We start from the raw sequence: 144,179 nt of genomic DNA on the forward strand, positions 1-144,179 counted from the left end.
GCACTCGGGTGACATTCCTGCAGCCTGACGTGCCCTGAGATTGGTCTGGTAAAACAACTTTTTGTGATTAAACCTTTAATGAAGCACAGTCGGGTTTGTTGTTGTACCAAGACTTCTGCTTGTTTGGTTCCCTCCAAGGTTAAGCTGAAACTATTAACACATCTGACTAAACATACTGGACTGAACACATCTTTTAACTGAGTAGAGATTGCTCCATGTGTCATTTGTTTTTCCAGGAATGGACCACCTCCTTTTCTCTCATGTATTAAGTCATTCAGAAATATCGAAAAAGGACAGTGGGACTGACTGAGGAATAACAATAATAATAATGATGATGATCATTTGGATTACCAAACATTTCTTTGCCAGTGACAACAAAAACTAGAGTAATAATTACCAAAACACCATAATGGCAGTTGTCACGATGGCGGTTGATGCCCCCAGAAGGCTGAAGAGGAGATTGGTGGCAGATGGCTTTAAACACACAGAAAGCTCTCGTAGTGTAGTGCCGCTCCGCTGAGCAGGATTCACAAAGGTAGAGCGGGATTGGCTGGGGAGTTGCAGGAAAAGCAGGTTTTTGCTTTGTTTTTGAGTTGAATTCCCTGGACTGTCTCCTCGCTGCCAATAGCGCTGGCAGCCTGAGCAATTAGTGTAAACTCACATTGTGGGAGTGGGTGTGTCTGTTGTGAGGGGCTGTTTGTTTCCTAACTACACACCTATGTGAATTCTAAATAATCTACTTTCCTGTTTTTTTCCATACCTTTCATCCACAGTTTGTTTGAAGGCAAAAAGAAGAGGAATATTTTCAACCGAAACAGTGGGCTTGATGATTTTTGGCAGTGATGGTCCATTTCAGGCCCAAGGACACATTAACACCGAGGCTTCAGCTCTGCATGCAGGGAAAGAGTTATGAGAGGAGATATTTTCCCGTTGAATAAACATTCATTTGAACACAGTGACTTTGTAGATTGAGACACTAACCATCTGCACTGGGACCTTTTATCCTTGAAGTTACTATCAATGAAAGGCCACAGCACTACATGGACGGTTGTTGAATTTAACACAAAATATTTGTTTAAAAAATAAAAAAAAGTTATAATTAAAAATGAAGTGGCTGTCCCCAAGACTTTTCATCCAGTCAGGAAATACAACAAAAGAGCAGCTGATGAAGCAAACTCACATTGTTTTAATAAAGTCGTTTATTAGCCATTTGCCATCATGCCACGAGTCCTATAATCCAGTGTCATGCAGTTTAACTGGTTGCCTCTTCCTGCTGCGTGGGTCTGTCTTCATGCAATATTTACATCCGATCTGATTTCAGATATAATAAAAATGTCTCTTTTTGCCTCTCATTTTTGGTTGATCATCATTGTAACTGACAAATACATGCTGGCTTGTGGCTGCTTCACATCGAAAGCAGCAGGAGAGATTTACAAAGTTGTGTTTGAGTAGTTTGGTGCGTGCGTGGTTTCATTACAAAAACAACCAACAGTGCCAACTAGTGGCCTGGTATGCCAACTACATCATTTTTAGCAGTGCTGCAGTTTCTGTGCAAATGGACATCATTTTCAAAATGTTGCAACATAAACGTGAAACTTTTCTGAAAGAAAAACACAAAAACAATCGTCACCATCGTCATGTACGAGGCCTAAATTCAACACACGCACACGCACACACACATGCACACACTCACATACTCAGGAAAAACATGCAAACTCCGTGAGATAACAATAGATGTTCTCAGTGAGGCGAGACTGCGAAACACTACGCCACCATGCAGCCTCAGAGAGTGCCTTAGATGTCTGTCTATATTAAACCTACTGTATTATTTCATTTGTCCTGCAACAATATATTTAAAATTGCGTCAGGGTTTATTAAACTGACTTGAAAAATAGCCATACTGCAGGACCTTCACATGTGTATCCTTCATCGTCACGTGCATTTTGTCACCTGTCAAATGCTTGCTGTGATGAAAAAAAAAAAAAAAAAAAAGATCCTAATTTAGCAACTTGAATTTGACAGCAATTGTAAAAACAGATTGGGATTTTTGTTTGGATTTGACATCTAGGAGACATTTTCATGTCAAAGCACGAAGCAGCCGATGTGTGAACGCCATTGCAACTCTTGCTGTGCAGCTATATATAAATGTGCTTCCAAAGTTAGTTTGACTGCGTCCTAACAGCATCTATTTAACATCAAATGTTTGCAGAGAAGCACAGAGCCAAGGGAAACAGAGGAGGAAGGTGGGAGGGGAGGAATAAAGAGAAAAGGGAGGGGTATGAAAGAGCTGGAGAGGAGTACTGTATCCTTTCCTGAGCACAAAAGAGTGGAAGACAAAAGAGAAAAGCAAGACAGACCAAAGAAAGGCAATGAGAGCAGAGCTTTTACAGAAGTCATCTTTTATTGCCACGTAAGAAAGTTGTATATAGAACAATGGTGATATACTGTCAGATGGCAAATCAACAACAAAAAAAAAAGAACAAAATTAACCCTATCAACCTTCCCCGAAATAAAGGACAGTCATAGCAACACTATGGTAATATATTTCTCGGACAAAACGTCTGCTATATTTCTTTTTTTCTTTTTCTTTTTTTAAACAACATTTGAAGAGTACCAAAATACAGCTTTGTCATAACTTAATTTCACAAATCATAATGTCAGTAAACGGTTAAAGGACGATGGGGCATCACTGTGCATATTATAAGCTACTGTGCAAACAATAGTGGGAGATGTCTACCATAGAAAATATGCTTTACTAGTCACGCATAAATGCAGTGTCGGGGCCAAAATGTATCCATATACAGATATGCATAAATACCACAAACTGGTCTGGACATCAAAAATAGAAAATTGGATTTCATGTAACTTTGTATGTAATGCATGATTAACACCAAAAATGAGTTAATCAATGAGTTAGTCTATAAAAGGATATGCTTGCTAATGGACGGTATTTATATCTCAAATAGCTTATTGATTCTTCAAAAGTAATGGAAAATCCCTTGGCTCTGGACCTTAGGAGAGGTCAGCAACCAGAGTAATGTTCACATCCACTGTGACTGAAATGCTTCCGTTAATAATAACAGCAAGTATATTTAATATGGGCGTCTGATTAATAAAAGAAAACTAAAAGCAAAACAAAAACAAAGTACAACATATAAAGTACAAGGGAGGAGTATACCCTATTAAAACAGATGTTGAGCTTTACCGGATGACAAACACTGCATCTCCTTCGCTTCGGTGTGCATAAGTGGACAGTTTCAGAGTGGTGGAAAACATTGCGCGTAAAGATCGATGCTATACAAAGTCGTAAACATAGGTAATGAGATACCCTTTGATAATCTAGCGATGCGTGTTGTTTCACTGGCTCGTATAGGTGCTGCTCGTCATCGGCTGCGTTGTTGTACAACGCTGCCGAGTTCAGCAAACAGTAAATAACAGAAAAGTAATGAGTGGAGGCAAATCTGCTAGAAATAAGTAAGTTGTGTTTGAGCCCTTTAGTGTCTTTCCGGTGAACTGTACACGTCCCGCTTTCTGATCAAGACAACGCTGCTCTGTCTTTTCGTCAATGAAAAGCGCGTACCAGTATCTCATCCGTGCTGATTAAAGGAAAAAAAGAAAAAGACTCTCTTGACTGCTTCTCCACCAAGAAATGAATATTTACAGACAACTGCGTTTTCCTGATGCAGACCGACATCAAGAACTACCCATTGCTTCACACGTTCACCTCGTACCGGAGGCAGTCTAAAGAAGATTCTCAACCCAACAGGAGTTGAGAGAATGTTTCATCCGTTCTATCAGGAGAAATCAGTGATTGATTGGAGGATCGGTTGAGCTGCGTGTTTTAATAACGATATTTCCTCCCATGAATCCCCAGGCCGCGGAGCTTCTGTGTGTGTGTGAGCCAACAGTCGTCTCTGATTGGCTGCGTCCCTCACGGAGCTAATAAGTGCTCACGTAATGTCCACTGCCAACTTTTTGCCATATGGATGATTTAAAACTTCCTCCTCATCAAGTGTTGACATTAACTTCCAGTTTTTTTTCTCTCTCTCTGTGTGCCTCTGTGGACCATGGAGTCCCTGTTGTAGCACTAAAGCTCTTTGTCATGTTTCTCTGGGTTTTGGTGATTAAAGACCACAGTGAGAACTCGTAATGCCCCCCGGCCACTGGCCCCATTACAGCTCCTGCTCTGTCTCCTATTGATTATTCCTTGTAGATACTCCACAGCGCTGTTCACTCCCAAAGACTCGCTGCTCTTCTGAACAAGAGTGTTTGATTCCAGGCCAACTTGTCTTTTTTTTATAAATTTTTTTTGCTGTAAAAGGCTGCTGCCAAAGCCAAACCAAGAGCAGTTCAGATACAATCCTGATGTTTGTATTCAATTTACATCTTCTTCAGCTAATGTCTAATGTTATCAACTCAAGTAAAAGGCCACTGTCAGTTTTTTAGAGTAACAATCGTTGGTTGAATTGTTGACACTCACGCTTTTTTCATTGAAAGATTTATGTTAATGACAACCATTGGAATGATAAGCAATACATAGCAAAAACCTTGAAAGTTTAAGTCTTCATATAAAGGTTATTTTGTAGATGTCATTTATTTTTGGTATGGCTACTTCAGATGGAGCGGAAATGGGACTTGTGGATTGTGCTAAAGATATGGAGGGCTAAAAAGCACAGCTGATTGTTTTACTGGTGTTGCATTAGCAACAGTTGCTGGTCGGCGAAGTAAACCCATGCAAAGCTCAAGCTGGCAAGGGTGTGCAACCAATCTGGCTGATGTGTGATGTTTTGTTGGGAAGTAAACCAAAGAGACAAAACATGAAAAAGCTGTGAATCGTCGGAGAGCTCACTGCCATCTCTTCTCTGATTTGCTGTTTACTTTGGACTGCAGTCAGCAGACGTGAGCAGAGGGATAAGGATTTGTTTCAATTGTGGCCTCACTTAGTCATTCACTCATAAATATTGCTGTCGTAAACAATGAAACATAATACCAGCTAATAACTGCAGGTCAAAAGTCAAAAGCATAATCATGCGTCCTGCCTCTGTTGGCGATCAATGAGCCGGTGGACCGCTGCAGCCTCTAACTTGGGTCTGATTACTATAATTAGGTCAATTGCACCTCCACTCTTCATTTGACTTCCATTCTACCAGAAAGAAGAGCAAAGAAAGATAACAAAGAAACCCTTTGAGCAGTGCCAGCAGAAACATACCCCTACAGGGCAATCAGGGCTGAGCTGGTTTGGAGGAAAGAGATTGGTGGAGGCTTCACTTTGCAGTATGGCAGCAAGAGGTGAAGCCCATTATTGTCATTATAATCAATGCTAGTTTTGATTGATCATAGTTTGATTCACTCAAAGACTGCGGTACAGCAAAAAGAGGCAATTTTCCAGATAATGTGGATATCATTCATCTTGATTCGGACCATTTTTGGCAGGGTTCCTATTCCTATACAGGCAATTTTAATCTATTTTGCTGTTTTCCATTAGAAATTCTCAGATTTCTTTCATAGCATGTTATCATTTGAGCACATGTGGTCTTGTTGAAAGCGTGTCCAATCATGTGCTCGATGTGTTAAATTTACTGGGAGGCTGTTAAGAGTTAGTAAATATAATTAGTAAATGTGATCAATTGCCTAAAACTGATTTAAATTTCATTGTTTAATGATGGTGTTTTATTCAGCCCTGAGCTTTTGTGTAGCGACACAGATGGAGCACTAAAAAAACCTTTATGTGATGTTTGGGACGATCCTGATTTTATCTACATCTGACAAACTTTTGCTTTTTGACTGTGTTCTGCCTATGTTCTCTGTGTTCTAGGACTCCTAAATGTTGAAAAACATGCTGAAAATATACACTCAGAATGTCTCTCTAAGCTTCATAGGGCTGTTTTCTCACTTTTGCCGTTTTAATTTGGTGATAGTACGCAGATGCTGCAGAGGTTTATTGAAGCTGCTCATTTCTAAACTTGCTATAGGGATGAAACCCTGTTTTATGAAGAGCTACAGATCCTTCTCTCTTTTTTTTTTTGAAGCAGTTAATCCTCTCGCATATGAAGTTCAAAGAAAGTAAATAGCTTATTGTATTTAGCTTTGAGGGCTTGCAGTGCAAATCCACTCGTCCATCAAAACCAGAAACAACGTGAAAAACCTGTAACCAGTGTTTGAAGGTTATTGAAAATGAATATTTCATCACATGATGAAGAGCTGCAACAAAACAATTCACAAACCTGCAGAAAGAAGTCTATGGCGGAGCTAACGTTTTCCTTATCATTGAGTTCTTATTGACAGTGCTGTGGAGTCTCTTAACAGGAGTTTATTGAAGTAGTAACTATTTAGAGCTTTGCTAATTCCATGTGGCGGATAGAGAAACACCGCAGCGCTGCAGCTATTGAAATGTCCGACACAAATCAGGAGACATGAGCTCTCATAACCTGTAATTGTGTTATTTTATCATAGCAGTTATTAGCACATTACTGCCAAAATAAGTAGCGTTCCAATAACTATTATTGATTCCAGGTTCTGGAACTGAACTGGCTCCTCTCCGCCTGCCCTGCCCTTTGTGTCTGCCGTGGCGTTGTCCCTTTCCTCGTGTGACTGAGTCGTCTGATGGAAAATTGTCAGACACGACTGCCTCCTGAACCCAGTCATGTGCGGTCCTGACCCTGTCAGGCGTGACCCAGTAAGCGCAACCAATTCTCCCGCTTTCCATCGGGTTTATTTTGGCTGCTACGGTGAGGGATGAGGACGTTTCCCTCTCTCTTATGCTTTGCCAACTGTTTCCACTGTCCTGCATGTTTACCAATTGTTCCAGTGGTTGCTCTTTTTTTTCTTTTTTTCTTTTTTTTGCAGAGCTGAATAGGCTTGAAGAATGGGGCAGCAGGGGAGGGTTCATATTTCCACATTTCCCGCTTTGCTGGATTAAGTCAATTGGGTCTGATAATGCACATCCTGCAAACATTGACCTGCTTCTCAACTCTGTCACAAACAAAAAAAAAACCTCCATCTGTCTGCGAGAGGAGAAAATAAATACAAGGAGGGAGGGAGGAAGAGGAGAGACACAATCTGCGGAGGATTCTCGTCGGACGCAAATAGGTTTATGGGATTGAGAATCCCATTTATATATGATTGACTTTGTTTGTTGGAGTTTTGAGTGTTTCCGAGACGATCATCATATGCCAAAAGTTGGATTCACACACACACAAACACGCAGGGGCATATATGCAAAGTTAGGAATGTATTCACGAGGAAACGGAGTGGAAAGAATTTCCAAACTGAATTACATTTTTGGGCTCACAGAATCAATCACTTATATTTTCTGCTAGAACAATGCACGCAGGGAAAACAATCATGTCTTTCGAGGTGGAGGTGAATCATTATTACTCACTGTCTCATCATGACTGTACTCCACAATCACAGAAAAGATTAATCACAGCTTTTTTTTTTTTTTTGTGGTTTTGTTTGTTTCGCACATATTTCTGCTCTGAAGGTCTTTCATTCAAGACATGGAGGGAACAATGGAGGAGAAAAAAGGTTGAAAAGAGGTGTAGAAGAAGCAAAAGAAATAGATTAAGAGAGAAAGGCTATGTATATCTATATATATATATAAAAAGCATAATATCGGTAATCGCTACAAAGGGCCAAGGTCTGGAGTTTCACAGTCTTTCATGTACAACAGGCGCAGTAACAGTACCGACTCGTTTGTCTCTCTGCTGTGATGACACCTGCCGCTCGGCACTGTGGGAGCCCGCGAAAAAAAGCAAAGTCCACCCTGTAATATATTCTGTGCATTTGAGTTTCATGCATGTGTGTGTGTGTGTGTGTGTGTGTGTGCGCGCGAGAGTGTGAATGTGCCAAAGTGTGGGTGTATAGGTGACACATTTTAATGCTCTGTTGACTTCTTAAATCCTGTTCCATGCCTTCAATCTGGTCTCAAGTTTTCCAGTCACGTGCAGACCCCCCGCCTCTCCTCTTGGCGGCGGGGGGGCTCCACAGTGTGAGGCAACCACCAATCCCCTTATAGACCCACTTGTCTCACGCTCAGCTGGCTTAGTTGTCTCATCTGCCTTTTGATTTAGGAGCTGTAGCATCAGGCGTCCACGTTGCGCCTCCAATTTACATTCAGTTCGGGATCTAATCGAATTGTGTAGCTAAAATAGTCTTTCTGGATAACTGAGCTGTATACCGTGACTTTTTTTTCTATCTCTCTTTCTCACCAGATTGTCATGTGCACCTCTTCCTCATATATTCTCGCACTTTAAAATGGACAATTGGCACATTTTCTTGGTTGTTCTCTGTCCACAAATGTCTTCGCAATCTGTCTGTGCGAGCATGTTTCCGTCTGAGCCGCTCATCAGCTGTTCGTGCCTCATCTGCGTCTTAAAAGTCTCCCTAATCTGATCTCTTAAAGTACACAGCTAAATTAACCAAGGTGAAGCAGCACTTTTCAAGACAAGGTCAGGATGATCTGCAGCTGCTAAAATCCAAAAGATATAAAAGTACAGAGCAGACATGCTCGAGAAAACCTCAGAAGATTTGGCCTATTTGTCAAACATGAGAATTTATTTTTATTTTTGAGCTGTGTAACCTGGATAGTTTCTTCCAGCTGGTTTGAATATTTTTCAGCTTGAGCTTGAGTGAGAGATCTAATCAAGCTCAGTGTCTGATGGCAGTGTCTTAACCAGCCTTTTTATTTTAAACTCATGTTACACCCACGTATCACAGCAATGCCTTTTTTTTTTTTCCTTTCTTTCTTTTTTAATACAACGCCCCAAAACTATAACATGCATCGCAAAACCTGAGCAGACACTGCATGTGGAGAGAAGTCGATGCTTAAATTTGGTCCCTTTAATAAACTGCCGAAGGCATCCAGTCACACATATTTTCTGTGTGCTGTCTGTGTTACACACTTTTAATTAAGTCGTTATGTCTACTTTCAGTATGATCAAGGCTCTTCTAACCAAAGCAACGAAGCGTTTTTTTTTTTTTGTTTTTTTTGTGGCACAATTCATTATTCTTTCAGAGGAATCGTTCAACAGTTTGTTGCCTGGCAACCTAGTGTGAAGTTACTTCACAGTTAGTCTGGCACATAACCCCCCTTAAAACCACAGGATGTCCTTTTCACACTTAGTATTTTTCTTTTCTTTCTTTTTGTTCAGATCAAACAAACTAGATGTAACATATTAATTAGTGATGTTGAGAGGTACTCATAGGCAGATTGCCGTACTTTAGCGTTTACTGCACAAACCCATTGCAAACTCTTTTCTCTGCAGCCACTTGTTGCCTGGTTTATTGTGTCCAACATACAAGTAAGAAGAAATATCTTTTAAAATTTTCAGTTGTTGCTTCAATTTCTTTTTTATAAATAGCTTTCAAATTCAAAAGTAGTTTCTACCTAAAACTTTAGGTGAATGCATTTGGTCCGTTCATTTAATACAGCTGCCATTTCTAAAAAAAAATAAATAAATAAATTTACATGAATTGAAATAATTATTTCACTCTGTAAAGTTTTAACTTTGGGAAAGTGCTGAATAAAGAACGACAACGTAGCAGATCCTAAAAATGTGTTTACTGGTGGCGAGTTGCAGTATGGTCATTAACCCTGCTCTCTTCCATGTCAACACATGAGAACTGGGTTGACCGAAAGTCCTCCGTCTGCCGTGAATAAACTGATTCTGCAACTTTCTTTCATTCAAAACTTTGTTTCTGTCCATATGCCTCTTCAAACTTTAATAAACATTAAATATTAATACATTTTTGCTTGTGAAGTCATGCAAATATGTTACAAGAAAAAGTTAAAATTGGCTTAATTTTTTTGAGATGCTTTTGATGGACACTTAGAAATATATAATACAACTCACCTGTTGTAGATATAGTGCAAAAATATTTTTCAGTTTTAACACTTGGCACTATTGTTTGTTTCAGTTTTAGTTTTCTTATTAGTTTTGCTTTACTGAAGTGTTTGATTCCACTTGAACTGAGGTTAAAGCAGGCGTCTATGGCCTTCTAGCTTTCACTGCTTTAGCTGTAAACTAAGAATACTTTGAATATTGCACATTGTACATTTTAAGTTGATGTTTGCGTTTGATTGACCTTGATACTGCAACTCCACCAGCCAGGTCACTACTGCACAGACCCTGTTTCCAATTGATCCAGTGATGTGAATACCAGCAGTCATATCCCATGTGATTTACACATCTCTTTATATACAGTCTATCCTTCTTTAGGAATCCTTAACAATTAGAAACTTGGTGTATGGTATCCCTACGGTTTATAGGTGTACATAAAAATGTGCCTCTGTGTGTACATGTTTGTATATGTGCATTTGTGTGTATTAGCGTGATGCTCCTGCGGCTCCAGGTGAGCCACCACTCGCTGCAGCCTCTCTGCCTTCTTCTCCCTCCTCTGGGCCAGCTGTCACCACACAGACGAGATCAGAACAGAACAATGCCGGTGCGTCAGCCTCCATTCTCTGTGCTGGAGCCTTGTGGAAAAGGGCGACCTTCAGCAGCAGAGCTTATGAAGGCGCTTCTGAATAGCCACGGTACAAAACCCTGTGTGTTTGCAGTCCAAAGCACTGTGGCTTCTCATGTGTGTCTGCTTCAAAGCCCTCATGAGATTTGGATGTGAATCAGGAGCAAAAACAGTTTTTTTCAAACTATTCCATGCGTTCTTTTGGGCAGATGAGCACACCTCTTGTTAAGAGGAAGATGGGTAAACTTGCTCTACTTCTCTTTTCCCACGGTGCTTCGACGCTTTAAGTGATCCCTTATATTGCTTCTCGGGTTGGTTTGCAAAGCCAATTCTTCCTATATCCGGCAGTATCCCACTTCAACATCGGTGTGTTGTTGCACTGTAATACTCAGATATTGTCATTCCAGAGTTGATATTAACTGTGAGACAACACCAACATAAGCACAGGTGTCCAGACATCCCTGTTCTATGGGCTCTAAATACGATTACAGGTTCCATCCACCCAGCCACCATCCTCTTGACAACAAAGGTCTGTTGAGTGATTTGATTGGTGAACTCTGCGAAAACGAGGACCACTCAGACACAGTTTACCAATGCGCCTCAGATGCCTCACATAAACACACATGTAAATATGCAGCTTTGAACACCCCAGGAGTTGGCATATCCACATGTGCCACCACTCCCTATGCATCCTTTCCCCTCTTTTTTGTCTCCCATTCTTCCTCTCACACAGTCACCTCTGTCTTGCTGTTGGTCACAAAGTAGGGCTGTGTGGGGAGGAAGTGTTGGCTGTGGCTGTGTCCTCTGGAGCCATGGAGCTGATTGGGCTCCAGTATGGTACACTGGGGCCTCTTGTGCCCGTAAGTCTTCCTCCTTCCCACCGTCTCAGTCCCATCCCAGCTCTTCAGACCAAGCCCCATTCCATGGCTGGCCGCAATTGTGTTGGAACTGTATGCCAATGGGCGGCCCATTGTAGCCGAGTTTGGGCCAAAAGCCGTCCCAGTGGCCCTCGAAATGCCCAGGGATGTGCCACCTGGCATGGTCCCTGCCATGTGTGCCAGGGAGGTACCCCCAAGTCCTGGCGGCTTGCTACTGTGGCTGTGAATGTGACTGTATGAGCTGTGAGAGCTGTAGGCAGCATGACCATGGCCGCCTTTGGGTTTCTGGCCATTTGGCTTGAGTCCCCCTCCTCCCCCACCGCTTAGGTGGCGTTCTGTTGGGAGGGTCGACACTGAGGAGATGGTGGGCATCTCAGTGATGTAAGTGGCCACCGGCTCTGGAGTCAGTGGACCCAAGGAGGTCATAGGAGTCATGGAAGTCATCGGGGTATGCGAGGTCATCGGGGTATGCGAGGTCATCAGGGTATGCGAGGTCATCGGGGTATGCGAGGTCATCGGGGTATGCGAGGTCATCGGGGTGTGCGAGGTCATGGCCGTCAGAGAGGTCATGGGCGTCAAAGAGGTCATGGGTGTCATGGATGTCATTGGGGTCATTGAAGTCATCTGGGAATGGTTCATTGAATTGGAGGTCCGAGGGTTTGTATTCATCGGGTTGGTGGTCATTGGAGGGGTCATGGATGACATGTTCCCCATGGAGGGTCTGGAGTTGCCCATGGGCTGGAGAGGAAGGCCACCTTTTGTTGGCAGCTCCACCATCAGTCGATGCTTGTTGTAGAGTTCACCATTGTACTTGGCAGCTGACAGAAGGAAAAAGACAGAAAAAAAAGAAACGTAAATGATTGTAAGAAGCACTATTAACATTTTCAGTTGAATGTTTAAATCTGTATTTGCTTTCTCCACTTTGGCTGCAAAATAGAGAGAAAAGCTGTTACAGAGTGTGATTCAAAATAAGACGTTCAGCAGTTTGCAGATCAGCTGCAAACCGAGACATGCACATGGGAGTGAGCACACGCAGCCAGAATTTTGGATTGAGCGTATACAACATCCCGTCCCTTTTCACTCCCACAATCTGAAAAGGTCGTATAAGAAATTCCTCATATTTTCACTTTGTTAGTCAGCCTCCTAACTGACCAAGCAAGGTCTCAGGGCTGCTGTTCACGCCTGCATGTGGAGGCCTGGGCTGCCACCGGGGGAGTGAAATCAAAAGTAAAACAAAAAATGTCTCCTCTATCTCCCTGAAAAAGCCAGGAAAACATTTCACTTCTGTGTGGGGGGTGAGAGGGGTGTTCGGAATAAAATATAAAAGATGAATATCAGGGAAAAAAGTGACAAGTTGGTGGTCATTTTCCAACAAGGGGCTTCTTTTTCTACATAATGAAGAGAATATTTTCTGGAGACCTCTATGATTTGGTCTAGAGACTAATTGAAGACAATTAGCAATTCCCTACATTTATAACAATGTGTTTTTTAAAGCTTGTTTCCTTATAAAGGTTCCTGGCTCATACACACTGTTGTTTTTTTGTTTTTTTTCTGCCTGATTTTCTTGAGCTACTCTGGCTTCTTCTCAAAATCCCAAAATATATTGACAGTGTGTGATTGGATTGTGGTTTGGTGTTGAACGTGACGGACTGATGACCTGTTCATGCCCTGCCCTTTAACCACTGTCAGCTGGGTTAGGCTCAAGCGTACGCTTCTCAAACTTTAGCAAGATGAGTGTTGAAGACAGATGAAAGTATGTCACATTGTGAAGATACAGAGAATTGGTGTACGTTTAAAAAAAACTAAACAAAAAAAAGCTCTAAAGATATGGACCCAGTTTCCGTTTTGTGCAACAATGTTCAACTTGCGCATGATACCATGAGCTGCTATTTGCTCAGGACATTCCTCTTTTAGTTGATAAATGCTCCAAGTCGTCCTGCAGTTGTGCTGGCTCTTGAGAGATGAGCTCAAGATAAGTGCCAAAGCTTTGTGCTGTGCACAAATGGATTGAATTCTTATCAGAACATATTATGTTACCTTCACAATGTAAGTACAACAAGTGGTCATAATGCATTTGTGTTGCATTGATCCCACATAATGAGGTAATGTACTCAGTTATACCCTCGGTTGTGACAAATGGCAAGTAGAGTATGAAGGGTACAAATGAATATATACACGTATAAAGGAAGCTTGCCCAACAGACACCAATGTAAATCTTTTTTCAAGCATCTTTTTTTATCTCTGCTTCCCCGTGTGTGTATGTGTGTCTCTTCAGCCTCGAGCATTCAACTCTAATGCCCCACATATATTTCTCCCTCTGTCAGTCAGTGTCACAGGGCTACAGCCTCCCTTATCACCACAAAATGTGGCCCTTTTTTCCCCCCGCTGGATTGGCATTCGCAGCCGATTCATTACTCTTTAGCCTCTTGTTGCCTCCACGTCCTTGAAGATAAAGTTAACACTCTGCGAGTTTGCTTTGCCACTGTAACTATAAATCTCGTTTATCGCTCCACAGATGGAGGAGAGAAATGAGCCAGCGGACCCGTGAAAGGATAGCAGCAAGAAGGCGAGGGAGGAGGGGTGTTTGTGTGTGAGGATGAGTGTGGGGTTGGGGTGGAAGGGGGCTGCTTCTCTCCCGCCGAGCTGCCGCTAGACCGCCCCTGGGGATCAAACTTGCTCAGGCGACAGGTGAATCAATCTGGGGGTAGTCAGCTCGACGGTGCGCACATCCAGCAGGGTACGTGAGTGGAAAAGGAAAACACTGCTGTACATGCGGTGTGGGCTCGGCATGCCTCTGCCTGAGAAATCCAGCATCCCGCTGAGACTAACACATTATGCATAAGCAAAAAAAATAAAAACCTGAGCGTTGCTTCTTAAAAGTCTCTCAGTACCAATAACACGAAACCTTTAATAGCGTGACACCTGAATATCACTCAGCTTTGTTTTCTGGATTACTTTTTCTGAACTTTGCTAGACAGTGACAGCAGAGGTGGACAAACGTTACCACTAAAGAGTGGAGGCAAACAATATGAAGCAAAGGTCTAATCATGTTGAGATTGAATGGTGGTCTCAGCTGCAGAGGGCAATTTCTCCACTTCACTTAGGAGCCTCCTCAATCTCCCTTTTACTCAGATGGGTAATCTGCTGTCAAGGCAGTAAAGGGCTTTATACTCATTAGTCTTTCAAGCATTTTACTTTTAACAAGATTTTTTTTCCCCAAATTCAAAAACCTAATGCATTGCTAAGTTTTTTTTTGTTGTATTTATGAACCAAAATATCCATTAGTCTTCATCTCATGTGGAAGGCTTTATGTAGTGAATGTTGTGTGGAAGATGTTTTCCCTCTCCGGTTTTCTCTCTCTTTTAGGCAAAAACTATTCAAAGACGGTCTCAGACGAAGATAATCAATGTTGGTGCTGCGTGTGAGCTCTCAGTTGCAGGTCAGCTAAGTTTCCACTGGTGATTGTAGCACTAAAACAAGGCCACTGGAGACACACAGACAAACTCCATGGGCTTTTTATGTCTTCTAACAGCTCATACTTATAGCCACGGTTATTGGGAATCAATTTTCCACTTTGGTTTTAATTGAAATATTTCAGCCACTGATGAGTGAAGTCTCATTCAATTTCATATTGTCAGGCACAGTATCCCAAAAAGGCCTCATATACAGCATATCATGAGAAGATGCATATTTTACTGTCAGTATAGAATTGGACTTTTTTCTTTATTTTAGTAAAATCTTGACAAACCTGGTAATCCTCTCACAAGCTAAACATTTTCTTCCTAAAATCCATCTAACATCCAACTTCTACACTGGCTTTATTCGAACAAGGATTACAGGGACACTGAACTGCATCCCTCCTGCATAGGGCACAAGGCAGCCAGTCCATCGACAGTTCAAGGACAGGACAATTTACAGCCATCAATTAACCAAATGTAAGTGTCTTTGGATTGTGGGTGGAAGCTGAAGTGCCTGTAGAAAACCCACGTTATTTCTTTTTCGGTTTTCATCGGCCCCATCCTCACAACAAATCAGTGTACCAGTCACCTAGCAACCAGTTTTATAACATAGAGAAGGACTGAAAACTGAGAAAACGCTTTTTTAAGGCTGATTCTTCACTTAACATTTCCAATATAATGAATATTTGGGTTTATTTCTTATTTATTTTGTTTGTAATTTGTCCATAACTGCAAGTTTTGGGATATGAGACCATGAGGGAGCCTGTTGAAGCCTTCAGTGTTGTGGAAATTGATGCTGAATGTGAAGGAAATTTCAACTCTGTCACGGACAACTGATATCACTGGTAATAAAGTGTTCCCTTCATCGGTTTTAGTTATCTTACACTACATCAATAACCAAAGAGCTTCACTGTCTTTGACCTACTGCATGATGAAGACTCTAAAAAGTTACAATTCATTTACAATTGACCAATTCATTAAAATATCTTTACTTCACGTTAAACAATAACTGACTGTCAGTGGCTCTTTGAGTTTTGCAGCAACGATAGGTTAATTTAATTGGTTGTAATCTACAACATTGAGAGGGGATCAAACCTAACTCCACAGTTTGTGCGTTCCAACTCTGTAAAGTCATTTATTTTTATGCATATTAATCGTTTATGTTATGGAAATTCGGCACAAATAAAATTTGTTTCAACAAACGAAGAACAATTAGGACTCAAAATATAACTCAGACACTAGTTATGTAAATTAACTTTGAATAGGAAAAGAAAAAATGTAGAGATACAGTGGTACTTTTTAAAGGATGAGTAAATGTATAAGTGCTAACCTTTAGCTATTTGCCCATACCGAGTACTGATACGAGTACTTATCAAATGCCATTGAGTCTAATTAATCCTACACACGCAAATGATATGCTCGCTGGGTTGTCTCGGAGATCTTTTACAAGTACGAGTACCCCGAGCAATATTGGACCTGATACTCAAAACTGGTATCGGTATCTGTACATCCCTAAAAAACATTGTTTATGCTATTTACTTTGTTCTTATATACAGGTGTATACAGTGTACCAGTGATGTAGAGGAATAAAAGACCAGAGTTATTGAAACTTAAACTATTTGAATAAATGAAACTGAGCAAGTCAAATCACTAAGGTTTTACTTTGACGGTCATTTGTTGTAAGTGAAACTACTCACAGCCATAGTAAGACGGGACCTTCTCCTTGGGGTTTATGGCAGTTGTCGGACTGAGCAGAGCATTTGTGGATGAGACGTCGACCGTAATTGGTCATTTGTACTTGCAGAAGACGGCGTCCTGCTCTGAGCTGAGTTACGGGCCTCTATCCAGGGACCGTTATTAGCTGGCTTTTGCCTGGGTTGTTGTTAGAATTCGATTGTGACCTTATACCCATACACCAAGGGACCAGAGGAGATGGGTATTGATTGACAGAAATGTGGCTCATCAGCTGGATGGTAGACCATTGGGCAAGTGGCCGAGGCAATTAAAGAAATGGGGAAGTTTGGGGTTTGTCAAGGAAACTGCCATCGTTCTGTTGCTTAAGTTCACCTTCTGATGTGGTCAACATTGAGCAAGAACATCTACTGTCATCTGTTGTCTTTTTTTCTCTGTCCATTTTCTCTGTCTTAACTTCTATCGACGTGTTTCTCCACACATACATTTTCAACAGTTCACATGTGACATTTTTATAGTTTGGCTTGGTAATCTGCTGTTTGCCTCCTGGAATCCCCGACTGCTCTGTCCTGTATCTCTGGACAGCTTTCCAATCATTTTCATAGGTTCCTCTTTGAATACCACTTGTGGAATGGAACTCCGTCAATCAAGCGGAAGCCCAAGGGGGGAGACCTCCCTTCAATTACAGAAATGGAATCAGATGTGAGCCTCTATAAGGGGGGAATGAGATTAGCAGCTCAATGATTCTTTAAGGAGCGATATGAAGCGTGATGGATTGTGGTGAGAGGAGAGGGAGTTTGGGACGGAGGAGAAAGGAAGAGGTAAAGGAAGGAAAATCCAGGGAGAGACAGCAGAAGGCGGTTGATAAAGGTGGCAGTTTTGAAGGAGGGAGAAAGAGAAAATGGGAAATGGGAAGAGGTGGGAGGGAAAAGGTGAGAGGAAATGAAGGGGATAAGGGAGAGAAGCTGAGAGGGAGGAACCAGCATGGACAGTTAAGGTTAGGAAAGCAAACGGGAGGTCGGGCTCCAGAGAGAGGTGAAAGTAAGACTAGTCACATTTGAGATTCAAGAAAAAAGCAGAGATGAAGAGACGGAAGGGATGAAGAGTGGCATACAGCCACATTCAGTTCTTATACTGCTGCCTGGTTCATTTTCATCCGTGAAAAAATAGTTCTAACCTGATTGTACACATTTTCTTCATCATGAATGACATTGACATTTCGACATTTTATCCCATTAACTTGAAATCAGGAACGTTTACTTCGGCTTAAGAACGAAGCACAGCCAGACGTCTACGGCCACAGGCAATCACTGCCTTCAGACTGTGTCAGTACTATAAAAAAAAAAAAAAACAGCTGAAGGAAACCTAATTCTGCCTTGGAAAAATAATATATTGCAGTAAACGTTCAGTCTAATACATTTTATAGTTGCGTAGGTAATTCTGTTCAAAATCCTTGACTTTGGAACATTTTTGAGGAGAGTATTTAGAATATATTTGCGTATCATCGCAAATAAATAAATCAATGCTGTTTAGTCAGAATCAGAATGAAATGTCCAAGGTTGCCAGAAAATACAGTTTTGTTTACTTGAATTAAAAAAAAATGTAATTAACATTTGTTAATCAGCATTAACTAATGCTTTGTTGCAAACCTTGTGGCAGCAATGACAGCATCTTGATGTGTTTAATATCCAGTCAGAAGCCTCTGGTCCCTGTGTGTTGCTTCCAAAAGTATTCAACCTTAGAAGGGTTCAGCCGATGATCGATGGATTTAATGCAGCTGAGTCTGATTTAGTTATGTTTGTTGGAGAAACGAATTTGATCTTCATCAGATTGCTAATTAATGACAAGGGGCCAGTTTGGTTTCCTTATACTCGTGTTGCCGTCAAGACAAGATTGTGTACCTGTCATAAAAAAATAAATACTCTTAATACTTTTAAGAAAATTAAAAGACAATGTCAAAAAGTAGAGACACTTAGTGCCCATATATGGGGCATTTTGTATTTTAAAGCATGAGTCTCTGAGTTTTATTGAAGAACCAAAAAATATAAAAAATTGAAATTATCTTTGAAAAGTAGGCAGAAGCACTCCAATTCCTGCACTTTTCTTTTTCACGAGAGGGTGAAATATCTTAGATCACCAGACAAGAGAGACAAGAGAGTACATTTGTTGGTGCTTTCGGTTGCTTCATGTATTGTGTTTATATGACGTTGTTTCATTGGAGTGATGTAATGATTATAAGGTATGTGAGAAATGCTGGGGTAATTCTGTGAGGCAGAGTCGACTACGATTGTGAGTGAAAGAAACACATCTCAGTCGTCACCCCTCTCCTAAAACCGTTTCAGGGATTGATCTGTTGGGACTGAATTCGATTAAGATTCTCACTGTCTTGCTTCAATTCAGAATTGGTTCACAATTCAACACGACTCCAGCTAAGAGATACAACAAATTATTTTAAGGCTTTATCAGCTAAATTAGCAGTTAGGCGCATGCAGCTCTTTTTTATTTGAAAAGCAAATTACATACGGGCAGAAATGTAATAAAGTCAAATTTACTGACCTACATCATTGTCTAATTTTCTACAGTAAAACAATTTATGTGTTTTCTTCGTCCGAACACACTCCGAACGCAGAGTGCTGCACTGTGTGTTGGTGGTCTTGTCTGTTAAAGCAGCAGCGCTGTGCTTCTCCAACGTCGGTCTCTGGGTGATAACATTTCATCTTCCAAAGTTCTGCCTTTATTAAATTATTCAGTTGTTAAATCTAAAATGCTCCCAAATGCTTCATTTCACTCGGAGGCAAACTCCCAGACAACCCAAATACATTCAGCATTTTTTTATTTTTTTTTTGTTCTACGATGTTATTTTCACGAGCACATTGAAAAAGTTGAGGAATTTGTGAATCCTGCTTAGAAGCCTCACCAGAAAATAAATGTTCAATTTGGTGTTTGAGTGAATTTATGCAACCTCTCATTGAAAAGTTAATCCTTTGCAGACACAATGTGGAGATGTGCATCCAAATATTGACTTTTCTTCAAAACATGGCCCTTCGGGTTGCAAGCAGATCATCGCAGCTCATATTTGAATTGATTTTGATATAATGCTGCAGGAGCAAGAGGGAGAAACCCCATGTGATAAAAAGGTCTATACCAGGAGTGTCAAACATAAGGCCCGTGGGCTAAAACCGGCCCACAAGAGGCTCCAATCCAGCCCGTAAAACCACCAGCGCTATTTTACCGGTCTGGCCCACTCAAGATGACATTGATTGGTTTGTATGTAGCCTCTGAATCTACAATGTGTTTGACACCCCTGATATATACCCAGCCTGTGACATCTCTGTTATGCTGAAAGAGAAGGAGCAGATGTACCCAAGAGTTACATCTATCTACCCAAGTTCTTGTTTTTAACTTGAAAATGTACTTTGCTTAGAGGATTTCTGTATATCTAAAGCACTACTTATCCTATACAGTTCATTAATACTTCCATTTTTGAATTATTGTGGGAAAGTTTGGGGCAACACCTACAAATGATCACTCCTACCGTTGTGCACACTCTAGTAAAGACCTAGCATACTGATTGATAAGGCTTCCAGGACCACACTGACGCCTTATTTATTAATTCCGGTCAACTAAAACTCCCAGATCTGGTAGAAGTCGAAACTGCCAAATTAATGCACAAAGCTAGAAACAAGCAGCTACCACACAACATACGGAACCTTTTTACTGATAGAGAGGAGGGTTTTGATTACAGGGGGAATCTGGACTTCAGAACCAAGAGAGGAAGGGGTCCTCATTCACTGTCTGAATGTATGTGTATGAATGCAAAACATATTTATTTTTTAGATATGTTTGTGTATGTGTTTCTATATGTAGGTGCGTGTATATTGTGTGGTGAATATATATATATATATATATATGGATATTGGTTTAAGTATGTGATTGTAGACAAGTGAAGCGCCATATGCCTGAAATAAGTTGAGTTTGTTCTGATAGATAACTTGTGTATTGTTTCATATTTTACATAAGGGTTTATAATGTATTCATATTATTTTTCAACTAATTCAAATATCTGTGCAGTGCGCCATCTGCTTCTGCTTCTCCAACATCTATTTGTGTGTGTGCGTGTGGGTATTGTTTTTCCAATCATATGTCACAAATCTGAACATTGTATTATTGTTTAGCCCCAGCAGGAAATAAAACCAGGTGAAAATCAGTTCAGTATTCAGCGAGTTATGATTGATTATAAAGCGATGACACGTCATTGCTCCTGCCAAACCGATTAGGCTGAGCTGAGCGGGCGATCGGTCCAAGAAGGCGACGCCACCTTGCCAAAGCAAACATTGTAGTGACCGACCACACGAACAACAAAACCGCGTTAATCGGTCCATATGATGTCCACAAAACGGGACAAGTCGGATTTATCCGCTCCGGTTATCACTTCTGGGTCATCTCCGAACTTGTGCCCCTCCTTTCCGGCAGCTTGTAAAAAGTGTTTTGCGTTTTGTTCATTTGTTTTCTGAAATGTAAATGTGTTTCGGGACCTCTTAAGGTGTTATGGTACTGTAATTTTGTTTTATGACATGAAAAAATGTTTTCCAAAACGTAAATTCGTCTCACAATTTCTAAAAGTGTTTCACATGTTGTAATGCGGTTTTGCACCTCTCAGCCACCGTAGTTTACCGATTCCGGTAACTTTGCTGGAATATCCTTGTACCTATTATCCCTCAACCTGCCTCGTCTGTTTTCCCCTCGGATACAGATTTCATTCATTTCCCAAAATGCCAACCCTCAATCCTCAGAGCATGTGTTGCCTCCATCTGTTGTGTTTACGTGCGGTGAGATGAAAAGGAGCAGTATAGCCTGACATCAGAGAATAAGGTTCTCCAGTTGCGAAGCAGTGGGGTTGCACCCTCCTCCTCAAATTGCGGCACATCTCGTGGCTTCGCTGCACTCTGATCTATTGAAGCTGCTGTCAGCGGAGGAATTGGCATGTCTGCTTCTCCTATGATGGATTTCTTTTCTCCTCGCTGAATATTGGTGCGAACGGTTGAGTTGTGAAAGAATCTCTTTGTTCTTCGATCCGCAGGGACTGACACCAAGATGTCTTGTGTTGGTACTCTGGAAAACTGAGCAATTTTCTGCAATCAAACAGAGCTACAGCTGCACTGGAACTATGTAGACATTGTCTGATGTCTAAATTTGGCCCTTTTTCTGTGAATTATAAAAATACACCATCAAACAGTTGTCAGGTTCCAGGACTCGGGATGACAGTGTTAATCATTGCTGTATTTACTGATGCTCTTTCTCAAAACTCAAACTAAAATGATCTTGTCCACTCTTACTTATTCAACCGTTTCTCTGATTTCACTTTTACAGGCAGTTATATAAACGGCGACTGTAATTACACAACTTCTCCTTGCTTCAGGGGCACAGAACAGTGCTCAGAATAAACAACCATGATCATCTATAACTGTAACATGTCACGAATGAGTCAAGGCTCTCGAACAGCACCGTGGTGTGGGAATCATAAAACACTGAAATGCAGGAAGTCTATGACTGTTTGTTATCAGAAAAAAAAAAAAAATTCCCTCACATTTCCACTCGCAACGGGCAGAAAAAAGGTTTTCGAGGACAAGGTCTACAGAATCGTTTTTCTAATGAAGGACAGAAGTGCAGACAAATGGCATCTTGTAACTGTTTATTCAGATATCTAAATGTATTTGTAGATGATATCTGGAGCGAGTGGGTTGAATTCTGATTCAAGTCGGAACAGAGTACCTGTCTGGCATTAATAAGCTGACGAACACAGGCTGAAAAATGGATGTGTCACTTTAAATTCGGGTTTGGGTTATGAAATAGTGGCGCCACTGACAAATAACATATGGGTAAAAAAAAAAAGTGAGGCAAATTCAAATCAGCTACACCTGCAAAGTGACTCTGAGGTCAGTGAGATGGATTAAGCAGTCAAAAAGCTTGATTAGTTGTTTGTGTCTAACAAAACATCCATTTTTGTAGTGCCACCAGTTTTAGCTGCCACATCTAAATGCCAGATTGCTGGAATTTATGCTTGCTTTCCATTGTATTTGTGTCTCTGTGAAGTATGAAGGCATCCACTTACATTTTTCTTTTTTCCTTTTCATTGTCTTGAATGTGTTTTGTAAAGTTGCTGTGATACATTAGCCGACCTGTCAGTATTGTTTGTGTTTATCTAACGACCGAGTCAGTCTGGAATTCCAGCTTGAATCATCAATTGGAGGACGATACTCTATAATCTGGATGTTAGCAGCCACAAAACATGTGCGATAAATGACCAACATGGAGAGAGCAGCAGATAGGGTTTAAAATGGGAAGATCAGTTTTATTTGAGGCTGTTAATGTTGGAGACAGGCTAATATTAAGGTTGCTTACAGTCGGATATCTTTCCTTTTGCCATTAGGACAATGGCGTGAGGCCAGGACTGACGAGATGCTCCCATTTTAAAAAGGGGTTGGGTCAAATAGTAACTATTAGCAATGCTGTAAAGAGAGCCCAGCAGCTCAACAACTCTCACAGAAACTTCAGGTGTTGTTATTGTGTCACTGATTTCAAAGTAGTCATAGCATGTTACTACCAAAAATAGTAATGTGTTACTTATATGTCCTTTCTCCAGACCTTTGAGAAAATAACTTCAGTGTCTTTGTATAACGTTTCAACAGGTTATAGGATGTACATTATCTGCAAACATTGAAAATAATAAAGTTTGCTATACACGGTGGTTTTGCATCCTGCAGCGGAGATGTGGAAAGACGTAATGATTAGAAAGTAATAAAAAAATATATATATATTTATAGGGAAGTTACTGAGGGTTCACTCAGTGCTGGAGAGTTACTTTGAGGCTGTCATGCATAGAAACCATGAGCAACACTCACCTACAGCCTTCAGGGAGGCGTACTTGTTGAGATCCTTGTTTTGGAGCTGCTGCTGTTGCTGCTGCTGTTGCTGTTGCTGTTGGTGGTGCTGCTGTTGCTGCTGTTCGTAGACGTGAGCCAGCTGGCTGAGGGCAGGGTAAGGGTGCTGCTGAACCATGTTTGAGCCCGGTCCCACATTGTTGTTAATCTGACCACCCTCTGTGGACAAAGAGACACAACCAGGACAAGGTTACACAGTCACATTCAAAGTACCTGACAGCTCACTCCCATTTTTTTTTTTTTTTAGAGCTTTAATACTGCTGCTTTAGTCAATGTTCCACATGCTTCGCAGTTCTCAGGACTCCTGAGCATCAGCTGACAGACTTATGCCATCCTCTCCAGCTGCTGCCCATTGTATGACTAAACTGCCTGTTACACATTTGGACAGCGTCCAGCATGTACATGCACAGTATGAAAGCTGCACCTGGCGTCTATTACACGAGACTTTATGAGTAATTTCATCACATGTGCTACTATATTTTTGTCGGTACTCAAGCTGGAGTACACTGTGAATATACAATTTTACTGAATTACTGAGCTGTCGTTTTGATGCACATTTGACTCGAGTACCTCGTCCTCCTCATCTGGAGGACACCGTGCATCAATCCTAAATCCAGGTTTCAGCTGCTGTGTGTGGGGAAATGTGAGAGTCCCCAGTGAGAGCTGGCCATCACTACTGTTGAAAATGTCTGCAATGAGGTAACAATGAGAAGGATATTACACTGTTTTCCAATGAAAAGGGACATTTTAACAGTTGTTCAGCAACTGAAAATGAACTGTACTTTGTGTAGGTGAGCATGATTTCTGTCACCCAGCAGTAATATCTCCAGTTTTATCCTGAGCTTTGGGGCATTTCGGTGTGGACATTAGGGGTGGGTACTTTTATAGGTACCGACCAAATTCCGCTGGTACTCTCGAGTACCGATTCCCGCAAAATGAAACGGTACCTAAACGCATCCTTGTGACAGTGAGGGAGTGGAAGAGGAGGGGATTTTCCCAGCCGGACTTGAACAGAGCATTGTGCACAGAGTGGATGATGTCAGTAGCTGCAGCAGTCAACGGAGCAAGCATGGCTGATAGTAGAAGAAAAGTAGTGAAAAGTACGGCTCCACCTTTCAAAATGCGATGCAGATAACGCTCGCTGCAATATTTGTAACATGAAGTGCAAGGCCAACGACATGAAATACTTCTAATCTGAGGTTAGGCACAATCTTTTTTTTTCAAGTCTGAAGAGTGCACAATTTGAAGTAGCTGGGCTTTAATTTGTGCATTAAGACAAAAACAATGCCCACCCTACCCCACCTCAGCCCCCCCGACGGAACCACGCCCTTGGAAGACATTTTCAAAAAGGTCCAAGCACCGTTGTTGTGTAAATGGACCCCTATGCTTCAGATTTTCAAAACCTGTAAAGCACCTTTTCTTCAATTATCATATACTGCTCAGTCACAGGATGTACTACAGCTCTTTTCCACCTGGTTCAAGAAGCGCTATACATGCTATATTAATTACAGTATCATGGTTGCAAAACTGGCAAAGTGTAACATCTTCCTCTAATTAAAAAAGTGACAATTCCATTTCAAAAGCTGTGCAGAGGGCCGAGCAATGGGGAACTGCTGTAGCCGGGCTGCACAGTCTGGCTTTCAAGCGCAGCCGAATGTTAAACTATAACGTGGGAATTGTTCTCTCGCTGCGCTGAGCCCGACAGATAATTGCAAATTCCTGTTACTGAAGGCAAAGGTATCCCTGCTAAGTGAATACATTCTGCTAAAAGCCTCGCTACTGCCACTTGGTAATTCAAAAAAGATGAAAAAAGTTTCAAAAACGGAGGGCGAAACTAAAGGGGAAAAAAAAACGGGGAATTAGTGGAACTTGGAGAGTGACGAGGATTTACACAGATAGTAGAGGGAGAGAGAGAGAAAAGGTTTAAATGCGGTTGGCTGAAGCATAAATGGCAGAAATCATGAGGTGGAAAATACAAGATGGTAAGACAGATAAGAAGATGGGCAGTCTCAGAGAGTCCCAAGGTGTTCCTTCATTCCCATCCCGCTTTTTCTTAAAGCTGCCATTCAGATGACCTTTTGTTGCTCCACCACAAACAGAAATGGGGAAGTTGGGCGGCAACAAGCCGACGATATCGATTACCTCCACCTTTTTCTCCCTGTTTCATCTCAGCCAGACGCGTATTGTTGGGCTCCGATGTGCACACAAAGGCCTTAAACCTGCAGCGCTCCGACGTCAAGCCGGAGCAAGTTGCTTTGTTACTAATCAAACACTTAGCTCTGGCTCCGACTCGGACCAGAAACACACAGCGTCTGACTGACAAGGTGGAGAAAGAGTGGAGGCAATCCAAAAGAACATGGGAGAAAGAGAGAGAGGGAGACGTGGAAATGAAGACTCCCTGATGTGACGAAATGTCCTGTGGTGTTTGGAAGAAAGAAAAAAAAACACCCTGATGAAGAAGGGGTTCAAACAGGAAAGTGGAGCAGAAACTAGGAGGAAGTATCTCCACGATGCATAAAATGGTTAATGTCAATGTGTTTGACTGAGTTGGTTTGGTAACACTGGCTCGCTGAGGGCTTCATGAATGCTGGTGAGCAGAAAGACAGTATGTGAGAGGGCCGGGCATCGCAGAGAGACAGAGAGGAAGAGGAGTGTCATGGGTGGAATGGATGAGGAAGAAAAAGAGCTGAAGGCTTTGAGTTATCAGGATGTCGAAGCAATTTCTCCCTCATGAATTTGAAAGAATTTGTGAAAAATAAGAATAAAAACTGCGTTCACTCCAGTCACGATAAAAGCTGTTCCGCGGCTTTATTTTTTTCATAGCAGGCCAAAGTAGCTGGCATGAGGTCACCTATCTTCTCATTTCGTAATGGCTTTGGTCTGGTTGAGGAGCACATTTGTGAAATTCAATATCCTATCAAAGCTCAGGTGTGCCTCCTTTCCAAAGCACTCTGCCATGACCTGCTTCACAGTGAATCCATAAGCAGTCATGAATACGGCGGCGTAGAAATGCAGAATACATTGTTACATAAAGAAAATGATATCTGTGAAAGAGAAAATTGTCTTACATCCAGGCAACAAGTGCTTTACGTTGGTAATAGACAACAACCTGCTGGAGAGCCTGATAAGATGAAAAGTGAAATTATACCCACACGTACAGTCAATATAAAGCAGGATAGTCATTGCAATTTTAAAAGTATTTATTTGAGTTAAGTAGATCTATAGATACTTGTGTAAAACATATTGATTCCCTTTTTTTTTTTAAGTGAAATGCATCTCTAAATGTTGACAAAAGTATAACATAGAATTTTTATATTAAATGTCTTGATAAACAATGCTTTTATAAGGATGTCCTGTGCACACACACATCAGAACTCATTATTGCTTTGTCAGCATGAATATACCAGCTTAATCTGAAGCACTGACACAGATCTTAAATCAACTAGTGTGATTGTTGTGAGTCAGACACTAAATCATTCCATAATAAAAAGAACATAGTCCTCACCAGGCTGGCCTACATATATAGAAAAAAACTGAGTTCCAATTAAAACTAAGACTTTTCTTTTGGAAAGACTTTTTATTCGTAAAACAGAAACAGGACTTCTTGTTATTTGATTTTTCTTTGATTCAGTCCACCGAGTCTGTCTCCCATCGTATTTGATTAACTATGTCAATCCAGCCTTCAATCAAGATGCTTTACCTTCTCACTGGTTATATCTACCATGTTTACATGCAGGATATTCTTGAGTGTCTTGTCTTCGGGAGGAAATCGCAAAGGTACGGGATGTTGAAGCTAAAGGAGACAATCAAAGTTAAGTTTGTATAAGGATTTACACGGCCTAAGTAAATGTTTGACAAGTCTTCAATCCAAAAGAACTGTTTGCAGGGATTCTTTGTTGAATTTGCTTCTCGTTTCAGGAAGTGGAGATATTCATGCACCCTCAGACAGAAGAAAAAAAAGACAGAGGATGAATCTTGTTCCATAATGAGTTCTAGACAGTGGTGCGCATGCTTAGTAGCGGCGTTATCAAAAAGTCTTGTTTCCCCCCCGTTTCCATAGAGACAGAGTCAAATTATCGTCGAAAAGTTCCACCTTGGGAGCCATTTTCAACAAGTTGTGTTTTCAGTGGCTCCGAGCTCATTTGTTGTGTAAACAAGCCCCCAAAGCACAACAAAAGTTTTCCGTTGTCACTTGACAACGTGCCTAAGTTACAACTCAGTCATGTGTTGTGCTGTTTGTTACTCTTCTATATAGGCATCCTCTATTTCTGCCATTATCTTGACAAACGTGTGTACTTCTCTAGTTGTCGCAGTCTTAAAACCATTCACTTTAGAGGTATGCTGATGCAACTAAGCAATGAATATGAATGAGCCTCATCTTGTTTTTGTGACTTGTAGGGTTTCACATTAATTTCTAAAACTCCAAATGCACCTGTAAATGAATTCAATGTTTGAAACAACCAGATTCAAGATATATTTCTGAAGTGCTTGAGTATATAGTCATGAAAGAAGGTCCAAGAGAGGTGATGAACAGATATTACTGGACACATTTTGTAGGATAGGAGTCATCTTTGGGATATACATAGATTCTGCACTGTTTGCTTACAAAAGCAATTGTCATTCAAGTGTCTCACAAATATATCAAAAGACTCTCATTACATCTCAGTATGGATACAAGAGTGGTAATGGTAATAGAAATTTGAGCCCCCATGCCGACTCAGATCAAATTATTCACATCGTCAGCTTTACTGTGATCGAAGCTCCACCTCAGGAGATCCATCTTAATCTGCTACATCATGAGCTCAGTCAAGAAGAGTGAAAACAAACAAGGCGACTGTGAGACATCATCCCACCTCAAACCCGTTCGACAGGATGACTGGCAGCTGTCACCAGGGCGTCCAGCACCGTGATGAAGGCCCAGCGGTGTGGTCACTGCCTGAACCATAACAAACTGATTCTCTGAGGTCACTGCAGCCCTCTGCCTCGGGCTACGGCTGACCTTTCTTCCTGCGGCTGAAACATTTCCTCACGATGGGAACAAGCAGCAAAACACAGAATTGAAAATGAGGAGAAACACAGTGTATAAATTTAGGTTCCGGGTCAAACAAAGAGCCTAAATCCTTCAAAAAACTATATTCTTGACCGGATCTTTGAACAAGCGTTTACTCACAGAATGAAATCGGGTTGTGGCTTATAAACAAACTCTTGCAGAGAGAAATGTAATTCTCACGAGGCAAAATATTCATTTGTGCTAAAAAAACAAGTTTGATTCTCTCAGTAATTTGAGACGTTCACAGCTGATGTACTATATAGACAACATGGAATAAAGTCTGCACAGTAATCAAAGTGGGAGCATATACAGTACAGAAGGTAAACAGAAGTTTATCAAATTCATTCAGTTACACTGAAAAATACGATACTGTATGGTCAAGTTTCATCTCATCTGCTTATTGATCACAGCTTTAAATAATGTGTCTGACAGGTAATAAGGACTTTTGCAGCTGTAACTTAAAAGAAATGTGTGTGTAGCAATTACCAATGCCAATATCGGGTACCAGGTCTGATACTGCATGGACCTGTACTCATGAAAGATCCCTGATGGTGAATATTTTGTCAGCAGTAGGTAGACAATAGAGGACGAGCGATGTCAGTGGTTTGGAGATTCTTCAATATTAATGAGAATAAGAAATGTAAGGCAGAGTGTAAATTATGTTCTACCAAAATATCAAGAGTTTGTACAACACCAACAACGTAATCTCCAGAGACACTCGGACCAGCAGAGTCAGCCTTTTTATTGCACCATTTACTGCACAAAACCCAATCAAATAATTTCTGGTGATACTATAAATTAACACAAGACATTATACAGTGTTCATATCGATGCCGCTTTGCTCTGCAGTGTGTTTAATTGTTATAGTTTGGCTATAACTGTACAAAGATTACTATTTAATCAGTTGTCTTTGTTAACCATTTAACCCTGGAACCTGTCACATCTTGACATCAGCTGAGGAGAATGCCCCACAGCTGACCACAGCTGTTGTAAACGTACAATCCAGTCCAATCCTCTGTTAGAAGAAAGACTTTTCACTCTGAATAAACTCATTCTCCCTGAATTTAACATCAGGCTTAGTTTTATAGAACCCTTTTTTTTTTTTTTTTTTTGCACATTTCTATATATATGTTAATATAAATGAAGCCCCTGGTTAGATATTAGTTCTACGTTGCTCATTTGTGTGTTAAAAGTAAGGAAGCACGGCCAGAACCACGGTGTGAGTTAAGGTAAGTGACCTACCGTGTGATGCCTGCATGTTCTTCCTGCCTGCATGAGGGTTTTTTTTGTTTTGTTTTTCCAAGGTAATACTACAGCTTCCTTCCACAATCATTAAACTTGCTTTTGGCGGCAATTATCATCACAATTAATATGATGCCAGTCAGCTCATGTCAGCTCAAATTCTTTGCAGGTACACGACCCAAATTTGATTAAAGAGCGATTAATGCATGGTGGTCGCTGATGAAGTATTATACACTTTGACTGTATAAACATTATGCAACAGAGCTTTCATAACTTCCGCAGGAGTGCTTTGTGCACACAGTAGGCTTATTGTGTCATTTTTAGCCTTCTGAGAGCGCAGCGAGAGCTCCAGAAGCCAAATGCTTCCATTGCTTACACCAATGCTGATCTCCATTTGGAAATCTTTAGTTTGAGCAGCTCAGAAGTCTTTGATTTGTGCTGTGCTCCTGCCAACACTCTGCGAAGCAGTCAGAGCCCCTCCTAAAGGGGTCTACGCTGTGCTAGACCTAAAATAAGGTGCTCTAACAAAGCAATCGTATTTTGATGATTATATATTATTTCATACTCGATGTAACAAACGGAACAGGCTGTATGGTGAAATTGCTGCTATGCAAATGAATTTAAACGTGAACAAGTTTGGTCTGACTGAAGAAATGACCTATTATTTAATCTAATATATTATTATCCTTCCAGTCCAATAATACTACAATACAGTTCTTCCAGTCAGTACTGCTGACCTCATCAAGCCCTGCCAGGTACGTTGTTTATAACGCTGTAACGGATCTCACAGACAGTTGTTCAAAAGGTCAGCTGTCAGTATTTTCCTCTGACGCTTGTGAGTTTGACAACAGGACTGCCTGGCTGTGCTCATTACTGGCTGATGTGATTATTCATTTCCTTCCTTTGTCTCACAAAAATGACTTTTTTTAAAACGGACAAAAAACAAGTCTATTTTTTTCTGAAGAGATCGCCATGGTCTGCTGATGGAATTAGAGGAAGCAGTGGTTGCGTTAAAAGGCATGCCACCGTTCAAGTCCTAATTTCAGCATTAAAGATGAAAAAGACATTTACATGAGTTTAAACTGCAGGGCAAAGGCGCGGGGATGTCAGGATTACAGTAAGTGTGACTGCGCTGATGAGACAGCATGTGGATGATGAGCTTATGACCGCTAGGTAACAGACAGTGCAGTCAGCGATGAGCAGCGTGAGCGTGCACGGCATAGAGCTGCAGAGACGCACAGGACCAAAAACGCAGGGTGATTTCAAAGCCTCTCTCTCTCTCTCTCTCTCACTCTCTCTCGGGAAGTAGCGAGACATCCAGCATGGAGCCGTGAGGCAATCCTCCAGGGGCAGAGGTGGTATCTGTGCTTTTCTCATGTCCCAGACAAAAATATATTCTGTTCCGCTGCACACAGAAGCGGTTGGAAATAGAGTAGACAATGCTTTCATCCGAGGCCCCTTGATGTGTGCTGTATAGACGCGTGTGTGTATGTGTGTGCAAAGGGAATATGCAGAGGATGAAAACATAAAGACAGACGGAGATTTCACAAGCAGAGCCAGAGCACATGTATGTAGGAGTGCCTCATGCTTGGCCTGGCTCCATTGCTACTGGCTGTACAGTGTAATTTCACCGCGTGTTTGATTCGGCGCTGAAAATTGTAAGCAGCTGACTCATCTATTATTCCCTCTTTCTCCTCACTCTGCAAGTGGATAAACCCTCTTCTTTTCTTCGGCTGCAGCACCGCTTTCTCTGTCATTACTCATCTCTCTCTTCCTCTCTCTCTCTTGTCATGGCAACAGTATTCTCTCGTGTAGTATTTGCTCTGCAGCACACGGCGAGTTCGCATTGTCCCGCAGTCACCCGCGCCCACATATCAACAGGCAGGCCTGCTGTACTGTACTGAAAAAGTCATTGTTATGCAACCCTATGTTATGCTGCCTGCTGCTCCGTCGGTCTGTCTGTTTCCATGCTTGCAGCTGATGGTTCAGGTTTCGGCTTTTGCCTTGTCTCAGCTCGTTCTAGGTCACATTTTAGCAGCTTTGTCTTGTCATAAAAAAAATTAATAAATAAATTTTAAAAAAAGCATGCATGTTTTATTGAAAGACTTGCTCCAGTTTGGTTAAAAAGACAATTTTATGAGTCACTGCAGGGTAAAGCACTTTGACGCTGAATAAATGTTGTCACAAAAGTCTGCACCAACAACAGGAACCGGTGTAAACAGAGGCTCACGATGAAAGCTGAGACGTGTGCAGTTGTCCAAAGGCTGCTTGCCTGTATTATTTTGTGAAATCGGGGCCGATGCTAAACATCTCTCTGATATTAGCTCAGGGGAGTCACAGGGAAATAAAGTGACACACTTCCTAACAATGGAAACATTTCTGACAAGTTAGTTTATCACTTGTGAGAAATCAGTTTCTCGTTTGATGGCACACACACACACACGCACGCACGCACGCACGCACGCACGCACGCACACACACACACACACGCTCCTTCTCGAGTGGAAGTGTGTGGGGTCCACTATGTCTCTCAGCATATCCATATTTTGTCACACTGAGACGATAAGCAGGTTATGTGTGAGGTTGTAGTTGAGAGCTCCTTCTTTATTTGCCCCCCCCCCCCCCCCCCCCCCCCCCCCCCCCCCCCCCCACACACACACACACACACACACACACTTCCCACTCGGTCTGTTTACAGCAGATGAGAAGCTGCATCTGTTTCGACCTCATCCCTCCGGCCTGTATCTCTGCCTTGCAGCGTGGAGTACAGCGAGGATCACAGACTGAGTAGGGGGCCTTGTGATAGGCCCGCTGAGCTCGGGGGGAATTTTGCCCACAGCCGAAGCTGTGAAATCCCCTTTGTGTAGCGGGCCAAAAAGGTGAACGAGCACAAGTGAGTGACGTCTTTGGTGACCTGTTGGGAGAGGTTCATTCCTGTGTGATTGTGAGAAAGCTCATCAGCTGTTTGTGATCCACAAAGAGGAACGATTGTTGGAGTGGAAGCAGTACGGACTGTGCAGGACGAGCAGATGTCCGAGGCTTCGTGGGTCTTGCTGCCTGCTGGCACTGTTAGCAGTGGGAGACAGGTCAGGAGCGCGAGGGCAAAAGACCTCACGGAGAGAAACCATTTGACAGCAACGTTCAGACTTTGAAAGACTTCCAGCTTTATGGGAGTCAAACAAACAGTGTACAGCTTTAGAGGTGCTTCAGAAGTCACAGAGTGGCCTCAATGAAAAAAGTCGCAACTTGTACTGTGGGGTGAATCGTTGGACTAAAGATCAAACTAGGGAATGAAAATCCCTATTTCAGTTAAAACTAACGTTAGCTTGAACCTGTTGAAAATGTGTGACCAGCCATCGGAAAACTTAGCCAAGAGTAATAATAATTTTTAAAAATTAATCTGTTGGATAAAAAGTAAAGAATTTCTTATAGAGGTAATAGAGTATTTAGTATTCAACTAGAAGAAATTCACAAGCGATTGAAATGTGGACATTTCTATTCAAGATTTATATCTACCAATCACCTCAGCATTCTGTTAATAAGTTACTGTACCTTGAATGGGTTAACAAGTTGAGGACACTCATTTGCATTCATGAGGTTCCACACAAAAATGTATTTTTGCTATGGTAACTCACCTGAACTGAGTACACATAAATCTGTGGAACAATTTAAGTCTTGACATTGTGATTGTAGTGAGTTTTTTCAACTTATTTACTTATTTCAAATTTCAAATTTCTTTATTTTATATACGATTATATTCTACATTTAAAATTGTTATTGGTTTAAGGGATCGTTTGGTTTGATTTGCATGTTTTACAAAGATGGCTGCATATATTGGAGAGTGGATGAGTTAAAAGTACAGTTTAAATAGTTGCAATGCCAACGAGAAGTACTGTTGAAACAGCCTTAAAGTTAAGCACATTAATACTGACTGTAACCAGAACCCCTTAATGCACTGTCGTACTGAATATTGTCATGTTGAAATGTGGACCTTTTAAACATGCATGGTTGCATAAATGAAATGTTACTTTAGCAGTCCTAGATTCATATCGTTAAGCGACCCAGTGGGATTAAGTGCTGGAAAATTAGCATAAACACATCCCATTGTTACTGATGGTACCAAACGATAAAAGGATACTATCATATCGTAGTCATGTCACTGGCACCATCAGTCATTTATTTGCCCACAAAACGCAGCCTGGAGGACTTGGGCGTGAATAACATATCTCATGTAGCGTAGCCTTAAGCCTCCAGCATGGATTTAAATGCACAACACTGTCTGTCTGCTCCAAAGCAATGTGTCACATGCTCAGCCTTATATATGGCCCTGTTTTCCAAACATTGTTCATCTCATTATCATCACCATATGCTTCGAGCTTTGTCTTCACTCATTAACGCATCAGCACTCACCCATTTAGAAAGCGATAGAGGAGTGGAGCTACGGGAGTCAGTGTTGTGAAAAGCTCAGGAGATGTGCACAAATGTGCCACTGAGTAATGTGTAGAGTCATCTTTGTGCCAAACCTGATCACATGTCTCAGAATTCCCCGCAAGGCCTGACCATTAAACAGATAGGAGTGTGATGTAGAGACACAGTATTATTGAAAAGTCTGTCCTGGGAAATGGCGGGGGGGAGATGATAGCAGAGAGAATGGCTTATCTATGCTTAATTGTTCCTCCCTGAGCCTTTTGAAAGCACAATGACTTTCGCTGTACCTTTTTATGATTAGAGCTTTCTGTCATACCTTCCTCATTCTGAAGTGCTATCGATTTCTATTGTTCTTTTCTTGTTGCTTGTGGAACATTTGCAGCAGAAATCAACAGCTGTCTCCCTCTGGCATTGTTTTGTCATAAGACAATGTATTGACTAATGTCCCACAGGACATTGTTAAAGGTAGTCACTGAATCCATAGTGAGATATCAATTTGATAGCCACAATAGCAATATCTCAGTCCACGGGAGCTGTGTTATAAAGGTTATCTGCTCTGCAAGGGGGCTTATCCAACACTGAGTCCAAAGGAAAAACCTAAAAGAAAAGAAATACCTGCTGTTAATGACCATCTGCGTCCCATGAGTTGATTCTTTTTTTTTTTTTTATATTCTACTTCAGAAATGGTCTACCAATCATTCACAACATTAAAAGCACCAGCATGTATAAAGAATAACCTTAATTAAATTCTATTAAGCAGAGTCATATTTCTATTAGAAGGTCAGTACTTCAAGTTGATACATTGGATGCAACGGTCAATTTATCTCAAAGTCATTGTGATAGTGTCTCCAAGGTGGCAGTTCTTGTTCGGGCATCAGAGCAGAGGAATGTCGTGATTACATGACAACAAGTTACAAGTGAAAAAACACTGTTTTTTCTGTAATGGAAAAAGAATAAAAAAGATCGATTCAAAGACATTTGCATTTAACTTATCTATTTCTTTCTTCTTTGTGGTTCTATTGTTGTGGTTAACTGCGGCATACAGGTATGACTTCATCAGAGTTTTATCTCCATCCAACTTTTAAGCCATAAAGCAGATGGAGGTAGTCATTTGTAACAGCATTATAATGTGTCATTGCAACTGACTTCACACTCTACTAAAACAGGTAAATGAATCTACCCTGTGGCATCTGCATTGCACGAGTGGATGGAAACAACTCAAACGTGAAAGGGCACTGGAGCAAACTAAATTCAAAATAACACCTCCACATACGTATAAAGACCTGTTTATCAGATCCTTAAAACCACAAAGTCCTGTGCGCCGCTGAGTGCTGACAGATGTGTGGGAGAACCTCTGGTGGAAAGCAAAATGTGTTAAGAAGTTGTTTTGAAAGGAAAGCAGAAGAATGCCATTTATTAAGTGCATTTTCATATCAACAATGATCAAACACATTAGTCCTACGCCGAGAGCAACCATCTTATGAGTGTTAATTAATACATTAGCAGCGTCATAGGCCACAGCTTGTGAAGGGGCACAAAGAGGGCCATCGGATCTATTACAGAATCTTCCATCAACATTAAGTGAAGTTTTATTTTATTCATTTATAGGCTCCAATTATGTGGCCATACTGGCGTGAAGCTTACGAGAAAAGGTAGTGTGATGCATCTCTGAACTCAGGCCCCGTTTACACGACAACGTTTCAAGTGGAAACGCACTGTTGTTGCATTTTTGGCTGGAAAAAAAAAAGATTTGTGTTTACACGTAAACTGCAGAAACACTGAAAACAATGCATTGTTCATGTTGAGCCACAAGTGAATGCTGTAGTTTGTTTTGTAATGAAACAACAGGCCCAGAGAACAAAACTCTAGAGACTTTAACAATGGTGAGAACACGGACCGTCGTATGGACAGATGACAATGCTGGATTGCTTATAACATTTTCAAAAAAGTTGCTTGTTTAGTGGCTCCGAGTACCAATGTCGTGTAAACGGACCCCCAAAATGTAACGAAGGTTTTACGATTTCACTTGAAAACGTTGTCGTGTAAAAATGGCCAAAGTCCATTAGTAACCGGACTCACTTAGATGGAAAAGTACAATGAAATTAAAACCGTCTGAATTATTTTTATTTGATACAATTCTTTTTTGTGAAGAAAAGTCCATCCGATAAGAGCCTTGGGGCGGCCATTTCTAGTGGCTACTGACTGGGTGTTCCTTCCTGTGACAGTGCTGATCAGTCACTGTGCCTCAGAGAAAGAAAGAGAGAGAGAGACAAGCTTGCTCTAAAAACAGAGAAATAAATACCTGCTCCACTACAGCACATGATTGACACAGAGAAAGCCTTATTCATCATGATGATGGAGCACCATTCAAGGAAACGGAGCATCCACAATCACATCTGGGCAACTTGTTTTTATCAACGCTCTTATGTTTCTCTTACGGAAAAAATGCATCGAAACAAAAAATGTCATGACCTGATTTTAGGGTTTACATGTTCAAAGTTCATTTCAGTCTTTGTGAACTTCTGATTAGCTGCCAACGCAGTGGCACCGCGACTTACTGGGCCCAACTATTTCCCCTCCATCATCCAGTGTTATGAGTCAGCAGTTTGACTGCCGCTCTATCAACTGAGGGCAACATGCTGTTAGAGACAAAGCCAGACAGACAGAGTAAGACAGATTGGGAGGGAGGCAATGGAAGATGGTGATGATAATGATGTGTGTCACCGTGGGGGGGCTGACACCTCTGACAACATGTCAGCAGTGTCGACCCAGATACCACCAGTGACAGACAGACAGACAGGACGCTGCTGAACTTGCCTTGCGAGAACCTGTCAGGTATTTGTAGTTCTTATTATAACTAGAGTAGACCCACACACGTGCATACATTTAAGGAATGTAATTACAAACTAAATGTATTTTTGTGATAATATCAGGAGTCTGCATTAGTATTGTATTGCCTATGCTTCAGCTTGAGCTGAAAGTCTGCTGTGCAGGTTTTACAGAGCTCAATTAGCATTTTATTAGTGTTTTGGTGTATAAAGCTATGAACATTGCATCATGCACCTTGAAATTGTGAGACAAATCAGCGTGACCAAAACAGCAAATAGCTGAGTGAAAGGCGTTTGCTTTTGCTTATGAAAGTTTCAAGGCCACCTTAGGCACCATTTACACATCAACATTTCAAGTGAAGATGCATAGTTTTTTGTTTGAGAAAGGTTTCGCGTTTATACGGCAACAGTTTTGAAACGATGTCCGTTTACAGGAAATACTGAAAATGATGTAATTTTCACTTTGGGCCACGAGTGAATGCTGTTGATTTGTGCTGGGAGACGAAGTCCGAACATTTTCAAAAAGTTCCATCTTTGGAGCCTTTTCAGTGGCTCCGACCGGCATTGTCAGAAAAGTTTTGCATTTTTAATTAAAAACATTGTGTGTATACAAATTACAAAACAGGGAGTGCAAGGCAAATGCTGGTTATTCTTTCACATTGTACTATTTAAAGGGTCTTGATTTGAGGTCCGGTTTGGGGACCGTGTGCCAGTTGCATGTTGTCCTTGTGCACGCGTGAGTTATCTATACATACTTTGCCAGTTTTCCTTCCACAGTCTAGAAAAAATTGTGGTGAAGGCGACTCTAACTGGCCTGTAGGTATGATTGTGAGTGTGTGTGAGAGAGTCCCTGCCTCACTCAGTTTGCAATGGACTAGAAACGTGTCCAGGACGTTACCTGCCTTCATTGTTAGTGAGGATCGGCTCCAGCCCAAAGTGATCCTTAATTGGATAAAGCAGCATAGAAGATGAATGGATTGATAGTTAAAAAGGTAACTGATCTTGGTGTTCTGGTGCTCTGGACAGTTTGACTTCTTCCTTGTGTGTATCACCATCTGAAGATGACCCTCTCTGCATTTTGAAAACACGTATTCGTCCTACTGCAGGTTTAATAGCCACCATGGGTTCCCCTGCAAATACATAATTAAGGATACTATCTAGATGCCCGTTAAAAGGGCATTTCAAAGATTTTCTGGAGTTTAGTTTCCTCTATAAAAGGTGTGAGGATTTGCTTGGGGCATGCCAGTGTTTGAAAAGATTAACCCTTTTAATACCACCAAGGTAATCTTGTTTGCTTTGTGAGAACGGCCTGAACAGCTCAACCTTTTCTCTGAGAAGATGGCTGGGTTTGTTTGTTTTTTTTTTCAACACACTCATTTACAAAATTACCAACTTTGGGTGGGGCCAACCTGAGACAATCATCACCTCGATTTTTAATCGTTTGGAATAACTGAAGGCACGATTCTGATAGCCGATAGCATTTAATTAAACTCTTTGAATTTATTCCCCTTGATGTCTCTGACCTACAGTCTGCTCGGCTGACTTTGTTGAAGAGAGGCTTTATATTTAAAAGCTTTAGTCTGCTGCACCTGGCCCTCGGGCTGAATCCCTGGCAGGTTTAAGCGTTGGAGCACAGCTGTGAGGGGCTTTTCTTGGCCTGCGAAGACAAGGCAGGTCAGTAGGAAGCTTTCTTCTCATTCATCCCTGCACAGACAGTCAGCCAGCCAACCAGTCTGCAGCAGCAGGATGAGAAATGCCTGGCAATAAGTGCTGAACGCAGGCGAAAAGCAGCTCCAAATGCGAGCGATAGCGACTTAAGCTGGGTGCAGTTTACGCGACATCAGAACAATCTAATCAATCCCAGGCTGCAATTAACAGGCTTTTTTTGTTTGGTGAACAAAGGAAGGGTTTCGAGGTGTATGTCTAGGGAGGTTCAGAACAAATAACCCCTTGTTACACGCTTCCCAGAATTGCCTGAAAGCACAGCAGCTCGATATCTACAGTTGTAATTTATTTTGCTGGTAGGACTCATGAGTTTATGACATTTAGCAGTTTCCCAACAGCAACAGCCAAACCGTAATCCTTTCCCCCCTTATTATTATTTCTTTGGTGTAGTATTGTCAACCTCCCCCAAATAAGCCCAAAGGCATCAATGATGAAGGGAGTCGAGGCGAGGCATGCGATCGCCTCGTATCCTGCTTGTTGCTCCATCTGTGAGGGACATAATCTGTCTCATGCTCCTTCTCATGCTCCTTCTCCTTCATTCTCCTTCTTCCTTCAGATAAAACACTAGCATTGCCGTCTGTTGGCTGGCTGGGAGTCCTGCTACAGGAGGTTTTAACTTCACCAAAACTGCAATATGTTTCGGACCATGCGTTTGCTGGCATGCAGGAAAGGGCTGTTGGACCCGTATTTGCATAATTGTAGACATTGCACAATTTTTTGTGAGAGGAGGGAGGCTACAGCAGAGGCAGATTGAGAGGCTTGGTATTTAGAGGGATGTGTCCTCTCCCTCTCTCTTTGCTTCAGCGTCGCTGCCATATGCCTGTCTGATATCAGCACATGGTAGGCAACACACGCTCATCCATGTCCCTGTTTATTTGTGTACCTGTTTATCTTCTTTCTCTTTTCATTGCTTGTTTTTCCCCCTCAATCCCCTTTCTCCCGTAGTCAATCTGTTGTCAAAAGCTTCCAGAGTATTTATCTGCCTGTAATATTGTTTTTGCTCACACCGAGAGAGAGAACAGGTCAGCACACTCTCACTGCATCATTAAATGCTCCAAATGCACATATCCGAAGGGCTATCTGATACCTCTCTCTTGCTTTCCTCCAGCCAGTGAAAGATTTGGTAGAAATGAAATATTATTTCAGGAACCTCGAAGTGCTCCCGAGGGATCCTAATGCTAAGAGGGACAGATTATCCTGCAAGTGAGTCCCACACTCCACCTCAGGACCTGTCTATTCATCCACAAAAGATGCTTAGGTGACAATCTATTATTAGCAATATAAACTAAGCACAGCGCATATTGATGGCCCACTGCGCTGCAGGGATCGACTTGAGCAAGACATCCGATACTCCCCGAGAGAGTTAGGGATGCAAGTGAAAAAGGAGAGGGGAAAGAAAAAGTAGGTTACAGAAGAAAGACCGGCAGCCTCACTCCATTCGTAAGCAAAAGCACACAAGCACTGGCATGGTGCAAAGTGTACAGTGTGTGTCTCATTGTATTTTCTATGAATGTGACTCTGTTTCTTTGCAAGAAGGAGGGCTGCAAGAGTTGCAGCATCGCTGCAAGAAGCGAACAACACAAATGTCAATATATTGCAATGCAACCATTGTAGTAGTGCACATGTTATTGCATGTCTGCTCTCACAAACCGGCGCACGTTTTCACATCGGTATTTGCACTTGCAGGGTTTCATTTCCGCAACAGTTAGAAGGTGATTTTTCTTCCATGTGGATACCTTTTGTGCCTCTCATGTGCCTCTGTTTCATGCATGAATCTCTAATATAACTGAATGTTATATGATAGTATTTAGGCGGCTCGAGAGAAAGAGAGAGGCGACGGCCTTGCAGAGCAGCAGTGTTGCTGTCGGCTCTTCTGCACCAGTCTGTGTCTTGGCAACACAGTACAGTAAGAAAACCAGTGCAAGCAGGCAAAGGCACCTCCATCTGCCTGGTGAGTAGTGCAGAGCAGGAAAAAACAGAACAGACGAAACCGTCCCTGTCTTCTGTGCAACAGTGTGAGGGTTAGAAGTGGGTCATAAGGAAATCCCCATATGGGCCACCCTCCCCCATTACCCTCCTTACCCACTCTCCTGGGCCCTTATGCCAGCAGCCCTTATGAAACTAGCCCAGAGCCCTGAGCAAGAAACACTGAGAGGATAAACACGCTGCATATGCAGTGAGCTCTCAATACTGGGATAGGTTGCACATCTCAACAAGTTACGGAAGATCTGGATTTTTCAATGTAAGTGAATCATTCAACATGTTAGAAAGTGCAAGATGCAGTCAGTCTACCATCGCTCTCGTCCGACCTTTAGGATGCCACATTTGTCATTTGTTTTCCGACCTGATGAGTTCGCCCAGGGTGGAAAACCAACCAGGTCCGCCACTGCCTCCTCCTCATTGTGGTTACCAGCCTGCTCACGCATGTCCGTGGGATGGCATCCTTTGCTTCAACCAGCATTAGTCACAAGCTAGCCAACGTGGTCGTGTTGTTCACTCTGGCACAAACATCACGCCCAAGCTGATCCCACAACTGATCAATTTGGTTGAGGATGAGACTGCTGGCAGGCCGTTTATGCAAGAGCAAAGCTCGACAGAATACATTGTTTGTCAAGTGGGAGAGAATAGTTGGCAATTTCTTTTAAGGGCACCACAGTCACACTTAGATCTGTTGCTCATCCCACAAATGCATGTTCCTTACCGATTTTAAACTATTCAAAAGAAAAAGAAACAGGCGAGCAAGACAACCTGGTGGGTATTACATTACATCATCTGTCAGCAAGGTCAGGAGCAGGTAGACCAGAGAGGACAAGCCATGTCAGCGGTATGGAGCTTCTTCACTATTAATAAGAATGACAAACATAAAGCAGACAGTAAATGATGTTCTGCCAAATTATCAAAAAGAGGGAAAGGTAGTTCTTACAAAAAAATGATATCGGTGCATCCCTAAAAGTCTAAGATTTTAACAAATCCTGCAAAGCAACAGACTTCCACAAGCTCCAGCAGTACTTGCAACAAGCACACGCATCCCCACCCAATGCTTCATACTCATGTCTTCCCAAATGAACTAAATCTAAACTGGTTAATTATGAGATTCATCGCTGTTAGCACCTGTTAGGTAATTAATGCCAATCACTGCCTTCTGGGGAGGAAAAATTATCCTTTATGAAAACATGGTTTAGCGAGCATCAGTCTGTCTCTCCCCGCCTTCTCTCGTGCTTCCTCCTTCCGTTCTCTCTCCCCTACTCATTACCTTCACCAACCTGGGTGCCCCGTGCCTGCTGTTAGCAAATCAGCCCAGGAAAAATAAATAAGCACTGTGATAAAAACAAAGGTTGCAGCGATGGCGATGCTTCTACATGGAGCAGTGAAGGAATTCCGTGGAGTGCAGATGGGCAGATGATATCAGGGTCAGGAAACCTGATACATCAGCTGGCAATCAGTAGCTAATAAATTGTTTATGCTATTGCTGCATCAGTAAGATAGTTTTGATCATGGTGTTGTACAAGCTGTGTACATTGATATTCAAACCAACGGTGTTTAATGAAATTTTAAAAACATATTGCAAGTTTAATCAAAGTCAAAGACTTGGTATGGAAACCTTCACACCAGGGCTGCTGCGTCTGTTAGGTTATTGGGTTTCTTCATATCGATGCAAATCGTGCAAGTTACAGATGTGCAATGAAGATGATGATGATGATGATGACCTTCTCACTGTACAAGAGCTGCAAACTGCACTACTGCTGGCAATGATGCCATTAAAGGTATTGCCTTATACCAAGTAATGCACACAAGACATAAACACAGATTATCACTTGCCAGCTTTGCTGAGCTCACTGCTACAGTGTATTTTGACAATCGAAGAGCTTCTGGGGTTTTATTGTACCATCTTTATCTCTTTCTTTTCACCCTTTTCACAATAACTACTGAATTAGATGTAATGAGTCCTTGTGAATAGCTGTTGTTTTAGTAATTGTATTAGGTCCAATTGAACCTACCAGAGTCCAAATGTACTATTGATGGTGACTGCCGAAGGCTGTAAGAATTACGTTGTAGACATTTTAGAGAGGCGAGAAACTCGTTACCGATGCAGTGTAAAAGGCACGTATGTAACATAAGAGACAGTGTCTTAAGTGTAATTAACAGTCATTAGAAACACATTAATAGTTTCCAACGAAACAGTGATTAGACCTAAACCTAGCTTCTGGCAACTGTTTTTTTCTAACATGATAATGGAAGTGAAGTGGACTCACTACAATGTCCGATTTTGTTTAAAATAACCTACATAGCCAAGTAAGAGGTTTGCCTTATCGCTCCATATGTCCTTGGTAACAAGAGCCAATCAAGTTGTTCAATTATCCCAGGGGTGTCAAACATAAGGCCTGTGGGCCGAAAGTGGCCTGCAAGAGGCTCCAGTCCGGCCGCCAAACCGCCAAGCAAATTTTAGAAATTCCAAAGAAAACAAACAAAAAAAAGAAAAAAAAAAAGATTTCTTAAAAGGAGCAGACACAACACAACACTGAGCTTTCTACCTTGTTGGAAGGAAACTAGCGTCAAAGCCATGCTGTCCGGGAGTTTGCAAAAACATGCATTATGCAACAGTTATAGGAGGGTTTTCTGAATATTTCACTGTAATTTGCACCACAAGGTTTCAATAAAATTTACTTTCTGTTGAGAATGCAGTCCTTTTTGGTAGAAATTGTTTGGTTTAGTGAAAACAGACATTTTCATTACATATGATATTATTCAAAATTGGTGACAAACAAAAATTTCTGTATTGTTGTTTTTCTTTAAATTATTATTATTTTTGGGTCATTTCAGGTTTTTACTTTGGTTCATGGAATTCAGGTGAATGTATCTTCATACGTTGAGCTGCAACTGTCATCCCTGTTACTCTTTTGGTTGATCATTATAGCTTACTTAGATCCAATGATAATGTATACCACTTTATCTAACTTGTGTGTTCTGTTCTGTTGGAGCCGATCCCAGCTGACCGTGGGAATAGGGAAAGAGCACACATTGTACAGGTCGTCAATTCATCACAGAGCAAACACAGAGAGACCAGCAGTCACAGACACTTACACCTTTAAACTCACCAATTACCTCATGCTGTATTTGAAGAAAACCCATTCACACTATGGGAGTACATGCAAACTGCAATATCACAAAGATGGTAATATGATTACTAATACCAGCATCAACAATGTTTAGGGGTCACTCACATTTGGTGTCCATCTAAAAAGTTTAGTTCAATTAATCCAATGAAGCATGTGGTTTACAACTTGGTACTGTTCATAGGCAGATTTTGACGGCACATTATTGATGTTACAAGTCAAGATGCAATTAGGTTTCTATTTGCAGCTCATTACTATAATATCCCATCTGAGCAATTTACTATTTAACTTTAATAGCGCTTCATACACAAGAGACGGAGTCCTTTCAGTGCATAGGCCTAATAATTAAACATTGAAGGTCTGTGGCTTTGCAAAACTGGCTCCACAAGCTTTTATTAATTTTTTATTGCTGTGGGATTTTGAAAGGTTAAAAGCATCCATACAAGTCAGAGTGTGCTGATGCATCTTTAAGTGTTTTGTAGTATTGGTAGGCCTAACTGAGAGATCTTACATCCAAGTGCAAACATTTTAAACACCTGTCTGTCGGCCTTTCTGCTTGTCATTTCGGCATCATATTGCGTTTCATCTTGTTGTAACCGACTCATTTAGGTCCTGTTTACACAACCATGAAAACAGAAAACTGAATTTTGAGAGTCAATTTACATGACAATGGTGCTCGGAGCGACTGCAAACACAATTTTTGGAAAAAAGGCTCCCAAGGTGGAACTTTTAGAAAATACTCCCACTGCGTCTCAGTGGAAACCGAGGAAAATGTAACTTTTAAAACACTGCGCAAATAAAGAATGATATGCAAATATCACAAAGACTAATGCATCATGGCCATAGTAAATAATTCTTCTGGACATGCGTGAGTTGATGGACAATAACGACAATGTTTGGCTCCAGAGTATCCTGACTCCCAGCCCATATTCTCCTGAGACTTTGTAGTTTTAGAAGTCTCTGGGATCCCGTGTTTTTCCCCCCACAGTTCAAAAACATGCATATTAGGTGAATACAAGTGTCTTGATCGAGTGTATCTGACCTGGTATGACCATCAGACTTTTCAGTTTCTCCACATATCATCTACCACTGCAGCTACACAGTTCAGATGCGGTTGTAGTCTTTCTTGAGTTAAAGATATTCCCAACTGAGACAACCGTTTAATCAGACATAAATGTAAGTAAACAAACTTATTCCCAGAAGTAGGAAATCCTGATTGGGGCAAATATAAGAGATTTGTGCAATCTTAAATTTAAATCTTAAACGGCCTTAAGTAGCCCTACATTTTCCAAACACAAACTTGTGCCTCTTTATATTGTAGAAAGTAAAGCTTTTTTTCAATGTAAGAAATTTTAGATTCTGCATACATAATGTTTAAGAAGGTGATGGAGAAATACACAGTTTATTAACGGTGTTTGCAGATGAATATCACATCACAATGAAATGTTTCTGATATCTGTCAACTGTTTGACCCACTATCCAGTGTTTCCATGACAAAAAAGGGGGAAACAGACCATGAAAAACACGCTGCTGTAAAGGCTGTTTCCGCTTCTGAGAGACGTGCTTTTAACTTCTATTGCTCAGTTGGTGAGTTGACTAAGGTAATGATAAATTTGAGACAAGCAGAGTCTCTAAAAGTAAAAGGATCTAGTGATGCTGGTTGGAACATATTACTAAAACACGACGCTCTTTCAGCTTTCAACGTCAATTGTTTAGTACATGTAAGAGTAATCTTGTCTGCACTTAAGATTCTCTAAGATTCTCATATTAAAGCAAGTCTGCTGGAAACAATAAAGTCTATCTACTAGGGACTGCATTTGTAAACTACTTGTGGAGCTAACGTTAGTTTAATTAGCAGTTTTTAAAAATAGTCTAACTACGATCAGACAATAAATAATCAAAGGAATTTCTGTATGAATGTGACCACATCAGACAGTCTACATCGAGGTTGTAAAATTCATTTTAGTTCAGGGGCCACAGACGATCCGCTTTTATCTTGCGTGGGCCGGACCAGTAAAATAGTGCCATAATAACGTTTAGATTAAAACTTTGAAGTTTTTTGTTGTTGTGGTGTAGTGTACACCTGATGAAAATGCTTAAAATTTCGGGAAACCAAACAACTACGACAGAAAATCACTACAATCTCAACATAAAGCCAATTTTAATGATACCTTTTGGTGCAAAGAAATTTTTAAATAAAAAAACAACTTTTTCCTGTAGCGATGGCATTGTGCACTCCCCCTGACAACATGGCTTTGAAGGTAGATAGTTTTCATGGCAGCACCACAGATAGCTCAGCTCAGGTCTCAGTGTTGTGTTGTGTTCCTTACTCTGAAGAACTTTGTTAAGAAATCAATGTTTTCGGACCAGATTGGAACCTCTTGCGTGCCAGTTGTGTCCCATGGGCCTTATGGTTGACAACCCTGGTCTGCACACTCTAAATACCAGTTTTCTCTATCGCTTCGCCTGTTATCTTCTCAATACCCACTATCCACAGTTAAAACAAGAAACCTCTGCCTCTTATCTCAACCCTTTACTCTATGCAGCAGCCGCCACATGCACGTCAATACTGTTTGTTCACATTTGACATGTAACCAAATCGACAGCAAATGGGGACTGTGTACACAGGGGGGCTTTTGGCCAATTCAGGACTAAATGAATGCCAAAAGCACAAAAGCCACATTACCACAACAGAAGAATGTTGTCATTGTGTTCTTGAAGGGGAAACGCAACAGGGAGCTTTTGTCTGACTCTTATCTGTGCCGTGTCTTTCCACTTTCATACCATAAGAGGCTCGGAAGATCAATAGCCTCCGATATAGATTTCCTCACATGTCAAACAGTCTCAGCCGCCCCTCTGTCAGCTCCATTCTTCTTCCTTGGTCACAATCTATTCTTTTTTTCATCTTGCGTTGCTTCACTTTCTGTCAGTCTCTCTATTTTTCAGACTCGCCGTGTTCGACTACCCTGCGCCTGCCTCTATATATCAGAATAAGAGGGGTAAAAAGGCACTTTCAGAACTTCTCTACTTCCATTTCCCAAGATTCCTGTGGGGGGACTGATTCAATTGCTGCCTGCTGGTGAGGTTGACAGTGACATCTAAAGGTACCTCTCCCTCTGGATGACTGTCTCTTATACTTCTGTCGAAGTCCTGTTCTTCCACTCTCTCTGCAGCACTCGATGCAATTATCATCTCCATATGGTGGAAAAAGTGCCTTTCTTGTGCACTTGCAGATGGTTATCACATGTGCAAAGACGTGCCAGTTTTATGATTACAGGTTTTCCACTACACACTTGAAGGAAGGATTAAATCTGCAAGCCAAATAGAAGTTGAATGCTTCATCACAGGCCGAGTGGTGCCTATTACATGTTACTGGGCAGCCACCTAAATTAATGTGCTTGCTGATTTTCCAATAAGGTAAGGCCTGTCGGGATTATGAAGCTCATTAAGTTGCTTTGTGTGCAGACACAGTGTCACACTGCCACCTGCAATCTGATGAGAAGATACTGAAATAGCTCATTTGCATATATATTCATATATATGCAAATAACGTAAAAAACATAACGGCCAATGAAAGGGCATAAAAAAAACAATAGAAATATCTATACCAAGCATCGTGGACGAGCTCTTCTTAATTTAACTTGACTTCAGCTGCTTTGAACTTAGTCACCGAAATATCTAGTCTTGCTAATTGAATATGATTTACAGTAACAGTTGTAATGACCCTCACTGGCTGTAGTTAATGTGATGTAATCGATGTGGGAAAGCAGATGAAGAGCAGATAGAAGTAGGAGCAGGAAGCTGGTTGGTACTTTGGACTTTAATCCAAACATCATTAAGTCAAAGTGAAAATATCGTTGCGGACGTAATTAATAAAATAACAATTTTCCTGTAGTGCTGCCTTACAATCATGTTGGGCTCCATTTACATGACAATGTTTTCAAGTTTTCAACAGTGCTTAGAGTTAGTGAAAATGCAACTTTTTGAAAACAGGTCTCAAGGTGGAACTTTTTGAAAACAAACTGACTTCCTCTCTGTGTAGACGAGAGAATACGTTACTTTTCTGTCATGCTGCTGTTGCACATGTGCACCACAGCCATCTTAAATAGTGCTTCTGCAGCTGCTAGAGTAGATGGACAATAACAACAATGGCGGACTCCAGAGTGTCATGACTCCCAGTTCATACTCTCCTGGGACTAGTTTTGTAGTTGAGAGTCACCCGTAATATCAATCCAACTTTGTCCACCATTATTAATATTTATAGCATATTGTCCTCTATGTGCATGTGTTCAATTTCAAGACAAAAAGAAACAGCACCCACTGGTAAATGAAAACGACATACTTTTTTGCATTTCTGCCACTTCTGAATAAACAGAGATAGTTTTCAAAATGTTGCCGTGTAAACGCGAAACCCTTCTGAAACGAATACGCAAAACCAATGCATTTTCACTTGAGACATCGTGTTATTGGAGCCTTCGACTCGCTATTCACTTCCTAGGGAAAGTTGTATTAGTGTAGTCACAACCAAGGGCTTCATGCTCACTGGACACACTATGGCAGCGCTTGGTGTACAAGTCAGAGAAACAGTAGAAATAAAATACCCAACACAAATATCAAAACACTGCTTATATGCACAACATTGATTTCAGCTATGTCGTGACAATTACTCAGTGACCTGGAAGCTGTCTGAGTTCAAATGTGGACTTTCACCCTAAAAGGAGACGGGTCTTTTGACCAATATGAATGTGATTTAGATGACAGATCTTTCTTCCTGATCTAAAGTCACATTTCTCTCTAAACCACGGGTGTCAACACATTTTATTTCAGGGGCCACATATGACCCATTTGGCCCTTGGTGGGTTGTTCAAATAGTTCCATGATAACCTTTAAAGTTTTCTTTTATGTGGTGCAGAATGTTTATATTTTCACAAAAACAAACAATTACTACTGTAAATGACTACAATTTCAAAATCAAGCAAATTTTAATGACAAGTTCTGCTGCAAAAATACTTGTCTCATGTATCCTATGGCTGTTGCATTATGCATGTTTTGTTTTTGTTTTGTTTTTCAGACTCACCCAGACAGCATGACTTTGATCAATGAGGTATCTATCTTTCATGGTAGTATCACCGATATCTCAGCTCGGGTCTCGGTGTCGTGTTGTATTCGCTACTCTTAAGAAAATTGTTAAAAATCAATGTTTTCTTTGAAATTGCGAGCCGGATTAGAGCCTCTCACGATCTCATTTTGTCTCACGGGCCTTATATAAAAAAGTCATTGATCACACAAAGCACATGTTCCCAAAACCCAAATGTAAGTGGGTAACTGTGTTTTCTAACCATATCACAGAGATTGTATTGTATTAATTAGAAAAACTGATATGGAAAAAATGGCTAGCTTAATTTTGTACAATGGTAACATCTACCTATCAACAAGTCTAAAAAGCACTAAATACCATGTTATATTGCAAAGTTTGTGGTTTCACAGTTTTGCCATCACTGGGAGGTTGCCAGGTAGCCAGTTGCTGTTCCCCCCATCTCTCGTATTTATACTAAGCTTAGCTGTCTGACTGCTGACTGGGCTTTCATTTCCTACATCAGACATCACATGCTATCAATTCTGTCATTGAAATGTGGGCAAGAAACCACATTTCTAACTTTATATATCAATGATGTGAAACTGGATCAGCATTTCGATCCACCTTCACGGTGGGGAATTGACGTTAATTCTCGTCTGAAACGGAGGCTGCAAACTTTTCAGTCAACATTCATGCCGAGAATCTTGGGTTTCAGTCGGAGGTTGTTGAGGATGGTTGAAAGTCTTTCTCTTTATATTATGTATTCAATCAATGTCGTCTCCTTGACTCTCCTCTGTGACCCTGAGGTGATTCTGGCTGTGAGTTGCTTTCTCTAACAGCACCAGGATGAGCAAAATAAAGACAACTTCAGACCTCTCCTGAAAGAAGAGCTCATGACCCCCCCCCCCCCCCCCCCACCCCCCCAACCCCACCCCCACCCCACCCCCCAATAAAAACAACTACTGTTTCTTTCAATTCAAATCCTTCAGGAAAGGAAGAAGTCATGCAGACTCTACTCATTTCCAGTCACCAAGCACAAAATGTGTGCAATGTCACTGCCTTTGAACCTTGTTGCGAACACAAATCCAAATATGTTGCAGACGCCTGGTTCTCTCTGGAGGAAATCATGAGTCTAAAATTGACACCCAAAACAGCACTACGACGACAGAAAAGAACAGATTTTGTAACAGAATATTGCCATGGAAGGCACGAAAAACCATGAGAAAAGGCAACAGTGGCCAGGAAACAAGCAGAGCTGACAGTGGGGGCTATTGGTGCAATCAGGAGGGCGGAAAACAAAACTCCTTCACTGTTTTTATGAGGCGTTCCAGGCTGGTAATTCACCGACAGATCTTCTGCCTGTCTGCCTGCCTGAGTGAGAGCCCAGCATCGTGACGCATTTCGACCAGCCACATGTCCCCATTCCATGGGCCAGCACCCAGCAGGATGGGGGGGGTTGTGTGTGGAAGCGGGGGCCTTAAGCCTGTCCATGATTTTGTATGTTTGTGTAAGTCCATATGTATGTATGAGGATGGGAGGGTGAGTGACGGGAAGCCTGCCAATGTGTATTGACCTCCTCAGGGCAGGGTGACGAGAAAGCCAGGCCATACTGAAGCCTGCAGGCAAAAGAGAGAGAGAAATCTTCCAAAAAATGGTCTGTTGGTGGGTAAATCTGTGAGGGGTGTGGGGGAAAAGCACGGACAGAGTTTTAGGATAAGGGAATGGGGTTCATAAATGTGCTCACAGCATGAGCGTTCCCTGCTTGTGACGCTGGAGGCATCAGTGAGTGAGCCAAGCAAATCTGCTGCCTGCCCCTGGGCTGAGTGAAACATACAGGCCTGAATCTGAAGTGTCGTGCATATGCAGCCTGCACACGTGTGGGCGCATTTTGGTGTCCATGTGAATATGTGTACATAAGAAGGGGAACCGGAAAAAAAAATAGCCTACAGTGTTTTGGGAACGTGAAAAGTGATCTGCTGCTTTGGCCAGTTCATCTGAAACAGACTGCTTTCTGTCGATGCCAAAGCTCTCAAATACATACACACAGAGGAGTGAGTGGCCAGCCTTGCTCCCACTTTACTGTATTAAATCAGCATAAACATCAATGGTACCAACATTGTGTCAGGTGGACACCACCATTATGCTAGATAAAGTGTAGTACCCCTTAACTACGTGTCAGAACGATTTAAAACAAGGTTTTTTTAAGCAATGTTAATGTTAACTGTGAGAGTATTTTTCCATTTCACTGAATTAATAAAGTTAAGATCAGTTTGAGTTCATACTCGTACTGTTGGGACTATTTGAACCCTACAGCGAGGGGATCCAGCAGTTTTATTATTATAGCCTTCATCCACAGAGCCTGAGGAGGTCACTGAATGGTTGGATGACTATGAAAATGATGGGAAACACATGCTGGCACTGGATGTCAATCAAATTAAGCGCATTCGAGAGTGGACCAATGTGTTTGACAGCACTCTCCACCTCCATCATCATAACAACACATGAGAGAATATATCTTTCCAATGAATGGCATTATTCTTTCAGTTGTCAGTCATCCAAGCCATGTTATATCTAATCATATCGGGACGGCAACTGCAGTTTGAGTTTGAAGGCATTTCAGCCCTCATCCAAATGGTTTCATCTGCTTTCTGTGAAAAACAGCAAAAAAGCTCAACAATCAAAGTCTAAAGAGCGTTCAAGCTTTTTCCTGCAGGCACAAGCTGACCTATTTGTTCATGATGCATATTTACATCAATCCACCATGATCTTTAAACCAATGATAGGTGTAATGGCACTGATTATTGAGTTACAATAGAAGCTGTCAATGGACTGAATACATTAACCAGCAGGTGAATCAGTCCAAATCATTTGGGCGCATGTAAAGATCTGAGCTATTTTCACAGGGATGACTTGTGAAGGGTACATTAAGTCAGAGAATCCTCAAACGTCTTATGCGATGTTGCCAGGATCCCGTGGTTATTAACCATCAAATACGATTTAACAAAGAAAAGATGACACATGTGAGATGTTCTGAAAAAATCTTCAATTCTGCCTTTGAAATGAGGTTACTTTGACATAAACCTTAGACATTGGCCTCGGCCAGTATTCAAATGCTTCCTGCTGAACTGCTTAAACTGTACAGGAATGAAGTTCATATTCTTGACTTGTTTTCTACATTGCAGGTTTTTCTCCAAAAGAGCATAGGTATCTACTTCAGGGAAATACTCAATATCAAGTCTTTTCAATCTTGCAACTGATGCTTGTTTGTTTCTGTTCATCCCAGATTCGTAAAGTGGCTCCATCACATCCAACACCTGACAGTTCCGTCCAGAGATGTGCAGCCCGATGAGCAGCCGAGATACTGCACAGAACCCGCACAGACCCAGGAATCATATCACAGCCACCCCATGATACACACAGTGTGGAATGGTTCAGGAGTGAATTTCAGCATAATGCAGCCCAGGTTACTACAAACTTCTTCCATTTCTGAGTATAGAAACAACATCTGAGCTTTTAAAATGTGGAATTCAGTGTAGATTGATTTCACAAACCTTACTAATAAGGTACTTATGTAATACATGGAAATGTTCAGTGTTGAGTAGTCTCATAAAACAGCAAGAATATTGTCAGGAGGAATTCACTGTACACACCATATTGCCTGTGATACAGGAGATTAGAGCTTTATTCTGTTATAAGAATCACTGGAAAAGGAAAACTGAAAATAGCTGCAGATTACAGAGGATTTTATACAGAGTATTACGCAGTTACATGTTAGCGGGCCTTAATGGACTTATAATGCTTGACTGTATATCTGACACACAGTAAGCTTGTTATTGTTGTAAAGAACATGGCTGTGTTCTCACTGGGCTCCTCTACTGAATCTGCACATGTGAGGAGAGGAAAGTTGAATGAAAACCCCCAGCTAGTGTTTACAGTTGTCTTCATCCGTAATTACATTTTTCTGCAAATACATACGACAGAAAATAATCCTGATATTTGAAAAGGGCTTGAATCATTAATTCCAATAGTTGATTAAGAAGAAGAGTCAGTGTAGCAGTTAATTAGAAACCAGTGGTGATAACCACCTGTTCAAACATACAGATGGGAAGTCTGTCTGCTTATCCCATGACTGCCTCTGAGTGCTTTATCATCACGGGTAGTCAAATGTAAATGAGACTGAAGTAGATGAAGATGGATTGAAGTAATAGTCCTCATCTCACTCAGGATTTGACTGAAGTGCACATCGGGTTACGACATACACGTGCAGAGATGGACACAGGTGCACATACAAAAAGGGCACCTAAGCGAACAGAGACAAGAGGGCATGCGTGCACGTCCACAAACACACGTGCACGCAAATGTAATTACCTGTCAAATGCAGGATGTGACTTCCTGGGAGTAAATGAAGTGATTAATATTCGTGCAGATGGAGGGATGTGGGGATGGGGGTGCACGGCTGATGAGAAGTTAAGATATTCTTCATCCTATTGCTTCTTTTCTGACGCCGCAGCACAATGAAGAGATGTGAAATTTCACAGTGGAAAGTGCAAACGACGGGCTGCATGTATGACACTATTTTCACAAGCCATAAAGACACTGCATGCTTTCTTCTAAATGGCTGCAGAATGAGTGCCTCTTCAGACAGGAGCCTGATGCAGTCTGATGTAACTTTAGAATTTTAGGAAAAAAAAGTAATATCTGTATTTTATAATCTTTCGCCTTGCATTCTAAAAGCCTTTTGCCTCTCTCGTCCACCCCTCCTTTCTTCCCTCCCTCCCCATCCTGTCTTGACACCTCGTTGGCCGGCCTCCCTCTGCGCCTGAAACCAAGTGGATGTCTACTGTTGGTCGATGCTTGCCGGCTGCGCGGCCCCAGAGCCCTAATAAGCAGGAGTCTAATGGCATCCCAGGGCTGCCGAGGGGCCTCACATTAAGATAATTAGGCAGGGAGAGGGTGCAGGAATGAGGCCCTGGAGAGGAAAAGCAGACACTTTTGAACTTTCTGAGAATCTGAGACTTGACTTACTGTCTCTTAGCTTTGTTGCTCTTTGCAGTAAACCTATAGTGTGGCTCCAAATCACTCGGAAACCATTTTTTTTGTTGGGTTGATGGGTTTTTCAAGCCGTCTAAATCACTCTTATTGCTGGCTGTCACTGCGAGACTAATAATGCTGTTTGACAGCGAGCAGAAAACAAACTGCACTAAAGAGCATAGAAGGATGCTTCTACTACATTTCTACATGTGTAAATCGAAACAGCATGCAAACGCTGCATCCAAATGGCTTTACTAATGCCCATTTGACACGGTATAAAGATCTCAGCACCTACTCTGACTTCTTCTAATGTGTTTGGTGACAATATTGCAATTTATAGTCCATTAGGAACATATTATAATGGGGACCAAAGCCTCGTTTGTCTTGACCGACAGAGAGGTGTCTGAAATGTTATTAGATATTATCAAGCCACTTAAAGCGAGCTCCCATCATGGAAACTTCCACCTCTTGAAATTTCAATTTCCAGGGCAGCAACAATTGTCAGCATGGCCAAATAGATATGACAATATCTCAGATTTTTGTGTCTCTGTGCTGAACATGGAGGCTATCAGCAGATCTGTCCAAATGGCAAAAATAGTCCCACCATTTCTTTAAAACTTAATAAACCATGTGGGGTTTTTTTTGTATATATTGTTTGATCACTTGTTACAAAAAGGAAAGCAATGAGAAAATATGTAGCACGTTTTTAACCAAAACTCTGTTCCATAGCAGTGTTTCCTCTTGCGTGACTAACTTTTATCACCACCATAACTAAAATAAACACACGCTTAACATTTGGATACTTTGGCTATTTTAGTTAGGTGTAGATTAATAAATTAAACTAATAAATGTGATATGAAGATAGGTTAGTAAACAACAGCACCCACTAGTGACCCTACATGAAAACGACATCGTTTTCAGCGTTTTCTGCCATTTCCGTGTAAACGGACATCGTTTTCAAAATGTTGCCAAGTCAATGGGACACTATTCTGAAACAAAATTGCAAAAACTGGGATTTCACTCAAATCGTTGTGTAAACAGGACCTATTTATGCAAAGAGTGTATTACCTTGAACAGCAAGAGATTGTGCAAACTTATCAGATAAGAGAGCAGGTGTTTTACAGTTGCTGGAACTCAGTACTTATTGTAGTAAATGTGTTGTACATTACGTGTATGGAAAACTCAACCAACAGTCAGGAACTTTACTCTGAAAATATTCCGTCTAAAACCTTTAAGCAGATGTGTAGAATTGTCTTGCTTGTGCCAGAATGTGAGTAAACCCAAGTTTGGAGGAGAAAAATAAGGAGAAGGGGAAAAAAAAGCGTAACGGACATTTCCTCAATGGTTTGGATCAAAGAAAACGAGCTGTAGATATAGCGGGAGCTTTGCTGTCACTCCAACAGGCTATGAGCCTTAAAGACAAACTCGGGGATGGAACCTCCACTGTGCTTTTTCCTGCCTGTTTGAACACAAGGACAGAAGCTGAGCTTCAAGCGGAGACGGAGCTGGAGTGACGCCTCGCAGATAACTACCTACAGCTCTGTCATTTTCTCTTTCACAGCCTGCCTTTGCTTGTTTCCTGCGGCCCGTGTGTAGGTTCGCTCCTCTTTCAGCTCTGACACTCAGCAATCAGATGTGACGGCTCGTATGACAGCCGAGGAGACAAGGTCACCCAGTCGCCTACTTTTAACGAAGGATATGGCGAACTGCTTTTGACAGCCCTGCACTGCCTGTACATAAAAACACACGTATACTGCATGCATGCTGAGCACTCACCCCCCCCCCCCCCCCCCCCCACACACACACACACACACACACACACGCACAAGCAGAGCAGGGATATTTTGCAGACGAGGCCTTTTCTCGTGCCTGTGCAATCTAAGAAGCAATTACCTATTAAAATTTCATCCTTCCCATCTCGGAATGTTTAGGAAAAGATTATAACTACTATGGAGGTAATTAAGCCTGCAAATGTTGAATTGAGTTGCGAATGTAGAGGACTGTGTATGTTGTGTCAGTGTCTGTGGGAGTGTGTGCTTTGTCTTAATGAAACTAATTGTGCTGCCCACCTAAAGCTCTTTAGTGGGATACTCAGAATGACAATTATAGAAGCAAGAAGCTCTACATTATTGGTCTGGAGGAAGTTTCCAGTGTATTAATTTATAAGGATAACCGCTATATTCCAATTAAACTTCACAGCTAATGTATTTATTAGATTGTACAGTGCATATAGTAACAATGAGATTAGCTTTGACAATTAGACTTAAGAACATTTCAAGTTTATTAGGCTTGAAACTTTTGTGAAAGTCACCCTGAATTAAATGGTAGAGATGTCTTTCCACTTTTTAATCTAAAGGAGAGTTCAGCTTGAATTTAGGACAAACACACAGGCCTGTCCTTCACTGTGCCATCACTCCAGATATTGCCGGAGAGATGCTTTGACTCCTCCTCTCCATACTCCATTGTCCTTCTCTTTTCCCATTCCTCCCATCTTTGTCTCTCCCGCTCTTTGATGCTGGAAGCCAGGAGACGTGGGATTTTCAGCCTTTTAAGGGTTCTAGCAAAATCTCTGAGGTTTTTTTCGATGGCATGAAAGCCGGCTGGACTGCTCCGCCTCAGGAACTTGTGGTTCACAAAGCAACCGTAGTGTCCATTTTTAATATGAAGTAGGCGTTGCGGGCGGGGTGCCGGGCCAGATACACATACGGCCCCTGTATATAACAAAAGACGGACCTCAGGCTTGTGTATTACTAATTGATGGGGTGCGCTTCTTGCACGTGTGGTACATGCGATAATTATTGTGAATTATCAAGGCACAGCAGAGAGTTAATTAAGAACAGAGGCATGCTTGCTGTTCTGCCTGACCCACTCATAAATGATAAACCATGATAAGGCAAAAGAGATTCACTTACAGACCAAACAAATCCAAACATGTATTAGCATTTTCCTATTACTCTCAAAAGCAGCTTTTTGAGGGGTTTACTAATAGATCCCTTTCATATGTTACAATATGGTGTCTCATAATTATATACTGAAGGGAACATTCATCTGTTTTTCCACACACTGTTGCATGTCTCTTTCCGAACATACAGAAGATATTATTTTATTGGAGGATGAATGCAAAGCTGGAAATTAGCACCAAACTGAACAATGCAATGGGGAATCGGCTGCTTGTGAGAAACTGTGATATCGCCGCTCTGCCATATCTGTCCCGTCCCTGCATGATGTCTTGCGGCAGTTATGTGACAAAGGGTCAAGTGATTTTTGCTCAGGCATGCACAAAAAGGCACGCTTCATCGGCTGATTTTGCAATTAATTGAAGGTTTTATGTAATGCAAGTAACAACTTAATCGTTTGATTTCCGTAAGATGACTGCAAGGGTCACTCGTCACTTGTCAGCCACGGGAAATTTCTCGCCTTATATACGAAGCAGAAAACTTGGCAGAATAGATTCATTGATGACAATAACGGAGCAATCTGGCCATGAGCTATAATCAATATGTAGTTTGCACTAAAAATACATTTAGCAGTGCAATCTGCTACATATTTGAATGGAGCCCTGTCGTGTGCACATGGACGTGAACAACTGGCCCTTTTAAACCAAGCGCTTATCTTTACATTGCAATTACCGCTCTCTTCACTTTTCTTCTCCTTCTTCCGCCATCTGTCCTTTGCATTCACAGTAAACCTCCTAATGAAAAATCACTTTGCCCTTTCCAGTCTATTTATCTCCCATCTATTCGCTTAAAATAAGAATAACATATCCACGTCCAGCAAATCCATATCCAGTTTCCCTCCTCTCCTGCAACCTGTGATGGATTGCCCCACTCACCACCAGAGAGATCTGTAAACCAATCAGGTGGCTGTCACCGAGGATCCTACCAGATCACGGAGGTTAATAACATTCCACATGATTACCCACAAGTCCCAGGATTAGAGAGTTCAGGGGAGCAGGTTCCACATTGCAAATAATAATCACTATTTCACAGCCATGGCCACTTAGGTGATAGGCCAACCTGTAATCTCATCTCTCTCGCGCTGGGGAGAAAATAAACGACTTGAGCGAACCCCTTCACCTACTGAAAGAGTCACTTATTTGTTTATTTGTTTGTTTTTTTGTTTTTGGCACTTTTTGGAAAATGAGGATGCTCTTACCTCTGCTAAAAAAACAACAACAACAAACAAACAAATGAAAAACCTGTTTTTCAATGAAAGCAACCTTCCTCCCCACTTTTCCATGATGTTGATAGTGTCTGTGGGTGTAATGCTTCACAGAACAGGGTTATGTCACCTTATTGTTTGTGAGAGGAGCTGTTGTAGGATGGCATATTGGTCTCATTCTCAGAAAACACGAGCGATTATCCAACCCCGCGCATCCCTTCCTTACATGTACACTTCCTGATTCATAAGTGATGGATGTAATCCATGTGATGTTTTCTGATTCAGACTGATTTAAAGGCAGAAAAGCAAATAGGAAGTGAGGCATGCGTCCAAAACTCTTCGTTGCTACATGTTTGCATTTGAAAATCAAGCTCTAATCTCATCAATCTGGTAAAGTCTCCTCCACTTTTAATGAAAGTAGAACACTGAAAGTCAATACCAGTTAAAAAATTAAAAATAAAACTTGGTGAGATTGATTTTTTTTTTCTTCACCAAAGTGCACTATAAGAAGGCACGATGCAACCTTTTGATGTGTGCGGATTTCAGCTGCCGTCAGTTGGAATGGCGCAAAATGCCATTCATGTTCAGTTTGATAGTAACACAAGAAATGAGGGAATGACAGCCCCCTGTGTCACTCCATCTCAAACACATCGTCTATGGCAACTATCAGCATCAATTTGCTTCAGTTTGGACACCAGAAGTACAGGCTGCTGCTGCAGCTCTGCATTGAACTCACATGTACAGTATGCTGTGGTCTGTACATTGTACATATCCATGTGCGTTTATGTGTGTTTGATCGTTGGTGTTAAAAAAAAAAAAACAAAGAAGCTTGGTACTGTAAAAGCCCACAAGACTCAATAGAAATAGATGGCATTCATACGCTTTGTGTTATACCCCATCGCCCCTCCAAAAACCCTACACACACTACCTCGCCGACTCACTCACTCACACACACACTCCCACTTTCCTCTTTCTCTCATTATATCATGTGGGCATGAACCAAAATAAAAACGGTGAATAAGGACTGGATTTGAAAAGCAAGAAAAAAAAAGACAGGCAGATCTTCTCTTTCTAACGCGTTATGAAATGGATGAATATCTGGCCGGCGTGAGATAAAAACAAAACCCAACACTGGTATGTGAAACAAAACACGAACAAGCCTGCAGGGAAGTGTGTTTTTTTTTTCTTTCTTTTTTTTTTATCTCCTCATGTTTTATTTTTGAGGATTTTCTGACGAGGCAGCATCCTTCCCAAATTCTCGCCATCCTCACATCACTGTGGAAGAATTCACATAGGCCTCTGACACCAACCTGGACACACTCAATGTCTCTTTAAATAAGCAGCTTTTTTTTTTTTTTTTCCCTTTTTGCTGACACACACTACACCTACACTTCCATATGCTGCTCTAAGTTATACACAGAGTTCACAACAGTCAGTAATGAGCTGTCCAAAACTTCCAGAGGGGAGAAAATAGATAAACTTACGGAGGTTTGTAGGTCTGGAAACATAGTGTTGTGAATGCATCCCGAGGGCCTCCTCCCCCCTGAACTGCTCACCTGGACACCCACCCTGCAGCACGCTGGCAACAGCCCTGTGAGAGAGAGAGAGAGAGAGAATGCGTGATGGTTGCAGCCACAATAAACTGTGCATGACATGGTTAATTTAATTATTCAGTTTGAATGCATTGACACACACAATCTATTTTTTTTTATGAAATTGTTCAGGGCAACTATGTGAAAAAAAGCACCTTCTCTGATGAATGGATAATATTTGGTTTCATTTGTTTTCAGTGGCAGTTGCACACACTCATTACCTCCTGGAACACACAATAAAGGTGTAAAAAAAAAAAAAAAGAGAGCGCGAAAGAGAATATTTCAACTGATCTCCAGTCAGATGAATACACGATGGTGCGCAATGCCGCCTTTACTCAAGTGAAAGAAACCGCCCCCGCCAGTTGAGAGAAGAGTAGATCACGTAATGTTGTGCCATAACCACAATGGATGGATTGGCAAGAATGGTAGGAGCAGACAGCAGTCACTCCTGTTTGAGGTGATGCTTTAAGTTGCCATGGTTTCCCATAAAGCACATAGCCACTGTGATGCAGCTATATGATATTCTTTATAGGTGTGAAAGAAGCTGCAGGTGATTTATGATATTGTGATTAATTCTACTGATATGTGTCCGATGTGCGTGCGGAGATGAGGACGGCACGTTGCGCGCGCCGGATCCCTGCGTGCGTAGGCTACTATACTGCAAGTCTCTTTGTAAACAAGCGAGCCGACGAGAAGACAGGGAGAGATGAAGAAAAGATGGTGAAAGAGAGACTTGTATACCTGGACATGTTCTCTCTTTGAGGCCGGTGCGCCTTTTCCAGCCCCAGCTTGGTGAAAATCCCCACGAGAGCCATAATGGCCACTACTCCACAAATGATGTAAACAATTAAGTTCGTCTTGTCTTTGGTGCTGTCGTGCATCTTGTTCATCTTTTTGTAGGGGGTCTGCCCGGTCTTCATCCACACCGGAGTGTCATAGTTTTTGCAGGTACTCTGGTCCAGACGCGAGTGCTTGTAGGAGCAGCAGAAGCGGAAGCCACAGGTGCCGCAGCAGTACAGATAATTGCCCGTTTTGCAGATGAACGGCGGGTCCCACTGGCCCATCACGTCGTAGTAACCCCGACATCTGTCCTCTGTGTGCGGGGTCTCCTCGGACACGCTCTCCTCCTCCCTGGAGCCGTTGGAGGTGGCGATCATCACGAATCCTCCGAGCAGCCCTGGCTCCCCGTCAGCCTTGCACACAAGCGCCATAACTTTGAGCAACAAGAAGCCGAGGAGGAAGTATCTCCCTCTCATCTTGTCTTCTCCCCCGTTCAACTTCACGCAGAAACAAAGCGACTTGGACAGAGGGGGAAAGGCGCACGTTCATGATAGGCTGGAAAGTCCACAAACATATATCCGAATAGCAACGCACCGTCATCCGCGCTCATGCACATCTTTCCTAACATATCATCATCCAGAAGGGGGGAAAAAGACGCGCAGAATGAAAACAATCTGCTGATCTTGACTGAATAAAACTAACTGCGCTCCAAGGCGTGCGCTCTGTTGCGCATTCATGCGTCTTCCCAGTAAAAGGCTTTCTGTAGGTTCAGGTTTCGCGTTTTAAGGAGTGCATCACTTCACTTATCCATCGGTGCGCTCTTACGCACAGGAGTAGGCAGAGACACAAGCTGCACCGAGGATGAGAGCGCAGTGAGCCAACAGAAAGAGCCGAGGGTGGGAGAGCATGGTGCGCAAAAGAAGAGGAGGAGGAAAACCGGGGAAGGGAGGGAGACTGCAAGGGCTGAGAACCAGAGAGAGGGAGAGAGAGAGAGAGAGAGAGAGAGAGAGAGAGAGAGAGAGAGAGAGAGAGAGAGAGAGAGAGAGAGAGAGAGAGAGAGATTCTTTATTTCGAAATATTATGACAAAAGCCCCCGAATACGCACATCACTATTCTGCTATGCGAGGAAAGACGTGGGAGCCCTCATTTTTGGTCCACTTTACGCCTTTCCAGTTGTAGGTTGGCCATTGTTTGAGGACAGTGGTACAATGGCTGGTGGCTGACAGAGCTTCTCAGAAAAGGGAAAGCATTTTGGAAAAGAGTTCTTCACCAAAGAATTAACCCCGGTAAATAATGCCTGAATCCCCAGAGGGCTTTGGTATAGGCCCAGCTTCCTTTGTTCACATCCAAATGAAATAACCACAGATTATGAAAATGAAAGCATTTATTAGACATTTTTTAACACCTTATCAGGCAAATGATTGCAGTGGCTTGCAATGGTATTCATAGCCCTTAAACATTTGCATATTTTGTCACATCACAGCCGCAAATGTAAATGTATTTTATTGGGATTTGATGTGATAAATCAACATAATGTTCCACATATTTGTGAAATGGAAGATAAATGCTACTCAATTTTTTTTAATTCAAAATCTTGTTTGCAAAAGTATTGTGCACCCCTGAGTCGATACTTAGTAGAGCCACCTTTAGCTGCAAACCTTTTGAGGCATGTCTCTACCAGCTTTGCACATAGACTGCCATTTTTTGCCCATTCTACCACACGAGTATGCTTTAATCCAAACCATTCCCTTGTAGCTCTGGCTGTATAAGCTTGTTGTCCTGCTGGAAAGTGAACCTCCACCACAGTCTCAAGTCTTTTGCAGATTCTAACACGTTTTCCTCCAAGATTCCCCAGTAATTGTCTCCATCCATCTTCCCATCAACTCGGTCCAGCCTCCCTGTCACTCCTGACTGAGAGCATCCACACAGCATGATGCTGCCACCACCGTTTTTTACAGTGGGGACAGTGTGTTCGGGGTGATGTGCAGTACACAGCGTTTTGCATTCGTCCAAAAAGGTTCATTTTGGTCTAATCTGAGCAGAACATGTTTGCTGTGTCTCCAACATGGCTAATTGCAATCTGCAAACAGGACTAGTTCTGGCTTTGTTTCAACATTGGCTTTTTTCATGCAACTATTCCATTAAGGCTCGATTTATGGAGCCAAGGCTGATAGTTGTTCTGTGGACAGATTGTCCCACCTGAGCTGTGGATCTCCGTAGTTTCCCCAGAGCTTCCAAGGCCTTCAATGTATTCACTTCAGCTGTATCTAAACTGAAATTAGATTGCACACAACTTGCCTTTATTTTCTAATTAGGTTACTTATGGATTGTACTCCTGGATTGTATTTATTGGTATCAAAGTAAAGGGGTATGAACACTTTGGCATGCCACACTTACAAGTTTTTTATTTGGAAAAAGAAAAAAGAAAACCAGTATTACAATAAACATTTTGATAGGTGCTTCCCTTTGCTTATGGTAAAGTATAACTGCTGTCCAGTCAGTGTATTTGAATAACACATTTAACTTGAGCAAATCAAACTAAGTAGTACAAGTTTATTTTCAAACGTATACCTAACCCAATGCATTGTAATTCATATTTTGAGTTATTGTTTGCAAATAAGCAATCATATAGAGGGTTGATGAACAAACAATTAGAAATGGATTATGTTTAGGGATTATTTTGGGTAGAAAATGATGAATTGTGTACAGCACATAGAGAAATGTAATGTAATCACCAGCCAATTAATCTTTATTTGTAGAAATTAAAATCATAACCCAGGCTTTAGTTGTCTTTTAACTGTTTGGACAAAGTTAAAGAGAGAATAAGTAACCGTTTTTTTCTTTATTTAGAGATAATCGGTATTGTAGTCCCACAAACAGTTATTCCTTCTCAGTGACGTAAAGAAGATGGATGTGCAGTTATAAAGGCCTCTCTCCATGGTGCTGAAATGGTCTAGCCTCTGTCCAAGGTCCTTGTCTTTGTGTGCACCAAAAGCAGTGGGCAGTGAGTGACAAAGACAAAAAGTGAACTGTGGAAAATGTTTAGATTGTCGAGGCTTTTCTGTGCAAGTTTGATGAGGCGAGCAAAATAGCAGATTAAGATCACAATGTAATTCATCTGTGTGGACAGAATTGTGTGTGCTTGTTGTTTTCTTTGTTTCTCTCATTTTTCACTGCTCTTCGGGCAGTCTTGTCGAGGTTGTACTTAAGAGAAACTCCAATGGATTAGAGGGATTCAATGCATTTAGTATTGCTAGTGTTTGGCTCTCTTATGTAAAGAATACATACGTCATTAATGAAACACCGTGAACAGTAAACGTGGCTTTTTGTTCTTGGCTTGATCATTTGACGGTTTGCAACCTATTAAAGTGGCACCTTGTGTGTCTGTGTCTGTGTCTGTGGGCACTTGATGCTAAGCCTGATTGAACACCAGCTTCAGCCATCCAACCATTTTTTTTATATACAGTTTATCACAGGGCAAACACCAAGAGACAAACATCCACACTAAAATATGCACACCGATGAGCAATTTAGGGTAATTAATTAACTGTGCATGCAAGTCTTCGGTCTGTGGGAGGAAACCAGAGAATACCCACACAGAATAAGCAATCTTGAAAAACATTGGTATAAAACCTGTGACATTCTTGCAAGAGAAGGTGAGAGAATTCAGTTTTTTTTAATTCAATCGTATTTCTATAGCACCAAATCCAACACATTTTATTTAATTTCAAGGCACTTTTACAGAGAAAATCACAACAATTCCACATCAGCAAGCATGAGCGATGGTGTAAAGTAAAAACTCCCTTTTTAACTGGAAGAAATCAGCGGAACCAGACTCAGAGGTGAAGACTTTTTGCAGAACCAGACTCCGGTTGAGGTTAGGAGGTACAAGGAGAGAACTAGATAGGACAGTGACAGAGAACTACAAGCAAACAGACATAAATCCACTGGCTGCAGATGTGATGGGGGGCAGGGGGCTCAGACCACCAACGTCCAGTTCTACTGTCAGTGATCCAGACCACAAGAAAGAGAACGTTAGAGGGCAATGAGAAAGGAAAGACGCTTGGTGCAGTAAAGCTCTTCCAGCACTCATAACCTATCACGGTTTAACTAGAAAATGGTCCAAAGTGGTCTGGACCAGCCCTAACTGTAAGCTTGATTAAATAGAAAAGTCGTAAGCCTATGTTAAATGTTAAAAGCGACTGAAACTGGGAGCTGGTTCCACATGAGAGGAGCCTGAGAGCTGAAAACACAACTCCACCTTGATGGCTAATGTCGCCATGGGGACACCAAATTAGATTTTCATTAAAGAAATCAATAGGTGAAGGCATAGTTATGGTTTATGGGAGCGCGCGCGCGCACTCAGGCACGCGCACTCCCATACGGGACGTGAAGTTGGAGTGGAGCCACCCGCAGAGGGAGAGCAGCGGCTCACAGCCGCCACACCACGGACCCTCCTCAAGACAGCCTCACAGGTCCCTCCACACCAGCTCTATAACCGGCGGAGGCCATGGCCGACAGCGAGGACGTCTTCCTTAGGGCCAAACATCGGACATTCAGAGGACTCACTGAAGGTAACTCGACTCCCCGTTAGCCGCGTTAGCTTCGCCGGCTAACTCGCAGTGCTAACTCGGCTGTTACACAAGTTGTTGGCGGCTGCGGTGAATTAATGATCCGACTGAGATAAAGCTGTGTCCTCACAGGTGCTCTGCAGGTTTTTGTTTCGTTTAAGAGGTCGGTGCTGTCCGCTGTGGCCAAACACGGGGGCTAGCTTGCTAGCTTGTGTTTATATTGTAGTGATCGTGGTGTATTTCTGTCACGCGTGTGTCTCTACACAACTTGTTATGGACTTGTAGTGGGAGTGCACCGGGGCAGTGATCTCTGGCAAAACCTGTGCATTCATCACAACTTGAGGATCGGGTAGAAACTTCTGTGTTTCAACATGACTCAGATTTCTAGAGGACACTAGATGTGAATGTTTCAGTCCTGCAGGCATGATATTCAGAGGTTCCCTCCGTGTTGTCTGCCCTTTTAAGTCTGTTGAGTTTGTTAGCACCTCCTGCTGGAAACCACTTAACCACTTTCATTGAAGCCAAAGGAAATGAAATATTTACTCTTCCTCAGCACTTTAATCTAAAAAAAAAAAGATGATTGTTTTCTGAGAGTGCCACCTGAGAAATCTGAACAAATGTGAGTAATGTAATGTTGCAGCAGACAGTTTCTTCCTATCTCCTGTCTTGATTATTTTTCTATGGAAAAGTCATACATCAGTCTCCTGTGAGAAATATTGTTCAACGAAAAAACTGCCAGGGGTTGATGTGAGTGCTGCACAACACACATTGTCTCAGAATTTAGGGAAATGACAAATGATATGGCTTAAACAAACACCTGGCGCATGCATGCACATCGACGTGACATATGGAAATGAATGCACACTCTGGTGTGCCAGTGTGATTTGCATACATCCCTTTTGCAGGACAAAGCACTGCTCGCTGACGTGAAGAAATCGGTATGAAAATCGGTTTCCAGGTTGTTCTTTCCAGGTGCAGGAGTCTAAGATATGTCTGTGAAAGTTTCTTATCTGTTTTAATAAAGTCAACTTTAAGAAGTCGGTGTTGGTGTTCAGTCAGAGGCTGCTGCGATGAAACTGGGCTTAAGCCACAGCAGGAAAACATAACTTTTAACTGCGCTGATCTCGCCAGCCGGCTTGATTTTAAATTCATCAACAGTTCTCACTGTTTGCCGCAAAAATCATGAGCAGTCCTCCAGTGAGTACTCATAAGTTAAGATCAAGGCCAGGCTAGTTTGGACTGAAGGCATTCTGGAGTAATTTGGTTAAGGAGATGATGGCGATAATCATAAAAGTAGAATGTGTTTTCCCTCATCATCTCATAAATGTCAATTACACCGAGGGGATCATTGTCAAGCTTTTACTCATCTTGTTCCCAGGAGCGAGACTCCCTTTGTCACTCTTTCTTTTCCCTATCTTTGCTCAAGTTTCTCTGGAGGACAGAATTAACATAAACTCATTTGGGAGAGAGATACATGGAGAGCATGTTAAACATGGAGGATGCTGAACAGCCAGCAGCCCCTGCTGAGTGTGAGTGAGTAGGGATTTGTGCAGAATGCAGATGTGGACTCTCCACAGTGACAGACAGCCGTTCAGAACCACAGTGGTCCTGCTTCCTCTCCTCCTGGACGAACTCGGATCGCTGTTGTTTACTCCTTCTCTTAGCATTCGCCCATTGTCAAGGCCACACCGAGAGTCCGTTTCCATATCTCTTGTGTCTTTCATGTCATAGCTTGTCACTGCCATCAGGCAGTGCTTCACACTGAAAGGCGTGCATTGTTTGCTTTGTTAATTAATATTTGACAGTGATTAGATTGCTGCGGTCAGTTGTGTAATATGAGGGTTACGTAAAACACTTTTTATTTGCCATTCATTAGCCACCATGTAGCTCTTTGTTAATTATTCAGCACTGGTTGCTCATACAAAAGACATGTACGTCATGTCGCAATTAAATTTCGTCCAATCCGCTCATTGACACAAGGCCTTACGCCAGTGAATAACTGAGGCTGTGGTGATACAGGATCTGCAAAGCTTCTATACCACGGTTTCTATTATTTTGTGAAAACATGTAAGCTAGGGGTCTCGCACTCAAATGGGGGCAACTGCTGGCAAAGTCATCTAATTGGAGATTCATTTATATCTGCATCTGTAGAATCAAAAAATGCACATTTCATTTCTGAAAATGTGTTTTTTTATTTCAAATACTGTACTCTAAAGTAAAACTGCATTCTCACCTCTTTCTTAAATATCCCCATTGTAGCTATTTGATGTAACAACTTGTAAATAAATGGTTACTCTGTACTTAGATCTTAATATACTTTTTAGATTTAGCTGTAGGATTTAACATACTCACTGACATTCCTTTTATGATTCGAAGTCGCGCTCCAGGGAGCTGATGGGGAGGGTCAAGGGTCTTTCTGAGGCACCCACAGTGGTGAACTCCAGTTCTTCTCTAACCTCTAGGCCACCACTGCCTCCAGACTAGTGGAAGTGGCTCCCATGAAATGCGCTCAATCCATCCAGTGGGAGCAGTTTTTGGGTTCACTGTCTTGCTCAAGGACATTTCTACATGTGGATAGGAGGAGAACCTGAAACCTTACGACTGAGAGACGACAACTATACAACAGAGCCACAGCAGCAGTCTTGCAGCTGAGCACTCTTCCTAATTGTTCTTTGGGGATAAATGAAGTTCTTAGGAGTGGAAGTCAAGCCAAATGGGCAAACAAACAAACAATCAATGACTGAGTCAGACATTCTAAACTATGGAGAAAATCTTGACTCCATATCAGAACATTCTTTGACCAGGAACATGGTTGCAGCATGAATCGTATCTGGCGTCATGATCAGCCAAGCCTTCAGTGCGTGTGTTAAACCCTGTACAACAACAGGTGAATGGGGATAAATCCAACCATTCGATTTTGCTGGATTACTTAAAATGTATGTAAATTGTTTCACTGCTTTATGTGCGTTCATGCTCCAGATGCAGAGCGAGAGTGGACCGGCCCGTTCTGCTTCATCCAGGCAGCGGACCCTCAGCTGGGACTGATGAAGGCCTGGAGGGAGGGCGACTGTGACGGCGGCGGGGACGAATGGGCGGAGGAAGTGGAACTGACCAAGCAGGCGGTGGAGGCGATGAACCAGCTCCGACCCAGACCGAGGTTCATGGTGCTGTGTGGTGACCTCGTCCATGCCATGCCAGGTACGGACCCGGCACAGGAAGTCAGCATGCTCGGTTTGAAATACCTTTAGAAAATGTTGCCGTGTCAAAAAGTGAAAAACCACAGTATCACAATCATAGTCTATCAACAGGTGTTTATGGGAACCACCAAGAGTGATTCCTGCAGTTGGTGTTTCATGAAACGTGTGGTGATGAGCTTTTTCTTAGTGTTTTGATACTTTTAATGAGCAAGCAGTGCTCGGTGATTTGGGATTCTCCTAAAAAATAGTAAACACCAAGTCGTTGCAAGTGAAAACAAAGTATCGCAGCGAGCGGCGTTTCCCAGCAGAGACCATCTTGCTGCCAGTAAAAATAAGAATCAACCAGTGACAGTGCCAAGTGTTCGGTGGCGTTTTAAGGACTCAATGTCAACTCACAGACACCAATCACATGTGGTTTCCTCAGCGATTTTCAGTTGGATTGAAAAATACTACAGAGGCCTTGAAAGTGTTGTCTGGTGGCATCTGGTACCTCACGCAGGCTGGAAAAGCTGCACTGTTTTTCAATTGTGCGACTTGGCTTTCCCAAATGACTGATAACAGCAAAGTGTTCGGGAACACAAGCTGTGAGTTTGCCTACTGTTTTACCATTTCACTCCAGTCAACTTGTTTGCACCTCATTGGTATTGAATAGTTTGGACTCGTTTATTCCCTTTGTGATACTCAGTGGAGATTGGTTTTGCACCTAGTTTTATCCACCTAACTTCTGTTTCACACTGTCTAAATAAACTGTTTGATTGTGGTGCTTCTTTTTTTTTTTTTGTAACGGGGGCATCAAGCAGCGAGGTCATGATTAGCAGTGTGATTGGACTGGAACCATCCTGAAACATTTATGAGACCGAGTCACAAAAGTTTATACCTTAGCTCAGGTCTTTTTAGTATATGTTTGAAAGTCAAAATCTGCCCTTTCCAGTTGAAATCCTACTAGTACCATTTTTTTTTTTTATTATTCTAGTTATCATTTCAGTTTGCTTCACACTATTTGTCCAGCAGTGGCAATAAAAGGTTCTATGTTGTTAAAACCGCTCGCCTTAATGCTGTACAAGTACGAAAATGGTCACGCCATGAAAAAATGCGCATAAATCGTGCGTGTGAAGAGCCGCACAGATTTGTTTTACCTTAAAGACAAAGACACTCTCCTTCCTGGGCCACCATCAAACACCAAACTGCCCTCCTGTTGCAGAGGATTTAAAGTACAAGATTGAGGAACAAGTCAGCCAAGAAGCAAGCAAATGTTAAGCAATGTCATTTAGGTTATATGAAATCATCCATTCATCTTCTAAACTGCGTCACCCAGTTCAGGTGTATTGGAGCCAGTGTCACATAAAAACAGTGGCAAAGTGTGACAGACTAACCATGTGTTATACATTTAGTCTTCATCATACATTTTACAAGGGACGAAATTATTAATATTGATTGGTAAATTATTGTACTCTTTGCAGTGCTGCAGCACAATGAAAGTACTTTGGGTTTACCGTCTTTGTTGCGAAATATAGCTGCTTTTCTGTGCATTTCACCTACCAAGACACTCGATATCCTCCTGTAGGCTTAAATGTCATTCAGCGTAAAATGATTGCGGGATTATTTCTCACTATCGCCATATCTGAGATATATATCAGGTATTTGTTCTGATGTTTGAGTCTCACTTCACCTCATGATGTGTGGAGGTCAGACTTATCATCAGTGATCTTTCCTGTCATGTCCACTGGTGGCTTCTGTTGTCAATCCACTGAGCTCGAGCTGACGCTGATCAGGCAGGAAAGCGCTTGTTAAAGAAGCTTTTATGTCAAGGTCAGAAATATTTCTCATAAACGTAAAATGGTCTAAAAATGCTTTCTTACTGAAACCATAAAGAGTCCCACAGTTGTCCCTCTGGCGTACAGGATTGCAAACAGGCTTGAGATGTCATCTCTGCCTCATTGTGAGATACGGCTGTCATTTTGGCGCCTCGGGCCGAATTGATTATTTCTGACCACAGTGCACCAGGTGGGAGAGGGTTGCGGCTAACGGCAAAATCAATGCAAGTATACATGTCTGGTAGTGTTAAATGGCCTTTGTCAAAAGATGTAATCCAACCAAAAAGGGCACCTTTAATGATTTATTTATTTATTTATTTATTTTTGTTGACGTAAACATTTCGAAAGGTTGATGTCAGCTGTGAAGAATTTATATAAACACCGCTGCTGCAGGTTGTTGGCACAAGCAGAGCAAATATGACATTCATCGGTCTTTAAGGAGAATGTGTAAAATATATATATATATATATATATATATATATATATTTATTCTCCGCAGTGAAATGCTCTTTAATTAATGCATTCTCTGAAGAACATCAACATTGAGATAGTCCAGAAGCAAAATATTCCTCACTGAGGTGAGTTTGAACATTGGCTTTCTCTTATTTCCCAGCCAGTCTGTAAACAACATGTTCCCAAATGACGGCGTCTGATATTTATCTTTAAAAAACAAAGTGCTTCTGGCTATTCTCAGACTCCGATGATGATGATTTCAGCCATTGATCACAAAAGACAGACTTAAAATTCATGCCCAATTCCCCCCAAAAATATATATCGATATGACGTAGCCACCGGTGTATTTTTGGTGCAACAAACTCATCAGCTGGGAGCACAAAAAAAGTTAGTTGCCTCCCCTTTTCATGAAGTTTACTGTGTAAACAGCAGACCCCCTGTGACAACATGCAATATTTATCTATAAAAAGCACCTGGTTGCCTTCGAGGTATTTGCAGGAAGGCAAAGTTTTGCTTTTCTGAAATGACGAAATAGTGCTGGAGAAGACTACCAGTTTCACGTGGAAAATGAAATCCGTCTTCTTGTCCTTCATTTGGTTTTTGAGTAACACCCACCAGTAGGATTTGTTGGGTTTTTGCCATCAATCTCATTCTGGGAGATGCATGTTAAATCTGTGGTAACCAGGACAGCAGCTTTGCTTCTTTTTGCCACAGTGGCAGCTGGTTTCCTCTCGTGTGCCAAACGCGTCCACTGTTAAGCCAGCAAAAAAGATTTTTTTTTAGGTTAGGACCAGGTTAGAAAATTGCTGGCTGCTTCCAGAAATGGTCTGTCGAGTATACAAAATAATCACTTTGCTGCTCATTTCCCACCTTGTTTGGAACTGACACTCTGTGTTTTGTTCAATTTTCGCTCTCATCTGTTTGTTTCAGCGGTGACAGAGATGTTGTGATTAATACTACATAGCCTGGAATAGACCAAGTCATGCTATTCATAAAGCAAAACACGGTTTTGAGCTGTAAACGGTGCATTTTCTAGCAGCGGATTTTGACTGTGTGCATCATTGAGCGTTCATGGCAAGTGGACATTTTTTATTGACGTAAGAATGATGAAGTGAAATGAGTGGCGTGTGTGCGTGTGCGTGCGTTGCCACGACCCAATGGCGAGGTAGTGTGGAGCAAAAAGAGCCGCGAGCCGTCCAACTGACTCAGACCACCTTTGCATGACAATTAGGGGACTAGCATGAGGCTCCTGCTTGGCCTGGAGGAATGGGCACAGGAAGAGGGGGGGGAGTTAGCAGGCGAACCTCACTGTCTTCTCCATCTCTGCACATGATCTGTCTCGTAGCACTTCCGCTATGTGTTGACACGTTTGGTCAGATTATGGTGAAAGTTTTCATGTCCCCGATTTGAAGAATTAAATAAAAATAGAATGTATGGTGCAGCGTGTCTTCTGTAAAATGTCCTTGGCTTTGAAAATTTATCTCAAGGCAAACGATTCCTATTCCCAGGTATGGCTTGGATTTATCACATAGCAACACTTGCTTTCATTTTTTTTTTTGGGGGGGGGGGGGGGGGGGGGTCATAATGACCACCAATTTTAACTGTACAACCGCAGTCACGAGCCCACCTGGAGCTGCCTCTCCCGATCATCTCAGTCTCGCCGTAGGCATCCAAGTATCCTTATCATCTCCATGACTGCACCATTTATACCAAAACACACCCACTCTTCACCACACGTTCTCTTCCCCCATGTCCCTCCAATCAGTTGCATTTAGAGGTTGGAGCTGGATCGATTTCACATGCATTGGGACAGTACACAGTGTAAGCGAAGGGTTTAAACACAAAGGCCTTGGGGACCTTTAAACATTGCGGCGTCTGCCCTTGTTACCGTCAGCGCTGGCAGAGCAGGTTGTGCGTGCCATCCTCATTACTCGCCACGTCCGTCACTTGCTTGGCAACCGGGCTGTGGCATCAATGGGGAGGAGGGAAGAGATATTATAGCCGGAGCTGCTCCTTCCGTCTCTCGGCTGACATTTCCCCTTAAACTGTTTATTTACAATACAGAATGAATGGGTGGCGGCCAGCGGAAGCTGGCTGTCAACCGGCATTGTCAACACTGCTGCCTGTCGGCGACAGGAAATTGGCAACTGTATTTTCTGTTCCCACGGATTTCACTCTCCATCTCTCCTCTTCATTGCGCTCACATTTTCTTTTTGCGTCCGTGTCTCCTGCTCCTGTCATCTGTCTGTTCTCTTCGGTAAACAGCTGAGGTCACATGCTTTGTTCCCTATTTTGACAACCTTCATTTGCAAGTCTGACACCGCCACGCAAACACACTAATTTATTTGCGCCTCTGATGAATCTATTTGAAGCACCGATGTGAATTAAATCTCGTGATGACAAATCAGAGCTTCTGTTTGTTTGCGCAATTGCTCTGGAAAAAAGCTCCATTGTTGGTGTCAAGTTTGTGCTTCACACTTAGGTTTTAAGATCGAGGAATTGTTGGCTATTTTACTTTCCTATCTTTTTAAAGACTTGATAAAGGAGTCATAATCAGGCGCTTTCATGTATGCAAGTTAGATAAAAACTCAATGGACTCAAATGTGCTCTATAGTTTCTCTTCACAGTTTCCATGAGGAATAACCACTCGCCCAAACTGAACAATGTTAAGTGTAATTAACACTGTGAAAAACGTCTCCCAGCAGTGTCTTCTCATCTAGACCTTTACTGATATAAAGGTCTGCGATACCGATTCCCCATTTCCTCCCCGATCCCAGCTTGAAACCACAAGAGACGCTTTCTCATCTCAAGGTCTTCCTTCAATCTTGTCTTGTTTCTCTCCCCATCTCTGCCTATCTGCTCCCTTATTTCCACTTTCTTGTGCCTTTCTCTCACTTGCTTTCAAAGCTGACAAATGAAGAGGATAAAGAGTATGGGTCGGGCGCAGAAGGAGGAGATGGGTTGGGGTGGGTGTGAGATGGAGAGCTGATTAGATTAGAGAAACATGCTGGACTTGACACTCTCCTAATGAGCACTACAAAGGATTCGAGCTGCGTCCCAAGGGTTTCATAAGAGATGATACAGCAGGGAGGAGTGTGTTAAGTATGTGTACGCATGAGTACAAAACTCACAAAGGTGAAGTAAAGGTTATCTTGGGACCTCCCTGTCCTCTCTGTTACAGTAGAAACCGCTTTAATTGCCATTGAAGAGTGATAACATGTGACTCAGTGGGATTCAGAAGCAGAGAAGAGGAGAGACTGTTGAGGAAAAATGTTTATTTTGTATGGGGTTTTTTGGGAGGTGGGGGGCATGGAAGGAAGTTTTGTGTGTGTTTACCAGATGGTTTATCCAGTCCATGTGGGCGGTAATAGGTTTCTTTGGGAGTTTGAGACAACTAGAAATGTAGACATGTTTCCCTGTTACCGATTCACAGAGGCCCAAGAGATGCACAGTTAAAATGTCCGGACGGAAAGATCCTCTTTCAACAAAGTCCTGTTGTATGTGTCTATGAACGGCTACAGACATAAGATGGGCTTGTGTGTCTTGCATGCTATATTCAGGAGAAGTTGGACCGGTTCCAAACAGGTCTGCTCAAAAACATGGCAATCTTCTGACAGCAAAAATAACTTGTCCTTTGTGTTTGACTGAATGAGATGAAAATGTCTGAAAAAGAACAGTCAAGGTTGTTGAAGGCAGCATGAATGCATCGTGACATGCAGTGGTTGCATGATGTAATCCTCTGTTTTGGTGTACCTGCTGTTCTCATAGGCTTTGTGGTCTGAATCTTTGGGCTTCCTTTAATGATCTTTTCACTTTTAGAGATGTGTTTGAGTCAGACTCTTACAGACTGCAAAAAAAAAAAGCGATAATCTAGTCTAGGAGTGTCCAACTTCATTCCTCTAAAGTCAGCGTCCTGCATGTTTTATGTGTCTCCCTGCTTCAGCATACCTTAAATTATTATGGGTGACTCTCATCTATAAAACTACCAAGTCCCAGCAAAATATAGACTGGGAGTCATGACACTCTGGAGGGCACCACTGTTGTTAATTGTCCACCTACTCGCACATGTGCAGAAGAGGTGTTCACTATGTCCGGGGTGCACATGCACAGTGTCAGCTCTTAGAAAGCTACCCCTTCTACACGGAGGGTTAGAGTTGGTGCATTTTTTGAAAGTTCTACTTTGGGGGCCATTTTCAAAAAGTTGCATTTTCGGCGACTCTGAGCACCGGTGTCGTGTAAACAGACATTCAAAACGCAAATGAAAGTTTTCCGTTTTCACCCTAAAACCTTGTCGTGCAAATGGAGCGCCAGTGCCAATGTCACCCTCAACACAAGCACTCCAGTATACAGCTGAGAGAACCACACTGCAGCATAAGGAGGATGTTGGTCAGTTCAGCTGAGATGTGGGCATGTTTCAGTGTGTCTGAAATGAGTTTCTGAACACTCATGTTCGGCCGATCGCAGGCAGTATGGAGATACATGTGTATGTGAAAGGTTGTGGGATACACTTAAACTTCACCCCTGGCTCAGAACTTGTCACAAACTGCCAGCTTCCGCTACATCAGCATTACCTGTCGTTGCATGCTGGAGTTAGTCACAAACACAGAGGTCTCCACAGGGTGAAAATGCAGTTGTTAAGGTGTAGAAAATGTATGTGACAGCAAGACCCCACGCACTGCGAGTCTCGACAGCCGGCTCTTTCAAGGAAATAGAGAGGAGTGCTTACAGTGTTGGACAGGCTCAACGAGAACCTGCCAAATACTCCTGTCAGGGTTTGAGAATCAGTGTTGCAATCTCATTAAAAGAACAAGGCCTTTCAGTCAGAGCCCCACAGAGAGCAAAGTGCTGCATTGTGTTATTTATTCGTGTGCACCCTGCTCTGTAGACAAATGATTTTTCCGAAAAAGAAGGATGTAGTGTAAGGATATGAAACGAAATGTTTTAAAAATCCTAAAAAGTCATTATCATTTCCTGTGAATTACAAATCCAGATTTTGACTGAAATTGATGAATGTGGAATGTATTTTGTTATTTCCAATTTTTACAATTCCATCCTTCCATCCATTGATCCATCTTCTATCTCTACCTCGCGGGGTTCTGGAGCCAATCCCAGCCTATTGTGGGTGAGGGCAGGAACAGGCCGCCATTCTGTCACAGGGCAAACACATATAGTCAAACAACCAGACACACTCACATTCACACCTAGGGGCAATTTAGTGGGAGTGCTAACCACTGCACCACCGTTCTATCCATGAGAATTTTGCAAGCAGTTACATAACTTAATGGGTGATTAAAAGAGCATTTTCGAGGGACAGGGCCTCTCAGAAGAAGTAGTACTCATCCATGATAAACAGCTTAAACAATTTGTGAAAAAGGTTCCTCCAAATAAAATTGCAAAAACTGTGAATATCCCATCATCTCATCAATGATGTATATGCAGAAATAATTGTGCTCAAAGGAGCAAATATTTGACGCTATTGAGTTGGGTCGTGCCTCAGGCACCTCTGCAATAATCAACAAAAACGGTTGAACTGACAACAGAGCTGCCCTGCAAGCTGCAACCTTCCATTCTGAGAATCTTGCAGTGGAATTTGTTGCCTACGCATGTACACTTGACACGTAGATGTAGATCATGCAGATCTGGAAATTTAAATCACCTTACCTTGTGTCTGAACACCTATAAACACCCGAGCTAGAACCTTTTAAATGTATGTCAATGATATCATAGTCTATTTGAGGACATTATGGCTGCTCCTGTTGCCCTCTGCAGGTCGAAAACCTGTGATTCTATTCCATGGAGCTACTTCTGTTCGGCTTCACCCTGTCTTTTTGCATTATGGATTCATCCACACAATCATTCTTTATTACTCCACGGTCAGACATCTTAATTTGAGGTTTGGTTGAGGATTGGTTTTGAGTTGTAAGGTGCAGATGGTTGATTCATGGTTATGCCATGTTAGCAGATGGCTGTGGTTGAGGGCAGGCAGCTGGTGGTTTGAGGAAGCAGAAGGCGTCGCAGCATCCCTGCCACTCTGTGTGGCTACCAGTGCTATTTATTCTCATTTATTTATCCACAGAAAATTAAGTGTGGCGAAAGGGTTCTTATTGAGGTGATAGTGTTCTTATTCACATTACTTGTTGTTATTTATCAGAACTCTTGTGCAATTTTTTTTAAAGCATCAGTGCTCATCTCCCTCTAGAGTTATCACTATGTCACTACTGCAGTGTTTGGTTCTACCTGCTGTGAGGATTTTTATTAGATCAAGTAGCCACAAGACTCCCACAGATTCACAGTTACTTATTGTGCGTGAACACTTGTTGCTTAGTGCCATCCCGGGAGTGGTGTTTGCTGTAAGTCTGGCATGTTTGAGAAAAGGGACTAGTCTGCACCACACTAGGGTTAGGCAGTCATATCGATGTTGGTGAATGACTGACTTTATTGCTAGAAGTTTGTTGGGCCAATAGTTTAAGCAAATGCACTTCCTCCGTTTTGCAACTCTGCAGCCCGTGAACCACAACTAGAGCTTGCATGTGCGCAAAGGAACCCCCCTCCTTTTTCACGACAGTCTGCTGCTTTTCACAATTTTCAAATTGCTTGATTTTGTTTTGTGCAACAAGTGTCCATCAGCGTAAAAGAGAGATCGTGAGCAGTAATGGTGACACTATACAATGAAGCAGATGGATGACATTTTCAGCATTTCCTTGCTTGTAGATTTTATAAATGTTTCTCCTCCAAAATAGCTTGAACACAACAATCTGTGTTTTTGAAGCTCACATTCCCTATTTGTGGGTGATCAATCCAACGCTTTGTGAATTCTACTTAACAATGATAGGGAGAGCCCACATCGAAGGATCGAAAAGCGACATCGTTCTGAGCGCTTGGCCGCCACAAGCCAGTTATCCATGTGGTAACGTTTCTGACACCTCCTGCTTGAAATCCAAGAAGTCAGAAGGATCATGAGGCCCTGCTTTTCACGGTCTGTATTCGTACTGTGCGCTGTGTTCATCCAGCAAAAAAGCCAGCTATACTAAAAACCGTGCACATTATCTGTTGCCCCAGAAATATGCAATATGGGAGGGAAGACAGTTGATACAGATCAATTATGCCTCATTGGGAAACGCCTTCAATAACTTGTTCACCCTTAGATGATGTCAAGCATAAAATGTGTTTTTCTGTTCTCCGTCACGAAGCAGCGCCACTGGAGCTGATGACAAGGTCAAGTGCCTTGCTAAGGGGCACATTGACTGTTACAAATGGTGTTTCTCATTCACATCTTCTTCACTTACCCTCAGAGTTGAACACTCACAGAGACTGACCTTATACAAATAAAAACTTGTGAATAAATGTCTGAAGTGGTACAAATCAATTTGTCTGTGACAGCAGGGTGAGCTCCGAGCTACAAGCTGCAATAATTGCTTCAGCATTTTAAATGTCAATGCTTGTGCCCCTCATTCACCATCCTAGTTTCTGTTAGTCAGGCTGCCTTTGTTTGTGATTTTGGCAACGGTCAATTGTTGTAATTGTGAAATAATGTGTCGGCACTGTTGTGGCTTCAGCTGTCATCATTTTCACAATTCAGCTTCAAGCTGTTGGTTCCACTGAGAATAACCAGATGTTTGATTGCTTCATGTAATTTTCTACACAAAACAATGTTCAGACGACTTGTCGTGTTACTAATAAATTATGCTTCCAAGCCTCGCGCGAAAGCATATTTTTCCATGATACTGAACTTTGCCAATTTCATGTTGACAAGATATCGTGCATTTTGATAAGGGCAAGGTTGGGGTTCAAATTTCATCACCCTAGAATTCCACTAAGGTCAATGGTGTGAAACTTATTCCAAGTGAAATATCTTGTTCACAATCTGCTGAAACAGCAAGCAGCATTTTGATTGCGGGAAAGCTGAAAACAATGTGGTTAGCATACCAGGCCACGAATAGGTGAAGTTGTTATTTGTGATGACAGCACACACACATGTGTACAGAGAACAATACATTATAAACATTAACAATGGCAAGTACACGGCTATTCGTATGGACAGACAATAAAGTTGAACTGCTATTATAGGTGACTCTCAACTAATAAAAGTACCAAGTCCCAGGAGAATATGGATTGGGAGTCATGACACTCTGGAGGACAGAGGACACCATTTTTGTTGTTGTCCGCATACTCGCGCATGTGCTCAAGAACTAATTACTACGACAGTGCTGCACATATGCTGTAGTGGTGCTTTCATAAAATTGTGTTATCATCTACATGATGTTGGAAGCATTTTCCCAAAAAAAACGGTTTTCCACAGAGATGGAGACAGTTTTTGCTTTTCCTCCCACCTTGGGAGCAATTTTCAAAATGATGCAAACGTTGTTGATGCAAAAATTTACCCCCAAAACTCAGCAAAAGTTTTCTGTTTTCACTTAAATGTAAATGGAACCTAAAGTTATTTCCAGGTTAATGATTGAATACTTTTTTTTTTTTAAACTTCTCTCAAAGAGCCACTGGTTAAAGAGTAATAATGTTTTCCTTTATTTATCACCAACGGACTTGAGCATTTCTGCTATTTGAACCCATTTTGGATTCATCATGTTTACATGCTGACTCGTAAGCAATTGCTGACAATTTGCAATCTGTTGACCTAAAAACAGTGGGTGTGCAAACTACCTAGAAGATGAGCAGCCTCAGTTCGCATAGCAGCATACCTCATCCAGATGAAAGTGTCATTTTCAGTAACTTCAGTTATTTATGCCAAACTTTATTTACAGAGTTGCAGGCAGTTTTACTGACTGACATTTACTGGACATGAGAATGGAATCATTGTTCCTCCGTTATGACCTGTTGTGGAAGAGGGCGAGAATATGCTCTCATTTGAATCAAGCATGTTGCAAAAGGAAGAAACGCATGGACTTGTGAATATGAAAGAGGAAACACTGTGTGCAATTAATTGCAATTTAAACAAACAAAAAAAAATTCATTATTCCACTCACAGCCCTGGTTTTAAACCTTTTCTCCCTCAGTCATGCACAAGCTGTTCTGTCGGAAAAGGCTCTTATGTAATGAGCAGTATCTAAACATCCAAGGAAACGTTTGCAGCAGAAGTAGGCCAGTAAAATAATTACTCAGATGAATAAAAGGAGGATGAAATGGGGGAGAAGAGAAAGAAGACGGGATAACTTAAAAGCAAGGGATGATAGGTTTGTTTGATATAAATTCTAAATTATAAATAGATGTGAGTCTCACCCTTTACCCACACTGGAATTGAATTCATTAATCTCAAAGCATTACCCTCATTCTTACACATTTCTCTCCTGCCTCTGAACTTCAGGCTTAATATAACACTCTGACAGAGTTTAATGTAGACTTGAGCACATTTTAAAGACTTTGTAAAACAAATAGCCTTGTCTTGATCCACTGAATCGTGCAGTTGTGGCTTCCATGGTTTCTTTTGCCACGTAAAGCCGGAGGATCCAACCAGAACGCCGCTCATCATGTCCGTAACCATGGTGATGTTAAGTCAGTCTGTACAGGGCATTGATCATTGAGCTGTCATCATCATCCGAATAATCCCCCTTCCCCGAGACCTGTAGTACCATCACATCCTCCGGCTAACATTGTCTGTTTCTCTGTTTGGCTCAGCATTATTACCCCCCCCCCCATGTAAAATATTATCAAGTTTGTTGTTTTATCCAATATTGAGATTCACAACCACCAATATACTATTTAAAATGGCTTTGAACTGTTACTTTATGTTAATCAGCTCCTCAATTTCCCCTCCAGACACACCGTTCAGGGAAGGTCAGGAGCGAGACCTGAAGGCGGCCCTGAAGGGGACGGATCCCTCCATCCCGCTGGTGTTTGTCAGTGGGAATCATGACCTCGGCAACACCCCGACCCCCGGCACCGTGGAGCAATACTGCTGCGCATGGGGAGATGACTATTTCAGCTTCTGGGTAAGCAAGACACTGAGTGCATCTCGAAGTAGCTTCCTCTATCATCCAGATTTCATTCATTGGTCATTTTAAAAGAATTGTCCTTGATTTGACACAAATTGTTATGCAGACTCCAGAGCGAGCTGTATATGTCAGTGATCACTGCATCTGGTCTAAAAGCTGAACCGTGTCACTTCATTAGAAAGATATTTGTCTAATTCAATGGGCTGCTAGAGGAGCATTAGCCCTGTCATTAAATCACCGTCTGATTCTGTGGTTTCAATTTGGCTTCAGCTTCTTTTCTCTATCCATCCATCTTCAATACCCGGTTTATCTGACGTAGAGTCGTGAGGCCAACAGCCAATCCCAACTGACAAAGAACAAGAGGCAGAGTACACTCTGTACAGGCTACGGTCCATCCCACGGCCGCAGATTAAAATGATAAGCGCGTTATACTCAGAAGGGTCATACACTGCTGCATTCATGTACGATATATAAGTTGTCAAAGTTGTTCATGCTTCATTTATGTGAATACATTATTACACATTGACAGTAGCTGGAACTGTATTGGAGTAATGAACAACAGGCTGGAACCAAGTTCTCACTGTTTTCTATGTGAAACGCTCTTCCTTTCCCAGGTGGGTGGAGTGCTCTGCCTGGTTCTGAACTCCCAGCTGTTTTATGATGCCTCGGCTTGCCCTCAGCTGAAGGAGACTCAGGAGACCTGGCTGGAGGCACAGCTGAGCAGAGCCTCCTCCTCAACGGTACAGTGGCATGACTTCTTCCCTTGCTATGTTGGGACTTAGGGACTTGATACTTACTGCTATCTGGAGGATTGGGATGCGCATTAACCTCACACTCATCCGACTGTCTCTGTCTCAGGAACCCAAACCCAAACATATCCTGGTGTTCCAGCACATTCCTCTGTATCTCAAGAGCCCCGATGAAGAGGACAACTACTTTAACCTGCAAAAGACAGTCAGAGAACGCCTGCTGGACAGGTTCAAGAAGGCAGGTAGGACGTCAGGGAGACACTAATTATCGGCTTCTCATAGACGGGCAACTTTTAAAGGAGACATATCATGCTTTTAAATCCTTCCTTTTTACATATAAATCATACAGTTGTGGTCTATACAACGCGAAACTGCAATGCTTGGGTCTGAATTCCTCATTATTAGAGCTCCACAGGCCCCTTTTCAACCCCTTTTCTGATGCGCTTCTGAGAGCAACTCGTTTTGGTGCGGTCTCTTCAAATGCAAATGAGACACTTCATACCCCGCCTCCTCTCCAGGTTGCAGAGGTGACACTCGGTTCAACTTCACCCTGTTCGGCCATCTTTGTAGTTTGATAGAACAGATACAATTATCTAGCGGCGCAGAAACTTTATATTCACACATTATTTACAAAATGTCAACAACGGAAGATTTGTCCATCCAGCCATACATGTTGGAGCCAGAGTCGGACCCGGCGGAGCGAGATGAAAATGACGATGATGCACCTACAGAACAACGTCTTCATATGGATGTAACGCAATGGTGTGTTACTATATTTACACTAACTTCTCCATCCATGCCCACTACTACAATACTGCCTGTATTACAACGACTATTTAACACAGAAGTTACATTCTAATCTAAAACGAGCACACAGCGCTAACATATGAAGACGGTGCAACTGCTAATGCTAACAAAACAATGACAGGGACGTCTTATCATCACACTTTTTAGCGTTATATACAGCTTACCGAAGTGCTCTGTTCGTCGTCTCCATAGATAGAAGGAACTGACCGCTCAATCAGACGAAGTCTTTCGGCAAATCCTTCTTTATACTGGCGGAGGTTGCTGAAGCAGTCGTCCTTAAAGTGATTCGCGCACACAAAAATGACCTTACCCACAGATGTGGGTACATTTCTGTGAAAAATAAAACTCAACCAGGCACTTCGAAAAGGTTCTGATGCTGGGAGACGGTGTAACGAAGCTTGTGGGTTACTACATCCAACAACCGAACATTTCGACTTATCCTCTCGTAACTTCGGTTGGACTACAAAATCGCAGCGAGAAACAAAAATGGCGGATTGCTCGAAATGTCGATGTCCTAATTTGGCAGTTCCGCTGAGAATACTGTGACGTCATTGTTCAAAAAACGTAATAGAGAATAGAAAAATCGAAACCGATCGCAAAATATGACCAAAACAGAATATAAAGATATCAACGGAGCACCTGAAGAGACTACTTTGAACTTTTCTGTACTTCTAAACACTCTAAATATACAACAAAATGCATTTAAGGGCTAAAAAAGTGGATTTAGCATGATATGTCCCCTTTAAGAAATTGCTGCTACTGCTAATTCTTCTGTACGCGTGCAAGTAGGACAACAACAATAGCAGCTTCCAGAGTGTCATGACTCCCAGTCCATATTCTCCTGGGACTTGGTAGTTCTATAGTAATAGTAATTCAGCTTCATTGTCTATCCATACGAACGTCTGTGTACATGTCATTGTTAATGTTTATAGCGTATTGTTCTCTGCACGCATGTGTGTGTGGCTTCATTACAAAAACAAACCGCACCAACTTATCAGCTAGCATGCTATAACTATCTCGTTTTCAACGTTTCCCTGTAGACGCAAACCTTTTCTGAAACAAAACTTCAAAAATGATGCATTTTCACTTGTAATGTCCCGATGTAAACCAGGCCTTAGTTTATTCAGTCGAATGTAGTTGGAACGGATGCAGAGCCAGTGGTGGCGTATAGGTTAGGAAAGAGAAGGAATGCTGCGTCACCACTGTGGTTGCCTGAGGGCTCTCAACCCCACAGGGTGCACGAGAAACAACATCTCACCTAAAACTTGTGTTAAAATCAAACATGAGAATTACATGATCTGCTGACGACAGTGAAAAACACTGGTTCAGTTGTTGATGAACCTTGTTACCTTCCTCCTCCTTTGTCAAAGAAGTCATTTCATTTTCTGTTTTTCTTTTTTTAAATTTTCTTGCCAGATCTGAGCTGCCGTTCAGGAAACGGCTTACAGTAACTCAGCATAATTGTGCTGATTATTTGTGCAAGGGCAGAAGAAATATTTCTTAAAACTGCAGAATTTGTTGTGCCCATTTATGTCTCTAAACAATTAGAAGTCACTAAAGAGACTAATCGGTTTTATTGTTATCACAGATAAGCCGCCGCATTTCCACAGCTCTGAATAATCGGCAGTGTTTTCCACCAAGCAGGATTTAGTCCACTGTGAAGTGGTCTTAAGTTTCTTGTCTTAATGCGTCTTAGCAAATATTCCTGTAGAACCTGTTCACTTCAAACATATCTAACCGAAGCACAGTTAAGATCCCTGCCCAGAGGATTAATGCTCCATTATCCAGACCCACAGGAGGAGCTCTGAGCACACGCGCCACGTAGATGTAATTGAATTAATTAATGCATCCACGTCCTGTAAGGAGAATAATTCCATCATCGAAATCCATTGTTGGAGGCTTATGAGAGAAGGATAGAAGAGGGCCGGACAAAGAAACTCTCACAAGGACGGAAAGTCTTTAAGAAGACTGAGGATTGGTATTTGTCGCAGTGTCCGGATAGCTCTCAGCTGATTGACGAGACCTCTCATACAGACGTGCGTCCCGCTTCTCAATGATGCATCAAGGTGACTGACGGCAGGATGGTGTTAATTTCATTATCCGTCCATTATCCCGTCGTGTATTTAACCGTCTTGGCCCGTTTTGGTCTGATGACCTCTCTCTCATAATTGATTGTTCCTCAGAGGGAACACTGGTTAAAGCTTTAAAGGGCAATCCGTGCAAGCTTTTTATGTGCAGGAATGGAAGGTGTTACTTGTACACGGAGAACATGCGAAGTGCGAGTGTCCTTTCCCCACCCACACTCTTGCTCACTTCTGCCCTGCCAGCAATTATAAATTCAGAATACATACAGGGCATGGTACTGTATGAGCCATATACCTCCACACGTGTACATTGTGGGTAATAATTGATGGAAGACTTTCTCATGTTCGTAGGCATATACATTAAAGTCCGTGTGTGTAAGTGCGGTGCCTGGTAGGTCTGACTACAGCAAGAGATTTGTGGGATTTAACTCGAACCAGTCACGACTTGCCTGGTTCTTTCCCAAAGAGGATGATTTCAAGTAAAGTTTCTTGACTTTAATCTTGAAATTTTTGCTCAATATTGGATTTCACAATCGTAATATGCTTCATTTTGACATTTTTATGAGAATTCTGAGTCATTCTGATTGTACGAAGTGGAGAACTTGTGAGGAAAAGCGCATTTACCTCATGAAAATGACAAGGAGGTGCACAAAACCATGTTGCTATTAGTAGCTCTTGATGATTCTGCTGAATATGTCAATTTCAAGTCGGTAATCGGATGACTTGACTTCCATAAAAGTGAAACTAGTTATTGTTGAATTATACAGCCTTTGCGTCTTCATTCTCTCTCCGCTCTCTGATCTCTCCACTCACTTTCATGCTCCTTCTGATTTCTCCGTCTCTTCTCGGAAGTGACACGTGACTGGTGCTGTAATATCTGAATCTACTGGAGTCTGTCCTGGAGGCATGCTCGCAAAAGAGACTGACTGGGATCATTACGGCTCTGCGTCGGTTTTTGATTGAGTTGCTGCTGCACGTTTGTACCACATAAAAACTGTAATCATGGGGGCCAATGTCCGGATGAAAAAAAACTAATTAAAGATCTACATTCAGCCATTAAGGAGATGGCAGTGTCAGGGTTCAGCTTGTTTCAGTTAGGTACTGTTTGTTCTGCATCAATTCATGAATTTAAAAAAAAAAATTTAAGACATGACCTCGTGAATTATTGAGAAAGTTATCAAAAAAAATAAAAAAAATTTCTTCATTTCTTAAATTACTAAATGTTAGTTTGTCTCTGACCCTAATCACATTTTAATCATATGATAGAATTATTCATCACCTTAAGTCCAGTTTGAGCAATTTGCTTTTAATTAGTATTTGTCAGGAGTTCTCCGCTGAGATATTTCTTATTTTGCCTGTAAAATTTTCATTTCTTGATATTCTCGAAGCATTTTGAGGCTACTGCTGTCTGTATTTTTCATGGTATCCATGGTTACAGATGTCTGTGGCAAGGTGAAAGAAAGAAGAAAAAAAAAGGCAGGCAGGCTATCTGTTCCCCTCTGCCATGATACTTCACATAAACTCTCTTGATCCAGTTGGATTTTATTTCAAAAGCTTTTTCTTCATCTAGCCTGCCCACTCGTGCTGATGCTAAAGCTAATGCAAACTGCCTCTTCTTCACTGAAGAGCAGCAGCAGCACATTTTGGAACAATCACCGACTTGTTCACTGTGATCCTGTTGGGCTTGAGAAGAAATGCTGAATTAAAGTTAGTGTAGTGGTCATTCATTCACACTTTTAGGGCGCGTTTGCACATCAATCTTTTCAAGTGAAAATGAAAAACTTTGATTGTGTTTTGGGCTCCTAGTACACAATGATGGTGCTCAAAGCCACTGAAAATGTTGTAAATGCAAAACTTTTCTGCAATGAAAGTGCAAAAAAATTATCCCTTTTCACTTAAAACATTGCCTTGTCAACAGCACAAATTATGGTTAGTTCACCGACCTTTTTATAGACACCCTATCTATATAGACTTAAGGTTCTTGAAGGAAAGTGTGTTTCCACGTTGTGCTGAGAGGCCATGGTTTTTCTCATCCGTGACAAATTATTTCTCTTTACGACATACTTTGGTTCTGGTGAAACTATTTCTACCTTCTCTTCATGATGGGTTATTCACTCATCATTTCCATTCCCCGTTGGTGTGTCTTCACTGCCACACCTCGAGCTCTGAAGCCTCCAGATGTGCACTCGCACTTGGACAATCATTACTGTCATTACAGTAGAAGGGCAGCGTCATTAACCTCTCTCTGGCATACCTTCTCATGCCTTATTCCCTGGAGGATTGAAGCATGCCGAAGAACATGAGCATCGGCACATTAAGCAAGAACGTCATTTTTCTTTGAAGGTTTTCATGAGGTGAGCTTTTGACAAAGATGAGTTCCGGTGCATATTTGCACAGCTCACTTATATAATTTTCCCCTGCAGATGAATGGTGCTATTACAGCAGCTGAAGTGTTCCATGTTCCAGCGTGACGTAGAAGAAATGTCTTTAGAATGCTTTTTGTGTGTCTGTTGTTTTTTTGGTTTGTTTTTTGTGCTGTAGTCTTTAGATGATGGTCTTCTTCATTCCCTCAAAGTTCTCGTTGGTTCCTATTTGAGATAAGCCAAACAGCAGTCTGTCGGGAACCGAGCGGGAAAATTGGACGAGTCTCCTTGTTCATCGTCGATTAATACTAATGCTATGGAAAGTGACCATGAAATGGGATCAGTCCATTTTACTCAAACGTCTGCTTGGCATCAGATGAATCCCGAGAAGTAAGCGCACACTGCTGTGTGTGTAACCGAGTTCTCGGACCACTCCAGAGGTGTCTTTTCATGGCGCGAGTTGTCTCGCAGCAGTCGGGGACTTGGCTCAGCATTGTGAGGTTGTTATCGCTCCTGCTGTGTTTTCCGCTGCCCCCGCACCACTCCACTTTCATATGATGGAAATAGAGACGGTAGTCCCCCTGCACACAAAGAAATACATTTAATTGATTTTTCTTCCACAAAGAAGTCCTTTTTCCCCCCTCTTCTTCATCTTTGAGGGTCTATATGGTGACAGTTATTTGAGTAATTGCATGTGGTTTTCTACGTCTTGTGTGTTTATCTGTGAGTATTCCTTGCCATTTTTATGTGTTTTGCATTTAAATTACTTTGCAATATTGTGTTGTTCTTAACATGGTGTGTGTGTGTGTGTGTGTGTGCGTGTACGTGTGTGTGTGTTATCTCAGCAGAACAGCTGCACGTTGAAAAGGTGCAACACCAATTAGTCTCCTTCTGGCTCATCAGAGCGAACAGTTCCACTCAAGGAACTGTTGTCTGGATTCTAGCTCATATTAATGACACCGTCTCTCCGTGATGACCCCCCCCCCCCCCCCCACTGGACAGTGTTATGCGGCCCCTTTTTCAATTGTGTGAGCAATTACTATGGTTAGTGATTTCGTTTATATTAAATCGTTTGACTCGGGACCGTCGTGTAGGAGCATGGAGGCAACTCTCAAGTTTATTGCTTGCTTTTCAAACTAATATGACAAGCCAAGAAAAAAAACACAAGTTAGACAAGCAAGTTGTGTGTGTGTGTGTAATGGCGTGACTCTTCAGAGAGTTCTTTAAAGACGGTCTGTGGAAAACAATAACACAAAGCGTTGCACACCCTGGAGGAAGCCCTTTACTTGTATTATTGTTACGTCTGTGCAGGCTTGTCACTGTCACACTCGTAATCATAATAAATAATGCTCTCCAGGCTTTATTACCTGCACTTTTTCTGATTTGTCACTGCATGAATGCATCTGATCCAGCATCTAGTCACTGCACAAAGAGGAGGACGACGTGCAAAAAACTGTGCGGTTGCCTGCTCAATGAGGATGTTGAATTTAAAGAGAATAGTGGGACGGGTCGGTATAGTACTGCCATAATAACCTTTGAATTTAAACTTTAAAGTTTTTCTTTGTTGAGGCATCGAGTAAATGTAATGAAACTGTCTTTTATTTTCACAAAACCAAACAATTACTCCAGAAAATTACTACAATCTCAAAATGATGCCAGTTGTAATGATACTTTCTGGTGCAAAACACAATGAAATGTCAAGAAAACTTCTGTCGCTGTTGCATTGTGCATGTTTTTACAAACGTACCCAGACAGCATGGCTTTGAGGCCAGTTTGATAACAATGAAGTAGCTGTATTTCATGGCATTGCTGATACCTCAGTGTTCCGTTGGGTCCATTTCTCTTAAGAAATGTGTTAAAAAGTCAGTGTTTTCTTTGGGATTTTCACAATTTGCTTGGTGGTTTGGTGGCCCGAGTTGGAGGCTCTTGCGGGCCGATCTCGGCCCAAAGGCCTCATGTTTGACACCCCTGCATTAGAATCTCCTTATGGAAGACTGAATTCCCACAGCTCAGGACCGGTGTCAGGTTTCAGATAGGCGAGCAGATATCCCTGGAGCGCTCTCAGCCTCTCCCCTCCTTATAGATGGAGTGCTGTAATTTGATTTCTTTGCCCTCCCTCATATGCTCATAGATTCATATCCTACAGTCAGGATCTTCACACGTACAAACAAGGAGGGATGAGCACTCAGGCTCATACATCCTTACCTGCTGCCTCTGTTTGCCTGCAAACCCTGTTTACGTTAAGAAAGATGTGGGGAAAAACACAAAAACAAAAGTGCAGCTGGGACTTTTCGTTGGAATTTCCAGTGTTGCTCGCGGCTGTCGAGTTGTACATACAGTAGGTAATTAGAGGCAAAGATAAGCTGTGTGCTGCTCTGTGTAGTCTCTCCATCTTCCCCCCCTCTGTCTCTCGCTCGTTCTTGCTCTTTTTGCCGCCGGTTGTCTTTATCAGCGAGGCTTCTGCTCCCTTCAAAAGCGAAGGCACATTTATCACCCACTGGGGACTTGATAGGAGGCCACGGTTAAGCCTTTAACCCCATTGTTTTAGTGATGAGACTGAATTAATAATGCTTCAGCTTTTTGTAATGCTTTCTTCCCCTGCCTTTGAGGTCTTCTGTTTCTGGATCTAAAGGTACGTGTTGTTTTAAGATGTCTTCGCTCGGCTTTCAAACTGAAAACTGGCGCGTTTTTCTCAGAAGCTGTAACGACATAACATAGTATTTCAACAACTTTGTCCAACTTGGAGTCACAGAAGACCTGGATCTGGTCTCACTAGCTAGTGTAAACTTCAGATAAGTCACAATTCTATAAAGGAACAAACAGAGACAACCACCCATGCACACAACATTCTGACAAAAATTCATCTTTGTGACAAAACTGCTAACCATTATATTCCCAGCCAGTTCCAGTAATATAGCATAGTCTGGTGATTTAGTTTAATTATTTATGTATTGTTTGGGGGAGGGGGTTCTTGTTAGTAATTGGGTTTATTTTTTGAGGTTTTTTTTTTTTGTGTGTCTGGATCATTTGTTAATTTCTGTTGTCGCCAGTGTTGGTAGTCCAGCTGTGTCTAAAAAATCCAAAACAAAGTTGGGTCTGCAGTGTCATGTTTGTCCAAACGGCATTAAGCATAGTGATCCATCTTGTTTTCATGCTTGAAACAACAATGCCCTCAGAGGGGTTTACATCACATCCTCTCCTCACGGAAACCTTGTTTGAACTTCATTCTGAAACTCGTCTTCTCAGCATTGTGATGTCTTTTTGAGACAGAAACTCGAGATGCGCCAAGTTTGAAAATCAGCGGCTTTTGCTTTGTAAATTTGGTTTATGTGACCTGCCTGAAAATGGCTTGTCAACTGTTGAGGACAACTAAATGTGATCAAAGGTTGTTTTTACAGCTACTACCCAGATGCTAAGTGTTGGGCTGAAGATTCCATTGAACTCCTCCAAGCATTTTCTGTGACAGAGGAGAAACACAAGGACAATGAACAGGCCATGAAACAGCAGGGAAGAAGCCAGAGACCCCCGGAAGTTTCCAACCCCCCAGGTTGACAACCAATGGGGATGGTCGAACCCGACCCGAACACCACAGGGGTCTGAAATTCAAGCCTGGGTAAAGCTTTCCCCACCAACTCTCTCTGCTTCTCAATCCGATCACCGAGAGAGACACACGTCTCTGCTACCTCAGGACGGTAAAGAGGGCACCAAGTAGGTCCAAAGAACAGAACCAACGCCAGCCCGCTGGACGAGCAGGATGCAGTTTGGACTACTTCTGTTTCCTTTTTCCTTTTTTGGGGGATTCTGGAGACTCGAGCCAGAGTCTCCTCTCCTCCTCTCAGCTGCACTGCTGCAGCTGAAGCCAGGCCTCTGAATTCAGGACGCTGAATTCAGACCCAGTAACAACCAGTTACCACAGCCTTCGGTCCAGAACCGGACGGTGCTGTCCAACACCAAACCACGGACAGTAAGAGCTTTTGTCTGGGCAGAGATATTGTTAGGTTAGCGTGAAGCTAACATGCAATGTGTTTCAATGTGCCGCTGAGAAGGCCGCAGCATCTCATATGTTTGTGTACGCGCGTTCAGGCGCACCAACCAAGTCCGGGAATTGGGTTTTCCAACTCAGAACCAGAGGTCCAAGTGAGCTCCAGGCCCAGTGGGAGCTCTGTATGGAGGAACCAGGGTTCAGAACCGAGCGTCACTCGGTTATTTATGAATTAATACATTTTGCTAATAAACGCCTGTTAGCTGAATTGAACGATTCTTGGTGATTATTGTGTATTTATTGTTGACAATTCACTGGTTTGTAACAGTCGGTGCTCGGATCTCACACCTTCCCCTTTTATTTAAGATTGTTATATTTTACACAGAAATAATAACTAACTTAAATAAACCTTTTACAAACGAGACTGATATTTTGGTATTAGCTATTTCCAGTTTATCTGGTGGTGCCCCAATTTGTTATTATTTAAATAACAAATTTATGCAAATTAATAAAAACAATTATTAATAAATTATTTTTGATAATTTATTCATTTTTAAGTAATTACTCAATTACCTTGGGAGTTGTTAATGAATAAATGACCATTTACTTCCATTGATGATTTAAATTTTTTATAAATTACTTCCAGTGATTTGAGGCCCGTGGTCCAAAACCAGCCTTCAAGAGGTTCCGGTCTACCTGGCCAAGGAAATTGTAAATATATCAAAGAAAACATGAAAAGTTTTTTAAACAAATTTCTTAAGAGGAGGAGACAAAACACAACACTGCGAGCCGAGCTAAGATATCAGTGATGCTGCCATGAAAGATACCTAGGATAGTGAGCAAACTAGCCTTAATGCCATGCTGTCAAGGTGAGTTAATAAAAACATGCATAATGCAACAGCTGTAGGAGAAGTTTTCTTGACATTTCACTGCATTTTGCAGCAGAAGGTTTCATTGAAATTGTCTTTATATATTTTCTCAAAACCAAACAATTTCTCCAAAAAATGACAACAATCTCAACATACATTTTCATCACACATACTCTGCGCCACAACAAAGAAAACCTTTCCCGTTTAGATTAAAATGTTGTTATGGCACTATGTGCTGACTGTGGCCCCTGAATAAAAATGTGTTAGATGCCACTGGTCCAAAACAACAAACGCCTTTGAGTCCAGAGTAGGTGAAACTGAAGAGGATTGTAATGAAATGCAGACTCGTCTGATTTTTGTCATCAACATGGTCCTGAAGTTACTCCTCAAGGTCAAACTGCCTTCACAGGGTTCGATTGTTATATTTTCATACGTCTAATCCTTTTTTTATTAGACAAATACTACTCCCCACAATAATTTCTGTCTGGCTGCAATTGTTTCTCCTTCCCTGAACTTCAACGTGAAGTTTATACAATATGAGCAGTAAATGCTGCTTGTCACTCCAGGAAGCGTTCCAGGAAGTGTGGTAGTAGTGTGCTGCAGCACAAGGTGACTTCAAAAGTGTTGGCCGCCAAAATTTTACTTTGGTTGTTACTTTCGTTCTCAAAAGCTTTTGTGAAGTGTTTCACAGAATGTTCATTTAGCTTTCTGGTGTGGTTCCTATGTACAATCTTTTGAGCATCACCTGAATTATTTAAAGGACACGAGTATGTCTGAGTGAATATTAAGAGCTGGTAATAAATTTGTATCAACATCTAATGTGGATTCAGAAGACATGTGTTTCATGTTATGCTTGATAAATAATCCATTCATCCTTGAATGTTGGTCACAGTGATTGGTGCATTGAGGATCATTAGTAACCACATTGTCTACCAAAAGGCCAAAAGTCAAGATGGCATCATCAGTATCAGAAGATGTGCAGCCTTTCTCCCCACTCCCCTTCTTGATTGCATGCATGTGAACCTGTTTTTATCTCCCGTGTGTCTGTGCATAGCTGGATGACATGAGAAGGAGCTGCTCGGTGATGATGCCTGGCTGAGTGATTTATGAGGATCCTGGGCTGTAAGATGCCTCACAACACTGCCTCATTTTGTATCCCTCTGTCATGCAAATTATCAGCAGCCACCATTTCATGATGAATTATTTCCCAGACCTGCTCTTTAATGACAACCGCCCTTCAATAACGGCGCGCACATCGGATGTGCACTCCTACGCAATCGGCTCTCACAGATGTGCAGATGACAGCTTTGCTCAGTACTACATTAGGAGTTTGTGTCTGAAGAGAAAGGAGGTGAAAACAGGGAGAGGTCTGAAGATGAGTGGTTCTCCCGCGGGATTTTCTCTGATGGACAATGGTTTAGAGGCAAGATGGGGGCTCGTCCTGCAATTAGCAAATCCAATCTTATAGCCCACACATCACTGACCCAAGAGATGAAAAGGAGATGGTGTGAGTGAGACCTGAAGAAGGAAAGCGCAGCTTGATGGAAGCATGACAAACATTAAACCGGATGTGAACCAGTGTTTCTCTGCTTCTTTCACTCTTCTATTTGTCAGTCTACACAAACACAGCAGTTCTCTGTATTTCAACAGTAAAAGTTGCTTCAGGGTATTCAGACAGATCTACCAATTATTAGTAAATTAGCTCAGATGATTGCAGCATATACGAGCACAAAGTACAGCACGTACTGGAAAGAACTCCACTCTCCTTTCTCTGCATTTTTCTGCCACCCCTGACCAGAATTCAATTTGACTCTGGGTAATTTTCCTCCGTTTGCATTCAATATGTTTTCATTCTGACTGCTTACTCTGGGTGTTTTCTGAGAGCATCAGTGCCCCCCCCCCCCCCCACACCTCACAACCTCCCTTCACACCCTCCTCTCCCCTGTCTGTCAAGCAAAGGCCAGTCCCCACATGGGAATCTTTATCACAAAAGAAAGCACAAAGGAACGAGAGCTGTTTCCAGGCTGACAGGTAAATGGGATTTCAGTGGAGACTCAGACAACACGTGGAATTATCAGCACAGAGACTGCATGTTTTCACAAGGGCTCCCACTCAGCGAGGAAAGGGAATGAAAGGGGGGGTGAAAGGGATCTCATATACTCTCATTTAGCGTGACACTGCTGTGCCTGCATATAGCGGAGTTGTAAAGCAAGATTTTGCATACTTTCCTACTTTCTCTGTTGGACTGAATGGGCTCAGCATAGCATTGTTGGGTGGAGAGAGCTTTTACTCTTGATGTGTCTCTGTAGCTCAAGCCACAGCACTAACACTACACCACAGTTGAGGGTTGAAGTCCCACCAGGCCACCCACGCTAATTGCTCTGTGAGACACTTTTCGATAACGTATAGAGGGTGATGTGTGTACTTTAGTAGGAGTGAAGAAACAGAAAACCAGTTGCGTGTTGCACTTTGTCCTTGTCAAATCAAAGCCATTTTCCCCACAGGGGCACCAGCTGTCATTATCCTGCAGCTAGTACGAGCCGGCACCTGTATATATGACTCTACGAGCTTTCAGGTCTCGTTTACCGTAGTGCTTTTCTGTCAAATGTATAGTCTAATGTACCTTTCAGCCATCAATTAGAATTGATAAGTCGTCTTTGCGAATGAGCTTAAACAGAACTTATTTTGATTTGCAGCATCATTGGTTAGTAAAAGCATACAACCAGTACTCGTAACGATAGTCCTTCTGAAGTAGTTGGATTATTACCTTTGAATGGATTCTGACAATCATGCACAACTTTTCTGAAACGCTGCTACCGTGCATGCACACAACAGCCGTAGTAAATAGTTCTTCTGCACATGCACGAGTAAATAGACAATAACAGCAATGGCGTCCTCCAAAGTGTCATGACTCCCAGTTTAGAGTTTCCTGGGACTTGGTATTTTATAGTTGTGAGTAACTTGTAATAGTTATCCAACTTTGTCATCTGTCCATACAAATGTCCGTGTAGCGTATTATTCTTTATATGCACGTGTGTGTGGTTTAATTACTAAAACAACCAACATCACCACCTTGTGGCCTGGCATGCTCACTACATCGTTTGTAGTGTTTCTGTCATTTCACAAACCTCATTTTCAAAATGTTGTCAGAAGCTACAGTGTTCTATTGATACATTTGTTCTGTTTCAAGCAACTGTGCAGTAAACCCTGGCTAATTTACTTGTTTTCTAAAATACATTAACGCAACTGATTGGAAGTTACATCATCGTTCGCAAAACTCGAAATATTCGAAAAAACTAGTTTCAACTGGTTTCAAAGCCATGAGTTTTTGAAACACCCCATTGTTTTCAAGAAAAATCAGTCAGGTAGTCAACCCGTTTATTTAAAAAAAAAAATAAAATAAAATCGGTCATACTACCACTAACAGCAAATATATACTGAAAGGAATCAAAATTTCTATACTTAACAAAAACAACCAACAGCCATACACGTATGACCGGTGACATACGCTTATGCTTTGTCACATCTGTGGTTGTGCAACTGAATGCAAAAATGCAGGTGATAAAAGACTCCACACTGTGCCTGAACACATCCTGTGTAAACACGGGAGGAGGACAGAAGCTGCGGCGGCTGCTGCGCCAACACGCTGCTGTTTCTGTGTGTGGCGTCCACATCGCGGGGCTCGGCAACGGCTCCACAGAGCTGCTAGCACAGCTGTAGACTTTTAGTCATGTTTCCGCCGCTAATCTTCCTGCAGCTGCCACTGCTGAATATGTGTGTCACCCCCTCTGCTCATTTCTGCTGTGGTTACCAGGGGTTTTTAGGTTGTGTTTTCCCGTTTATTCTGTGTATTTTTCAGTTTTACGCAGGCACTCTCACTCCTCTCGCCATTCATTTTGTGGCAGACAATTTCAAAGGTCAGCTCCATCTTCTGACTGCATTACAAAGGAGATGGTTTTCTCGACATCTTTATTTTAGATTTATTTTCATTTTTCCAATCGTTTATGTTTTATTCATACAGGCACCCTTTTGGAGACAGAAACTGACTTTCTCTGACAGGCCGTCTTTTCTCAGTGTTTTTCATGAGCAAACAAGGCCTCTGGTGGAGTGTTTTGACCTCTAAAGCCACATAAAGACGCCACTTTGAAAGGGACATACTCAAATGATTGCAGAACAGGATAAATCACAGCTCTTTTTCTAAATTGTTGATTCGTATTCAAGTGAAAAACGCATCGTTTTTGCATTTTTGTTTCAGAAAAGTTTTGTGTTTCCGCAGCAATATTTTGAACATGATGCCCATTTACATGGAAACGGTAAACGCTGAAAATAATGTAGTTTTCATGTTGGGCCACTAGTCAGTGCTGTTCTTTGTTTTGTAATGAGAACACACACACACACACACACACACACACACACACACACACACACACACACACACACACACACACACACACACACACACTTGTGCTGTCAAGCGATTACAATCTTTTTGATCAGTTTAATCTTAAGGTTGCTGTGGATTCGTTTTGATTAATCGTGATTAAATATCATTCCTTTTCAATCTATATTAATCGCTTTTCATTTTGCATGAACAAACAGACTCTAGAAAGAAGTGAGTATATGTGTACTGAAGCTGTTTATTTAACAGCTTTAACAGTTCATGTTAACCAAAAAATGTATTTCATTTTCAAAATCTACATTAAAGTGGCCGTTACTCCTTTTCCAGCCGGCTACTAAGACAAACTAACTTGTTGATCTTGTCCGAGAACAGAGCTGCCGACCACGACTAAAGTGCTTCATGTTCATGTGGTATTTTACGCTGGACAAGTGAGAAGAAAACTCTTTCCCGCAGATTGTGCATAATACTTTGTTGGTCAAGTGTTTCCTATTGGGTTTCTTTGTTCTGAAAATTCGCATCAAGATGGCCAACGTGCTTGTTTAGCGTCTTCATAGCGATTTGGTTCGGTCGCTACAGGAACAACTGCCCACTTGCGCAGAACTACCCGAAAGGCGTTGCCAGAGACGTTCCAGGATTTCTGCGCTGCAAACGGGTTAATTGCATCAAAGTTTTTAATCAAATGAATCATGATGATGGGTTAATCCCCATTACTGTATTAACTTTAACACGTTAACAATTTTAACACAACGCCTTATTATAACCATTTACAATGGTGAGTACACGGACATTCGTATGAACAGACGGGGAAGTTGGACTGCCATTACAGGCAACTCTCGACTGTAAAACTGTCGTGTCCCAGGAGAAAATGGTTTGGGGGTCATGACACTCGGGCAGACGCCATTTTTGCAGATTCTCATTAACTTGTGCATTTGCAGAAAAACTGTTTACTACGGTTGCGGTGCACATGTGCAGTAGCAGCGTTATGAAAAAGGAGCATTTTCATGTCTGCCCAAAGACGGTGCCAGAACACTGTTTTGAAAACGTCGTGTATTCAGTGGCTTCAAGTACTGTGAACCTCCAAGACTCAATGAAAGTTTTATGTTTTCAGTCGAAAACACGATGTTTTCGACTGAAAACGTAAACGGGGACAAGGTTAGAGACAAGGTTGACATAGACTGTGCTCATGCTCTGGTGGCAAGATTGACACGTAGATTGGCGTAGATGAGAATTAGGAATAACTAAACCTGAAGAGATCCAGGTTATGGATGAAAAGTGATCACTGGAAATTTCCTTTTAACTTGGTGTTTTGAGTCCAGTCAGTTGCCGAAGGTACAAAAACATGCCCAACAGCAGTTTATTCAAAAGAGCAAGTAGATGCTAAACAGATCAAATCAGCTTTTTGCTGGAGGCATTCACCAAATGCTGCGTGGTTGTGTCGCGGAGCGCATGTGGGACGTGGATCATCAGAGACGCAGACGCACCAACACATGTACACATATGCACACTTGCACTCTCCCACACACTTTATTTTGTCGCATGATTAATTTTGCTATCTTTGGGAGTTTCAGAGGAGGTTCAAAAAACCAATTTTAGCTTCAAAAACATTTTTTTTTTTTTAAACTCTCCATGCTTCCCCTGCTACTTCATTCGTTATTATTATTATTACATGATTAATTCTTGTCTATTGCTTCTTTACTATTGCTGTCTTCATGTCTTCCTACCCACCACCTCGTCTCTCCGAGGTGACGGAGAAGTCGCAGCTCTCGCATGGATACTGTGACAAATCCAACATTTCCCACAATCAGCGTTGCGAACTGAGTCATCAGGTGATCCCATCAAACATATCCCCCGGCTCACACTTCTGTCGCTTTGTTTTCACTCGCGGGGGTCGGAGTAATTGTAGATGAACTGTTCAATCCTCGTGGAATAGATTTTTTTTAAAGAGGAAAGAAAAATATACTCACTCCCACGATCACACCTGTGCACACAGTCATGCAAGAATAATGAGTGTCTGTTCAGAGGCAGCATCAAGGGCACACATTTACACAAGCGTGTGTTTGTGAGTAGTCAGCGTTGACCCTGCTCAGTTAGTCAGACACCTGGGGAAGTGGCAAGGTTATGTGTAAGGTTGCTATACTTGGACACGGACGTATATACACTAATAGCTACTGATCCAGCTGCAGGGCCTCCCAGAGAGGCAGGAACACGGGTCCTGATTGGAAATGACTTTCACCCAGGCATACAATCCGAAGTCATCAGTTTCCATCTACAGCAGATTCATTATTCAATGGCCTGGCATTTGCAATGGCTGTCCTCGCATAGCTCCCAATATTAATACAAATTTAGGTCACATTTGTATTCTCGTGCTGTTTGATTATACAGAGTGTCAGCTATGATGATTCGGGGCAGTTTCACCCTGCTCGCATGGAAATGGTGTCAGCAGCGGCTACACGAGAGGGTTTTTTTGTTAGCTTTTTTTATTCAGAGGGGTCCTCCTCGTCTTTGTTGTGCAGATTTGTGGGACAGACCCTCGTGTTTCTCATGCACAGACTGAATCTTATCCTCTTTTGTTGCCAGTTTTGGTTATTGTGTTTTTTGGATGGGTGTCTCTGAGGAGATGAGGCAGCTCACAGCCAGACTTCCCTCCCGTGGAAACGCTTGCAAAACTGGCATCCCATCATCGGCGGCATGCATTCGAAACACAAGCCGTCATAATTCCCCTCACACTTCTTTCGCCTTCAGCGACATAATCCTAATATTATGCTCTTTCTTTATCCCTAACCTTTTGTCTTGGCCTCTCACCAGGACGGGTAAACAAACTCACAGGCTGAGATAAACACGGCCCTCATATAGAAACACCAACTCATTTCGCAGCTCTCATCCAAAGTGAGGCGTCTTTGACGTGTTGTAAGTGTGCAGCCATTTCATTTCTGCAGCAGCGACATTGTCGGTCCCGCAGCCCCACCACCACCACCACTCTATTAATGAGGCTGCCTATAATTGAAATCAAACTGAGAATCGTTGCCACCTCAAATGAAACTTGTCAGGGTTTTGAAATATGTCACAAGTGGTGGGTTTGTTTCCTTTTTCTGTTCCAGTTTCACTTCCTTCCTGTCGTCCTGTTTGTCTCTCGACTGTTTTGTTACCATGTCTCTTCTGACTTCCTTTACCTCCTTATCTTCCAATTTTTCAAGTTCTGGTGTTTTTTAGAAGAAAGTTATCAAGCAATTTGATATTTTACCTTGGCGTAGTATGTGTGTATATTTAATAAGGACAGTATACTAATAAGTGAGCTGTACTGAAATATACACACAAACTCTTCTGAAAATGAAGAAACTGAGCAGCAGGTTTCTTCATCAAAAGCGCTCCAGGAGCTGTTGTGTGAGTTATTTAAAGAAAAGCAGCATTGCTCATATTGATTAACAATCCTTGTTGACATAATTTGTTGGTTTTTTTGTGCTGTGCGGTGCGAACGACTGCGTTCTGTGTCTTTATTTGTGATAATGAGGGGCCGACGGTCAGACGTGATGTGAATTACAAGGCACCTTAAAACCGTGTCACCTATTTATAGTAATATCCCAAAGAGACGAATTAAAAGAGGTCACTAAAAATAACAGAAATGTTTTCCCCATTTCATGATGCTTTGATTTATTACATTTTTTTTTCTTCCTTCCTCCATCTCGTCATCCATTTTCCACAATGCAGGGGTGAAGGCGGTCTTTTCCGGCCACTACCACCGAAACGCCGGCGGCTGCCACGACGGCCTGGACATGGTGGTGAGCTCGGCTGTCGGCTGCCAGCTCGGCGAGGACGCGCACGGCCTCAGGGTGGTGGTGGTGACCGCCGACAAGGTGGTTCACCGCTACCACAGCCTGGAGCAGCTGAGGGCGCGAGGCGTGGACGAGGACCTCCTGAAGCTCCTGCAGGCCTGAGGAGGCCGGCTTCCCAACACGCAAGCTGGGTATTTTCCTCACCCATTCTGGTTTAATTGGACATTTTTAAGCTCGCAGTGGTTTCTTCATGTCAGCAATATAGGCTTTCAACAGCCTGTCAATTGGGGGAGAAAAGGAAAACTTTGCACAAAATCCATGTAGCACCATCTGAAGAAACTACTTGCCGAATTATGGACGCTCTGTCACTTTAATGCCACACACAAACAAACTGTCATTTTTCACTATTGTTATCAAACTCTACAGATTATACAAATACAAACCTAAGGAACATGCTAAGTGGCAAAAGGGTTAAAATTATTGATGATCTATGTCTATGAAAGATCATATTTTACGAAAAGTCTTCCTGCTAATGATCTTCCAGATGCGAGTAGAAACTAAATAATTAAAACTGTTTTACTTGTTTATACTCTACAAATCTAAACCAGCAACAATGATGCCAGCCTCACATCAGAACATGTACTGGGGTCTGGGATGAACTTGCGTTGTTTTGACTGAATGCTTTCCTCTCGGAGGATCGGATGTCGTCTGTAGAAGGCCAGTGAATGTGTTCTGAAACCTGTGTTTTCTGTTGTAGAGAAGCACGGTACTCATTGATCTGAAGTAGTATTTCCTCCTCGGGTCTATGAAGTGCAGATGTTGTCTGTGTAACATTTAAACGTGTCCCCAGTTTTTCCATCATTAAAGGACCATTCCACCCAAAAACCCTCAAACATCCTTTGAAGGTGGAGTTTCTGCATCAAGTCTTTGTGAGTTCTGCAGATAACTGAGATTGTTTGGGGAGAAAAAGAAATGAAAATGCATCAGCCGCGTACATTTTATCTTGTGTCTTTTAAGATCGAACATTCCTTTATTGTCTTTGTATACACAGAGTATAAACAAGACAACTGAAACTGAGCTCTGGTAGACGGAGAGACTCAGTTTGATACACAAGAACACATATATACATGCACACCCACAATGTTCACGTACCCAGTAGTCCAATGTCAACGCAAGTAACCATGTACTTTCACTTTAAAAGCTTCTCTTCCTGTAAAACGTTGTAGAAAGGCTGATGGCTCATCCTGCACTCAGAAGAGTTCAAATTTTCTGAACAAAATGACAGAATTAATAGCTCTCCAACAAGATTGAAATGATGGTTTCTAATTCATAGTAATGAAAAATACACATGAGGGATGCTGCTTTTCATAGCAGGACTGTCTTTTCTTATGGTACGACTGAAATCACCTTCACATTCTTGAAAACAAAGAGAAGATAGACATCTCCCCACCCAGCTAGGTTGGATAAAAAAAAAAAAATCCAGCAATAGGTTCATGTTTGACACTTCCAGACATGGTCTTAGATGTGCGAATTCCCTCACTTTTAATTGCCTAATACATCACTAACTTTGTCCCTGCACTTCGGATAAGATTACTCGGGTTTTGAGCGTCTGCAATACGCATACGATTTAACATGGGTGTAAAAGGTTGGAATTTTCCTTTAATGATCCAGAGTGTTCCTGTTTTCACTGTCTGCTGCAGTCTACTGCCGTGGTGGCCATACTATGCAAGCTCTTCACGTGACTGTATTGTTTATGTGTGTGTTTTCTGTTCTGCCCCTGTAATATTGTTTGCTATTTTTTTTGTAGAGCCGGTGATTCTGCCCTCAAGGAGTGTATTTAGTTTTAATCCTTATAAATTCTAACCAAAATGACAATCTTGACTGATTTTGAAGGTGTTCTTGCTGAAAGACTTGGCCTTGGCAAGCGGCTGTTATTGATGTCAGTGCTAAACTCCTCCACAAACACATGGACACGTGCAGTGTGACGGATCTCGTGCCTCCAAAAGTTACATTTGGATTCCAGAGTTTGATGGAAGTAAAAATTTTCTGTTTCATGTTAAAGTGAATTTAAAATTGAAAGAGACTTTCTAGAATTGAACTAATTTATAAGGACCCCTGTTTGTGCACATCAAATCACATTAACTGATTTCCTAATTCACCATAATGTTAAAAGTGAATTAAGCTTGTGTACAGATTACATTAACCTCATTATTCAGTATAAATCTAAACGTCTGGCACAACTTGAAATGGCTTCAAAAGTGCAGGAAAATGTTTTTGTTTTTTGGGGTTTTTTTTTTCGTTCCTCCCCAAAAGGCATTAAACTGAATCGCTTTGATTTGGGAAAAAATACAACAATTAGCCTCAAATGTCTCATAGGGAGAACATGCGAACTCCACACAGTGACACCACACCGCCTTTCATTCACTTTTGAATTCTGCTTTTCTGATTTTATTTTATTTTTTACACAATTCAAACTCGGCTCTTTGTGGCACGACTTTCATCCCCTGCAGCTCCACTAAATGTCTTCCCTCAGCTGCAGCTCTTACTGAAAGTGATCAGCGTGTTTGATATCAGGGAGAGAAAATCCTCTAAAAGTGTAACCTGAGATCACATGTCTCATTACCTGACGTGCACGTGAAGCCAATTCAAAACCCTGATGGGAAAGGCAGACCCCGATACTAACAAGGAACCTATCGGATGAATGGGTCGTTAAGAACAAAATCAAGCGGGAACCGTAAATAGTATCAATAATGGAGTCTGATTTAATGAAAATCTTGAGAAAAATCTGAGATTGCATCAGATTATTCCATCTCCAATATATTTCTCTGCAGCGTGAGTGTTGCAATATCCAGCTGATGGCTCCTAGCTACATGTTTATTAAAGCATAGATCAAACCGACTGTGATTTTGCCTCACTGTGATGTTTCTGAGATGAAAATATTTCATCATTAGACCTGGGTTTTCACTCAACATTTATGACACGGACCCTCAGATTTAAGGCACAACCTCATCATTTTGATCTGCACGTGTTCGCGGAGCTGCACTTGGCGAGGTGCTCGGTAAATAAGATGAATGAAGTGGAATTGTCTTGTTAAAAGCCAAACTAACGGAGGTGTCAGACTGATGAAACACAGTGATGGTGATGTGATGGGCTAGTGATTACTGGTGGGAGGAGGACGGTGTTTCCTGGCTGTTTAGTCAGAGCTGAAAACAACCTCGCTGTGTTCCCGTCTGGGAGCTGCAGGCTTATTTGGGAGCTCGCAGTCCTGAAATTATCCTTAAAATGGCCATTTCTGATACAAAACGACTTTCTCTCTGAGCCCTAAATGACTCTACTCGATTACACACGCACACACACACACACACACGCGCGCGCTCTCTCACTCCCTCCCTCCCTGACCGACTGGGAACCAAAAGGAGTTGTCATGGCAACCCTTTAGCAACACATCTGTGTGTCTGAGCGAGCGCCGGGGAAAAAGTGGATTCGAGTGCGCGCTTGTGTGTCCACCCGTGTTCTGGTGAGTACCGGAGGCGATCCCCCCCCCCCCCCCCCCCCCCCCCCCCCCCCCCCCCCCCTTCCATCGGCGACATCATTCCTGACCTCGTTTCACACCGGCTAATTCTCTTTTTCCAAAAAGTCAGCGTGTGATGGAGGAAGGAGGGCACGTCTGAGAGGAATGGATAATGAGAGTGATGTGTGAAAGACGACACAGTCCATCTCCTTCATTTCCTGTCTGAGGAGGAACCTTATGTCCTTATCTATTTTTATATCCTCACGGTAGCCATGCTCCCTCACATTGTTCTTATCTCCTGTGTGTGTGTGTGTGCTTGTCTGTATACGAGATTGTTGTTTGAGAGCACATCAGCACTAAAAATTTGGGAAGCAATCCCACATTCTGCTCCTATGTTGGATCCTGATGAAATGACCGTTACCGAACACCTTGACTGTGACAGCTGGTTGTATTTTTATAATAAATGTTCATTTTATGTAATGATTTCCTGGTGTTGTGTTTATTTTGTTACAAGTACTTTATTCTATATACCGTTATTGTCCAGATTTACTTATTAAATCATGTGTTTCTCTAACAAATACAGTCGGGGGGGGGGGGGGGGGGGGAGAAGACACCTGGAAGCATGTTCTTTCAATAAATCTGGTAAAACCTGTATCAACGTGACGATAGACACAACTTTCTATTCTTGACTGTAGTGGGATCCAATAAAGTCCGTAGTCTTCTTTCCCCAGGACTCTTGATGATCAGCAGAGATCCCACCATAGATGGGTGCATGTCAATTTAAAAAAACTGTATTGACTCTAGAAAGGGCCTAGGAATAAACACGTTGCTTTCTGTTCCCCAAAAGAACCTCTGCTATCATGTACTCAGTGCAGTACCGGTCATTACTGTACTGCTTTTCAATAAGCGACGGCTTGATGTGTACGTCTGTTTACGCCTTTGTGCTGATGTGTAGTGTGTGACCTTGCTGTCTTTGCCTGTTTCTATCATCACTAATAAGGTCTGCAGGAGAAACAAAACCTTGGTTTAGTCTGGAATTAAAGAGTTGATCCCCAAGGATCTACATAAAGATCAAGGTAAGAACACAATCAGAATGTAGTCATTTCATCTGCGATGATGGATGTTTTGTTTTTGTTTATTCTCTTTGAGTTGATGAAGACCTGTTTGAACCTCGTTGTTCTGACTGAGGCGTATAAAGCATTTTCACTTGGTTTGACTCTGATTTTAATTATGTTATGTAATTATAGGTAAAAAAATAACCTCATCGTTTAGGCTCCGTTTACACGACAACGTTTCGAGTGAAAACATTTGTTTTTGTGTTTCGAAAAGGTTTCGCATTTACGCTGCAGTTTGAAAGAAATGCTGAAGATGATGTTAATTTTCATGTTGGACCACTACAACAGACATTCAACGGAGGGAAGTTGAGCTCAGGTCTGAGCTACATCTGTGAAGTTTCTTCTACACAGAAAAAAAAAAAAGTTTGTCTCGTAAGTCTGGGAAATAACTGAAAAGTAAATTCTCCGGAACCCTCTTTTTTCCAGAATTGTTCACGTGTCACATTGCTGGTTTAATCCATTACTGTTCTACCATATAGAGAAGTTAAAATAACCCCACTATTAAAGTTAGGCTCGTGGGGCACCGGAAAGGCCAGCACAGACAACAACACATGGACATTCACCACTACAGACAATGCACAGGGGGACCATGCAAACTGCAGTAAAGGCTCAGCTTGACCTTGAACGAAAGACCTCCTCACGTTGAAGCAAGAGTGCTTGGTATCATAGCACTGTGTGGCCTTGTCTCAACAATTCCAGAAGAATACATGTTTTCCGTTAAGATTCGCCGTTTATTTTCCACAAAAGCTTTTTTCATTTCACTTTAATGTCTTCTGAGTGAGAAGCGCAACCAAAATTCTACAAACCGTTCTCTGACTCGGGCTCATGTCAAAAAGTCATGGGGGGGCAGGTTCTGTGTTTTGTGATGTACACTGAACAAATACTACCGGAAACGAGCACATCTTGTTGAGTTTGTTTAGCATCATCCTCTGACACAAAACTAACATTTGTCACATCCTCATGTTCATCCTCATGTCAAGCATTCAGCATAGCTGATGCTTCCATTTCTCGTCACGCCGCGTCTGTTAAATCCGAGATGAGCTGAGTGTGTTGCAGCTTTATGGGAGGAGGTACCAGGTGTGGCTGGCCTTCTCCAGGGCCACTCAGTCCAACAAAAGGCTCTTATTAGGTGCAGCGGCAGAGATTAAACTCCAGATCCAGTCACTCATTCATTCACAAACCCACTGGCATCAACACAATTTTGGAGAAAATGAGGTCCAGCTCCAGACTTGACTGCTGCTTTATAGAAAACCACTAAAGCTGTAATTTCTTTCCAAAATGGTGACTTTTGAAACACGGTTACCAGCACCTTAAGGAAAACTTCAAATATCCTCGCACGGCGGCTGCTTCGTGGACAGATGCGGACTGCCGCATGGCCTTTGCTCCCTTCCTACGGACGTATCCTACAGATGAAAGCACATCTCTGTTTATTGATCTGAAGTGCTGTCATGTTGTTCCAGGGTGCTTGTGCACACACACAAATACAGACATATAGAGAGTCCACACACATGACCGCATCGCCTGCTGCACTTTCCTCAGCTGCCAGTGTAAAATTTCCAACACTATTTTTTTTATTTTTTAAAACATGAGCACTCTTCAAGTGGATGTGGGGGACTCGGCATCGGTCATAGGTCATCAGCTTCTGAACGCCCATGAGAGGTTTCCGTACAGCCCGATAGCGTGAGGGGGATGTAAATGTTTCAGAGGCGAGTGCAGGAAATCACCAGAGATCCACTAAAGAGCTTGATTAATGTTCACATGAGTGTTTCGGTTCTTAATGGAGTCCAAGAAGTCACTGCTACACAATGGGAAAAGTAATAAATACTTTGGATGTTTGCTTTGATGTTGCAATTGATCTTCAGCTTGAGTCTTAAGGCTTAGTTTTTTGGACGTCACCCGCCACCATAAAAAGCTCTACTTTGTTTTTTTTTTTTTATCTCTGCTGCCCCTGATCCTTTACATCAGTGGTTCCCAACCTTGGCTCTGGATTATCCTTAGTGGGTCGCAAGAGATCAAGAGATCCCGGGGGGGGGGGGGGCTTTGCTTGCTCGGAGGGTGTCAAAATTTGATTTGCACGTGTTGAAAAAGACATTTTCTTGAACATGGAGTCGACCTGGGACACTGGCCAGGCTTTTCTGAGTGTGTACAGGTCTACCAGAATTTTAACCTCACTGTAATGTTTGGGTGAAGTAGAGATGAAAGGAGTCCGCATCCTTCCCCAGAGGTCACTGAAGAAGCTCCGTCTGGGAAAAAGAAAAAGTTGAAAATCACTGATCAAGACTCAAGTCGTCAGTAAATCATCTAACTTTTCAAACTCAAAGACAGCTGAGGCGGCTAAACCACACTAAAAAAAAAGTCATTTCACGACACAAATCATTTACGTTATTACAGCCCCCGAGGACTTAAATCCACTTTTGTTTGGTTCACTCAAATTAGTGCTGGAGTCGAGAAGGACTCGCGGTGAATAATAGCTTTGTTTGGCACACAATGACACCACTGAGCGCTGTGTCAAAAATTAGACCCAAACTGAGAATAGCTCTCTTAACAGATTTGTGTACTTGGGAAATAATTCCTGATAAGTGATATGATTATTAGCTTAAATAGACGAGTTTGCAGGGACTGGAAATCTGGTCGTGGCTGCTGGGCTTTCTCAAAGACACATCTTGTTCTAAATGTTTCACCCTACAGTTCTTGAATATATCAGTTATTAATATTCTTTGTGATCAGCAAATGGCTACAGCACGTGTAATACGTGTTTATTTGGGAAATGTGTGCCGGTGGAGAGTAGAGATAAAGGACCACAATGGGAAAAAGACCCCTAAAACAGACTTCACCACTTCCACAGCTATCCTTAATAGAAATTGAAAGGATCCATCACACCTAATCTAATTCCACCTCATTATCTAAATCTTAATCCTGAACTACTGTAAATTAATCTCCCAGCTGCAGATTAAATTTGATTCCCTTGATTTATTGAATGAAAGGCAGTCGAAATACAATCCTATAAAGGTGGATGGAGATTGTGCCTGAGAATCTTTTCTGATATGAAAACGTACACAGGCCATTGAGTCTGCCTTCACCACTGCTGATCGTCCAACTTCTCAAAAGTAAAAAAAAACTAAACACGATAAAAGCTGATTGTATCAACCAGGCAGCTGATCAGTGATCAGTTTTCGATGCCTCTGTGTGTAGAACTCTGGAGGAAAGTTGGAGAAAGTAGATGTCAAACTTTGAGAAAGTTTTTCGATTTCTTCTGTTTGACATAAAGACAGCATATAAATGTTTAAAACCAGTTAAAAGTCATCAGCATTTTTTCATTATCTCTGTCGTATGGAGAAGACGACCAAGTTGGATTGTTATTACAGGTGAGTCTCGACTATCCAACTACCGAGTCCCAGGAGAATATGGACTGGGAGTCATGACACTCTGGAAAGTGTGTCAGTAAAAGTATAAATGTACACAGACACACACATTTGTCTCTAGTCCCACCACCCCGTCTTTCTTTCACACAGTCCACAAGTGGTGGTGGGTGTGGAGGGGGGTGAGGGTTAAAAATTGCCGTATCCAATCACGACCTAACGTCGGGGTGCCTCCCATGATGGCGGCGAGCCGGGTGACAGAGCCAGCCATCTGGGCAGCAGCGAGGCGGCGACAAGCCCATCCATTCCTGTGCCCTGCCCTCTGGGCCTGCAGCCAGCGAGACAGCCTGGGAGAGCTGGCGGGGATCGGAGCTCTCCCTCGTCCGCTCACCCGCCAAGCTGCAGCACATTGTGATCAGTCCGGCGTTCAGCGGGATCAGAAATGAGCACAACTCGGTCTATTCAAGGCAGCAGGCTGATTTTTGACGCGCCGTCTGACTGGTCACAGATATGTCCCCCACACTCTTGAATTGAGGCCATCCATTATATTTCACACGTTTTTCCTTGAGTAACCCTAATCCACGTGTGATGAGAAACCTGAAATAATTCTCCTCCTCCTCCAACTAAATGCTTCTTTCTCACACCTGAAACAGCGGTCCAGAGAGTGTCCTAAAAATAACAACAGCATTTATAAGATTAGTTCTGTGCCCTGCTGGTGTGGCGAGAAGCGAGACGTTGGCATTTTTCCACATCTAAAAGACGCTATTCTGTCGCCAGACAGCTGACACAACAGCCATTAAACTAAATTGTGCTCCACTTCCCCTGTCAAACCTTGGAGGCGGCTCTGAGGTGGCTCAGCTTAGCTCTGCGCATGGCAGTGTCGCTCTGATTGGCCAAATGTCTTTTCTTTTCGTCCGCTCTTTGTTTTTGCTTTTTGCTTTTTAACCTTCTCAAAATTTGATTGCAAGCAGCTGAGTTGGGAATAAAAGGTTGCACAGTCAGCCTCTTGACTTGTAATTTTGACTCTGGGACGTGAGAAAAGTTTGACGGGGTTGATATCATTCGCTGAGATAGGACCAGAGGCAAAACAAAAACAAGCTATTGTTTGCACTTCTTGCTGTGACGCTGTTCAGTTCCTCTGAAGGAGACTGTGCTGCTCTTAACTTTTGGTCTCACAACAAAAACCGCTGCAACTGAGGGGAAACTGCAAAAGGACCTCATTAACCTGGTTAATTAGTGTTATTGCATTGTTCGTGATAATGAGTTACTAGTATTGCATCATAGACTTTGAAGCATTCATCTTCCATTCGGCTCACCAAGGCCCCGTTTACACGCAAGCTCTATTTTAGCCAGCAGGTGGGTTAGGGTTCAACTGCAAAACAACTTGTGAATTAGTGGATAAAAAGACGACACGACCCAGCTTTAACCGAGTTTGTCAATGTGGAAAAACCATTGCCATTCATCTCGTATGACGTGAGCGCAACAACAAGCAGGAAGCGAGCCATATGTCGACAACAGACAGTTAGATGAGCCTCCATGTGGGGGTGGATATACTCTTCAGTGAGAGGCAGAAGTCAGTTTTGTGGTAAATTTGCATGTTTACTACAAACTGTGCAGTTGCACAATTTGTAATGTGTGTGTGTGTGTGTGTGTGTGTGTGTGTGTGTGTGTGTGTGTGTGTGTGTGTGTGTGTGTGTGTGTGTGTGTGTCTAAAATAAATGATAACTCATCTAGTTGTACTACTCAACGGCAGTCCTCTGCTCTCTGTGTCCGTTGCTAGAGTTGGCAAAGTGGTTATATACTCAAGGACTTTTTTTTTTTTTTATTTATTTTTTCTCACTCCCGTTCACTTAGTCAGATACGGAACAGAAGGCTCTCGTTGACATTTACCCACAATACTGTTCTTCACACCGCCACCGACCGGACTCCCACTCTCTCAAAATGAAGAAGGAAGATTGTTTGTTTGGACACACAACACAACCTCCCCAACAACTAGCCACCTGGTGGGTGACTAAAAATGGCCCGGTGCTGTTATCGAGCGCCACACAGGGATGTGAGCGTCGCGGATGGAGATACGAGCGGTAAATGAGGACAACCAGGTGTACCTGCACCCACCTGGATGCGCAGCAGGTTGGTGAGTAAGCAGAACAAGCACTTTGAGCTCGTCCCGCTGTACCTGCTGCACAAAGTACGCAGGGTACTGGGGTTTCGTGTCATTTCGAAGGTAAAACCAGGGATGCAAAACTCTCCACAAGCCTATTCTTTCTACCACTGGTAGAAACCCAACGGCTTTTTACTGGCTCGAGCTTTCACGCCCCGCCCACTTATATTTCACCAATGGCAGCGCATCTGTTTATCTCTGCTATTTTAGCATTAGTTTGTACTTTGAGAAACTCAGTGTCAATCCATCCATTCATTTTTTTCCTCCACATGGTTCTTCTCTCCTGATTCCTTCTCGTGAATGAATGATCACAAACAGAAAAGCATCAACCCCCCCCCCCCCCCCAAAAAAAAAGATGTTTGACCTGAAATTGGCAGCAGTTCTGTTGCATATCAAAGGATCACTCCCAACCGTCGCAAATGAACGCCAGAAATCGGCTTTAATCAAACTTTGAAAAGGCATCCTCGCTCTGGAAAACTGTTGGACCTCCACATGACAATTTAGCCTAATTTGCATCCATCTGATGTGCAAATGTGACACAGCCACTTGTGATATCTTTGATCACAGGAACCACGACTATACGTTCATGTTCGCTCAGCTGCCAGGAAGGACGGCCACCTACTGGAAAGCTTTCAGCGTCATGTTAGAGACGTCGCACATTTCACACATAACCGTGTCGAGGTTAACACAAAGAAAGTACTCCATTTCAAACCTCCCAGTGACACAGAGCAAGCTGCGAAGTACACTGCATGAAAACCTCTGGTATAGAAGCCGGTAAGGGTTTTGTTGGCGTAGCCATGCTTACTCAGTTTAAGAGCTATTGAGGTGCTGGTAAACAAAGGAAAAACTCAATACAGACTTCATTGCCTTTGGCCTGCATGCGAACCACCTTGTGAGGAGCAGCAGCCATTTATTGAATTGCACACCCACCTGTGTGTAGCCACGCCCACACACCAGATCAATTAAGAACACAGAGTCCCATAGGTCAACAGGTTTTCATAAGGTTCTGAATTAGTGTGTGAACAAGTTGGGCCATTCAGGCAATTGACAAGTTTGAGCACAGTAAATGATTTCTCTCTGTATTCTTCAGTTTTGCACATATTTGTAGGCCGAGGTCCATTTTGCTCAAAGCACTTTGGTTTAATTTGTGAGAAGCTGTTTGCTTTGGTCTGCAGACTTTGAATTAAATATGTAGAAGAAAGCGAATCAGACTGTTTTTGAGATGTTCTGGCGATTTGAACGTTCTTCCACTTTATGGAATATAGAAAGGAGTCACAACAGTAGCAGATGCATAAATATTCATTCATAGTCATGCACGCTGCACTTTATTGCAGTTATCAATGTCACCAGAGATGCAAGCTTATTATCACGTACATCAACCAGGAAAGGAATAAACAAAGAACTTTCAGAGGTTAGATTGTTTTCATTCTATGTAAAGGCAAGTGCATTTCTTAAACCTTCACCAAAAGGTTGCTTTTCCCAGTTTAAGAATATTCAAAGACATTTTCCCACTGATAAGTAAGACCTTCCAAACATCCCAGTTGTTCACAAACACACTCTATATGCCAGCTAGATGAGATTATGTTGTATTCTAGGATTGTAAAGTGTGATGCCATACTTGAGGAACACAAAAACGTTGCGGTCTAAATGTACAACTCTTCTAGAACGAAAACCCAAAGACGATGTGTTTTCACTTGTTGTCGTGTCAACGGATCCTAAAAGTGGAACAACAGCAAGTCCAGCATTCAACTATTCACTATGTGTGACGGCATGGAGCATGTGCAGTGGAAGAGTTATGCTTCTGTTGTGACCTGGAAATATTATAGGAAATCTCATCTTTTATTTTGTAATAACAGACAAATTGGTTTCATTTGTAAATATTGTATATTCCTTTAGTAACCTAAGTTGGAAATATTGCATCGGCACGACACTAACCTGAGAGAGAAAATCCCCCCAAAAATATCCAGCTCCAGGGCAAATAAAGTTGCCTTTTTGAGAGTGCAACGCTTCAAACTTCAATTGAACAACACTTGTTTGATTTGTTTGTCTTCCACATTGAGGAGTTCAAAGTTTCTTTTCAGCCAGCCAAGCAGTTTGTAGTGCAGCTTAACTCCCCCCCCCCCCCATATCAACACTCTCCCCCCCAGGGATCAGCAGAGTGTAACATCTGAAAAGAAGTGAGCACATCTCTAAAGTGTCTGCTGTCCCCTGAGAGCACACACACACACAGTGAACACACCCTCTCTCCCATGCTGGCACACACATACAGTCACATAGCGGCTGGCTTCTCTATAATCCTGCTCACATTATCAGCCACTCACTGGCACGTGTGTGAGGGCTGCAGAGTTAAATATATAGAAGCTGGAACAAACTGTGCGTTTCCTTCATGCAAATACGCAGATAGTATGAAGTCATGGAGACTTTTTCTACTTTTTGCCTGTCAGTCACTTTTCCATCACAACCTCTCGCTTGCTTTGAGTGCATGGCGGCAGAGCCGCATTCCATTACTGTGAGTTTTGACGCTAATGGAGGCCTTTCACAAAGCAATAAATTGTGGGGCAACATTAGCACCCGAGGAGCGGGCTAACAACGCGCCAAACTGACGGGTGCCGACATGCCGCGCATCACTGAGAGCGCCTCCGGGGCCGAGGCGGCGCGAGCGAAGGCTACAGACGCTCTAGAATATTAATATATTCCTCAGTTTCTCGGAGAAGGCTGAAAAGAGGGGGGTGGGGAGCCCGGGTTTAATGGACTTCCACAGTCAATTGTTCTCACCTCGTGTAGTAGAGTGGAACGTCACTCAACAGGAACATGAGGGGACTGATGCGAATAAACAGAACATACATTCGTGCTTGTGCACGCAGTTAAATAATATAGTGCAGAATACCCAGTGTGTACATGCAACCGCTCTTGTGATTTCCAAGAATATATTAGAGATAAATGTATGCTCTCCAACCAATTTATTAGACACGTTTGTTCAACCGATATAATCGCCTACATCTACGTGGGATGACGAGACATCTTCTGATTTAATCTCTTGGTTTTTGAGATTGAGCCATTTCTAGTATTTTTTTTTTTTCATTCAAGTTTATGAGGTGCAATAGATCACTGTATATTTTACAAGTGTATTTTACAAGTGTATGTAATGAAGTGGTCAGTGAGTGTATGACTAAACTACTACTTTTTTTTCCATTACACAAAAAAGACCAGATAGATCTCCAAGCAGCCAATCCATCAATCAAAGTAAATCCAAAGTGTAAACGTCAATCATTTCATTCTGATTTGGGGTTTTGTATAGCTGAAGCACCTCAATGCAGTGTCAAATCCAATATTGTGAAATTCTCTCTGACTTTTTCCAAAGTGATATTTTTGGTGTCTTCCTAAAACCCATGAAACCCACAACTTTGTGATTTAAAGACGACTCGCTTTACCAACTGAGCCACAGCCGATAATCACGACTTACAGAGATTTCTCTATTAACTTATGCTTTTTATCCTTTTACAAGATTTATTTAGCTCCCACACTTTGTGAGAATGAAAATATAATTATGAAGTCCAGGTCTTTTTTTTTTTTAATGCACTCAGTGTGATTAATATTTGTTTCAGATAAGCCTAAACCTTTTTTTTTCCTAACTATGAAAACATGAGCACTGTCATAACCAAATGGTTTAGTTACGTATAAAGCAATGTGAACTCGTTGGAATTCCAACGAAGTGAACCTACTAACTGTCACTCTGATGATTTACTCCTCCTTATGTGTGCTGCGAGTTTCATCCACATCATATTTGTTGAAAACATTTTTATACTATTTAAGTTTTTCAAAAAATCCTTTATAAATTGTGCAATATTTCAGGCGCTGAAAACAATAATCACGACTGGGACATAAACACTGAAGGAACAGCGACTACCAACTGTAATAGTCCAGTTATAGAGCAATACTTTAGAATAACACAATTCACGCAAAATATAATGGCGACGACCTACACCATGAGCCATTTACACCTATCCATAACTATACTGCATTACCAAATATCCTCGAACAGTCACTGTGCAAAATATTGATTATACTGATGTTGTTTTTTGTGTTATTATTGTGTATTTGAGTTTGTCTGACAGGTGTTTTTCTTTTTCTTTTTCCCTTTTCTTTGACGAACCCTGACATGATGGAGCAGGGTGGCACACGTGGCGCCCATGGGCACCTGGTGGCCCGCAGGGTGATTATTCTCAGCCCACAAGGCATGTTCTTAAATTAGTGACTAGTACAAACCAAATAAATCTGAAAATGTGAGCGATCTTGAAATCCTTCAACCAAAGTGACAATGTTGTACCATTCCATTATAATAATAAAAAATGCCTTCATGGTGTCATTCATGGTATTCCTGGTTTCCTCTCATAGTCTAAAAATGCATTTGAAATGAATTGGCGATTTCTAAAGTCTGTTTGGGTATGTATGTACTGTATGAGTAGTTATACTTTTAAGGGGATCAAAACAGATTCACACACTGTGAAGTGGGGACACAAGAAAAAATGTAAATGTTTCAGGAGATAACATTTAAAGTTAAGACAGATAAAAACAAAGCAATGTGAGTCCCTTCCAAGTTACTAATGTGTATATATTTTCAGTATCTCCTTGTTTCTGATGAAGTAACTATTTACTATAATCACATACAACCCCCCACCACCACCACCATGTTGTCTGTTGTTGTTCTGTTTTTGAATTACCACATTTTTACAAATTGTACAAATGAGTCAAACAGAGTAATGCGTCTTTATACTCAGACAAAATGCAGACAAACCTCTGGAAACATGAGCACAGTCTTCTTCACAGGCATCCAAGTGCACTCTCATCCCTTGAAGCCTGTACGAGTACACACACAAACATGTAGTTGATTCATTGACAATGCTGCCTCCGGATCCCGCTCCATGTGTTTACGCTGCTTATGGCCATGATTGCATGCCTTTACCATGTTGACATTCAAATTTAATCCATCCTTGTAATTACCACCACCGTAAGCAAAAATAGAGGCAGAGTGATTGAAACAGGAAAATCCAATCAAACATGCTTCTTACGACTGGAAAATTCACTGATGAGGTGGCGGCTCCGCATATAGGATGTAATGTGCTCACAATTACCCTCTCACATACTCTCAAATACTCTCATACATGCGTATATACACCGTAACGCAGGCACAATTTGGCACGCACGTACAAATAGCAGCGCAGTCGAACACACACATGCATGAGCACAACAATGCTAATTAATCCAGATATCTTTTCCCACACAGGATATCCTTGGCTTTCATCCTCTCCTCAATTAGACTGAACTTTCAGCTGTTGTGTTAGTGTATGGATTAAAAGGAATTATAGAGGAACGTCAGCGATCCTCCTTTGCCTTTGACTTGCTATATCAGACGCTTGACGGATATCTGGCTCTCATGAGGAGAAGAGTGTATCTCTTCCTGTGTGTCTTTTGAATTACCTCCACTGACTCTCTGTAAATAGGCTGGCTTCATTCAGGCCTCGACTCGCTCTCACAGAATTCTACCTTATCGTACTTTTCCCTTCAGATAGGTCGAAACGAGAGCAAACGATTCTTACAGATGTTCCCTACATGAACTTTGACATGATCTTTTATCTCCACCGGGACATTGGCACCACCGACCGAAGCCTTAGTCTTGAGAATCACTAGCTATCGGACATTTTCTTCATTAGCTAGTTAGCTTTGCTGACCTGAATTCAAATCAGGCGTGCGCTTCAGGTTGACTCCCTAATGTAAATTGCTAAACCTAATGAACTTGAGAGGTGATTACATGGCCATGAATAAAAGATCAAATTAAGTAGGCTATAAGAGTTTCACTTCCCAGACACTCTTATGCCATTCCCTGTGGTTGACTCTCTCGCTTCCGATATGTAAAGGTAAAGAAAAACATCATTAGGGTCACACACAATTACTGTACAACCACGTGATTTGTCCTTACATGTAACATTTTGATCTTCTTGATGTACTCATGAGTGTGTTATCCTGGGTGTTTTTGACCAAAAGCACTTATTGCATACAAAAAACAAGATTTATGGTCTAATTCTGAACACATAACTATATACAGTTTCAATGGGTGATCCTTATTCGTTTTGACCTCATTTAAGGTAGCAGAGCACCAGAAACTCATTGGCACAGTAACACCAATCATATCATCTCATGCTGGTTGTGGGTTCATTCTATCAACTTAAACCACTTGGTTGGGTTTAGGAAAAGGTTATTTTGAAATTTGCTTGTGACTGCATTGATAAATTAGGTTCTCTTTTATTTTGACCTAAATAAATAATCTACAATCTGCAACATGAATTATGTGTCACATTGGACCCAAATATTCCTCTTTGGTTTAGCCCTCATCTACATGACAATGTTTTCAAGTGAAAGTGGAAAAACTTTTTGAAAACACTCGAACTACATCTCAGTGGAAACAGAGGAAAATAAAACTTTTTGAAACTGCTACTGGCCCCTGGCTCGCTCAGTTGGTAGAGCATGAGACTCGCAATCTCAAGGTCGTGGGTTCATGTCCCACGCCGGGTGCCAGGTGTAGTAAACAGTCCGCCCATACGCCTGTAAGTATACTTGCCATCACTAACATTTATAGTACATCGTTCTCTGACGTATTTGTGTGGAGTTTCATTACAAAAACCAACAACATGTGGTGGCCTTACATGAAAGTTGTTGTGTCATTATCAGGATTTCCATCTAAATGGACATCTTTTTCAAAACGTCATGTAAATGCCTCATAAGTCCTGGTTTTAGTTCCATCATTCACCATCAAAAAGCCTTTTGACGTTTATTCAGCTTTATGCTTTATGTCCTAGCCTAACCCCAACCCTGACCCTCTGACATACAATATAACCGTATCCTAGCCAACCTTTTGCCGAGAACCGAAAATGTTCCACCTCGGTACAAGCAGTAGATTTTTCTGAACTTTTCTGTCCAATAAACCAAGCCATCGTTTATCATACTGGTTACATTTAACTCAACACTGCTGTGTGTGTATAATCTTTTTTATTCATTAACAGATGTGTTGCCATTGTGTCATTGTGGCTGCACTGAAAACAGTCTGCTCCGGTTATAATGAAAGTACTGAAAGAGAACGAGATCAGGCACAGTCCTAATGTGAGCTCTAATTAGGCAAAATGAAAACATGCTGTATGTGGGAGGACCATGAGGTATAATAGTACCATAATTCAACACTTGTCTATAGAGCAAGAAAGCAGAACATTGGTAAATAAAAGCATGTTTGGGGTTTTTTAACACTGGATCGGTTATTCAAAATGGAACTCTTATGTCAAAAAGAAGACAAAATAAGTGGATTTTAGTCAATTCTAAAATGCTGTGTGGCGATGCCTGGTTTGAAATCACATGCTATATTTTCTCAAAGCTTCTGCTCATAAGCATTCTAATCCATGTTATCAATCCAAAAGAAAATTGGCAGTTTTATCTCCCAGCAATGATCTATACACACTACTAAAAGAAGTATTTTAAATCACTCTTCAGGCCAAAATATCAGTAAACATTTATTTGATCAGATTTCTCCCAAAAGGCTCAAGTCACACCTTACTGGTCAAACACGCTTTTATGCCTCGTTTACGCAACAACTTCAAGTGAAAACGAATCGTTTTGGCGTTTCCGCTTTCAATAAATGTCCTGTTTTACACTGTAACGTTTTGTGAACGACGTCCGTTTACACAGGCAAGATGAAAACGATGTAGTTAGCATGCCAGGCCACTCTCTGGTCCTATTGGTTGTTTTTGTAATGAAACCACACACATGCATGCAAGCAGAGAACAATTTGCTATAGACATTCACAATGGCGAGTACATGGATATTCATGTGGACAGACGACCAAGTTGGATTGTTATTACCATAACTCTCAACTGTAAAACTTCCAAGTCCCAGGAGAATATGGACTGGAGGTCATGCCACTCTGGAGGCCAGAGTAAAAATCTGGATTATCACCTGGACAACAAACAAACAAAGGCATAGAAACAAACTGACGATGCAGTGAGAAGATCAACCACCGCCACATATCACCTTTTAAAAAGTCGTTAGCAAAACACCAAGAGGAAAATCTAGAAAAGTAAAACCTCTGACCAAGAAAGTAGCTACTTTTTCAGTCCATCTGCGAGACACTTACACAGCGCAGACAGATCTTCAGGAGGCTCAGCATAGGCAAGAAACATAAAAGTATCTTGGAAGCATGTTACTTTGCACTGAGTATTCAGGCTCAACAGATCCCAGTGCCTTCTTGGAGCCTTTACCTTCAGTAAAAGTAGGTAGAATCAGATCTTGTGACAATCACCAAGCGAGAGGTCATCTTTCCAACTATGCTGTTTTAAAACGGCAGTTTACTGGATCACTGCTGTCGATAAATAAACTGTTGTCTGGTACTTTAGTAGTTTCGACTCGAATGAAACAATAACTGGTTTCACTGACTAACATTTCTGTTGCTGATGAACGAGGCGGAGAATGTTCAATTGTTAAGCTACATCAATAGTCCCTCGTGACTTGTCTACGTTAAATGTAGTTGAATGTCATTTGGTTGTTTGACACATGTTTTGTGAGGACCTTCTGCTTCTTTCGCACTGCTCATCTTGCTTTCTCATGCTAAATCTGGCCCATGGAGTCTCTCAAGCGACAGCGCTGAGACCTCCACTGGGATGCTTGTGCTGACGGAAATGGGCAACCATCCAAAGTACTCAGACTCTAACAGCAACTTCCATTTCCACTGGGCCTGTGAGCACATTTAACAGATTCAAACTTCACACAAACATTGACAAACTTTTACTAATATCAGTCGAGGCTGGTGCAATTTTCTGCTGTAAAACATCCATCTCAGCGGTTTGGATTCAACACGAGCGCCCGCTCTACTTCTGTGCCTTACCGAGCCCCGATCCTCCTCACCACGGCGGTTTGAAGCATCGCCTCTCCAGGACATCACTGGTAGAGATCAAATCAGCCTTTGAGCCTCCTTGATCTCTGCCTCTCTCCTTTGGTTCTCCCGTGTTCTTCCTTAGCCTTCTATCTGTGGTCCAGGAAGTGCAGCACCAAGGATCTGAGTCCTGCTGGTCGATAACTGGCTTCAGATCTGTCAGGACTTGGAGTTTATTGGTTTATGGACAGAGGAAATGGAGATCCGCAACATCAAACAGAAAAACCTTGATTGCACAATCTTCGCTGTTGGGAAAAAAAACCCCAAAAAACCCCATTAACACAGAGCTAGCTGTTCTCTCATGGGTGGGAATAAGTGGGATATGCTAATAGCTCCTGAAAACTCGGCTTGTCAGTCCCTCTGCAGTGTGGGCATTTCTCTGTTTGTGTGTGCTTCACAATCTCACAAGCAACACGATCCCTCTTTTGCTTTTGCATCTATGTCTCAGATCATCACCAGAAAAGGCAAAGTTAGATTCAATTTCATAACTCTGTTGGGCAGCAAAAGTCTCCATACGTGCACACATACACTATGTCGTCATGAGAACTGACTTGCATTAATTTCCTGCAGAATTAGTGTAACATTGAACTTGCACTTGCCAACCAAAACCCTAACCGTTTGTCCTTTTGATGGCCTTTCTGTCCCCACCTTGCTATCATTTTAGAGCCCATTCACTCTGCGTTTTCAAGTGAAAACAGAAAACCTTTGTTGTGTTTTGGAGGTCCATTTCCATGACAACTGTGCTCGGAGCCACTGAAAATCTAACTTTTTAAAAATGGCTGCCAAGCTGGAACTTTTCAAAAAACGCTCCGTCGAAACAGGGTAAAACGCAACTTTTCTGAAATGCTGCAACTGCGCATGTCCACCATGGCCACAGTAAATAGTTTCCTGTCCATATTCTCCTGGGACTTGGTAGTTTTATAGATGAGTCTCCTGTAATAGCAATCCAACTTGTTGTCTGTCCATACCTATGTCCATGTACTCAGCATTGTTAATGTTTATAGCATATTGTTCTCTATGTGCATGGTGCGTGGCCCAACATGAAAACTACATCATTTTCAAAACGATGCCGCGTGAACGCAAAACTTTTCTGAAACGAAAAAGCAAAAGTGATTCAGTTTTACTTGAAAAAAAATTGTCCTGTGAGATCTTACCTGAGAAATGTAATTTCCTGTTATATTAATTTGCCTTGGGTCCCCACAAGTATAAATAAAGACAGATATTGGCTCTCCTAACAGGCATTTTGAATGGGGAGGGATAAAGGAATAAACCCCTACAAGCATAGAGAAACCAGCACAGCTACACACAAACACACACAGACATGTAGTCCTTCCTTATGGGGATTTCTTATTGACATTATGTATTTTGTGGACTTTACCCTAATCTTAACAGTCATCTTCATGAGAGCCTCGGAGTGAGCTCCACACAAAGAGAACTATGAGACCTCACACCAATGCACACATTTATCAGCTATTCTCTTTAATGCCTCACTGGCATCCACTTCAGCCTGTAACGTGTCTCCCCTGTCACCTACTGACACCGTCCTCCAAACATCCCGTCTGCCAGCCGCCTTGAATTATTCATCTAATATGCCCATTCGACAAAGCCAGCAGTTACGCTGCGTGCCCGAACATCACAAGCAGCAAAAACGAACGTGTGCGTCTCAGTCTGTCCTTCAGTTGCTGTTTTCGTCTGTTTGCTCTTCTTTTTTTCTTCTTTTCCCCAAAAATGTTACATCCGCTTCCCCTTTATTAGCATCTGCTGTCACAGTGATTTGCTAAAGTGGATGTGACAGGCAGCAAGCCTTGCTCCTTATACAAGCCATACATTCGCTTCAATAGATTATTTTTATTTTTTTTTTATCTCTTTTGCATGCTGTTTGACCGTGAGAGGGTGTTTCTTCTGAATCTGCGTTTTCATCTACTTCTCTGTCTGTTCACTTGTTTTGTCAGGGAAAAAATGTTCAGATTGCAGCTCTGAGGAAAAAGAAAAAAAAAAATATATATATATATATATATATATATATAGCATCCTTCAGTTTCGGTAATCAGCTCCCGACCATTACGTAAACAAACAAAAAAGAAAAGATTTTTGTGTGTGTCATTCTGGTTGATCATTACAGAACATGCTCTACTGGTGCTGCTTGACCCAGCTCTGAGAGCCCAAAATGCTCCTCTGGCTCATCCATATTTCAGTGCGCTGAGGGTGTTCTGTAATAATCTCAATTTGCCAGGATGCAGCACCTCCACTCCGCTGCTTCCAAGCACCGTAATCTGTAGTCACATTCCGCCGAGGTGCTGGAGTGAAGGAGGGTCATGGCGGGCCTGAAAAGCGACACGCTCAGTGTCTGCGGCAGCCATCTTCACTGCTGCAGGAGTGCTTTCATTCCTGCTGAATATCTGTGCTGCTATTCTGAATTCCTGGCTGCTCTCAGAGCTAAAAGGCTTTCCGTGAGTCATACTTTTCTGAATTTGACCCTGAGTTGGTTGTTGCAACCTGACTTGCAAACCAAACTGCTTTTTTTCCTTTCTTTTTTTTTTTTTTCCTGCCAAACTAATTGTGGAGACAAACAAATAGAACAGCAGCGTTCAGTGCAAAATAAAATCTCCTCGTTCGTTCATCCATCTTCTCTAAACACTTTATTCGTGTCAGCGTGACGGCGAGCTGCTCCCCGTCCAAGCCAAGGACGGGTCGCAACGACGTCCCAGAGAAAACACAAGAGAAACTAACAGTGCAATGTGTCAATAATTCTCCTCACACGTCTTTGGGCTGAGTTGAAGAGTCAGAGAACAACCAAATTCCTCCACTGCCACCCGAACATACAGGAATAAGCCAAGGTGAACATGCAAACTGCACACAGAAAGGCTCGGGGCCCAGAACCTTCTCACTGGGCCATGTTTCTAATATGAGGTTAGATGGGTGGTACTTATATCATACTTATGTGTGAGCAGCCCCACCGCTTTACACCGTTAATCACATTCACCCATACATTCACACACCATTGGAGGCCATGCAGGGCGCCGTCACTCCATTGCTCAAGGACACGTCGGCATGTGGATAGGTGAGAGATGGGAATTGAACCTGCAACCTTCCAACTGGGAGTCGACCGCTCTACAACTAAGCCATGCCACCTCACAATTCATTTATTGATCACTGTCAAAAGCATTAGAATCATAACAGTCCCCTCAAACTCATCCCAACAAGATGCAGGACTCCGTTACTCTTCATAAATTGAAGAAGCAAAAACAAGAAGAAACAAGAGAATGAAACCTCAAGATTTTCACAATAGAAATGCACAAATCTTTCCTTAAGTTCCTCTGCACACCACTAGAGAACACGTTCAAAGGTCTCGGTACAGTACAGTTTGAGAAACGACGACTATCAATCGCTGTATTCCGACTATGTGAGATGTTTTCGTCACATTGGAATTATTCACGCCAGTATTTCAACCGGCATCCTCAAATTGCTGTGAAAAAGTTTCCCATCTGTTTCTGCAGTAAACGTCACAAAGTTTCATTAAATAAAGTGAAATCACAAAAGGCCCAGTTTCAAAATTAAGAGTAAAAATGAGCTTAAGGGTTGCTTTAGGCTAGAATTTCCTCCTTTATTATCGAGTGAGGAGGCCCCCGGCGAGCTCAGTTGCTCGAGCATGAGAATCGCAATCTCAAGGTGGTGGGTTCGTGTCCCCCGCCCAGCACCACCTTCCCGTGGGTGGTGAGCCCACGGGAAGGTGCTCAGACTGCCACCCCCGTGACCCAGAAATGGATAAGCGGGAGAAGATGGATGGATTATAGAGTCAGGCTAAATCACCGCTGTCTTTAGATTCATATTCAATGTGCAGATTAGATTGGCAAGACTGTATGAATACAATGGGAATATTTTTTGAAACATTGAGCGATTTCATGTGTGTGTGCGTGTTAGCCTCTGGAGGCGGTGTGGCGGCCCTCGCAGCACTCAGTCAGGCCCGCTCTCAGGCTTGGCCCTCCATCTACACCAAAACCCCGCTGCTTCCCTGGTTTCCTAATGAGAGCTGGAGGGATGTATGAAGCCTTCAGCTGTTTTCTCTTCCCTCGCTCAGGCCTACTCTGCACCCAGTCAGAAAGTGTTAAACATCCCATCTCATTCCATCCTAAAGGCTGCCATCAATTTCAAGCTGTTCTCCCTCTCATTTACAGCGGCGTCACACCAGCCCTGAGCTCAAGATGCGCATCAGCTTGCCAAACGTACACTTTTACTCATCTCTCTGTCTGAGCACAAAGAGGAGCGGCGGACTCGTTTCCACATTCCTCCCCATGTGCCAGTCGCCCTGACGCTCCATCTGTGGAAGCATGCTGCTTCCTCCAAATGTGTATTTATGGACCGCTTGATTCAATTTCATGACACATAAAACTGTAATAATAATGGCTGATTTGAGTTTCTCTTTCTGTCTCATCAGGCGTGACGGTGTCATGTCACCACTCCATCACAACTGTCTGCTTTATGCTTTTATTGTGATTTGAAACTGATGATGTTTTTCTTTTTCTTTTTTTTCTTTCTTTTCTTTTACCAAAAGAGGCTTGATAAACAGAAGCGTGCTCAGTCTCATCACGTCAGAGTGAAGTGAAGCGCTCCACTGCTCTCTATAGGCTCCTTCACGATAGTGCATCACTTTAACCCTCAGAGTACACCTACCTACTTGTGACTTAATTATAACCTGCGTGGACTTTTATACTAAATGAATCCCATTAAAGAATTTTAATGTTGGAAGGGTATTTATTTTTGAAACAGGAAGTTTTGGTATGTAACCACTATTTGATGTAAGAGTATCGTTCTTAGATTCATCCCCTTCTGCAGCTTCCGGCAACTTCTACCATCTTTGATCCCTTTATCCTGAATCATCAATATGCAGATGCACACACTTACACCACCCAAAGTGCTAATGTGGAGCAATTTGAGGTTCGTGTCATGCCCGAGACACAAATACCTGAAAAGTCTACTTTAGAATCAGTGACAGAGTACATCTGAGCTGCCACCTCTGCTTTTTCTGTTACTTAAAATGTGAAATCGTCTCATTTTAACCCTCTGCAGTTGTCAAAATTAGATTTGCAAATGTCAAAGAAATGGAATCTAGTGTGGGAGTGTCCGCCAGTGTTTAGCTCCACTGTCATGCATCAGGGAGGAGATTCACAGCCTTCTTTAGAGATTATCTTTAAGGTTTCAATGCTCTGAGCAATTCAGAAACACAATAGAGGTGATTTCAATCAATCTGAACTCACACTCAATGAAGCCTAATTTTGAAAACGTGGCTTGATGTGTTGCACATCTTCTCACTTGTGTTGGATTTTTTGTTTCTTTTTATTTTGAACTGTCTCTGTCCTTACTTTTCTTGGCAATACCCTCATCCTGCCCTCTTGCACACAGCCGGTTTTCTATTTGATGCTCTGCTTTTGCAACTCTTAAATCAAGTTCTCAGTTTCTGTTCAAAGCACCAATAATAAACCTTCCCGGTAGCGCCGTGCCGTCCACGGGCCTGACGTCGTGCCTGCTGCTCCCCTCAGGGTTACCTTTGACGTCGGCTGGTCTGCTGCTCCTCTCTTAAAGTTCTCTTTATGTTTCACGGAATCTTTACAGGCGGCAGTTTGGGGGAAGGTTCAAAGTCAGACCATAAGTACGGACCGCAGATCGCTCCACAGATACAGAGCGGCTGGTGATGTGATGTGATGCACTTTGAGACACTGTTGAATAGAAGTGTCTTAGTCATGGAACAATCGGAATAAAAATCACTACAGCTTCAGCCTTTAATCTACCTGCTTGAATTCAAACCTCTTTGATGGAAGAGTGTAAGCACTATTGAATGTTTTATGTTGTCTTAATTGCCTGTAAAGTTTTACTTCTGCTTGCTCTTTCATGTTGTGTTGGTGTGCCTCTCTGCTGCTTGATCTCCAAGATGTTCCTGGTTAGATAAAGTAAAGTTTCAAAGTTTTTATGCTTGGCTCTATCCATTGGATCCAGTGAAGATTTCACATTCCTGGGATGCTTTATAAGTAGCGACAATGGTGCCCATAAAGACATCAAGACCCGCCGTAACAAAGCCCGAGGTGCCTCCGGTCGACTCCTTAACTTCTGGAAGTCCAAACAATACAACCTCAAATCTAAGATCAGGCTTTATAACAGCAATGTTAAGGCTGTTCTTCTTTATGGCTCTGAGTGCTGGAGAGTAACAAACGGAGATATGAGAAAGGTTGATGTCTTTCATAACAGCTGCCGCCGTAAAATCTGTGACATCTACTGGCCCGACAAGATCACAAATGAGGAGCTGTATAAGAAGACAGACTATGAATATGTCTCTTGAAAGGTTTAACCCCATGCAATGGTTGAAGACCTTTTGCTTCAGTAATAGTGTGTGAGAATACATCAGTATTATAATGTAAAATAACCAGTAAAACTTTTGGGACATTTACTTACACAACATAGCTGGTGTGTAAGCAATGAACTATACTAATGTAATTGTATTCAATGATGACAAAACAGAGTTTTGTTACACAAAACTGTGGGTCTTGAATTCTTCTTTAATCATTGTTATGCTTCATTTATTTGCTCGAAAGGAGATTTCTTGGTGGTGTAGTGGTCAGCTCTCTTGCGTCACACCTAGAGGATTCCTGATTTGATTCCTGGCTTGGGCCTCTCTGCATGCTGTTTGCAGGTTCTCCCTGTAAATTGATGCACTTAAGTTGAACAAGGAGATCTAGATGACTCAGTTAATCGAATTAACTGGCAGGTTTTACGTAGTTTTCTTTCTGGAGCGTCACCAATTAAATGAAACATTGTTTTGATCATTTCTGCAGAAAGACGCACCACAACACCTGAAGTGATCAAGAACAGGTGTAAACGATGGCTCCGATCTAAATTCATTGTTGTTGTTTTTTAATAGAAAATCTGACGAGAACTCGTGATTGTAGCTGCCAATTATGGAGGAAACACAAACTCTGTAAAAAATGTATCCATCCCTGTATAAAGGTATTGGCATGTTTGATTAAAGGGGAGAATCTATGATGTATCTTTGTCATTTGTGTTCTGAGAAGATACTAAATAGAGCCCAGTGTAGAGAGGTCATGCATTCATACTCACACATAAAACTAAGCATATTACTCTTCTTTTACTTGTTGACGGCATTAATGTAATTCATTAGTGTTGAAACAGTCACTAAATTGTGACTTTTAATTAATACTTCGCTGAAGTCTGCAACGGTCCTTCATCCCTCATTTATTCAAAATCAGGATATTAAAAGTAATTAGGGTTCCCGACAGATCCAGTCCACAGTGTGCTCTCTCACACACACACACACACACACACACACACACACACACACACACACACACACACACACACACACACACACACACACACACAGAGTTTCCTGTGTCATTACAAGGGTAAGTTGAAGTAACTTTGTTGAATGACGCAAAGTCAAAAAAGAGACAGGATGGGGAAGAGTCCTGCTCAGAGGAGCCATGTGGTGTTTTATACAATCTGGTTGAACATAGAGTGAGAACATCCCAGTTGATAAGTGGCAGATATGCCAGCATCAACATCAAAGCAGATGGATTATAGCCTGAACTCTCACGACTACGTTGAGTCACATCTGTGTCCCTCTGAGCGTGTGTGTGTGTTTATGTGTCTCTCAGAACCGGCGTTGTGCTCAGCGGCGGCGGCATCCTGCTCCGGTGTCCTTCCCAGCCACAGACCCTCTACAGTTCCCTGTCAACCTCCTCTCTTATGGTGGAGAAATGTGGGCTGACACAACACAGTTTTAACAATGCCCAGCTGGCAGGTTTTGTTATGCAAGCAAATTTCATTTCTTTTTTTTTTTTTGTATCAGTGCACATTGAGGATTAATCCTCCCCAAAACACGCTAACACAGCTATTAAGGGTTTACAGGGCCGTGCAATGTATTTCTGGGCCTTTTCCGTTCTTTAATTCTCAAGTACCGTTCAAGTTTTTTTTCTCTTTTTTGAAGATTTGCTGTGTTCAAGGCAAGCAAGCAGCAGGTATCTTACTATATAAGCTGATATCTAACTAGATACACAAACTCTGGACTTCAGAATATTAAAACTATTGACTTTTCAGGGCAGGAAAGTCTTGTAAAAGAGAAAATACTGATTTCATGTATAATGAATAAAAAAAAAAAAAGTTTGAAATGGCTACTGTGATTGCTCACATCTCCTCCCTCAGACCAAAAACATACATTTGTGGTTGAGTGTAGAATTTAACTTGGTGGTTATCTATCTGTTTGCCCTGTGATGGACAGGCGGCCTGTTTGTGATGCATCGGGGTTAAGTAAAGAGATATAAGGGCATCAATAAAGTATTAAATTGTGAAGAAAACAGAATAGAAGATGAATTGATGGCCATAAAAACACATAGAAGTCATCAAATGCAAACTGAGATCAAAATGATCAAAGCAAAATGCCTCAAAATGTAAGAGGTCCGTTCCTATTTGCGTCAACGAGATATCGTTCTGGTAAATTACTGTTTTATATAGTTTGTTAATTTATTGATGGGATGATATTTACGTCTGTTGTGATCCTCCCTGCCACGTGGTGGCGCTGTCGGCCGTGAACGCCCCCTCAGCATCAGGTAGTCGTCACCGGAAGTACATCATGACAACAATGGCGCCTGCTGCTGTTGTTTGTGCTGAAATTGACTCCTTTAACTTCTAATAAACATTCACTCCGGTGAGTTATGGAGTAGTTAACCACTGTAGCACTTTGAATACATACTTAGGTGTCGCCAGCATGGCGGGGCCTCTGCTGGAGTTTGAGACGGAGATGTTTCTAAGCCTGTTTGGCAGCGACGGGCTGCTGGTGGCGGCTGAGGGGATGGGCATAGACCGCATCCTGCTGCAGTTCATGAGGGTTTACTCCGAGGAGGGCAGCCTGGTCCTCCTGCTCAACACAACCCCACCTGAGCAGGTGAGTTCAGCCAGCTAACACTGCCGCTGCAGTGAGCCGCTGTGTGCTAAAGAGGAGGCTAATGGAGAATACAATAGATGCAAGTAGGGTGGAGTGGTTTACAGTTTTCCAAACCATCTACCAAGACCGGGTTAATGCAAAGACTAAGGAGCTGAGATCGAGTCAAGATTAAGACCAGAGCATCCCAAGACAAATCTTAAAAGGGACCAAGACCAAGTTCTTAGAAAAGGATCGGTCTGAAGTGCTACAACTAGTACCATGGAGAGATCACCAGCCCATCACAGGACAGACGCAGACAGTCACACACTGCCGTCAAGTGAGCCGGCGTTCGCTGAAGCAGCGTCAACTGAGCCCGCACTTGTTTCTTGCTGCGCTTTTTGTAGCGTCTTTTTGGTAAAGCACAAGGGAGTGTACGGCCGCAATGCTGAAAGGGAACCCTTCAAAATAAAAGCCCAAGAAGCAGCGATAGACAGATAGAGAGGTAGAAGGGATGGATGGATGAATGGATGGTCGGATGGATGGATCAGTGAAAATAAACCCTTCAACCCTTGTTTTCAATGAAAATTAATGTCTTATAGGTTTACACCTTATTTCACTACAGTACAATACTAGACATGTTCCTTTATTACTACAAGCAATATGAAAGGAAATTACTGTAGAAATTTGGAGTAAATTGCTGTTAAACTTGGATCTGACCATCGAATGTAATGGTCTCTTGCCTGTATTCAATTGGCCATAAAAATGAATTCCTGATAGGTTTACTCCTTATTTCACTACAGTACAATACTAGACATGTTCCTTTATTACTACAAGCAATATGAAAGGAAATTACTGTAGAAATTTGGAGTAAATTGCTGTTAAACTTGGATCTGACCATCGAATGTAATGGTCTCTCGCCTGTTTTCAATTAGCCATAAAACTTTATTCCTTATAGGTTTACTCCTTATTTCACTACAGTACAATACTAGACATGCTCCTTTATTACTACAAGCAATATGAAAGGAAATTACTGTAGAAATTTGGAGTAAATTGCTGTTAAACTTGGATCAAGCAATGACTAACAGCAATAGACACAAAACTAATCATAAGAGTGATACATACATGTCATTATCACACACACAGAAATATAAAAATAGGAAAAAGAAATGATGAATAAAAGAAATAGATACAATAAAAGGGGGGATCTGTCAGGGTGGATCGTGTGTTTATCTGAATATTCCATAAAGGGTCGCCAGAAAGTGAAAATCTCATCTTTTCCCATTTAATATAGGTCAGAACCTCATGAAGCCAACTATTATGCGTTGAGGGAAGGCATGTTTCCACTTAAATAAGATAAGACGTCTCGCTAGTAGCGTTGATGAGGCCATTACACGACATTTAGCTGCCGGCAAGCTCGATATAGAGAGGGGAGGGCATCCAAAAAGAACCGTGCATGGGTCCGGGTCAAGGTCCAGGTCAAGCACCACCGACAGTGTGTGAAAGACCTGATGCCAAAAACCGACAAGACTAGGACATGACCAAAACATATGCGTGTGATTAGCAGGTGATTGAATGAACCTGTTGCAACTGTCCCTGACAGAAGGGTAAATCTTGGCAAGTCTAGCATTAGTGTAGTACACTTGAAAGAGAACTTTGCATTGCAGTAGACCATGCCAAGCACAAATTGAAGAGTCAACACTGAACAACAAATGTCTACAGTAATTTCCTTTCATATTGCTTGTAGTAATAAATGAGCATGTCTAGTATTGTACTGAAGTGCATTAAAGAGTAAACCTATAAGGAATTCATTTTTATGGCCAATTGAATACAGGCAAGAGACCATTACTTTCGATGGTTAGATCCTATGTTTAACAGTAATTTACTCCAAATTTCTACAGTAATTTCCTTTCATATTGCTTGTAGTAATAAATGAACATGTCTAGTATTGTACTGTAGTGAAATTAGGAGCAAACCTATAAGGAATTCATTTTTATGGCCAATTGAATACAGGCAAGAGACCATTACTTTCGATGGTCAGATCCTATGATTAACAGCAATTTACTCCACATTTCTACAGTAATTCCCTTTCATATTGCTTGTAGTAATAAAGGAGCATGTCTAGTATTGTACTGTAGTGAAATAAGGAGTAAACCTATAAGGAATAAAGTTTTATGGCTAATTGAAAACAGGCGAGAGACCATTACTTTCGATGGTCAGATCCAAGTTTAACAGCAATTTACTCCAAATTTCTACAGTAATTTCCTTTCATATTGCTTGTAGTAATAAAGGAACATGTCTAGTATTGTACTGTAGTGAAATAAGGAGTAAACCTATAAGGAATAAAGTTTTATGGCCAATTGAATACAGGCAAGAGACCATTACTTTCGATGGTTAGATCCTATGTTTAACAGTAATTTACTCCAAATGTCTACAGTAATTTCCTTTCATATTGCTTGTAGTAATAAAGGAGCATATCTACTATTGTACTGAAGTGAAATTAGGTGTAAACCTATAAGGAATAAAGTTGTATGGCCAATTGAAAACAGGTGAGAGACCATTACTTTCGATCATCAGATCCAAGTTTAACAGTAATTTACTCCAGATTTCTACAGTGATTTCCTTTCATATTGCTTGTCGTAACAAATGAGCATGTCTTCTATTGTACTGATTCAGATTAGGTGTAAACCTATAAGGAATTCATTTTTATGGCCAATTAAAAACAAGGGTTAAAGGGTTTATTTTCACTTTTGTGTCTGTACAGATATTGCATTCGATCCATCCATCCGTCCGTCCAATTATTTTGTCTCTGTCTTTCGGTCTGTCTATCGCTGCTTCTTGGGCTTTTATTTTGAAGGGTTCCCTTTCAGCATTGCGGCCGCACGCTCGCTTGTGTTTTACCGTAAAGGCGCTTTTAAAAGAGCAGCAAGAAACAAGTGCGGGCTCAGTTGACGCTGTTTCAGCGAACGCCGGCTCACTTGACGGCAGTTGTCACACACACTTAACTTAATAGTTACATGTTTTCAGACTGTGGGAGGAAACTTGAATATCAGGAATAAACACATGTATGCACAGTGAGAACATGCAAATTCTACACCGAAAGACCCCCAACCCAACATGACTGCTTTCATCAAAGTTTGTTGAAAAGGTATCAAGTTTAAAATGACACACTTTTGAACTCACTGCAATATATTTCAGACAACATATCACATATTTTAGTGAGATGTTTCCTCTCTTCCTGAAAGTTTTTCTGTTTTTGTTGTTTCTTGCCTGTATTTTTTACTTTGGGTGCACTCACACATTCCAAAAAGGATAAACAAAGCTATTTATTCCACTGGGGCAAACCTATCTTCTTGTGGCAACTTCTGTAGCACGACAACCAGCTGGATGTTGGACAGAGGCATGTTGTTCCTGTCTGTTGTGGGATTCTAGCAGCTCAGCGGTCTTCGATCTTCTTTCCTCGCTGTTCTCTGTTCATGGAAAGCGTGATAAGCAAACGCTAAATACATGTTTTCTTCATGAAATACAAAGGTTGCTGTATTACCAATGTTTTCTTTGAACAAAATATCAGTGTGGAAAAGTATAGAATTGTTGTAACCTGTTTTTAATTCACGTTTTACCCATCGCCAGTTGAACATAGCTAAACTATTGATAATAAAAACATGAGTTTGATACCTGTCCTACAACGATACAATAAACACTGACAAAATCACTATGAACAAATATAGCATTGTTAGTTTGTCTTATGTCTCTCAATATTTAAACATTTCATTTCTTTCTGCTCATTCTTGTGACTCCAGTCAAGGTTTGCCTTTTCCCTATTTTTGCAGCTTATTGTCATTTATGTTTCTCTAAGATCAATTTTCATTTCTATCTGATCTTGTTATATGTTTTTGGCAATCTTATCTTTCTTTGTGTTTTTCTGGCATTGTTCAGTTGTTATTTATTTATTTGTTTGTTTGTTTGTTTACTTTTTCCAGCTATTTAATTGCCACTGTAGTTTGGTGTACTCAGCATCTTATCTGTAATTTTCTGTAAATTATGGGAATAATTGGACTGAAGGTTTGTGCCCCTGCAATGTATTTATAACTGCGTTTTGCTTGTTGACTGCAAAAAAAAAAAGCTCTTTTCACATGGTTAACTGTGTGACGCAATAAATGCTGACCTATTACATGTGTTTTAGAGAAACACTTTAACCTATCCGTGTGAAGTTATATTGAACCAAGCGAATTCACGGCTGCCTTGTCCTTCCCTCTCAGGAGTATTTCACAGAGCAGCTGCGGGTGGAGGGAGTGAGCCACCTTCCCCGGACAGTGACCAGTGACGTTCAGAGTGCTGAGCGTTACAACGTTTACACCGAGGGCGGGGTGCTGTTTGTCACCAGCAGAATCCTGGTGGTGGACTTCCTCACCGATCGCGTCCCCGCTCACCTCATTTCAGGTCAGAAAGCGGCTTTTCACACTGTTTAACACTACGTGCTGCCACTTTATCTACACTAGCTGGTTTGAGTTGGTTTAGTGAGATACTTTGCACAATATGGATGTTTGTTAATATACATCATATATAGTTTGCATGCTTGTTATCAAATGGGCATTAATGATTTCTGGCTATTTTTACGGTTGTAAAGTCGTATTATAATCAGATTTATAATTAGGAAAATGTATTTGTCCCGTTCTTTAATGTGCGATGTACGAATACTGAAAAAATTTATATTTTTAATTTTAAGGCAAATTTATTTCTATAACACCAATCAGACACCACCTGTGTTGGTGAGGACTCTGGATGAGCTGCAGCTGTTAAACAGATTTTTTTTTGTAATTTGATACTTGTAAACACACTTACAATAATCCAGGCTACTGAAAATTTATGCGTGAACAAGTTTCACTTCAAACTGGACTTCTTTATGTTTTTCACTTTATAAAATACTCATGTTTTGTAATGGCTGCTGGGATCTAAATGCAATATAAAGCAAAGCTTTTCATATATGAGTTAGGGGCTTTCAACTGTAAATCAATGCAAATTATTTATATATATATATATATATATATAGCCTATAAAGCTCTTTCAATAGTTTCTCTGAAACGAACACTACATTCTAATTTCAAAATGTGTCTGTAGGAAAAAAGAAAAAGATTGATACTATCGAAGATTAAAAAGAAAACTGTTCTAGGAAAAGGCCCCCAGGGAAGCCCCGCCCATATTTTGAAAAAAGATTTACGATTGACTGTTTTAGCTAGTTTACATTTTTGAAACCTTACCACTGTAATTTGGGTTCTTTACGTCTTTCCTTCCGCATCACGTAGGCATCCTGGTGTACCGTGCTCATAAAATCATCGAGTCCTGTCAGGAGGCCTTCATCCTTCGTCTGTTCAGACAGAAGAACAAGACGGGCTTCATCAAGGCCTTCACTGACAAAGCCACAGCGTTCTCTTCAGGCTTCTGTCAGGTGGAGCGAGTGATGAGAAACCTCTTTGTCAAGAAGCTCTACCTGTGGCCAAGGTACCGGAAACAGAGCACGGCAGACAGATTTTTCTCCTCATACTTGATTTTCGTCACATAGTTAACCGCACGCTTCCCTTTGCATTGGCACCATTCAACAGGTTCCAAGCATCGGTGAACTCGACACTGGAGACACATAAGCCTGAAGTGGTGGAGCTCCATGTGTCGTTAACGCCGGCCATGAGAGCTATTCAGAGTTCCATCCTGGACATTATGAGCGCCTGTCTGAAGGAGCTCAAACGGTACAACCCCACTCTGGAGGCCGAGGACCTCTCGCTGGAGAACACTCTGGGAAATGCTTTTGAAAAGGTGAGATAATGTAAAGCTTCCTACAATTTTAGGTGAGTGAGTTTGGGCGAAACTACCAGAGATGCCTGTGTATAGACAGTAGCTGACACTCGTACATATGTTACTCATCATCCATCTTCTATTATGAAGGAGCCAATTACAGGGGTAATTTAGAGTCCTCATGCACACCGACATCATGTAAACTCCATACAAAAGGATTCAAACCAGTAGTACCCTGGTGGTGAGCTGAGAATGCGAACCACTGCACCAGAGTGCAGGATATGTAACAGAGAACATGATCAACCAATAAATCCTGATTCACTTCAAATGTTTTTGCCCTCGTTGAAAAGTTTTAAGTGAAAATCGGTCATGCCTTTTTGATGACTGGTCTGCGTGTTTTGCTTTATTCCCAACCTAGACTATCCGTCACTACCTGGACCCGCTGTGGCATCAGCTGGGCGCCAAAACGAAAGCCCTGGTTCAAGATCTGAAAGTGCTGAGAGTTCTTCTGCTCTACCTCACCCAGTACGACTGCGTCACCTTCCTCAACCTGCTGGAGTCGCTGCGCTCCAGCCAGAAGATGTTTGGAGCCAATGCAGGTACAACCGATGCAGTAGCTGCACTTATTGATGACTCCCCTGAAGGGACTTTACTGATCAGTGTTTGATTACACATCAGGTTGGCTATTCTTGGACTCCAGCACCTCCATGTTTGTGAATGCCCGGAGCAGAGTGTACCGAACCCCCGAGAGCAAGAAGAAACTGAAAGTGGGAGCAGAAACGGAGAAACCCAAGCCGTCCTCCGCCTCGGGTAACCAAGAGCACGTGGCTGGCAACTTGTTGTCCCTCAGATCAGATATGCACGCAGCTCTATGTGCGTGCGTATCAATGCTGCAATGACTAAAGGCTCTGTCTGTATGTGTGTGGGTGTGGGTTTCAGAGGTGAAGCGGGAGCTGGTGCTGGAGAGGAGCCCGAAGTGGGAGGCTCTAACAGAGGTGCTGGAGGAGATCGAGAAGGAAAACAAGAGCTCTGAGCACGAACCAGGCAGGAGCCCAGTGCCGATGAAGCTATTTGATCGTCATCTCAATTGTGTTTTTAAATCCATGAAACTACTAATAGTTCAACATATTGAGAGAATTTTGTTGCTGACGCTCTTAAGATTCTGAGAGGTACCGTAGCTTTATTGAGGATTAAACTCACCCGTTTGTATAGCAAGTGATTAAATCCTCACACAGCCTAAACAAATCTGGCATTTCACAAGCAGAACCTCAGGGTGGGCTGTTTTTTGCTGCTTCACTGCATCATGTCGCTGCTTTGAGGATGTCCAGTATTTGACAGCCTGCCTGTAGAAACTGGGGCAAAGTGTCTCTCTGGATCTGGAGGATTGGGACTCGTGTGTCTTGTTTCATATAATAGAGCTCTCAGAGACACAAGAGAAGTGCAATTGGATGCGCTTCTTCTTTTAACTCGAGCATTTTGGGGTTTACTGCGTCACAAAGCTCACATTTCAGATTTTATCATGATTTTGATTTATGATTTAGTTCAGTGAATCTCGAACTTTTTACGTTGTGTGCCAGCTGAGAAAACGTAGAGTTCTCTGAGCACCACCTCCAAAATGAATAGAAGAGGGGAAACAAGCTAGAACATTAAAACTGCTCTTCTTAAAAGTTGTGACGATGCATATTTTAAACATGAATTTCATGTTTGATAAAACATTTTCTTAGTTTTATACCCCAACACTATTTTGATGACGTTAAATGTAGTCGATTATATTTAATTAAAGTATATATATACACAAGAGGAAGAGCTCATCACGATTTGAGAAATCAGCAAAAACATAAAAGAAACTGTCTAATCTAAAATTGACTTAAATCATTTAATATAGAACTTTTGGGGTTCAGTTCAGATTTGAAATAAGGACTGATATGTTGCAAACATACAGAACTCACAGCATTCAGTTCACCATTGTGAAGATAAACTGTGGTGACAGATCACTTTACATCCTCTGCACATCATGTCTGTGATAATCTGGATTATATATGATGATCAAACCCTCACACGCATGTGTTTTTCTAACTGGGCGACATGGCGCCCCGCAGGTCGCGTCTTGATCTGTGCCAGTGACGACCGGACTTGTGCCCAGCTGCATCAGTTCATCAAGCACGGCTCCGACTGGATGCTCAACCGACTGTACGCACGCACAGTCGGTAAGCGGGACCCTGCAGCAGCTGCCGCCTTCCAACTGGACTCCGACAAAAAGGGAAGAGGGTTCGTCAGAAAAAGAGACAAGGGGAAGCATCCTGCGTCGAAGAAAAGTAGCAAGACCTCAAAAAGCAAAAGCCGACCCTCTCTGACTCTGACCCAGATGGTGGGAAAGACTGAGGCGGCTGAATCCGCCATGATGGGCAGCAGCGGAGAGGAATTAACAGAGGAGGACGACGGCGAACAAGAGCAGGTGAAGTTAGATTTGTCATCGGACGCTTATTATGGAGTCCTGAAGGAGCCGATGACCGTCATCCACCCACTGAAAGGCTGCACTGACCCCCACAGCCTGACCCGGGTGCTTCACGAGGTGGAGCCCAGCTTTGTGGTGCTCTACGACGCCGAACTGAGTTTCGTGCGCCAGCTGGAGATCTACAAAGCAAACCGGCCAGGAAAGCCGCTCAGGGTGTATTTCCTCATCTATGGGGGCTCCACGGAAGAACAGAAGTACCTGACGGAGCTGTCGAAGGAGAAGAAAGCTTTTGAGCACCTCATCAGGTCAGTGCCGCTTCACTCTTTATAAATTTCTCGATGCGACCTGTCAACGTTTGGTGTGTTCAATGGGTGGCGCTTGTTTGGCTTTTAATTTTTAGGGAAAAGGCTACCATGGTGATCCCAGAGGAGAGGGAAGGGCGAGAAGACACAAACCTCGACCTTGCTCGAAATTTAGAGCCTGCCAATGCCACAACAAACACCCGCAAAGCAGGCATGTCCTCTTATTCCTGTGAAAGTAATGAAACATGAGTTCATGCTGCATGCTTCCTGCAGTACTTAGATTCTGTTTGTGGTTTGATGTCTGCAGGAGGCCAGGAGCAGTCCAATCAGCCGTCCAGAGTCATTGTGGACATGCGCGAGTTCCGCAGCGAGCTACCATCTCTGCTCCACCGCCGCGGTCTAGACATCGAGCCCGTCACCTTGGAGGTTGGAGACTACATCCTGACCCCAGAGACCTGCGTCGAGCGCAAGAGCGTGAGCGACCTGATTGGCTCGCTGCAGAGCGGCCGCCTCTACACCCAGTGTCTCTCTATGACCCGCTACTACAGGAAACCGGTGCTGCTCATTGAGTTCGACCCGGGAAAACCCTTCTCCCTCATGGCTCGCTCTGATTTTCGCCACGACATTTCCTCAAACGACATATCATCCAAACTCACGCTGCTCACGCTGCACTTCCCCCGGCTCCGGATACTCTGGTGTCCCTCCCCACACGCCACAGCCGACCTCTTCCTGGAGCTGAAGCAGGGTCGAGCGCAGCCCGATGCCGCCGCAGCTCAGGCGGTCACAGCCGAGTCGGACACTGTGGCCGAATCCACAGACCAGTACAACCCCGGGCCTTATGACTTCCTGTTGAAAATGCCCGGGGTCAACACAAAGAACTGCAGGGCTCTTGTTAAAAATGCGGACAGCCTGGCAGACATCGCCAAGCTCAGCCAGGACCGGCTCGCTGAGATTCTTGGGAATGTGAACAATGCAAAGTCGTTATATGAATTTCTGCATAACGTGGCTGACGTGCCTGCTCCAGCACAGAAAGCCAAACCGACGTGATGAGAGGAGAGGAACCACTCACATAAATACATTCTCTTATTTCAAGAAACAAAACAACCTGAACTATCAGCATTACAAGTTGTTTTTGTTTTTTTACATGTAAAATGTGTATTATATGTCCTGTGATAAACTTGCGATTCATCCAAAATCTTTTCCTGCCCCCACCCATAGCTGGGATTGGCACCAGCACCCTGCGACCCTGAACAGGAGTAAGTGGTATAGAAGATGGATGTGTGAGACATGGAATTTTGACAATTTTCTTAACTTGAAGAAAATATTTTTAACGCTCAGAATTAATAAAATGATTTAACCTTTTGGGTAAAATGCTCCATTATTTAAAAATAAAAGATGATCACAGCTTTTCTCAGCACATACACCTAATCAGAAAGGAAAGGACTCGCACTGAATCGCATAACTGTTTCAAACTCAGTTAGCATTGAGATAATGAACACAGGTGTCCGTGATATCTTTGTGGGAAGTTTTCATGGTTTCCTCTCACATTCAAAAAATGTGTTTGAGGGTAATTGGTGACTAGATTACCCCCGGGTGTGAACATGAGTATGACTGTTTGTCCTCAGACCTCTTATTCTCAGCTTTCATTTCTAAGGTCACATTGTCACTTAGTGGGGGGAGAAAAACACAAGAATTATGGCTTGATTTTATAGCTTTAAGTATATTTATACATTTTAAACATGAAACTTAGGTAAATGTGTAACACAAAGTACAAATAATGGGGAATAAATCCATTCGGTAGTTAATGATTTGATTTTCCTTTGGAGTTGGTGAAGACTACTGCTCCTCTCAGTGCATTGAGTTTAGAGTCATGTAATTGCACATGTTCTTGTGCATTGGCTTTCTAGGATCCAGAAACATCTCTACAGTCTAATAACATGCACGTGAATGTGCATGTTCAATAGGTCCCATAAGCGTGTGTGACTGTTTCTCTGTGTTGCTGAAATCAGAAAAAGAACGCATAGATGTGTCTCGGCTGCAGGTGTGTTGGTGTTTTCTGTCACTGTAATCAATAGATCCTGGCGGGGCTCGTGCGGATCACTCCGCCGCCACTCCCCCCTCCGTCTCTTCTGGCTGCGTCATTACGTCACCCTGCATCCGAACCCAGACCAGTCGCAGCCATTTTACTCCGCGAAATAAACTTCAATCTCACCGCTGCGCGACAAAACCCAACACCGAAGATTATTCCTTCGACGACAATGTCTTTCCCGGTGTGAACCGCGGCTCGGAGAGATTCGGGTTTCAAGTGTTTCGGTAAGAGCACGTCCCCGGGGCGGCGCCGTCTTGTTTTTAGCATGTTAGCCCGTCTCGGCTACACGGAGCTAGCTGGTTAAATGTGGGGAGGTTGTTGTTCGTGATGTGCACACCGACTCAGAGCACGAGGCCGGACGGGAGACGGCTGAACGCTCGGTTTGAGTGATATTTTCAGTTCCTCGAAATGACAGCCGCCGAGACGCCTGTCACTCACTCACCTGCCAGATTTAAAGTAGCGAGCCAGTCTTGGCTTGTACCACACCCACCCTCCTCCAGCAGGAGCCCACAGACATCACTAGCTCCTCCACAGACATCACTAACTCCTCCACAGACATCACTAGCCCCTCCAGCAGGAGCCCACAGTCATCACTAACTCCTCCACAGACATCACTAGCCCCTCCAGCAGGAGCCCACAGACATCACTAACTCCTCCACAGGAGCCCACTAACTCCTCCGCAGGAGCCCACAGACATCACTAACTCCTCCAGCAGGAGCCCACAGACATCACTAGCTCCTCCAGCAGGAGCCCACAGACATCACTAACTCCTCCACAGACATCACTAACTCCTCCAGCAGGAGCCCACAGACATCACTAGCTCCTCCAGCAGGAGCCCACAGACATCACTAACTCCTCCACAGACATCACTAACTCCTCCAGCAGGAGCCCACAGACATCACTAACTCCTCCAGCAGGAGCCCACAGACATCACTAGCTCCTCCAGGAAGACCTGCTGGACATGTGCCAGATTGCTGTTTTCCAGGGACTATTTACTGCACAGTGAGTTGATTTACGAGCCCCGATTCGCTGGATTGCAGAGCATGACAGGCGGCGTGTCATCCTTGTAATCCTAACCAGAGACCCTGTGTAACGAGGCTCCTCCAAAGTAATCCTAACCACCGTATAACGAGGCTCCTCTGCCCTTACACAGCCACCGCGATGCTCCTGTCTTTGCTCTCCAACCATCCGGAGAGGAAGGTGAGGTCGCGCTGTGGGGTGTGTGACTCATGCAGACCGACAGGATGTGGTGCTTTTCCAGCCAGTCTGTCGCTGGGGGAAGCCTGGATTATCTGCATTCACTCCAGCACGTCTGCAGCATGTGGCTGGACGGGATAGCGAATCATCCCAAGTTTGTACGGCTTCGTCTCCCATGCGTGATTTGCTCGATTCAACCTCCTACTGCAGTATCGGCTTGCAGAAAGACTGTCTGCTCTGATTGCTTCAGTCTAGGGTTTCCTGCTTCCTGCCAGCAGCGAATTCAATGAAAAAGTAACTGGATAATAGAGATGGTGTTTTTATTTATAAGCTCTTGGTGCAACAAAGTTTAAATGCTGAACTTCTCTTCTTTCAGACTTTGCTCAGTAGCAGCTGAAGTTTTCCTCTGTAACAGTTTCTTTTTGTTGTTTGTTTTCTTGCTTGGCCCTTTTGTACTATTCTCGATCAGATCTTGTCAGCAAGTCCCCCAATTGCAGCCAGGAAGGAAAAAACACTGCATGTGTCTGTGGGAACAGAGTACACCACGGACTGGAATGATGACTTCATTTCTGTCTTATCGCTGGATGAAAGCAGACATTTTTGTTGGACCGAGACACAATCTATTTATGGTCCTCAAAAGTGCAGACTCAAACTGCAGTTTGGCAGCAGGGAGGTTCTCCTGCTGTGTGCGTTTTGTAAGGGTAGGCTGGGTTTTCTTTTCAAATGCTGCACACTTTTTAACCCGTATTTGATTTGCAAGCCGGTTTCACTGCACGTGTGGAACAATAAACCATTGTGCCTTTTAAAAGGTATGGTTTGATTTAACTGCTCTGTCATGCCAGACAACAGGCCCATCCCACAGGTTAATGAAAGACTGCAGTTTAACAAGTTGCAGGAACAAAACTGTAGTGTTCATGTTGTTGTTCAGGATTTTTCATGGTGGATTTAGTTTTTCTTCCGATGTTGGTGCATTTAATCTCAGGATTCTCAGGCAGGGTTGATAAGCACTGCTGCTTCAATGTGAGACGAGTCTCTTTGCATGGAAGTCTTTCTGTTTTGGAATTTGCTTAACTCCACGCACACTGACAATCCAGTCATTATCAGTGTATTCCAGCGATCATGTAAACAGCGGTATCCTTTAACTATTTAACAACAATACCTGTTGATATTATAAGATAAAAGATGTGCAGCGGGAGAAAGTCAAACTTCTGGAATGAAGAGTAGACACATTCACTCTGCATTCAAAACAAAAACTCAATAAGGATAATAGAAATATGTTCCCTTTGAAAGCCTCCGTACTGCGCTGCTCACCAGTTGTTGGATACGTAATGAAATTAGTTCCGTTGAAAGAAGTTTTTCGATGCTTCCATTTCTTAAAACGCTGGTGTTGTAGATATTGCAAGTGCTTGTTGGAATGTTTTCATTTTCCTCCTGAAATATTTCCACACCACTGTGATTTTAGGCCCCATTTACTGAACAATGTTTTCAAGCTTTGACTTTGCCTCTGCAGTAACCGGGACGATGCAACTTTTCTGAAATGCTACTGCTGCGCATACACACCATGGCTGTAGTTTGTCTGATGTCATGATGTCAGTTTGAATTGATTAAAACATGCAAACAAATGCTTGTTTGCTTTTTATTCCGAGTCTCTAATGATTTATCAGATTGTAATGGTCATAAAAATAGGTAAAGGTGCCCAGTAAGGGGGCCAAATAGCTGATTGAGACTGGTCTTGTATCAGCTTCTCTGCTGTTTGTCACGCTATTGAAAGCAAAAATATTGTTTTGTAAGAGCTATGATCGAGGAAGGATTGTACTATTTGCCCAGTGTTAGACAGGATAGGCTTTGGCCTCAAGTGAGAATAAAGCCAGGATGAATAGATGGATGGATAATTAGTCAATCGAGTGAAACATTATTAGTTTTGGAAGAAGTGCTTTGCTACGGTTGAGATCGACGTCGTAGATTTCCTTTATCTCTGTTTGTGTGTGTGTGCAGATTACCACTGGAATTCCTCACAGCCTGTTTATAGTAAACTTGACCCCTGACCTCTTCGTGTCAGTATGCCGACACATTTTTTCCTGTTGTGGATTCACGTATCTGTGCCTGCAATAGTTTCTATTGCAAATTGAAAGTAGTGAAAACAAGGACGTAATATGTTTTCCTAAGCTTGGCTTAATATTTTGATTGTTTCCCACCCTAAATCCTACATGTTAAATGTGAGCTTGTGTCTGTCGCATTTGCTCTGCAGCATATTCACTGTAATATATCACCAATTTGAGACCTTCTCATGGCAATACGAGAACAGCTTAAGGCGACAGGCACACCCAAAATGTACTCTCGCCAGGCTGCACGTAAATGTCATCTCAAATTATTACCCTATCGCATGCTTTATCTTCTCATCTCAAACATAGTTGTAACTTGCTGCCAGTGTTTGTATTTTGCTAATCCATCAATCCACTTTATCTATTTCTCTGTGCGCTTCACCTCACTGCTCTACAATGAATCTCCTCGAAGTACTGAAGTAATTTCAAACCCTTCAACAAACTGAGAGTTGTTAGGTATCAGCAGTGTTTGTGTCACACCTAGAAATCTCCTAAGGAAGGTGTATTTTTGGCTCTTTCACCGACGGCTCTGTAAGTCAGCCTCTTTGTTGGGCTTTCTTTGCTGTTGGTTTGTTTATTTTTAGTTTGACTTCGATCAATATTGCAGGTTACTTGTGCCATTTTTGAGCTTTTTTTCTTTGTACTTTTTATTCAAACAAAGATCAAACAGTAACTTTTGATTGTTCATTTCTGATAACATTTACACATTCCTTTGGATGACCCTCTTCAATGACATTTATTGTTATGTTGAGAGCTAGACGGATACCAGCGATGGGCTATCAGGGATGTGGCGGCAACAGTCGTTGTTATCTCTGTGGTGGCAAAGTACAACGTTGATGATTGACACAAGTGACCCTGTGTGGTGCCTGGTTTTAAAATAACAAACACACCCAGCAGCCGAATAACAGCCCCAGTTTGCCTGTTGGTGTGACGTATTGGTCAGGTGCTCAGTCCTTTAAATAGAGCAGACTGTTCATGTATTGTCGAAGCCTGTATTACTTTTGAGCTCTGCCTCTATGTGCGCAGTACATGTGTCACCATTCGATGGGACTCATGGTACTTGTTACCTCGTGCCACTGAAAGAGCAGTAGAGAGCCGGGCAACATGCAGCGCCTGCCATCTGGATCTGCTCTTTGATTCGGACAGGGCAGGGGTCCATGTTTACCCCCCCGACGTTCTGTCAGCCGTGACAGTTGTTCGGCTCTTCCCTGCTCTTGCTGGCTTTCTCTGTTGCACTTAGTTGTCCATCCGTCATTGTTTCTTTTGCCTCAAATCTTGTATACCCACACATGATGCAGTTCAGTCTGTACGGTCCATATTCTCCTGGGACTTGGACATTTTTTAGTTGAGTCACCCATAATAGCAACCCAACTTCGTTGTCCGTCCGTACAAATGTCCGTTTTATTGTTCTGTGTCTGTATGTGTGTGTGTGGTTTAATTTCAAACACAAAGAATAGCACCAACTTGTACATCACTTTTAGCGTTTGTGGCATTTCCGTGTAAAAAGACATTGTTTTTAAAAAAAACTAACGAGGGACTTTTGTAAAACAAAAATGCAAAAACCACGCATATATGAAATGAAAACCATGTATCTTCACAAGTAGTATACATAATTTTAATAATAAAACTATAATCAAAGCTGTAAAAGTTTGAGTTGTGATTGTAACACAGTTTTATTTAACTGCTGAAACTCTTGTATTGCCTGGAAAACGTTCAAACCTTATTTTAGACACTGACATCCTCAAACTCAGTTCGAAATTTGAGACATGCGCCACGACACCATCATCTGCCCGGTTTGTCAGTAAATTGATGCGTCGCGCTCGGCCCTAATTGTGTTATGTGCTTTGTATACTCGGCACGCACCTTGAAGAGGCCTGAGAGCTTCTGTGTGCGGCTGATTGATTCTCATTCTCCGACTGCAGTGTGACGCCACACATCAGAGCGTTGTTGTTGTCTGTATGGAGATAAACCTCCTCCCCTGCAGCTTTTTCTCTGCAACCCGTGAACATAATTTTTCAGACCTTGATGCAGCTTCGAGTGCCGGCCAGTTTTATTCAGACACCTTTAAGTGGTGCTCATCGTCTGTTTTATTCTCTGCTCATCTTCAACCACACTCATTTAAGCAGCATCGCTGTCTGGTGGGTGTGTGTGTTTTCATCTTATTTTGTAATAGACCTTCGTGGATCCCCAATATGTTCTCTCTCTCCATTGTTTGACCTTTTAAAATCGATCCCCCTGCTAGTTCGTCTTTAAACTGGTGCGACATGAGACAAAAAAAACCAGTCCACCTTTTCAGGGATAATTTTTGCACATTTGCTTGCTGCCTAATAGTTTTCATCAATCAAATCTCCATCAGCGTACGTTTTTCTCAAAGAGAAAAGACAATTGACCTTGCAGATTTCTTGAAAACTACAGGTTTCTCTCGGTTGGATTGTGATGCATTCCTCATGCATCACAATTTACTCAGCATTTACTCAGCAACACGATTAATCATCCACTTCTTTGATTGTCTGCCATAGTAATATTAAGAGGAATACATAACTTGTTAATCCAGTTGATGTACTCATGTATGAGGCTGCTTAAATGTCATGCAGTCAGTACTTGGTTCTACAGAACAGAGTACAATCCCGCTTCAAGTAGACTTCAAGTTGGAAAATCATCCAGTGTTTTTTAACAAAACCTTTCATCTAGAAAATGAAAACATGTTGGACTGTTAGAACTATTCAATGGTACAT

The 144,179-nt window shown here is 42.2% G+C and overlaps 4 protein-coding genes across 5 annotated transcripts in view; 3 read left to right on the forward strand and 1 right to left on the reverse strand.

Annotated features, from left to right (window-relative positions):
- Window positions 1-11,192: 11,192 nt before the first annotated feature.
- shisa9a (shisa family member 9a) lies at window positions 11,193-60,940 on the reverse strand (the record flags this gene model as incomplete). The annotated part of the gene is made up of 4 exons (XM_080483580.1): window positions 11,193-12,163; window positions 23,398-23,595; window positions 59,577-59,683; window positions 60,426-60,940. 4 exons carry the CDS (start codon window positions 60,938-60,940, stop codon window positions 11,193-11,195), a joined length of 1,791 nt encoding a protein of 596 aa, XP_080339706.1.
- Window positions 60,941-64,494: 3,554 nt separating this feature from the next.
- On the forward strand, window positions 64,495-102,372 carry cpped1 (calcineurin-like phosphoesterase domain containing 1). 2 transcript variants are annotated; one of them, XM_080481277.1, is made up of 6 exons: window positions 64,495-65,038; window positions 68,015-68,233; window positions 80,271-80,443; window positions 81,061-81,186; window positions 81,305-81,437; window positions 89,848-90,697. In XM_080481277.1, exons 1-6 carry the CDS (start codon window positions 64,975-64,977, stop codon window positions 89,910-89,912), a joined length of 780 nt encoding a protein of 259 aa, XP_080337403.1. In that variant the 5' UTR covers window positions 64,495-64,974; the 3' UTR covers window positions 89,913-90,697. The 2 variants fall into 2 exon arrangements, with proteins under 2 accessions (XP_080337403.1, XP_080337402.1); XM_080481276.1 differs by lacking the exon at window positions 89,848-90,697 and adding an exon at window positions 99,405-102,372 and having other exon boundaries at window positions 64,813-65,038.
- Window positions 102,373-127,210: 24,838 nt separating this feature from the next.
- ercc4 (excision repair cross-complementation group 4) lies at window positions 127,211-137,423 on the forward strand. Its single transcript, XM_080478449.1, has 10 exons — window positions 127,211-127,536; window positions 131,772-131,952; window positions 132,816-133,011; window positions 133,113-133,320; window positions 133,718-133,898; window positions 133,978-134,109; window positions 134,239-134,343; window positions 135,399-136,059; window positions 136,155-136,267; window positions 136,364-137,423. The coding sequence occupies exons 1-10, from the start codon at window positions 127,360-127,362 to the stop codon at window positions 137,101-137,103; spliced, it is 2,694 nt and encodes an 897-aa protein (XP_080334575.1). The 5' UTR covers window positions 127,211-127,359; the 3' UTR covers window positions 137,104-137,423.
- Window positions 137,424-138,229: 806 nt separating this feature from the next.
- mrtfba (myocardin related transcription factor Ba) overlaps window positions 138,230-144,179 on the forward strand; it is a 22,933-nt gene continuing 16,983 nt past the window's right edge. Inside the window, exon 1 of the mRNA XM_080462190.1 lies at window positions 138,230-138,369. The gene's annotated coding sequence lies outside the window, so the exon portion shown is untranslated. The remainder of the gene's footprint in view (window positions 138,370-144,179) is intronic.

The sequence above is a fragment of the Lipophrys pholis genome (genome assembly GCF_963383615.2).
Source record: "Lipophrys pholis genome assembly, chromosome: 1".
Classification (NCBI taxonomy): Eukaryota; Metazoa; Chordata; class Actinopteri; order Blenniiformes; family Blenniidae; genus Lipophrys; species Lipophrys pholis.

What these genes read in the sequence shown, in the direction of transcription:
- cpped1 (XM_080481276.1), top strand. Translation starts at nt 64,975, where the DNA reads ATGGCCGACAGCGAGGACGTCTTCCTTAGGGCCAAACATCGGACATTC. An exon ending in ATGACTATTTCAGCTTCTGG is followed by an intron (nt 80,444 to 81,060) that starts GTAAGCAAGACA and finishes TTCCTTTCCCAG; the next exon opens with GTGGGTGGAGTGCTCTGCCT. An exon ending in GGACAGGTTCAAGAAGGCAG is followed by an intron (nt 81,438 to 99,404) that starts GTAGGACGTCAG and finishes TCCACAATGCAG; the next exon opens with GGGTGAAGGCGGTCTTTTCC.
- ercc4 (XM_080478449.1), top strand. Translation starts at nt 127,360, where the DNA reads ATGGCGGGGCCTCTGCTGGAGTTTGAGACGGAGATGTTTCTAAGCCTG. An exon ending in TGGGAAATGCTTTTGAAAAG is followed by an intron (nt 133,321 to 133,717) that starts GTGAGATAATGT and finishes TTCCCAACCTAG; the next exon opens with ACTATCCGTCACTACCTGGA. An exon ending in CAAGCCGTCCTCCGCCTCGG is followed by an intron (nt 134,110 to 134,238) that starts GTAACCAAGAGC and finishes TGTGGGTTTCAG; the next exon opens with AGGTGAAGCGGGAGCTGGTG.